The sequence below is a fragment of the Bombina bombina genome, chromosome 5, assembly GCF_027579735.1.
Source record: "Bombina bombina isolate aBomBom1 chromosome 5, aBomBom1.pri, whole genome shotgun sequence".
NCBI classification, from domain to species: Eukaryota; Metazoa; Chordata; class Amphibia; order Anura; family Bombinatoridae; genus Bombina; species Bombina bombina.
The window spans coordinates 848,262,380-848,406,558 of NC_069503.1; the positions used below are offsets into that span (position 1 = coordinate 848,262,380).

Here is a 144,179-nt window from a genome sequence, read left to right on the forward strand (position 1 = left end):
GGGCAGATTAGCGGTTAATAAATATAATATAGGGGTCGGCGGTGTTAGGGGCAGCAGATTAGGGGTACATAGGGATAATGTAAATAGCGGCGGTTTACGGAGCGGCAGATTAGGGGTTAATAATAATATGCAGGGGTCAGCGATAGCGGGGGCGGCAGATTAGGGGTTAATAAGTGTAAGGTTAGGGGGGCTCAAACAGCCCCATTGTTTCCTATGGGGGAATCGTGCACGAGCACGTTTTTGAGGCTGGCCGCGTCCGTAAGCAACTCTGGTATCGAGAGTTGAAGCTGCGTTAAATATGCTCTACGCTCCTTTTTTGGAGCCTAACGCAGCCATTCTGTGGACTCTCAATACCAGAGTTATTTTAAAGGTGCGGCCAGAAAAAAGCCAGCGTTAGCTACGCGGGTCCTTACCGACAAAACTCTAACTCTAGCCGTTAGTCTTTTGTTGAAGGACTGTCGTTCTGTCCTGTAAAAGATCATGATGATTTTGAGATTGATAAAGATCTCTATAAATTTTTCAGGACATTAAGGCTAAAAGCATTATATGGTGGCAGTAATACAGCTAATTTGGGTTATCAAAATATAATAAACGAAGAGGTAATGCAAAGTGATTGTTTTGATTTGAGAACACTAAATCTATACAAAAAGTCATCATTTATACCCCCTACAAGTAATTCTGGTATTGAAACCTTTGTTAAGTTTGTCCAACAGGACGTTGCTAACTTAGTAAAAAAAGCAAAGTTACAGCCATATACTAAACAACACAATTTAACTAAAGGGGAATGGGAGGGCATATCAACTTTGAAAAGTAATAAAAATATCACAATAAAAAACGCTGATAAGGGCGGAGCTATAGTGATATTAGACACTGATTACTATACTCAAGAAATTTTACAACAATTATCAGATGGGGGGTTTATGAAATATTAGACCACAATCCCCTAACATAGATACAAAGTGAGCTTAAAGGAATATTGGATAGAGCCTTGTTTAATAAATTTCCGATAACACCAATTTTCTATACATTGCCCAAGGTGCATAAAAATCTTACACATCCACCAGGACGCCCCATTGTGGCTTGCATCGATTCTGTGTTCTCCAATACTTCAATTTTTCTAGACAAGATCCTCTTCCCCTTAGTTAAACAGCAAAAATCATTTATTAAAGATACAAATGATTTTCTAACAAAACTTGCAGTGGTTGAAATAGAGGATACATGTTTATTTTTTTCACTTGATGTAGTAAATCTTTATACCTCAATCCCACATGAGGCTGGTTTAACCACTGTCAAAAGTTTCTTAAATGAAAGTAAACTACGTGATCTATCCCAGATTGATTTTGTTGATGACATGTTGAGATTGCTATTGTATTGTAATTATTTCCTTTTTCAGGATACATACTATATGCAAAAACGGGGGACAGCTATGGGCTCCAATGTAGCCCCCTCATATGCCAATTTGTTCATGAGTGGTTTTGAGAACAAATTTGTCTATAATAGTCAGCCATTCATCAGTAGCTGTAAGCTCTGGTTAAGATATATAGATGATATTTTTGGCATATGGGGGGCACATTGGAGTCCCTATTACAGTTTGTTGAGGACATCAATGCCTCTATGGTGGGCATTAGGTTTACACTTACATACTCTAGTCAACAGGTTAATTTTCTGGACACTACTGTGTACAAGCAGGGTACAAAGTTGAGCACTGATCTCTATACTAAACCAACGGATAGGAACACATTGCTAAGATATGAAAGTTTCCATCCAGAAACTGTGTTCAAATCTATACCCAGGAGCCAGTTATTGTGCACAAAGAGAATAGTCCAGGATCAGGAGATATTGCCAGAAAGATTGAGATCTATGGGCAATAAATTTATCCAAAGAGGATATCCAAAAGAGATAGTTGCCAGGAGTATTGAGGAGTTAGAAAAATCCCAAAAAAAACAAGATAAAAAACACCATAAAAATAGCACAATATGGAATGGTCCTAATAGACTGGTTTTCTCTATGGAATACAGCAATTTGAGTAGTGATGTCTTCAGAATAGTAAGGAAATACTGGCACTTACTGTCAAAGTATAATCCAGAAGTTGAATCTTTCAAATTACCCCCTATGCCTTCATATAGTTGGGTTAAAAACCTTAGGGATAATATTGTTAATGCTGATGTAGGTACTGCTAAATTATCTAGTGTTAACTATTTAACTACACCAAACAAGGGATGCTACCCCTGTCTTCATTGTGCTCAATGTAATTCTATAATAAAAGGTAAATACCTGGCACAGAATGATAAAAGGAAACAGTATACTATAAATGGATTGTACACATGTCAGACTAACTATGTAATTTATCTACTTAAATGCCCATGTGGGCTTTGCTATATTGGCGAGACCACCCAGGCCGCCAGGGATAGGTTTAGTCAACATAAGGCCTCTATTAAATCAAAAGATTTGTCACTACCAGTATCTGCACATTTCACACATATGGGACACACAGTTAGCCAACTTCGCTTTCAAATAATAGACCATATCCCCATTCATAGAAGAGGGGGTAATAGGGAATTAAAATTGAAGCAAAAAGAAGTATGGTGGATTAAACGTCTGAACACTTTACACCCTTATGGTTTGAATAGGGACTATAATTTATATGTTTTTGTGAGATTTTTTAATATGTTATGTGTTCTGGTGCCACTAGGGGGCTCTAAGGTAATGAAAATTAGAATACCTGGACAGGTATGAGTTAAACTAATTAGCATGTAGTACTGAACCCTGATTGGCTCAGATAACCTTTTTAAATGTCTGTTTAATTGCCTTTTAACTATGCATGAATAAGACCATGTAGGTCCGAAACGTTGCCTTTTTTATGGTTGTTATACCTTAATAAAAATAATTTTTCACCTTTAAGAAGCAAGATTGTACTGTGGTGCTGTCACACTTTGTACACATGGACTATATATATATATATATATATATATATATATATATATATATATATATATATGTGTGTGTGTATATATCATGCTGCTATCATAAGGGAAAGGGAAATTATACAAATGGGCTAAGTACTGCCAGTGATGCAAAAATATTATATATATATATATATAAACATTACACACACACATTAAATATAAATTATATATATGGCTTTGACAGATTACAGAGTTGTTGGGCTGGTCTACAATTTTTCCAGGGCTGCTTTTTATTCCCAGTTCGGCCCTGACTGCATCATTCATGTGATAGCCATGAGCAAATCACAAATGCATACACGTATATTCTGTGAATTCTTGCACATGCTCAGTAGGAGCTGGGGACTCAAAAAGTGTAAATATAAAAAGACTGTGCACATTTTGCTAATGGGAGTAAATAGGGAAGTTGTTTAAAATTGCTGCTCTATCTGAATCATACAAGTTTAATTTTGAATTGAGTGTCCCTTTAAGTCTTCCCCATAACCATCCAGACCTGTTGAACGTTTGATCCTCATAAGTGAACTTAGACCAATGTTTTACTGCTATTGTGTTGTAACAGTACCAGGAAATAGTTAAAACAACTCTGTAGATCATCACTGAAAACAGATAATGCAGTAAAACACTTCCCTAATGCTCTGCATTACATTATTACATACCAAGATTGCAAAATGCGTTCCTAATGATCACGCATACATTGTAGCTAAAGCGATACACTTAGGCCTCTATTTATCAAGCCGTCAACCGCAAATACGCTAGAATTCCGCAGCATATTTGTGGCGAGCCTGATTCGCCTTAGTTATCAAAGGCTAGAGACCGGCAAAAGTAGAATATAGTGACGTAACATACGATCCGCCGGACTCAGTTCGACACAGATCGATGGTTACGTCACTCCAGATGTTCTGAATGCAAGTTCGGCACAATCTGACTACTTTTGCTAGTTATCAAGATCCTACCAGGTACGCTCGGCACTATTCCGGCCCAGCGTACCTGGTTTTCAATCTGCCGCCCTGGAGGCGGCGGATGCCATAGGAATCAATGGGAGTCTGACAGCAGCGAAAGTTCATGTTTGCTGCTGCCCGATATCCCATTGATTCCTATGGGAAATGTCTACACCTAACACCCTAACATGTACCCCGAGTCTAAACACCCCTAATCTGTCCCCCCTACACCGCCGCCACCTACTTTATACTTATTAACCCCTAAACCGCCGCTCCCGGACCCTGCCGCAACTTAATAAAATGTTTAACCCCTAAACCGCCGCTCCCGGACCCCGCCACCACCTACATTATATTTATTAACCCCTAATCTGCCCCCCCTACACCGCCATCACTATATTAATTTTATTAACCCCTAAACCTAAGTCTAACCCTAACACCCCCCTAACTTAAATATTATTTAAATTAATCTAAATAAATTTACTACAATTAACTAAATTATTCCTATTTAAAACTAAATACTTACCTATAAAATAAACCCTAAGATAGCTACAATATAACTAATAGTTACATTGTAGCTATTTTAGGATGTATTTTAATTTTACAGGCAAGTTTGTATTTATTTTAACTAGGTACAATAGTTATTAAATAGTTATTAACTATTTAATAACTACCTAGCTAAAATAAATACAAAAGTACCTGTAAAATAAACCCTAACCTATGTTACAATTACACCTAACACTACACTATCATTAAATTAATTCCCTAAACTACCTACAATTACTTACAATTAAATTAAATAAACTAAAGTACAAAAAACAACAAACAATAAATTACAGAAAATAAAAAAAAAATTACAAGAAGTTTAAACTAATTACACCTAATCTAAGCCCCCAAAATAATAAAAATCCCTACCCTACACTAAATTACAAATAGCCCTTAAAAGGGCCTTTTGCGGGGCATTGCCCCAAAGAAATCAGCTCTTTTACCTGAAAAAAAAGAAATACAACCCCCCCAACATTAAAACCCACCACCCACACACCCAACCCTACTCTAAAACCCACCCAAACCCCCCTTAAAAAACCTAACACTAACCCCCTGAAGATCACCCTACCTTGAGCCGTCTTCACCCAGCCGGGCACAAGTGGTCCTCCAGAGGGTCCAAAGTCTTCATCCTATCCAGGCAGAAGAGGACCTCCAGACCGGTAGAAGTCTTCATCCAAGCGGCATCTTCTATCTTCATCCTTCCGGAGCGGGTCCATCTTCAAGACATCCGACGTGGAGCATCCTCTTCATCCGACGGCCGACGACTGAATGACTGGTCCCCGGCCCAGCGTACCTGGTTTTCAATCTGCCGCCCTGGAGGCGGCGGATGCCATAGGAATCAATGGGAGTCTGACAGCAGCGAAAGTTCATGTTTGCTGCTGCCCGATATCCCATTGATTCCTATGGGAAATGTCTACACCTAACACCCTAACATGTACCCCGAGTCTAAACACCCCTAATCTGTCCCCCCTACACCGCCGCCACCTACTTTATAATTATTAACCCCTAAACCGCCGCTCCCGGACCCTGCCGCAACTTAATAAAATGTTTAACCCCTAAACCGCCGCTCCCGGACCCCGCCACCACCTACATTATATTTATTAACCCCTAATCTGCCCCCCCTACACCGCCATCACTATATTAATTTTATTAACCCCTAAACCTAAGTCTAACCCTAACACCCCCCTAACTTAAATATTATTTAAATTAATCTAAATAAATTTACTACAATTAACTAAATTATTCCTATTTAAAACTAAATACTTACCTATAAAATAAACCCTAAGATAGCTACAATATAACTAATAGTTACATTGTAGCTATTTTAGGATGTATTTTAATTTTACAGGCAAGTTTGTATTTATTTTAACTAGGTGCAATAGTTATTAAATAGTTATTAACTATTTAATAACTACCTAGCTAAAATAAATACAAAAGTACCTGTAAAATAAACCCTAACCTATGTTACAATTACACCTAACACTACACTATCATTAAATTAATTCCCTAAACTACCTACAATTACTTACAATTAAATTAAATAAACTAAAGTACAAAAAACAACAAACAATAAATTACAGAAAATAAAAAAAAATTACAAGAAGTTTAAACTAATTACACCTAATCTAAGCCCCCAAAATAATAAAAATCCCTACCCTACACTAAATTACAAATAGCCCTTAAAAGGACCTTTTGCGGGGCATTGCCCCAAAGAAATCAGCTCTTTTTCCTGAAAAAAAAGAAATACAACCCCCCCAACATTAAAACCCACCACCCACACACCCAACCCTACTCTAAAACCCACCCAAACCCCCCTTAAAAAACACTAACCCCCTGAAGATCACCCTACCTTGAGCCGTCTTCACCCAGCCGGGCACAAGTGGTCCTCCAGAGGGTCCAAAGTCTTCATCCTATCCAGGCAGAAGAGGACCTCCAGACCGGTAGAAGTCTTCATCCAAGCGGCATCTTCTATCTTCATCCTTCCGGAGCGGGTCCATCTTCAAGACATCCGACGTGGAGCATCCTCTTCATCCGACGGCCGACGACTGAATGACTGGTCCTCGGCCGTCGGATAAAGAGGATGCTCTGCGTCGGATGTCTTGAAGATGGACCCGCTCCGAAGGATGAAGATAGAAGATGCCGCTTGGATGAAGACTTCTGCCGGTCTGGAGGTCCTCTTCTGCCCGGATAGGATGAAGACTTCGGACCCTCTGGAGGACCACTTGTGCCCGGCTGGGTGAAGATGGCTCAAGGTAGGGTGATCTTCAGGGGGTTAGTGTTAGGTTTTTTTTAAGGGGGATTTGGGTGGGTTTTAGAGTAGGGTTGGATGTGTGGGTTTTAATGTTGAGGGTTGTATTTCTTATTTTACAGGTAAAAGAGCTGATTACTTTGGGGCAATGCCCCGCAAAAGGCCCTTTTAAGGGCTATTTGTAATTTAGTGTAGGGTAGGGATTTTTATTATTTTTTTTATTTTATTAGGGGGCTTAGATCAGGTGTAATTATTTTAAACTTCTTGTAATTTTTTTTATTTTCTGTAATTTAGTGTTTGTTGTTTTTTTGTACTATAGTTTATGTAATTTAATTGTAAGTAATTGTAGGTAGTTTAGGGAATTAATTTAATGATAGTGTAGTGTTAGGTGTAATTGTAACTTAGGTTTGGATTTATTTTACAGGTACTTTTGTATTTATTTTAGCTAGGTAGTTATTAAATAGTCAATACCTATTTAATAACTATTGTACCTAGTTAAAATAAATACAAACTTGCCTGTAAAATAAAACTAAATTCTAAAATAGCTACAATGTAATTATTAATTATATTGTAGCTATCTTAGGGTTTATTTTATAGGTATTTAGTTTTAAATAGGAATTATTTAGTTAATAATAGTAATATTTATTTATATTTATTTAAATTATTTTGAAGTTAGGGGGGTGTTAGGGTTAGACTTAGGTTTAGGGGTTAATAACTTTATTATAGTGGCGGCGGTGTAGGGGGGCAGGATAGGGGTTAATAAATATAATGTAGGTGGCGGTGGGCTCCGGGAGCGGCGGTTTAGGGGTTAAACAATTTATTTAGTTGCGGCGGGGTCCAGGATCGGCAGGATAGTGGTTAATAACTTTATGCAGGTGGCGGCAGTATAGGGGGCGGCAGATTAGGGGTTAATAGGTATAATGTAGGTGGTGGCGGCGGCCGGGATCGGCAGGATAGGGGTTAATAACTTTATGTAGGTGGTGGCGGGGTCCGGGAGCAGCGGTTTAGGGGTTAATATATTTATTATAGTTGCGGCGGGGTCCGGGAGCGGCGGTTTAGGGGTTAATAAGTTTATTTAGTTGCGGGGGACTCCGGGAGCGGCGGTTTAGGGGGTAAACAGTATAGTGTGGGTGCTTAGTGACAGTATAGGAAGAAAGCTGCGAAGAAGCCGAAGAGCAGCGAGATCGATGACTGTTAGTTAACAACAGTCCGCTGCCCATCGCACCGTACTTGGTGCGCGGCTTTTTGACAGCTTCCTTGATAAATTTGGCGAACGTATTCAGGTCCGCGGCAGCGATGTTAGGCGAGCGTATTGGGGCCGTCGAATGCAGGTAAGTAGACAGCTTGATAAATAGAGGCCTTAAACTTAATTTGAACTTATAGATACTGTAAGGAATTGTTGCCATAAAATAGTTAGATTCTATTACAATAGTAAACTTTAGTGAGTAGTAACAACAAAATATACGTTTGTTTTAAACTTGCTAATACCAGGTGCCAACATTTCAATTGACATGTATACAAACAAAAAAATGTTTTGGACAAATAATTTGTCATGAAAAATAAATTTCTTTTTGTTTTGCCCAAGATAAGTTTCTGAGCACTGTTGGTTCGGCTGAATTATGTCAACATTATTTCCTATCGAGAACGTCTTCAGGGCAGCAGAGGAGCAACTAAACAGCCAATTAAACAAAGTTAAAATAGCAGCTAATGCTACTGCTACAAGCCAGCAACAGAACAAAAAAAGACAGTGCTTTTCTATTTATTTATTTTTACCTGGTCAGGACTGGCCTAGAACAAAAGCGAATCTTACGAACTTGTTGGGCGAAACAAAAATAATTTTTTGAACATATAAATTAACATAGTAGATGAGGTTGAAAAAGACAGCGGTCCATCGAGTTCAACCTATACATATCTTAATATACTTATAATAAAAGCTCCAGTTGAGCTTGTATCTAAACCATGTTTAAATGTATCTAAGTTATTGCCATTTACTACTTTCTTAGGTAGTGGGCTCTACAATTTAATTGCTCTTATAGTAAAAAAAACATTTACGTTGCTGGAGATTAAATCTCTTTCCACTAGCCTTAATTTGTGTCCTCTTGTCACAAACAATTTTCTTAGAATAAACAGAGCTTCTGCCATCTCTGTATATGGGCCTTGAATATATTTATATAAAGTAATCATGTCTGCAATGTCTTTTTTCAAAATTGGTCCCCAGAACTGCACTCCATACTCAAGGTGAGGTCTTACCAGAGATTTATTGCTGGATATAGTTATTGAATAGTGTAAATCTGAAATTTTTAATCATTTCCCAACTGTAGAAAAGCCTTTTCTGCCTTTAGAGTAATGACCTTAACAGCATGAGGTAATGAACTATATATATTATTTTAGTTAAAGGACCCATTCATTTTGAAACAAATTAAAAGTAAGAATACAGAAAATAAGTGTTTTTCCCCCTTAAATTATGAATGAGCATGTATACTGTTTAACACTCAGACAGCTACCAAATTACATTTTATTTTTAAAGGTACATGAAACCAACATTTTTTTCTTTCATGATTTAGACAGAGAATACAATTTAAAAAAAAATCCAATTTACTTCTATTATCATATTTGCTTTGTTCTCGTTATTCTTTATATTTATTTTATTTAAGAGATATCTAGATAGGTAGTGTGCATCTCTGGAGCACTACATGACAGGAAACAGTGCTGCCATCTAGTGATCTTGGTATTGTATAAAATTGTTGCAAAACTGCTGCCATATATTACTGCAGACATGTACATGATCCTGAAATTACCTTCCTGCTTTTAAACAAAGAAAATAGATAATAGAAGAAAATTGGAAAGTTGTTTAAAATTGTATGCTCTATCTGAATCGTGAAAGATAAAATTTTGGTTTTATGTCCCTTTAAAGGGACAGTCAACAACAAAATTGTTGTTGTTTAAAAAGATAATGTCATTACTACCCAATACCATACCCCAGCTTTGCACAACCAACATTGTTATATTAATATACTTTATAACATTTAAACCTCTAAATTTCTGCCTGTTTCTAGGCCACTACAGACAGCCTCTTACCACATGCTTTATTATTAGCTTTTCCCAACAAGACAAGGCTAGTTGATGTGGGCCAAATATATATAATTGTGCTTTCTCCAGGGAGTTGTGGCTACCACTGCACTAATTGGCTAAAATGCAAGTCAGTAGATAATAGTCATGTGATCAGGGGGCTTCCAAAATAGGCTTAGATACAAGGTAATCACAGAGGTAAAAAGAGTATTAAAGGGCCATGATACCCAAATGTTGAAACACTTAAAAGTGATGCAGCATAGCTGTAAAAAGCTGACTAGAAAATATCACCTGAACATCTCTATGTAAAAAAGAAAGATATTTTACCTAAAAAATTCCTCAGTAGCCACATCCCATTGTAAAGGACTTCTAAGCAGCAAATCAGTATGTCTATCCCGGAACAGCTAAGGGAGTGAGCTTATGTGCACACTCATCTCATTTCCCTATTCAGTTTAAGGAAGTTTACTATTAAATCTCATGAGAGTTAAGTGAAATCTCATGAGATCAAAGTAAAAGAGTTCATGACCTCAGCACTGCTGATGCTGATTGGCTGCTGTTCATTTTTTTTACCTGCACCTTAAGTATATTTTTTTGCACAGAACTTACTCTGCTGAGCTGAGGAAATTGTGAGGTAAAATATCTTCCTTTTTTACATAGAGATGCTCAGGTGATATTTTCTTGTCAGCTTTTTACAGTTATATTGCATCAGTTTCAAGTGATTAAGCATATGAGTATTATATCCCTTTAATATAGCAGTGTTACTGGTTATGCAAAACTGGGGATTGGATAATAAAGGATTATCTATTTTTTAAACAATAAAAATGTTGGTGTTGACTGTCCCTTTAAGTATATGTAAGCATCACTGCCTTGTGCTATCCACTGCCCACAAAATATGTGACCCTTTCTAGAATGCTGAAGTCTATGTCTACAGCCAATCATGATCCAATATAGCCTTATATATTGGAGTGAGTTTTACAATTGTATAATTTGAATCTGCTGGACCTGCTGAATATACCACTTTGTAATGTGTGAGTTTCACTGAAAAATCGCCTGTTTTGGGGATTAAATGTGAGCTGCATCTAACTCCTCCAAAACAGTCCAAAATGGTGGAAATGGCTCATCAGTTAAAGTGAATGTCAATTTTATCTGCCTGGAATAGGTATACTGATTAGTAAACTAGTAACTAGTTAAACCGCTAAGTAACTAAATATATAGTTTATTTATATTTATATTACCAACATTCAATACATTTGCAGGACTCCTCCTACTTGCAACTTCCTGTTTCGGAGCATTGTGACGTATAGAGCGGTCCCACCCGCTCTACACATATGTCTAATGCACGCACCAGATAAGGCTCTTACTACACGCATGTGTTGCAATCTGATCCTTGAAATATTTGCATGCATTCTATACACTATTAAATTACTCTGCACATGCGTTAACGTTTGTCACTCGATCTGCGCATGCGTTCGCATGCGTTACCCTTGCATATACTCTGAGCGTGGTGGATAGTATCGGCTAACGCATGCGCAGAAGAAGCTGATGACGCAGCAAGAAAGTGGCTGGACGCCCCAGGAGGGAACAATGGATTGGCAATAGCTCTTGTCAATCATTCGAGGAAAGAGGGACCAAAATGACGGGCGGTGGAATCACGGACCAAAATATAATAAAAAAAATTGATATTTGTGCATTTCAAAGTTTGAATAAAAAAAAACGATGAAGTCCTCATGATTTGGAGAGATCAATAATATGGTGTAAAGCACAACCGGTGAGTTTACATTCACTTTAAAGTCTTAAAGATCTAAAGCAATGACATGATTTTTTTTTTTTTACTAATGATTAAATAATTATGGCAAAATGACCTGCATGTCAACTAGTGTCATTGGTAAAGGTTGCAATAAAGTATTGCTTGATCAATGGTAGATAATCTACTGAACTATAATAAACTTCATACCTGTCAATTTTAAATACACATTTTTTGTTATCACAGATATAAAATTCTTGAAATGTTTCCTAAAATGTACTTGGTTTTCATGTATAAAACCCCCCAAAACACTTCCATTATTGACTGAAGCATATGATCTTCTCAGTGAAAGCTCTGATGTAACGTTTCAGTTGCTGCCTAGTGGTGACAAAGCACTGCAGAAGTCACGTGTTCAGCCTCTTCCTGTTTCCCAGCAAGCTGAGGCTGTCACAGGACTGTGGGCAGGAAGCTGCTGCACGCTGGTTACATGGCTGACACTGCTGACACGGAAGTGCAAAACCTGCAGAGCCAAGTGAGTGTTAATCCTACCAGATGAAACCTTAACCCTTACCAGATAGCAAGTGTCTTATGATGTTTTGTCCTGTAAAAACTAATGGTTAGTATGATAACTAAACTTTTTAGGGGGTCTTTTGAGTTGCCACCCATATAATGATCCTTGGTTATTGTTTGCTGTAATGAAGATTTTTTTTTTTTATATAGGTAGTGATAGTTTCCAAAAATAAATAACTAAATACCTTGTATTTATTTGTCTTTACTATGAGTTACCGTTATAGATCATATGCTGTTGTTTTTTTTTCTGCAGATCGTGCATAGTTTCAAGAAGTCCCAAAAAATGATGTTAGTGTAATTTTTATTCATGCATAATAAACAATAACATTGCAGTCAGAAATAGGTCAAATCTGAGTTAAAGGGACAGTCTACTTCAGAATTTGTATTGTTTAAAAAGATAGATAATCCCTTTATTACCCATTCCCCAGTTTTGCATAACCAACACGGTTATATTAAAATACTTTTTATACAATGTTATCTATATGACACACATGAACTAGTACTGTCTAACTGTGAAAAACTTTCAAAATGCTCTGAGCTAGGAGGCGGTTTTCAACGGTTTAGAAATCAGTTTGAGGCTACCTAGGTTTAGCTTTTCAAAAATACCACCAAGGGAACAAAGCAAATTTGATGATAAAAGTAAATTGGAAAGTTGTTTACAATTGCATGTCCTATCTGAATTTTAATTTTGACTAGACTGTCCCTTTAAGTGTTCTAAATGATTTTCTCAGCCATATCGCATTATTTTACTTAAAAAATGGTCTGGGGGTTCAGATGAGGGCTACCAACAATACTGCAGTGTTTGTGTCTCCATGAATAAAAAGGGGAGCCATATTTTGGGGTGTAAAGTCCCTGTTCTCCCCATAGACTTTCCCCAGCCAGCTCTGCTCCCCTACATGATACATTGTATCAAACCCTCAGCCTTCAATTTGTTTATACATTTGTAACTGTTTACTGTACACAGACACTTAACAGATTCTTAACACTTAAGAATTTTTCCGTCATAAAACAATTGAGCAAACTGAAAGCTGTGTCCTTAAAGGGTTAAAGGGACAGTCTACACCAGAATTGTTATTGTTTTAAAAGATAGATAATCCCTTTTTTACCCATTCCCTAGTTTTGCATAACCAACACAGTTATATTTATATATTTTTTTACCTCTGTGATTATCTTGTATCTAAGCTCTGCAGACTGCCCCTTTATTTCCGTTCTTTTGATAGACTTGCAGTTTAACCAATCAGTGATGGCTCCCAGGTAACGTCACGTGCATGAGCACAGTGTTATCTATATGAAAAACATGAGCTAACACCCTCTAGTGGTGAAAAACCTGTTAAATGCATTCTTAAAGGGACACTGTACCCAAATTTTTTTCATTCGTGATTCAGATAGAGCATGACATTTTAAGCAACTATCTAATTTACTCCTATTATCAAATTTTCTTCATTCTCTTGGTATCTTTATTTGAAATGCAAGAAAGTAAGTTTAGATGCCGGCCCATTTTTGGTGATCAACCTGGGTTGTTCTTGCTGATTGGTGGATAAACTCATCCTCCAATAAAAAAGTGCTGTCCAGAGTCTGAATAAAAAAAAAAGGCTTAGATGTCTTCTTTTTAAAATAAAGATAGCAAGAGAACGAAGAAAAATTGATAATAGGAATAAATTAGAAAGTGGCTTAAAATTGCATGCTCTATCTGAATCATGAAAGAAAAAATTTGGGTTCAGTGTCCCTTTAAGAGGCGGCCTTCAAGGTCTAAGAAATTAGCATATGAACCTCCTAGGTTAAGCTTTCAACTAAGAATACTAAAAGAACAAAGAAAAATTGGTGATAAAAGTAAATTGGAAAATTGTTTAAAATGACATGCCCTATCTGAATCATGAAAGGTTTTTTTTTGGACTAGACTGCCCCTTTAAAGCAGCCCTGTCAGTACCAACTGTACAAACTGCTGAGAAAAGAATGTTCACACAGCACAGCCTTAAAGTGATGGTAAATGCATCAGTTGTGCAAGACAAATTCCTTTTGCTCTGACCTTAACTAGCACATCGATGTGATTATATAAATAAAAAAACTTTTTTTCACTGTTCAATTCCGTTTTTATTACCCTCTCCGTACAGTCGTATAATCAGCCTCTCTATAATTTTCTCACGGGGCAGCTTTGATTGACAACGCTTTTAGCCAATCATCAGCTCACCATGCGCCCCATGTGAAATATGAAGTGCACGCTCCCGTCCTCTACACTAACTCGCTGCTACTTACTGCGCATGCGCAATTATTACGCTAACTGCGCATTTCTATATGAGAATACTCACTCAGCTCTAATAGTCTAATATAGAAATGCGCAGTTAGCGTAATAATTGCGCATGCGCAGTAAGTAGCAGCGAGTTAGTGTAGAGGACGGGAGCGTGCACTTCATATTTCACATGGGGCGCATGGTGAGCTGATGATTGGCTAAAAGCTTTGTCAATCAAAGCTGCCCCGTGAGAAAATTATAGAGAGGCTGATTATAAGACTGTACGGAGAGGGTAACAAAAACGGAATCGAACAGTGAAAAAAAGTTTTTTTTATTTATATAATCACATCGATGTGCTAGATAAGGTCAGAGCAAAAGGAATTTGTCTTGCACAACTGATGCATTTACCATTACTTTAAAGGGGAGTATAGCACCTGGCCACACAGTCTTAAAGGGACAGAAAAAAACACACAGCCTTGAAAGGGTCAACTAGCACCACACGCACACAGTCTTAAAGGGACATATTGCAGTAATGTTCACGCATCGCAACTTTAAAGGGCAGCTTGGCACCTGCTCACACAGTCTTAAAGGGGCAGGCACACACAACTTTTAGTGGGTAAACGTGCACAGTTTTAAATGGAGCGAAACTATGGTTCCACACGTGATGCAACCAGCCTTAAAAGGACACCTGCGCACAGAGCCTTAAAGGAACAGATCACAGCAATGTTCACAAAGGGCAACCTTAAAGGGCAGCTCAGCACCTGCTCACACAATCTTAAAGGGGTAAGCACGCACAGTTTTAAAGGGAACGATAGTATGCATCCACACGCAACGCACACAGCCTTAAAGGCACAGTCTACACCAGAATTTTTATTGTTTTAAAAGATAGATAATCCCTTTATTACCCATTCCCTAGTTTTGCATAACTAACACAGTTATATAATACACTTTTGACAGACATGCATTTTAGCCAATCAGTGCTGGCTCACAGGAGCTCCATGTGCGTGAGCACAGTGTTATCTATATGACACACATGAACTAACACCCTCTAGTGGTGAAAAACTGTCAAAATGCCCTGAGAGAAGAGGCGACCTTCAAGGGCTTAGAAATTAGCATATGAACCTCCTAGGTTTAGCTTTCAACTAAGAATACCAAAAGAACAAAGCAAAATTGGTGATAAAAGTAAATTTGAAAATTGTTTAAAATTACATGCCCTATCTCAATCATGGAAGTTTTTATTTTGGACTAGAGCACTTTTCCATTTGTTCACCGTCTCGGACCAGGGCTATTTTTGCATTTCTGTTTAGCTGTAATTTTCCTCTTACTCATTTACTGTACCCACACATATTATATACCGTTTTTCTCGCCATTAAATGGACTTTCTAAAGATACAATTATTTTCATCATATCTTATAATTTACTATAATTTTTTTTTATAAAATATGATGAAAAAATGGAAAAAAAACACTTTTTCTAACGTTGACCCCCAAAATCTGTTATACATCTACAACCACCAAAAAAAACTCCTATGCTAAATAGTTTCTAAATTTTGTCCTGAGTTTAGAAATACCCAATGTTTACATGTTCTTTGCTTTTTTGCAAGTTATAGGGCAATAAATACAAGTAGCACTTTGCTATTTCCAAACAATTTCTTTTTTCAAAATTAGCGCTAGTTACATTGTAATTAGGGATGCACCGAAATGAAAATTCTGGACCGAAACCGATACCGAAAATTCAGGATGCCCCTGGCCGAAAACCGATATTGTTTTTTTTCTTTTTTAACTACAGTGTGTGTGTGTAGCTGAGAGATCTTGTAGGCGGGAAAGCTCCAACAAATGGACGTGGTCACTTGTACCGTAGGGCGTGATCTGCAGTGAAACTGGAGCTCTATAAGGGAGAGTGTGGTTATAGCCAGACAACAATACGAGGGGGACATGTGTTTTTGTTTTTGGGTGTAGTTATCCGTGCAATGGGTGTGGCTGCACCTGATCATCTCTCATCGTATCTCCGCCTGGTTCGGGTCTCACATTGACCCGTCAGATTATATGTCCGGAGCCCCAAATGGAGTCTGCCTGTCACCTATCACCAGGACCACCGGACTTAGCTACAACCTTACGTGCAAGGTGGTTATAGAAAGTTACTGTGCTTTTTTGTATACACTGTCTGGATGGTGCTAATTTGTACCAACTGTGTGCGAGCTTGGGGATTATGCATATATAGTGTGCATGCATATTTGCCTCAGGCAAATAGAATGTCTATGCACATGAGGCTGATGTATGAGCACTGTATATAAGGCTTATACATATTCACTGTGTGTGCTTAGGGCTGTGTCTGATAATATCAAGTGTTTATAAACATGCTACTTATCCTCCTTTAATTACTGTATTCACTATTCAAAACTTTGGTTTCCTTTAAAAAAAAAAAAAAAGGGCTCTGCTGGTTTCAAATATCATCATGTCATGGTACTTATGTGTGTGTTCTGTGTACCATGCCAGTGCTGTGCTGCTCACCTTATGCTAAGGATAGACATGCAACTCGATAGAACAGGGGAGGGCTGTACATTTTTAGCCATTTTGGTTCTCTTTGGGCCGAAATTGGAATTGCACATTTTCGGAGGCCCAAATTTTGGTGCATCGCTAGTATTATTCTTTATTTAGTTCTGTGTAACAGAATCAGATTTAACCGTTTTTGTTTTGTTACCAATTATCAAAATAAAGTATATTCCTAAGAAACTATTATTATATGCAAAACAGTAAATCAAGTAATGAACTCAAACAGCAGCTCTAGGCTGGCATTAAATTTGAAATATGCTGCACAATAATTTTACCGAAAATAAAAGGCAAAAAAAAACGAAAACCGAAATAACCAAAAATGCCATTTTCGGCCGAAACTTTCTGCGGCCGAAATTTCGGTGCATCCCTAATTGTAATGCTGATATCTGTCAGGAATTCCTGAATATCCCTTGACATGTATATATTTTTTTTTTTTTTTAGTAGACAACCCAAAGTATTGATCTAGGCCCATTTTGGTATATTTCATGCCACCATTTCACCGCCAAATGCGATCAAATAAAAAAAAAAAGTTCACTTTTTCAGAAACTTTTTCACAAACTTTAGGTTTCTCACTGAAATTATTTACAAACAGCTTGTGCAATTATGGCACAAATGGTTGTAAATGCGTCTCTGGGATCACCTTTGTTCAGAAATAGCAGGCATATATGGCTTTGGCATTGCTTTTTGGTAATTAGAAGGCCGCTAAATGCCGCTTCACACCACATGTGTATTATGCCCAGCAGTGAAGGGGTTAAATAGGGAGCGTGTAGGGTTAATTTTAGCTTTAGTGTAGTAGACAACCCCAAGTATTGATCTAGGCCCATTTTGGTATATTTCATGCCACCATTTCACCGCCAAATGCGATCAAATAAAAAAAATCGTTCACTTTTTCACAAACTTTTGGTTTCTCACTGAAATTATTTACGAACAGCTTGTGCAATTATGGCACAAATGGTTGTAAATGCGCCTCTGGGATCACCTTTGTTCAGAAATAGCAGACATATATGGCTTTGGCATTGTTTTTTGGTAATTAGAAGGCCGCAAAATGCCGCTGTGCACCACACTTGTATTAGGCCCAGCAGTGAAGGGGTTAAGTAGGTAGCTTGTAGGGAACTTGTAGGGTTAATTTTAGCAGAAAGTCTGCAAGTACTAAAATAAAAGGCTTTTTTTTTTTAATTTTATTTTTTAAAAATATTTATTCAGCTGTTCATTAGCCCATCTCTCTTATACTCTCCTTACTTTTGTACTCATGAACTTTACCTATTCCTAAACACTCTCTCTCCCCCCTGCACTTCAGCCAAAAAACAGTCTCACTACTGCAAATCTGCTCATCTCATGTCACTCTCCCTCTTGCTCATACTAGCTGCTGGCGACATCTCCCCTTATCCTGGTCCCTCACAACCTCCCAGCCTTTCACATCCTTGTGTGCCTTTCAATAGACTTCATAAACTCAACTCTGGTAGCCTTAATCGCATTCCTCTTACATCTAAAAACCCCTCCCCCTTCACTTGTGCACTCTGGAACTCTCGCTCTGTTTGCAACAAGCTCACTTCTATCCATGATCTCTTTATCTCCCACTCTCTTAACCTTCTGGCTCTTACAGAAACCTGGCTCTCTGCTTCAGACACAGCATCCACTGCTGCACTGTCACATGGGGTTCTCCATTTCAGCCACACTCCTAGGTCTGGCAATAGACAAGGAGGTGGTGTCGGTATTTTACTTTCCTCTCGTTGCACCTTCCAACAAATACAGCCCTTCTCTTCACTCACATTTTCTTCATTTGAAGCACACATGATTCGGTTATTCTCTCCCCTCTATATACGTGTTGCAGTCATATACTGCCCCCCTGGCTCCCCAACTAAATTTTTAGATCACTTTGCTGCCTTGCTTCCTTATTTCCTTTCCTCAGACACCCCTGCCCTCATTCTTGGCGACTTTAACATCCCTCTTGACAATCCCACTGCCTCCTCTGCAAAACAACTTCTTCAACTCACTTCCTCTTTCGGCCTATCACAATGGACTGACTCTACCACTCACAAAGATGGTCATTCCCTTGATCTGACTTTCACCTATCGATGCACTCTTTCAAATTTAACAAACCCCCCTTTTCCTCTCTCTGAGCATCATCTCCTAACTTGCAACATCACTTCCCTACCTACAACTCCCCCTCCCTCTACCCCTCACACCAAACTTCACAGAAGCACTAAGTCACTAGATCTGCATCGGCTCGCTAGCTCTCTCAAACCTCTCCTCTCATCCATCACCTCCTTTTCCTGCCCTGACCAATCTATCTGCCAGTATAATTCCACCCTTACATCGGTCATTGACACTCTGGCCCCTCCAACCTTAGCTCAGAAACCACACTCTCATCCTCAGCCCTGGCATACTTCTCTGACACGATACCTACGCAGATGCTCCCGTACTGCTGAGCGACATTGGAGGAAATCTCGGAGTTCAGCTGACTTTCTTCACTACAAGTTCATCCTGAACTCCTACCATTCTGCCCATAATCTTTATAAGCAACAATATTTTTCTAATCTCATCTCTACTCTTTCCTCTAACCCTAAACGTCTGTTCTCCACGTTCAACACTCTTCTTCGCCCACCCCCACCTCCTAACACAACCTCTCTCTCAGCTCAAGATTTTGCCAGCCACTTCAATAACAAAATTGACTCCATCAGAAGTAAAATCAGCTTTCAACATACTTCCAATCTCCCACCCCCTCAAAAGCTCACGATCACCCAAAACCCAAATATCCAAAAATGCAGCTCTTTTGCCCCTGTTAATGCAGATGAAGTTTCTGCCCTTATACTGTCCTCCCACCTCACTACCTGTTCCCTCGACCCCATCCCCTCACAGCTACTCCCCTCCATCTCTTCTACCCTCACCCCCATACTCACACACATTTTCAACCTCTCCCTCAGCACTGGTATATTTCCCTCATCTCTAAAACATGCACTGGTCACACCTATCCTCAAAAAACCTTCCCTCGATCCAACCTCCCCTTCCAACTACCACCTTATTTCCCTACTCCCTCTTGCCTCAAAGCTCCTCGAAAAGCTAGTTTACGCACATCTATCCCTTTTCCTTACACTAAACTCTCTTCTTGACCCACTGCAATCTGGATTTTGTTCCCATCACTCTACAGAGACCGCAATTGTCAAGGTTACCAATGACCTACTTACAGCAAAATCCAAAGGCCACTTCTCTCTGCTTATCCTCCTTGACCTGTCTGCAGCCTTTGACACTGTTGACCTCCCTCTTCTGCTCCAAACCCTCCAATCCTTCGGCATCTGTGACACAGCTCTCTCGTGGTTCTCTTCCTATCTGACTAACCGTACATTTAGTGTAGCCTTCTCCGGAGCATCCTCTGCCCCGTTACCACTTTCTGTTGGGGTACCTCAAGGCTCTGTCCTTGGTCCCCTTCTCTTTTCAATCTACATGTCGTCACTAGGTTCCTTAATAAAGTCCCATGGGTTTCAATACCATTTGTATGCCGATGACACCCAAATCTACCTCTCTGCACCAGACCTACCTCCTTCCTTACTAACCTGTGTCACTAACTGTCTTTCTAACATCTCATCTTGGATGTCCTCTCACTACCTTAAGCTAAATCTCTCCAAAACTGAACTCCTTATTTCTCTTGTAAGGTGTATCCAGTCCACGGATTCATCCATTACTTGTGGGATATTCTCCTTCCCAACAGGAAGCTGCAAGAGGATCACCCACAGCAGAGCTGTCTATATAGCTCCTCCCCTAACTGCCACTACTAGTCATTCTCTTGCAGCTCTCGACAAGAAAGGAAGTATCAAGAGAGATGTGGTGAATTAGTGTAGTTTATCTTCAATCAAAAGTTTGTTATTTTTAAACGGTACCGGCGTTGTACTGTTTTTACCTCAGGCAGAAATTAGAAGAAGAGTTTTACCTGAGGTTTTTGATGATCTTGCAGGTTGTAACTAAGGTCCACTGCTGTTCTCACACATAACTGAACAGTATGGGAAAACTTCAGCTGGGGGAACGGCCTGCAGAATTAACTGCTCTGAGGTATGTTCAGTATATTTTTTTTCTAGAGAGATGATAAGGTCTAGAAAATGCTGACAGTGCCTGATATATTTAAGGTAAGCCTGATTACAGTGATTTAACAAACGACTGGCATCATGCTTGCAGTAAAGGGTAATATTCATGTTACTTGCTCTTATTACTTAGTATGTAAAACGTTTGCATGATATATAAAAAACGTATTTTACTGAGGGTGATAAATCTTTATTTGGGGCCTAGTTTTCCACATGGCTGACTAGATTTCTCCTAGGAGTAGTTATTTATGGCCCTTTCACTTTGAGTGCATGGTGGGAGGGGCCTATTTTCACGCACAAATTGCGCAGTAGTTTTTACATTCTGAGACATCCAGCTTCCCTGAAGGAGTCCCCTGACATATTGGACCTCTGTAAAGGGTTTTTGTGCCTACAAAAGTCGTTTTATGGGCAGTTGGAGCCACAGTAGATATGTGGCAGTTTGCTTGTGACTGTTATAACGGTTTTTACCATTTTTCTGCTTCGTTTTTGAGCCTGAGGGGTTAATCATCCATTTGCAAGTGGGTGCAATGCTATTTTAGTCTATTATACACACTGTAAACATTTCATAGAGTTAACTGCTTTTTTTCACTGCTTTGCAGTTTTTGTGTTTGTTTTTTTCCCTTAAAGGCACAGTACCGTTTTTTATATTCTGCTTTTTCACATTAATTAAAGTGTTTTCCAAGCTTGCTGGTCTCATTACTAGTCTGTTAAACATGTTAAACAAAGATTTATCACCAGAGGAAATTGACAAGGGGGAAGTTATGCCGACTAACTCTCCCCACGTGTCAGAGCCTATAACTCCCGCTCAAGGGACGCCAAGTACATCTAGCACGCCCATTGCGTATACTTTACAAGACATGGCGGCAGTTATGAATCATACCCTTACAGAGGTATTGTCCAAACTGCCAGGGTTACAAGGAAAGCGAGACAGCTCTGGGGCTAGAACAAATACAGAGCTCTCTGACGCTTTAGTAGCTATGCCTGATATACCCTCACAATGTGCAGAAGCCGAAGCAGGAGAGCTTCTATCTGTGGGTGATTTTTCTGACTCGGGGAAGACACTTCAACCTGATTCTGATATGTCTACATTTAAATTTAAGCTTGAACACTTCCGCGTGTTGCTCAGGGAGGTTTTAGCAACTCTGGATGACTGTGACGCCATTGTAGTCCCAGAGAAATTGTGTAAATTGGATCAATACTATGCAGTGCCTGTTTACACTGATGTTTTCCCAATACCTAAGAGGTTTTCAGAAATTATTACTAAGGAATGGGATAGACCAGGTGTACCGTTCTCTCCCCCTCTTGTTTTTAAAAAGATGTTTCCTATAGATGCCGCTACACGGGACTTGTGGCAAACGGTCCCTAAGGTGGAGGGAGCAGTCTCTACCCTAGCGAAGCGTACAACTATCCCTGTCGAGGACAGTTGTGCTTTTCTAGATCCAATGGACAAAAAATTAGAGGGTTACCTTAAGAAAATTTTTATTCAACAAGGTTTTATTCTCCAGCCCCTTGCATGCATTGCCCCTGTCACTGCTGCTGCGGCCTTCTGGTTTGAGTCTCTAGAAGAGGCTCTACAGGTAGAAACCCCATTGGATGATATCCTTGACAAGCTTAAAGCTCTTAAGCTAGCCAATTCATTTGTTTCTGACGCCGTTGTTCATTTAACCAAGCTAACGGCTAAAAACTCAGGTTTTGCTATTCAGGCGCGTAGGGCGCTATGGCTCAAATCCTGGTCAGCTGACGTTACTTCAAAGTCTAAGCTTCTCAACATTCCCTTCAAGGGGCAGACCCTATTCGGGCCTGGACTGAAGGAGATCATTTCTGATATTACTGGAGGAAAAGGTCACGCCCTTCCTCAGGATAGGTCCAACAAATTAAGGACCAAACAGACTAATTTTCGTTCCTTTCGAAACTTCAAGAGTGGCGCAACTTCAACTTCCTCTAATACAAAACAAGAGGGAAATTTTGCCCAGTCCAAGCCGATCTGGAGACCTAACCAGGCTTGGAACAAAGGAAAGCAGGCCAAAAAACCTGCTGCTGCCTCTAAAACAGCATGAAGGGTCAGCCCCCGATCTGGAAACGGATCTAGTAGGGGGCAGACTTTCTCTCTTCGCCCAGGCTTGGGCAAGAGATGTCCAGGATCCCTGGGCGTTGGAAATTGTGTCCCAGGGATATCTTCTGGAGTTCAAAGCTTCTTCCCCAAAAGGGAGATTTCATCTCTCACAATTATCTGCAAACCAGATAAAGAGAGAGGCATTCTTACATTGTGTTCAAGACCTCCTATTTATGGGAGTGATCCACCCAGTTCCAAAGGAGGAACAGGGGCAAGGCTTCTATTCAAATCTGTTTGTAGTTCCCAAGAAAGAGGGAACTTTCAGACCAATCTTAGATCTCAAGATCCTAAACAAATTTCTCAGGGTCCCATTCTTCAAGATGGAGACTATTCGAACCATCCTACCTATGATCCAGGAGGGTCAATATATGACTACCGTGGACTTAAAGGATGGTTATCTTCACATTCCGATACACAGAGATTATCATCGGTTTCTCAGGTTCGCCTTCCTAGACAGGCATTACCAGTTTGTGGCCCTTCCCTTTGGGTTAGCTACGGCACCAAGAATCTTTACAAAGGTTCTAGGGTCACTCCTAGCGGTCCTAAGGCCACGGGGTATAGCAGTAGCCCCTTACCTAGATGACATTCTGATACAGGCGTCGAATTTTCAAATCGCCAGGTCCCATACGGACATTGTTCTGGCATTCCTGAGGTCTCATGGGTGGAAAGTGAACGAAGAAAAGAGTTCTCAATCCCCTCTCACAAGAGTTTCCTTCCTAGGAACTCTGATAGATTCTGTAGAAATTAAGATTTACCTGACAGAAGCCAGGTTGTCAAAACTTCTAAATTCCTGCCGTGTTCTTTATTCTACTTCTCGCCCTTCAGTGGCTCAGTGTATGGAAGTAATCGGCTTAATGGTAGCGGAAATGGACATAGTGCCATTTGCCCGCTCACATCTCAGACCGCTGCAACTCTGCATGCTCAGTCAGTGGAATGGGGATTACACAGATTTGTCCCCTCTACTAAATCTGGATCAAGAGACCAGGGATTCTCTTCTCTGGTGGCTATCTCGGGTCCATCTGTCCAAGGGTATGACCTTCCGCAGGCCAGATTGGACAATAGTAACGACAGATGCCAGCCTTCTGGGCTGGGGTGCAGTGTGGAACTCCCTGAAGGCTCAGGGCTCGTGGACTCGGGAGGAGGCGCTCCTTCTGATTAACATTCTGGAACTAAGAGCGATATTCAATGCTCTTCAGGCTTGGCCTCAGCTTGCTGCGGTCAGGTTCATCAGATTTCAGTCGGACAATATCACGACTGTAGCCTACATCAACCATCAAGGGAGAACAAGGAGTTCCCTAGCAATGTTGGAGGTTTCAAAAATAATTCTATGGGCAGAGGTTCACTCTTGCCATCTATCAGCTATCTATATCCCAGGAGTAGAGAACTGGGAGGCGGATTTTCTAAGTCGGCAGACTTTTCATCCGGGGGAGTGGGAACTCCATCCGGAGGTGTTTGCACAGTTGATTCAACTTTGGGGCAAACCAGAACTGGATCTCATGGCGTCTCGTCAGAACGCCAAGCTTCCTTGTTACGGATCCAGGTCCAGGGATCCCAAGACAGCGCTGATAGATGCTCTAGCAGCGCCTTGGTCCTTCAACCTGGCTTATGTGTTTCCACCGTTTCCTCTGCTCCCTCGTCTGATTGCCAAGATCAAGCAGGAGAGAGCTTCAGTGATTTTGATAGCACCTGCGTGGCCACGCAGGACTTGGTATGCAGATCTGGTGGACATGTCATCCCTTCCAACATGGACTCTGCCGCTGAGGCAGGACCTTCTACTTCAGGGTCCTTTCAACCATCCAAATCTAATTTCTCTGCGTCTGGCTGCTTGGAGATTGAACGCTTGATTTTATCAAAACGTGGTTTCTCCGAGTCGGTCATTGATACCTTAATTCAGGCTCGAAAGCCTGTCACCAGGAAAATCTATCATAAGATATGGTGTAAATATCTTCATTGGTGTGAATCCAAGGGTTACTCATGGAGTAAAGTCAGGATTCCTAGGATATTATCCTTTCTCCAAGAAGGATTGGAGAAGGGATTGTCAGCTAGTTCCTTAAAGGGACAGATTTCTGCTCTGTCTATTCTTTTGCACAAGCGTCTGGCGGATGTTCCAGACGTTCAGGCGTTTTGTCAGGCTTTAGTTAGAATCAAGCCTGTGTTTAAACCTGTTGCTCTGCCATGGAGTTTAAATTTAGTTCTTAAAGTTCTTCAAGGGGTTCCGTTTGAACCTCTGCATTCCATAGATATCAAGCTTTTATCTTGGAAAGTTCTGTTTTTGGTAGCTATCTCTTCGGCTCGAAGAGTTTCAGAGTTATCTGCCTTACACTGTGATTCTCCTTATCTGATCTTCCATGCAGATAAGGTAGTTTTGCGTACCAAACCTGGGTTTCTTCCTAAGGTAGTATCTAATAAGAATATCAATCAGGAGATTGTTGTTCCGTCACTGTGTCCTAATCCTTCTTCAAAGAAGGAACGTCTATTACACAATCTTGACGTGGTTCGTGCTTTAAAGTTTTATTTACAAGCTACTAAGGATTTTCGTCAAACATCTGCATTGTTTGTTGTCTACTCTGGACAGAGGAGAGGCCAAAAGGCTTCAGCAACTTCTCTTTCTTTTTGGTTAAGAAGTATAATCCGCTTAGCTTATGAGACTGCTGGCCAGCAGCCTCCTGAAAGAATTAAAGCTCATTCCACTAGAGCGGTGGCTTCCACATGGGCTTTTAAAAATGAGGCTTCTGTTGAACAGATTTGTAAGGCGGCGACTTGGTCTTTGCTTCATACTTTTTCTAAATTCTACAAATTTGATACTTTTGCTTCTTCGGAGGCTATTTTTGGGAGAAAGGTCTTACAGGCAGTGGTGCCTTCCGTTTAAGCACCTGCCTTGTCCCTCCCTTCATCCGTGTCCTATGGCTTTGGTATTGGTATCCCACAAGTAATGGATGAATCCGTGGACTGGATACACCTTACAAGAGAAAACAAAATTTATGCTTACCTGATAAATGTATTTCTCTTGTGGTGTATCCAGTCCACGGCCCGCCCTGTCATTTTAAGGCAGGTGTTTTTTATTTTTAAACTACAGTCACCACTGCACCCTATAGTTTCTCCTTTCTCTTGCTTGTCTTCGGTCGAATGACTGGTAGTGGCAGTTAGGAGAGGAGCTATATAGACAGCTCTGCTGTGGGTGATCCTCTTGCAGCTTCCTGTTGGGAAGGAGAATATCCCACAAGTAATGGATGAATCCGTGGACTGGATACACCACAAGAGAAATAAATTTATCAGGTAAGCATAAATTTTGTTTTTTCCCCCTTCCATTGTCTCCACCCCCAAAATTTCTATAACTGTTGATAATTCCATCATTACCCCTACCCCGCACGGCCGATGTCTTGGGGTCACACTTGACTCAGATCTTTCCTTCACTCCTCACATTCAGTCCTTGGCTAAAGCCTGCCGCTTCCACCTTAAAAACATCGCTAAAATTAGACATTTCCTTACACAAGATACAACCAAGATTTTAATCCACTCTCTCTCATCCTTTCCCGCCTCGACTACTGCAACTCCGTCCTCTCTGGTCTACCTAGCTGCCGCATAGCTCCTTTACAATTCATTATGAATGCCTCTGCCAGGCTCATCTTCCTTACTCGTCGCTCTTCATCTGCTGCACCTCTCTGCCAATCCCTTCACTGGCTTCCTCTTGCCTCTAGGATTAAACATAAAATCCTCACCCTGACATATAAAGCTCTCAACTGCACTGCTCCCCCCTACATCTCAGAACTTGTCTCTAGATACTCTCCCTCCCGTCCCCTTCAATCAGCTCAGGATCTCCTCCTCTCTTGTTACTTCCTCACATTCCCGTTTACAGGACTTCTCCAGACTGGCCCCCATCTTGTGGAATTCCCTGCCTCGCTCCATAAGACTCTCCCCAAGTTTTAACAGCTTCAAGCACTCCCTAAAAACTCTACTATTCAGGGATGCATACAACCAACACTAACCTTTCCTAACTCCATTACTTTCCCCTTGAGCCCATTAGAATGTAAGCCTATGGGCCCAGCTGTTTATAGATCGCTTCATAAGAGCCGACTTCAACAGTGAAACTCTCGGCAGGGCCCTCTACCCACTTGACCCCTACAAAAGCTATCCTGTACACCGACTATGTTTACAGCGCTGCAGAATCTGTTGTCGCTCTACAAATACCTGATAATAATAATACTAATAATAATAGCTGTGATGGACCCCCCCCTTGGCCCCCAACCCCTCTGATCTCCCCCAAACAGCTCTCTAACCCTCCCCCCGCTACCTATTTGCCGCCATCTTGGGTACTGGCAGCTGTCTGTCAGTACCCAGTTTGCCCTCCAAAAAAAGTTTTTTTTGATAAATTTATAATTTTTCTGTAGTGTAGCTGTCCCTGCCTCAATATCCCCCTCCCAGATCCTTTGATCGTTAATTTTTCCCCCCACCAACGATCGGCACCATCGCTACCGGTGGAGAGAGGGCCACAGAGTGGCTCTCTGCATCGGTGTGTAAAAAAAAATGGTATTGCAGGATGCCTCAATATCGAGGCATCACTGCAATACCATAAAAGCGCCAGGAAGCGATCAGGATCGCTTCCACCGCTTAAAACCCCAGAGGACGTGCCAGGAACGTCCTTGGTCACGAAGGGTATTTTTTTGTAGGACGTGCCTGGCACGTCCTCGGTCGTGAAGGGGGTTAAAGGCACGTTCACGCAGACAAACACAGAGAGCACTCACAGCCTTTAAATGGACAACTTGCACCACAAGCACATAGCATTAAAGGGACAGATCACAGTAATGTTCCTGCAGCGCAACCTTAAAGGCAGCTCGACATCTGCGCACAGAGCCTTAAAGGGACAGATCACAGTAATGTTCACGCAACGTAATCTTAAAGGGATGCTCGGCACCTGCTCACACAGTCTTAAAGGGGCAGGCAGACACAACTTTTAGTGGGTAAACACGCACAGTTTTAAATGGAGCGATAGTATGCATGCACACATGATGCACGCAGCCTTAAGGAGACGGTCTGTCTTAACAGGACAGTGGCATGTGCACACACACAAACACACAGAGCACTCACAGCCATTAAAGGGACAACTTACACTACAAGCACATAGCCTTAAAGGGATAGATCACAGTAATGTTCACACAACACAACCTTAAAGGGCAGCTTGACACCTGCGCACAGAGCCTTAAAGGGACAGATCACAGTAATGTTCATGCAGCGCAACCTTAAAGGGACATTAAACCCAATTTTTTTATTTTATGATTCAGAAAGAGAATTTTTTTTAAACAACATTCCAATTTGCTTCTATTATTTAATTTGCTAAATTCTTAAGATATTCTTTGTTGAAGAAATAGCAATGCACATGGGCGAGCCAATCACACGAGGCATCTATGTGCAGCCACCAATCAGCAGCTACAAAGCCTATCTAGATATGCTTTTCATAAATTACATGCTCTTTCTAAATCATGAAAGAAAAAATTTGGGTTTCATGTCCCTTTAAAGGCACCTGCACACACAGTCTTAAAGGGGCAGGCACATGCGCCCTTTAGTGGGTAAACACGCAGAGTTTTAAAGGGAGCAATAGTATGCATCCACAGGCAACGCACACAGCCTTAAAGGGACTCTGTGTCTTAAAGGGACAGGGGCACGTGTGTGCACACACACCACACTCAGTCTTTAACTTTTTAACACCATTGCGGCGTTCTATTCTGTCCTCACCGTGCATGCTTTAGCTCCGTTAGGACAGAATAGAACGTCTAAGCTGTTTGGCTGTCCTGAAGCCAACGGCGCTTCCGGGATGGAATCGCGGTCTGGAGGGTGCACCTAGCTTCAAAGGGACACCCCCTGACCCGATCCCGTCATTGAAATCTTGCAAACACGTGTTCCGATGTAGACAAGTTAACCCTGTCATTAAAGGGTTAAAAGGACAACTTGCACCATATGCACACAGCGTTAAAGGATCAGCTTACAACATGCACACCTAGCACAGCCTTAAAGGGCAGCTTACCGCCTGCTCACACAGTCTTAGAGGTGCAGGCACACACAACCTTTAGTGGGTAAAGTCACACCACATCTACAATCTTAAAGGGACAGTACACTGTAAAATTGTTTTTCCATAAATGTATTTTAAATGACTTGTTATACCAACTGCAGAGTATAAAATATTTGAGAAATTGCATTTTTGGGTTTATTTGTGTAACTGAAGTAGCTGGTTTTGTGCTTTGAGACCACAGCCTATTACAATGGGTTGAGCTTCAGGTAATATCAGATCTCATTATGTTATCACTTTTATGTACACAGACTTGCTTCCTTATCTTATATTTGTCTGAAACACCAACTCAATACTTAGAGAGAACAATGGAAAATTATAATTTTATTACTTAACTATCATGCCCCCCACTGAGGGTGTAATCTATTCTGCTGGCTGTGTTTACTTAGGCTTGTCAATAGCGTATACGCCAGTATCAAAACTTTCAGTATAGGTTGGGAAACCACAAGCTAAATCAGCTATTTCAAATGCTGAAATATGAGTAAAGGAGCTACTTGCAACCAATTTAATACACTCTAGCAGGGAAAAAGGATCATTGGGAATAATTTAAAGGGGAGAAAGTTTTTGAGTGAACTGTCCCTTTAAAGGGAGAGAAAACAGTATACATCCGCCCACAGCCTTAAAGGAACAGCTCACACTAGAAAGTCCCTTTAAGGCTGTGTGCATCCCGTGTGAATGCATACTTTCGCTCCCTTTAAAACTGTGCATGTTTACCCACTAAAGGTTGTGTGTGCCTGCCCCTTTAAGACTGTGTGCACAGTTGCCGAGCTGCCCTTTAAGGTTGCGCTGCATGAACATTTCTGTGATCTGTCCCTTTTTAAGGCTCTGTGCGTAGGTGTCACGCTACCCTTTAAGATTGTGCTACATGAACATTACTGTGATCTATCCTTTTAAAGCTATGTGCTTGTGGTGCAAGTTGTCCCTTTAAAGGCTGTGAGTGCTCTGTGTGTTTGTCTGCGTGCATGTGCCACTGTCCTGTTAAGACAGACCAACCCTTTAAGGCTGCATGCACCAAGTTTGGATGCATACTATCGTTGCCTTTAAAACAGTGCATGTTTACCCACTAAAGGTTGTATGTACCTGCCCCTTTAAGACTATGTGAGCAGGTGTCGAACTGCCCTTTATGGTTGCGTTGCGTGAACATTATTGTGATCTGTCCCTTTAAGACTGTGTGCGCAGTTGCCAAGCTGCTCTTTAAGGTTGCCTGCGTGAACATTACTGTGATGTGTCCCTTTAAGGCTCTGTGCGCAGGTGTCGAGTTGCCCTTTAAGGTTACGCTGGGTGAACATTACTGTGATCTGTCCCTTTAATGCTAGCATCCACTTAAGGCTGCATGCCTCACGTGTGGAGCCATAGTTTTGCTCCATTTAAAACTGTGCATGTTTACCCACTAAGTTGTGAGTGACTGCCCTAAGACTGTGAGAGCAGATGCTGAGCTGCCCTTTAAAGTTGCGCTGTGTGAACATACTGCGATCTGTCCCTTTAAGACGGTGTGCGTGTGGTGCTATACTCCCCTTTAAGGCTGTGCTGTGTGAACATTCTTTTCTCAGCAGTTTGTACAGTTGGTACTGACAGGGCTGCTTTAAGTGTCTGTGTACAGTAAACAGTTACAAATCTATAAACAAATTGAAGGCTGAGGGTTTGATACAATGTATCATGTAGGGGAGCAGAGCTGGCTGGGGAAAGTCTATGGGGAGAACAGGGACTTTACACCCAAATACATGGCTCCCCTTTTGGTTCCTGGAGACACAAACACTGCAGTATTGTTGGTAGCCCTCTTCTGAACCACCAGCCCATTTTGTTAAGTAAAATAATGCGATATGGCCAAGAAAATAATTTAGAACACTTAACTCCGATTTTATCCAGAAATATAATTGTTTACATTTTAACATCAATTCAGCCCCACAGAACATTAGCTATAAGAGATGTGTTCTTGCTTATCAATAAAATATCAGAATATAAAATATATTTTTGAAAGCACGTAGACGTTGATAATTGCAATATCTAGGCAATAATATGCTGCCTAAAGTGGCACAAGGCCCCTCCTTTGAAAATGGGAAATCCCCTCTTTCATGTGTCAGGAATTTTGGGTGGGTGTTGTAGACCGTTTTTAGGAATAGCATTGATTTCCACAGAAAATGTTGCCTGCCGGGTGGCTTTATGAAGAAGCCGTGTGAGGGCTGATCAATACTTTTCAATGTTTAAATATTTTATGTTATTTATAAATGCTACTTAAAGGGACACAAAAACCAAAATTTTTCTTTCATGATTTAGGTAGAACATACAATTTTAAACAACTTTCCAGTTGACTTCTATAATCAAATGTGTTTTATTCTCCTGGTATAATTTGTTGAAGGAGCAGCTATGCACTACTGGTTGCTAACTGAATACATGTGTGAGCCAATGGCAATCGGTATAAATATGCAGCCGCCAATCAGCAGCTAGAACCTAGGTTCTTTGCTGCTGCTGAGCTTTCCTAGATAAACCTTTCAGCAAAGGATAACAAGAGAAGGAAGCAAATTAAATAATAAAAGTAAATTGGAAAGTTGTTTAAAATTGTATGTTCTGTCAAAATCACAAATCTCTAATTATGACTTTACTGTGCCTTTAACCTATCTGGAACTCAACTGAATTGCATAATTTAATGATAACGTGCAACATTGAAAACCCCCCAACAACTTTCTAATTTACTTCTCTTATTACATTTTCTGGTTTTCTTGTTATCCTTTGTTGAAAAGAAGGAAGGTAAGTTCAGGAGTGTGCACGTGTCTGCAGCAGTTTTTTTTTTAACAGTGTTATACATTAGCAAGAGCACTAGATGGCAGCACTATTTCCTGTCATGTAGTGCTCCAGGCATTTGCATGTACCTATCTATGTATCTCTTCAACAAAGAATAACATAAGAACAACAAAGATATGTTGATAATAGAAGTACATTGGAAACTTTTATTTAAATTGTATTTTCTATCTGAAACATGAAAACAAAATTTAGGTTTCATGTCCCTTTACTATTGGCTTAAATTTTAACTGAGTGGTCAATAAAATCAGCCAGTTGTGTGCCCATGACATAGGTCCTGGGGAGAACACTGGATAGGGAGCCACTACAATAAACACATTTTTATGGCAGTCACCACCTAATGACGGATATGAGACCTAACATAGCAAAAAGGGGTGTTCCGCTCTTTGTTTTATGGGGGGGGATAGGGCTCTTAAAGTGCCCCTCACCCTCATTAAACACAGCATGGGTTTGTACTCGAGGCAGATGATCACCTAAAAATTAGCGAGGAGTGTTACCCATTATATAAAAGAAGGGAATTCCTATATCAGACAGGAGGATTGGGACCCTATAATAGAAATGACCTTTTGTTTTTCCTATGGGGCAGGTGATTACTCTTTGTAAAGTCAAAATAAAAATGTTATGATTCAGGTAGTTCATGCAATTTAAACAGATTTTCAATTTGTTCTTTTGGTATTCTTTGTTAAAAAGCATACTTTGGTAGACTCAGGAGCTAGCTGCTGATTGGTGGCTGTACATATATACCTCTTATTATTGGTTTACTTGATGTTTTCAGCTAGCTCCCAGTAGTGCATTGCTGCTCCTTCAACTAAGGACACCAACAACATTAAGTAAATTTGATAATAAAATTAAATTGGAGCATTGTTTAAAATTGTGAGATATAGGAGTTAAAGGGACAGTCTAGTCAAAATTAAACTTTCATGATTTAGATAGGGAATGCAATTTTAAACAACTTTCCAATTCACTTTTATCATCAAATTTGCTTTATTCTCTTGGTATTCTTTGTTGAAAGCTAAACCTAGGTAGGCTCATATGCTAATTTCTAAAACATTGAAGCCCGCCCCTTATTTCAAAGCAGTTGGCAGTTTTTCACAGCTAGAGGGCGTAACTTCATGTGTGCCATACAGATAACATTGTGACCACACCCTTGAATTCACAAGTGAAAGGGCACTGATTGGCTAGCTAAATGCATGTCTGTCAAAAGAACTGAAATAAGGGGGCAGTCTGAAAAGGCTTAGATACAAGGTAATCACAGAGGTAACAATTGTATTAATATTATATAACCGTGTTGGTTATGCAAAACTGGGGAATGGGTAATAAAGGGATTATCTATCTTTTTAAACAACAACAATTCTGGAGTAGACTGTCCCTTTAACATAATTTAAAAATTGGCAAAAGCGAATTTCAAGTTTTCTTAGAAATATTTTTGCTACATACAAGTGTTTGCAAAAGGCCTTCTAGTAAGTATTGTAGTAACACTTGTTGTGCATGTGACCTGCTAAACATATGACATTAGGTCATGTGCAAGCATCTTTCTGTCTTGCACGTGTCCAGAGAAGCAGTGACATCGCACTGCGAGCTACAACTACCTTTTTTTTGTTCACTTGCTAGAAAGAAACTTTTAATGGAAGTAAAAGGGACACTAAACCCGCATTTTTTTCTTTCATGATTCAGATAGAGCAGGCAATTTTATGCAACTTTCTAATTTACTCCAATTATCCAATTTGTCTTTGTTCTCTTGGTATATTTATTTGAAAGCAGAAATGAAAGCTAAGGAGCCGGCCCATTTTAGGTTCACCACCTGGGTACAGCTTGCTGTTTGGTGGCTAAATGTAGCGCTGAACCAAAAATGGTCTGGCTCCTAAACTTTCATTCCTGCTTTTTCAAATAAAGATACCAAGAGAACAAAAAAATTATAATAGGAGTAAATTAGAAAGATGCTTAAAGTGACATTCTACATCAGAATTAGTATTGTCTAAAAAGATAGATAATCCCTTTATTACCCATCCCCCAGTTTTGCACATTCAACACAGAAAATACTTTTTACCTCTGTGATACATTGTTTCTAAGCCTCTGCAGACTGCTCCCTTATCTTAGTTCCTTTGACAGACTTGCATTTTTAGCCAATCAGTGTTGACTCATAAATAACTCAACGGGAGTGAGCACAATGTTAACTATATGACACACATGAACTAGCTCTTTAAGGTTTGTGTAACTTAGGCTTTTCTGTGTTTATAAACTGTGCTTACATCAGTGGCTCTGTACCACGATGAAATGAATGCATATTATATAAATGAGAGTGAGATTATTTATACATCCCAACCCCAATTCCGCATTGAAAATAGACACATTGTGTCTTTAGAGCCTGGACTAGATTGTGTGACATGAGATGGTAGCGTCTCTCACATTTTTGGGTACTGTAAGCTCAATTAGTTAATGCCCCATAACCAACGAGACTCAAACATAGGACATGATTACTTTTTTTCTATAGAATTATTTTGTTTGTGTTTTTAAAGTTGTAAAAAATAGTATTAATTGGAAAAATTACTTGAGACTAAGGTTAAACAGTTTTTTTTTTCTAGATTGATGAAATAGAAGCCTTGTCTTCTATATATGGGGACGACTGGTGCGTAATTGATGAAGCTGCAAGAACGTTTTGCATTACCATTTCCGATTCATCAGATCAGCCTAAGTGGACCCTTTGTTTACAGGTGCAGAGATGAAAAAATCTTATTTTAAACTTTACCATTTTCTCTTTCTGTTACTTCAACTTACCCGTTACTAAACCACTGTAGTATCTTGTCTGATATTTTTAGTTACTGTATTTAATTTAAGGTCAGATGATTAGGAAATCAGCTATAAGAGTCATTCATTTTAGGGAACCCTTGTCAAGTCACAAACAGGTCAGGTTATTTGTCATATGGTTCCTAGCATTGTATTTTATAGTGATTTCTATTACATAATCTTGTTAATTTAGTTTACTGTTAACATAGTATATTAATTTAAAGGAATATTCTAATTCAAAAGAGACATCTAATTCATTAAAGGGCTATTATAAAAATAAAATTACTCTCTAATTGGTTAGAGCATGTAATCTTATCACTAGCGACACTGCAATGCTATGTGTTTAACTCTCGCAAAGGGGTTAAACACATAGTTAAAGTTATGCTCATGATCCACAGAGCTAGTCGCACAGCTGGATCATGTGGCTAGCACTGCTGTTTAGATTTGCAGCAGTTCCTACTTGGGACCAGCAGTGCTCTAACATATAGTAACAAGAACTTTTATAATCCGCACTGTGGGCCTCAGCTATCTACCTGCGGAAAGCCTCTAGCCCGGTTACATTGTGACACAAGCTGTTTGAGCCCCTGTGATTGTAATTGAGGGGTCACATGACATAGATCACTCTTACATAATTTTCCCTTCCCCGGAAGAATCGGGCAGAGATTCAGCTTTGCTACTTGTAAGCTGCAAGCACAGGAAAGACACCTGTGATATCGCCAGTGTACTAACCGGATAAGACCTTGCCAAATTACCTATCCCACAATGTGGTGACCATGCAATACAAGATCAGAGATAAATCATTTATGTGCACATATATAAACAATTTTGAAATACTTCCGAGGACTTTTATATGATAAACATTTCAATAACAATTTAACTGATTTTATTAAACAGAACATTTATACGGATGGAATTTAAAATATTCAGACTAATAATCTATGTGAGAGTTGAAGAAAAGTATCTTTGTGCGTTTTATTGGTATATTATTTGGTCATTTTACTATCTATATTTTATTTACTATTTTTAGTTTGAACACATTTTTATTTTTAAGGGACAGGAAACCCCAAAATTTTCTTTCATGATTTGGATAGAACATACAATTTCAAACAACTTTCTAATTAATTTCTATTATCAAATTTGCTTCATTTTCTTTGTTATCCATTTCTGAAGGAACAACATTGCATTACTGGCAGCTAGCTGAACACATATAGTTAGCCAATCACAAGAGACCAATGTGTGCAGGCACCAATCAGCAGCTAGCTCTCTAGTGTAGGGTATGTGCGTATTCTTTTTCAACAAGGTATACCATAAGAACAACGCACTTTTGAAAATAGAGGTGAATTTAAAAGTGTCTTAAAAATACAAGCTCTATCTGAATCATGAAAAATTATTTTTTAGTTTCCTATCTCTTTAAATAAATCCTGTATATCATTACAGCAGCTGTTTTAGCGCTGGCCTTTATCAATTTCACGTTTACATAGTTGCCGATTAATTGATTTTTGGCAGCTGGTAACTTAAAAATGTACCTGGGTTTTACCTCGGGTATCTAAAGGAGAGTTGCTATACATATGCAAGCATGTCAACACTGGAATGCGGTGAAAACTAGATGTAATCATTGTAACACCCATGACTAGAGGGAGGCGGGGAATAACTTCAGTACTAATAATGTATTTCGTGTTTAATGTCAGCAGTTTACAGAATGCAGATTTTTTGGCTTAAGGAACATTATACACTAGATTTATCTTTGCATAAATGTTTTGTAGATGATCCATTTATATAGCCCATACAGTTTTTTTATGTATAGTTTTGCTTATTTTTAAATAACATTGCTCTGATTTTCAGACTCCTAACCAAGCCCCAAGGTTTACCTACTCCAGCTTTCTCCTGCTTGTGTAAAGGGTCTTTTCATATGCAGGGGGAGGGGGGATGTCTGTTATTTCCCACTTAAAGTGGGTGTTCTAGCGCTACCTTTTTAACAGAGCTAAACAGGGAGCTTCTAAGTACATTTTTAAATGGTTTTATACTGGATTTTTATATCAGTATCTGTGCATATTATTCTTTATAGTAGCCTCTATTACATACAGTTATATGATAATTGGTGTATTTACTGTTCCTTTAGCGCTTACTTGATATCAGTAGCAGTTTAGTATTATCTGCTCCCACTAACATTAGTAGGAACCAATAAATGGTAATTTGCATCAAGTTTGCACACCATAAATTATCGTTTAATGACTGCTAAACATTGGCCATAAATGTCATCTTAATTTATTATTGCATTCATTTTTTTTTATTTTTATATTTCAGGTTATTCTTCCTGCAGAATATCCTTCAGCTGCACCTCCGTTTTATCAGCTAAAGTAAGCACAGTTCCTTGGTAATAGTCAGCTACAGTCATTTATATTGAATCAGATAATTATGTAACCCTAATGAAACAACTTATTTTGCTATATAACACATCACAATAATATATAAAATTTCTCTTTCTGTAATCGGACCAAAAATGTGTATAGTTATATAATAGATGGATTCTAATTATTCTACACATGTGTCTTTTCAGTGCTCCGTGGCTTAGGGGTCAAGATCGAACAGCATTATCAAATAGTCTGGAAGAAATCTATCTGTGAGTACCAGCGTTGCGTCATGTCTATCCCAAATCTATGAGGTTCAACAATTTTACAATAAGACAGACATTGTTGTAATTAATTAATATATGATGTATTATTTCCCTAATATATTGAATTGTTATTTTTATAGACAATAGTTTTCACAGTTAAATATTGTGAATAGTTTCTCAGAACCAATACTTATACTCTGCTATTTTGGTAACTGAAAATATTGGAAAAGAACAGATCTAATGTAAATAACTAAATGTAACAAAATAAGAGAATTTCTCTAAGAAATAAGTTTGAAAAAGAGACAATACCTAAGCACTGTATTTTCGAGAGAAAAAAAAGAGATAAATAATACAAGCTCTGCAAATAAGCAAAGGAACAAATAAGAGGCTTATTGTTTTATACTATGTTACCTAATTCTGATTGGCTAATTTTGTTTTTCTACAGAAAATTTTGCCAGCCGGGCATTTATAAATGTTACTTAAGCTATCCAAAGCACAAATTAATTGCATAATATAGCATAAATTGACTGATAATTTGAGGAACAAATGTGGAAAACATTCAATATTAATTAATATTAACTTAATATTGGCTTAAATTTTAGCTGGGTAGGTTTTGTGCCCTCTAAAAAGGCCCTGTAGAGAACTCTGCTTCCAAAAGTCCAGTAAAGAATTAATCCAAAACTTTCTTTATTTTACTAAAATCAACTTTCAAAGCCAAAATAAAGAAACATTATAGTTATTAAGTAACACTAATCCTAAAAAAATCTCCTTTTTAAACCTACTCGCTTAGCCAACTTGAATACGTGCTAATAGAATCACACAAATCCTTTAAAACATGTTTTTTCTTCTTCTTATATAACTGCAGCCTAAGCTTTTTTAATTCTGTCTGGCATATAAACTACTAAAATCACTAAATATAGCTCAATAACTTGCTTTAAAGGGGCGATAAACATGTCTTATGTTTACGTAAAACAATTGTGCATTTCCGACACTCCCCAGAGAGGTTTACTTAAACCCGCAAGCAAGTCAGTTCCAAGCTTTACTAACTAATTAATTAGTTCCCGCTCAGACAATGGTTAGAAATATATGTTAGGAAAAAATAAGTTGATAAAAATGTATCTAAACAGACAGTAAACATAAATATTGTCTTTACTGCACTGAATTCAGTGCAGCCACATGCCCCATTGAAAATAAACAGAGCACTTTTGCATAAGCTACAGTATGATATTGAAGAATGGTTGTGCTTAAAGGGACACTGAACCCATTTTTTTTTTCGTGATTCAGATAGAGCATGGAATTTTAAGCAACTTTCAAATTTACTCCTATTATCAAATTTTCTTCATTCTCTTGGTATGTTTATTTGAAAAGCAAGAAGGTAAGTTTAGATGCCGGCCCATTTTTGGTGAACAACCTGGGTTGTCCTTGCTGATTGGACAGCATCAATAAACAAGTGCTGTCCATGGTTCTGAACCAAACATTTGCTGGCTCTTAGCTTACAAACCTTTTTCAAATAAAGATAGCAAGAGAACGAAGACAAAGTGAGAATAAAAGTAAATTAGAAAGTTGCTTACAATTGCAAGCTCTTTAATGTGAAACTAACAAGAAAAATGTGCAGCTGTTTTTTTTTTTAATAGAATAAGCTTTGTAATATATTGGGAATATTATTTTATTTGGCACAGGGAATTATTAATGCAATGCTTTTACTTTTTATGTTGCAGGCAAAATATTGGTGAGAACATCCTTTATCTATGGGTCGAAAGGATCAGAGAATTTTTGGTGGAAAAACCTCACACGTCTGATATAGGTTAGAATAATATATCATTTACACATGTAATGTAATGTAATATTAAGATTTGTGTTATTACACAAGAAATGTTCTCAGTGTAGGTAATATTTTTTGTAAGCTGCTTGCGTTGTACTGGAGAAGAACACCAATCCTTTCAGAGGGAAACTGATATGTTTAAAGGGACATTAAACTGCTGGGCACATCTACAGTGGCTGGGTTACTACTCACCATCCTTTTGTTTTTTCCTCTTAACTTATTCCATAACATCATATAGTATGCTCAGGAGTGTGCATGTGTCTTGAACACTATTTGGCAGCAGTGATTGTAACAATGTTATACATATACTGTACATGACAAGTACACGTGTCTTCATGTAAGGGTGCTATAGGTTTAAGAGTTAAACTTACCAGCCAGTGCATGTCAGGCCCATGGTGCAGTGAGAACAATTACGCACTTTTCAAAATAAACATCTGCACTGAAGCTATTCATGCAAAAACATTTTAATGAGTTTAAAGTGAAGGTAAACTTTGATGAATGAAAGGGTAGTCATTGCCTAAGGCCATGCCGTGATTGGAGGAAGCTGGATTAGTCATTGATGACGTGTGAAGAGAGGATCTCCGAGTGGGGGAAGCTGCTCTGGCTGTGAAAAAAACAAAGGTAAGTTTTTAATCAAAACGGCTGCCTTCTAAACTTTGATGAATGAAAGTGCCTCTGTTTTTAATAGTATTTTTAAAAAAACGGGCTTTCATTCATCAAAGTTTACCTTCACTTTAAATAGTGCTCTTCATAGGCTTGGTATATTGTTTTTGGTGTTTAATGTCCCTTTAATAAATATGTGATTGTACTTGGTGAACTCTTTTCATTGTGCTTTACTATCTCACTGTGCTCTCTTAGCTGTGTAGGGAACATCACTGCATAAAACACACATCCAGATAAGAGGCATTATATACAGTTGTCTCTATTTCATCCTATCATAAAGCAAATGTATTGCTTTATTGAATGGCTGCATTAAAATGTTTTTACGTTTACTGGGCAGACTATGTAAACAAACTTCAGATGATCAATTCTTTCAAGTTCAGTTACACAAACATACATATATGTAGGAACACAAAACAAGAAGGGAATGATTTTCTACTCTCAAATGGTTGCACATGGGGAGAGGTAGAGTTGAGGCAACTTATAGGCACTGATGGGCTTCATTTAATGGCCATATACATTTTAAAGATTATGTCTCTCTGAACCAATTAATTCTGTTTGATCATTGGCGTGTAAACTTAAGGTCAGGTTTTCTCTTGTTAAGTGTATCCAGTCCACGGATCATCCATTACTTATGGAATATATTCTCCTTCCCAACAGGAAGCTGCAAGAGTCCACCCACAGCAAAGCTGCTATATAGCTCCTCCCCTAACTGCCATATTCAGTCATTCTCTTGCAAGCCTCAACATAGATAGGAGGTTGTGAGAGTCTGTGGTGCTTTCTACTTAGTTTATTCTTCAATCAAAAGTTTGTTATTTTTAAATGGCACCAGAGTGTGCTGTTTATCTCAGGCAGTATTTGGAAGAAGAATCTGCCTGCGTTTTTCTATGATCTTAGCAGACGTAACTAAGATCCATTTGCTGTTCTCACACATTCTGAGGAGTGAGGTACTTCAGAGGGGGAATGGCGTGCAGGTTTTCCTGCAGATAAGGTATGTGCAGTAAAATATTTTTCTAGGAATGGAATTGACTAAGAAAATACTGCTGATACCGAAGTAATGTAAGTAAAGCCTTAAATGCAGCGATAGCGACTGGTATCAGGCTTATTAATAGAGATACATACTCTTATAAAAATGTGTTTTAAAACGTTTGCTGGTATGTTTAATCGTTTTTTAACATATGTTTGGTGATAAAACTTATTGGGGCCTAAGTTTTTTCCACATGGCTGGCTTAAATTTTGCATAGAAACAGTTAACTGAAGCTTCCCACTGTTGGCTGTGGCAGTTTGTTGTGTCTGTTTTTAAAAACGTCTATGTCGTTTTTTTTTTTTTATCTGTTTTTTGCATTAAGGGGTTAATCATCCATTTGCAAGTGGGTGCAATGCTCTGTTATTTTATTACATGTACTGTAAAAATTTCGTTTGTTTTACTGCCTTTTTTTTTTTTTTTTTCACTGTTTTTCAAATTTTGACAAAATTTGTTTCTCTTAAGGGCACAGTAACGTTTTATATATTTGCTTGTTAACTTGATTTAAAGTGTTTTCCAAGCTTACTAGTCTCATTATTAGTCTGTTCTAACATGTCTAACATAGAGGAAGCTCTGTGTTCATTATGTTTTTAAAGCCATGGTGGAACCCCATCTTAGAATGTGTACCAGATGTACTGATTTCATGTTAAACAATAAAGATCATTTTTTGTCTTTAAAAACATTATCACCAGAGGATTCTGTCGTGGGGGTAGTTATGCCGACTAACTCTCCCCACGTGTCAGACCTTTTGACTCCCGCTTTAGGGACTCACGCTCAAATGGCGCCAAGTACATCAAGGGCACCCATAGCGTTTCTTTTACCAGGGGATTCTGTCGAGGGGAAAGTTATGCCGACTAACTCTCCCCACGTTTCAGACCCTTCGACTCCCGCTTCAGGGACTCACGCTCAAATGGCGCCAAGTACATCAAGGGCGCCCATAGCGTTTATTTTACAAGACATGGCAAAGGTGGTGAATAATATTCTGGCAGCAGTATTAGTCAGACTACCTGAAATTAAAGGAAAGCAGTTAGCTCTGGGGGTAGATACAGAGCATACAGACGCTTTAAGAACCATGTATGATACTACCTCACAATATGCTTAGTCTGTGGGTGATTTTTTTTGACTCAGGGAAGATGATTTAACCTGATTCTGATATTTCTACATTAAAAATTTATGCTTGAGAACCTCCACTTGTTGCTCAGGGAGGCTTTGGCTGCTCTGAATGAATGTGTACAATCGCAGGGCCAGAGAAATTGTGTAGACTGGATAAATAATATGCAGTGCCGGTGTGTACTGATGTTTTTCCAATACCTAAAGAGGTTTACTAAATTTTTTTTTTTTTAATAAGGAATGGGATAGACCAGGTGTGCCGTTCTATTCCCCTCCTATTTTTTTAGAAGAATGTTTTCTAATAGTTACCACCACACGGGACTTCTGGCAGACAGTTCCTAAGGTGGAGAGAAGAGTTTCTACTCTAGCTAAGCGTACCACTACCTCTGACGAGGACAGTTGTGCTTTTTAGATCCAATGGATAAAAAATGTTTATTCAACAGGGTTTTATCCTGCAGCCCCTTGCTGCTGCGGCGTTCTGGGTTGAGTCTCTTGATGAGGCTTTACAGTTAAGCGACTCCATTGGATGAATATATTTGACAAGCTTATGCTAGCCAATTCCTTTGTTTTCTGATGCCTTGTTCATTTGACTAGACTAACGGCTAAGAATTCTGTTTTTTTACTATACTGGCGCGCAGAGCGCTATGGCTTATATCATGGTCAGCTGTCGTGACTTTAATAAATAAGCTACTTAACTTCCCTTCAAGGGGCAGACCCTATTCAGGCCTGGTTTGAAGGAGATTATTGCTTATATCACTGGAGGAAAAGGTCATGCCCTTCCTCAGGATAGGTCCAAATCAAGGGCCAAAAAAAAAAAAAAAAAAAAAAAAGTCTAATTTCTCTTGTTAAGTGTATCCAGTCCACGGATCATCCATTACTTATGGGATATTAACTCCTCCCCAACAGGAAGTGCAAGAGGATTCACCCAGCAGAGCTGCTATATAGCTCCTCCCCTAACTGCCATTACCAGTCATTCTCTTGCACCCAACGAATAGATAGGATGTGTGAGAGGACTGTGGTGATTATACTTAGTTTCATACCTTCAATCAAAAGTTTGTTATTTTATAATAGCACCGGAGTGTGTTATTCCTTCTCTGGTAGAATTTGAAGAAGAATCTACCTGAGTTTTTCTATGATTTTAGCCGGAGTAGTTAAGATCATATTGCTGTTTCTCGGCCATCTGAGGAGAGGTAAACTTCAGATCAGGGGACAGCGGGCAGATTAATCTGCAAAGAGGTATGTAGCAGCTTATTATTTTCTGACAATGGAATTGATGAGAAAATTCTGCCATACCGATATAATGTAAACTCAGCCTTAAATGCAGTAGCAGCAACTGGTATCAGGCTGTCATGTATGTATATTTTACACTTCAGTATTCTGGGGAATGGCACTTCACTGGAATTATACTGTATGCATAAAACTTTAGCCTAATTTGCAGGGACTAGCAACAGGCTTTTTAATAACACTCAATTTATTAATGTTAAACGTTTTTTGCTGGCATGTAAAATCGTTTAATTTTCTGAGGTACTGGGTGAAAAAATGTTTTGGGCACTATTTTTTTCCACTTGGCAGTCGTTTTATTTAATTTCTGACAGTTTACTGATCTCTCTCACTGTTAGCTATCAGGGTTAGTTATCCTTTGCTAATGGGAGCAATCCTTTGCTAAAATTGTGTTTTTTACAAAGATTTGATGCTATAACTTTTCAGTTTATTAATTTTCAACTGTCATAACTTTTTCTGTGCTTCTTATAGGCACAGTACGTTTTCATATTATAGTAAATTACTTGAAAAGTATTTCCAAGTTGCTAGTTTATTTGCTAGTGTGTTAAACATGTCTGATTCAGAGGAAGATATCTGTGCTATATGTGCTAAAGCCAAAGTGGAGCCCAATAGAAATTTATGTACTAACTGTATTGATGCTACTTTAAATAAAAGTCAATCTGTACAAATTGAACATATTTCACCAAACAACGAGGGGAGAGTTATGCCGACTAACTCGCCTCACGTGTCAGTACCTGCATCTCCCGCTCGGGAGGTGCGTGATATTGTAGCGCCGAGTACATCTGGGCGGCCATTACAAATCACATTACAGGATATGGCTACTGTTATGACTGAAGTTTTGGCTAAATTACCAGAACTAAGAGGTAAGAGTGATCACTCTGGGGTGAGAACAGAGTGCGCTGATAATATTAGGGCCATGTCAGACACTGCGTCACAATTTGCAGAACATGAGGACGGAGAGCTTCATTCTGCGGGTGACGGTTCTGATCCAAACAAACTGGATTCAGATATTTCAAATTTTAAATTTAAGCTGGAAAACCTCCGTGTATTACTAGGGGAGGTGTTAGCGGCTCTGAATGATTGTAACACAGTTGCAATACCAGAGAAAATGTGTAGGTTGGATAAATATTTTGCGGTACCGGCGAGTACTGACGTTTTTCCTATACCTAAGAGACTTACTGAAATTGTTACTAAGGAGTGGGATAGACCCGGTGTGCCGTTCTCACGGTGGAGGATAGCTGTGCCTTTTCAGATCCAATGGATAAAAAGTTAGAGGGTTACCTTAAGAAAATGTTTGTTCAACAAGGTTTTATATTGCAACCTCTTGCATGCATTGCGCCTGTCACGGCTGCAGCAGCATTTTGGTTTGAGTCTCTGGAAGAGACACTTGAATCAGCTCCATTAGATGAGATTACACACAAGCTTAAAGCCCTTAAGTTAGCTAACTCATTTATTTCAGATGCCGTAGTACATTTAACTAAACTTACGGCTAAGAATTCCGGATTCGCCATTCAGGCACGCAGAGCACTGTGGCTAAAATCCTGGTCAGCTGACGTTACTTCTAAATCTAAATTGCTTAATATACCTTTCAAAGGGCAGACCTTATTCGGGCCCGGGTTGAAAGAAATTATCGCTGACATTACAGGAGGTAAAGGCCATGCCCTGCCTCAAGACAGAGCCAAACCTAAGGCTAGACAGTCTAATTTTCGTTCCTTTCGTAATTTCAAAGCAGGAGCAGCATCAACTTCCTCTGCACCAAAACAGGAAGGAGCTGTTGCTCGCTACAGACAAGGCTGGAGACCTAACCAGTCCTGGAACAAGGGCAAGCAGGCCAGGAAACCTGCTGCTGCCCCTAAGACAGCATGAATCGAGGGCCCCCGATCCGGGAACGGATCTAGTGGGGGGCAGACTTTCTCTCTTCGCCCAGGCTTGGGCAAGAGATGTCCAGGATCCCTGGGCGTTAGAGATCATATCTCAGGGATACCTTCTAGACTTCAAATTCTCTCCCCCAAGAGGGAGATTTCATCTGTCAAGGTTGTCAACAAACCAAATAAAGAAAGAGGCGTTTCTATGCTGCGTACAAGATCTTTTATTAATGGGAGTGATCCATCCGGTTCCGCGGTCGGAACAAGGACAAGGGTTTTACTCAAATCTGTTTGTGGTTCCCAAAAAAGAGGGAACTTTCAGGCCAATCTTGGATTTAAAGATCCTAAACAAATTCCTAAGAGTTCCATCGTTCAAAATGGAAACTATTCGGACAATTTTACCCATGATCCAAAAGGGTCAGTACATGACCACAGTGGATTTAAAGGATGCTTACCTTCACATACCGATTCACAAAGATCTTTACCGGTATCTAAGGTTTGCCTTTCTAGACAGGCATTACCAGTTTGTAGCTCTTCCATTCGGATTGGCTACGGCTCCGAGAATCTTCACAAAGGTTCTGGGTGCTCTTCTGGCGGTACTAAGACCGCGAGGAATTGCGGTAGCTCCGTACCTAGACGACATTCTGATACAAGCTTCAAGCTTTCAAACTACCAAGTCTCATACAGAGTTAGTACTGGCATTTCTAAGGTTGCATGGATGGAAGGTGAACGAAAAGAAGAGTTCTCTCTTTCCACTCACAAGAGTTCCCTTCTTGGGGACTCTTATAGATTCTGTAGAAATGAAGATTTACCTGACAGAAGACAGGTTAACAAAGCTTCAAAATGCATGCCGTGTCCTTCATTCCATTCAACACCCGTCAGTAGCTCAATGCATGGAGGTGATCGGCTTAATGGTAGCAGCAATGGACATAGTACCCTTTGCACGCCTACATCTCAGACCGCTGCAATTGTGCATGCCAAGTCAGTGGAATGGGGATTACTCAGACTTGTCCCCTACTCTGAATCTGGATCAAGAGACCAGAAATTCTCTTCTATGGTGGCTTTCTCGGCCACATCTGTCCAGGGGGATGCCATTCAGCAGGCCGGACTGGACAATTGTAACAACAGACGCCAGCCTACTAGGTTGGGGCGCTGTCTGGAATTCTCTGAAGGCTCAGGGACAATGGAATCAGGAGGAGAGTCTCCTACCAATAAACATTCTGGAATTGAGAGCAGTTCTCAATGCCCTTCTGGCTTGGCCCCAGTTAACAACTCGGGGGTTCATCAGGTTTCAGTCGGACAACATCACGACTGTAGCTTACATCAACCATCAGGGAGGGACAAGAAGCTCCCTAGCAATGATGGAAGTATCAAAGATAATTCGCTGGGCAGAGTCTCACTCTTGCCACCTGTCAGCAATCCACATCCCGGGAGTGGAGAACTGGGAGGCGGATTTCTTAAGTCGTCAGACTTTTCATCCGGGGGAGTGGGAACTTCATCCGGAGGTCTTTGCCCAAATACTTCGACGTTGGGGCAAACCAGAGATAGATCTCATGGCGTCTCGACAGAACGCCAAGCTTCCTCGTTACGGGTCCAGATCCGGGAGCGGTTCTGATAGATGCTTTGACAGCACCTTGGACCTTCGGGATGGCTTATGTGTTTCCACCCTTCCCGATGCTTCCTCGATTGATTGCCAGAATCAAACAGGAGAGAGCATCAGTGATTCTAATAGCGCCTGCATGGCCACGCAGGACTTGGTATGCAGATCTAGTGGACATGTCATCCTGTCCACCTTGGTCGCTACCTCTGAAACAGGACCTTCTGATCCAGGGTCCCTTCAAACATCAAAATCTAATTTCTCTGAAGCTGACTGCTTGGAAATTGAACGCTTGATTTTATCAAAACGTGGTTTTTTTGAGTCAGTTATTGATACCTTAATACAGGCTAGGAAGCCTGTTACCAGAAAGATTTACCATAAGATATGGCGCAAATACTTATATTGGTGCGAATCCAAGAGTTACTCATGGAGTAAGGTTAGGTTTCCGAGGATATTGTCTTTTCTACAAGAAGGTTTAGAAAAGGGTTTATCCGCTAGTTCCTTAAAGGGACAGATTTCAGCTCTTTCCATTCTTTTACACAAACGTCTGTCAGAAGTTCCGGACGTTCAAGCTTTTTGTCAGGCTTTAGCTAGGATCAAGCCTGTGTTTAAAACTGTTGCTCCACCATGGAGTTTGAACTTAGTTCTTAATGTTTGACAGGGGGTTCCGTTTGAACCCCTTCATTCCATTGATATCAAGTTGTTATCTTGGAAAGTTCTGTTTTTAATGGCGATTTCCACGGCTCGAAGAGTCTCTGAGTTATCTGCCTTACATTGTGATTCTCCTTATCTGATTTTTCATTCAGACAAGGTAGTTCTGCGTACTAAACCTGGGTTCCTACCTAAGGTGGTCACTAACAGGAATATCAATCAAGAGATTGTGGTTCCATCTTTGTGTCCTAATCCTTCTTCGAAAAAGGAACGTCTGCTACACAATCTAGATGTAGTCCGTGCCCTGAAATTTTATCTACAGGCAACTAAGGATTTTCGACAAACGTCTTCCCTGTTTGTCGTTTATTCTGGTCAGAGGAGAGGTCAAAAAGCTTTGGCTACCTCTCTCTCCTTTTGGCTTCGTAGCATAATACGGTTAGCCTATGAGACTGCTGGACAGCAGCCTCCTGAAAGAATTACAGCACATTCTACTAGAGCTGTGGCTTCCACTTGGGCCTTTAAGAATGAGGCTTCTGTTGAACAGATTTGCAAGGCTGCAACTTGGTCTTTACAAATTTGACACTTTTGCTTCTTCGGAGGCTGTTTTTGGGAGAAAGGTTCTTCAGGCAGTGGTTCCTTCCGTATAAAGAGCCTGCCTGTCCCTCCCGTCATCCGTGTACTTTAGCTTTGGTATTGGTATCCCATAAGTAATGGATGATCCGTGGACTGGATACACTTAACAAGAGAAAACATAATTTATGCTTACCTGATAAATTTATTTCTCTTGTAGTGTATCCAGTCCACGGCCCGCCCTGTCACTTTAAGGCAGGTAATTTTTCCATTAAACTACAGTCACCACTGCACCCTATGGTTTTCCTTTCTCTGCATGTTTTCGGTCGAATGACTGGTAATGGCAGTTAGGGGAGGAGCTATATAGCAGCTCTGCTGGGTGAATCCTCTTGCACTTCCTGTTGGGGAGGAGTTAATATCCCATAAGTAATGGATGATCCGTGGACTGGATACACTACAAGAGAAATAAATTTATCAGGTAAGCATAAATTATGTTTTTCGTGCCTTTTAAAAACTTCAGGGCAGGTGTGGCATCCTCTTCCTCTAAGGCAAAACAAGAGGGAATTTTTGCTCAGTCCAAGGCGGTCTGGAGACAATCGGACCTGGAACAAAGATAAGCAGGCCAAGGAGCCTGCTGCTGCCTCTAAGACAGCATGTAGAACGGCTCCCTATCCGGTAACGGATCCTATAGGGGGCAGACTTTCATTCTTCGCCCAGGCGTGGGCAAGAGATGCCCAGGATCCCTAGGCACTGGAATTTATATCCCAGAGATATCTTCTGGATTTCAAAGATTCCCCCCCCAAAAAAAAGGGGAGATTTCGCCTTTCACAATTATCTGCAAACCAGATAAAGAAAGAGGCATTCTTACATTGTGTACGAGATCCATCCAGTTCCAAGAGAGGAACAGGGACAGAGTTTTTACTCAAATCTGTTTGTGGTTCCCAAGGAGAGGGAACCTTCAGACCTATTTTGGATCTAAAGATCTTAAACAAATTCCTCAGAATTCCGTCATTTAAGATGGAAACTATTCGTACCATCTTAACTATGATCCAGGAGAGTCAATAGAGGACTACAATGGATTTGAAGGATACTTATCCTCACATTGTGATGCATAAAGATCACCATCGTTTTTCAGGTTTGCCTTTCTAGACAGGCATTACCAGTTTGTAGCTCTTTCCTTTGGGATATCTACAGCCCCAAGAATCTTTATGGAGGTTCTGGGGTCGCTTTGGCGGTCCTTAGACCGCGGGGCATAGAAGTGGCCCCTTATTTAGACGACATCCTGATACAGGCGTCAAACATCCAAATTGCCCAGTCTCATACGGACGTAGTACTGGCATTTCTGAGATCACATGGGTGGAAAGTGAACAAGGAAAGAGTTCTCTATCCCCAATCTCAAGGGTTTCCCTCCTAGGGACTCTGATAGATTCTGTAGAAATGAAAATTTACCTGACGGAGTCCAGGTTGTCAAAAGTTTCTAAATTTCTGCCGTGTTTTTTCATCCCATCCGCGCCCTTCGGTGGCTCAGTACATGAATGAAATCGGCTTAATTGTAGCGGCAAGGGACATAGTACCGTTTGCACGTCTACATTTCAGACCGCTGCAACTATGCATGCTCAGTCAGAGGAACGGGGATTACACAGATTTGTCCCCCTGTTAAACCTGGACCAAGAGACCAGAGATTCTCTTCTCTGGTGACTATGTTGGGTCCATCTGTCCAAGGGTATGACCTTCCGCAGGTCAGATGGGACAATTGTTACAATAGATGCCAGCCTTTTAGGTTGGGATGCAGTCTGGAACTCCCTGAAGGCTCAGGGATAGTGGACTTAGGAGGAGACCCTCCTTCTAATAAATATTCTGGAACTGGGAGTGATATTCCATGCTCTGCAGACTTGGCCTCAGTTAGCAACTCTGAGGTACATAATACTCAGTTGGACAATATACACGACTGTGGCTTACATCAGCCATCAAGGGGGAACAGAAGTTCCCTAGCGATGTTAGAAGTCTTACAATAATTCACTGGACAGAGACTCACTCTTGTCTATCAGCTATCCATATCCCAGGTGTTGAGAACTGGGAGGTAGATTTTCTAAGTCGTCAGACTTTTCTTCCGGGGGAGTGGGATTTCCTCCGGAGGTCAAGACCAAGCAGGAGAGGGCTTTGGTGTTTTTGACAGCGCCTGCGTAGCCACGCAGGACCTGGTATGCAGATCTGGTGGACATGTCATCCTTTCCATCACGGTCTCTGCTTCTGAGACATGTCCCTCTACCTCAGGGTCCTTTCAACCATCTAAATAGAATCAATCTGAGATGGACTGCCTGGAGACTGAATGCTTGATGTTATCAAAGCATGGCTTCTCCGAGTCAGTCATTGATACCTTAATACAGACATGAAAGCCTGTCTCTAGGAAAATTGAACATAGATATGGTGTAAATATCTGATTGTTATGAATCCAAGGGTTACTCATGGAGTAAAGTCTGGATTCCCAGGATATTATCTTTTCTCCAAGATGTTTTTGAGAAAAGGGTTGTCAGCTAATTCCTTAAAAGGGGACAGATTTTTACTCTGTCTATTTTTTTGCACAAGCGTCTGGCAGGTATTCTAGACGTTCAGGCATTTGGTCAGGCTTTGGTTAGATCCAAGCCTGTGTTTAAAACTGTTGCTCCGCCATGGAGCTTAAACCTGATTCTTAAGGTTCTTCAAGAAGTTCCGTTTGAACCTTTTTTGTTCCATAGATATCAATCTTTATCTTGGAAAGTTCCTTTTGGGTAGCTAATTCCTCGACTCGTAGAGTCTCCAAGTTATCTGTGTTACAATGTGATTCTCCTTATCTGGTCCTTCGTACGGATAAGGTAGTCCTGCGTACCAACCTGGTTTTTTTCCTAAGGTGGTATCTAACAAGTACATCACTCAAGAGATAGTTGTTCCATGCTTGTATCCTAATCCTTCCTCAAAGAAGGAACGTCTATTACACAATATTGGACGTGGTTTGTGCTTTAAAGTTTTACTTACAAGCTACTACAGTTTTCATCAAACGTTCACCTTGTTTGTTGTCTATTCTGGACAGAGGAGAGGTCAAAAGACTTCAGCAGCCTCTCTGTCTTTTTGGTTAAAAAGCATAATTCATTTAGCTTATGAGACTGCTGGACAGCAGCCTCCTGAAGGGATTACAGCTCATTCTACTAGAGCTGTGGTTTTCACTTGGGCCTTTTTTAAATGTGGCTTCTGTTGAACAGATTTACAAGACGGAGTCTTGGTCTGCGCTTCATACTTTTCAAATTTAACAAATTTGATACCTTGCTTCTTCGGAGGCTATTTTTGGGAGAAAGGGTTTTTTACAGGCAGTGGTAACTTCCGTTTAAGTACCTGCCTTGTCCCTCCCATCATCCGTGTACTTTAGCTTTGGTATTGGTATTCCATAAGTAATGGATGATCCGTGGACTGGATACACTTAACAAGAGAAAACATAATTTATGCTTACCTGATAAATTTATTTCTCTTGTAGTGTATCCAGTCCACGGCCCGCCCTGTCACTTTAAGGCAGGTAATTTTTTCATTTGAACTACAGTCACCACTGCACCCTATGGTTTTTCCTTTCTCTGCATGTTTTCGGTCGAATGACTGAATATGGCAGTTAGGGGAGGAGCTATATAGCAGCTTTTCTGTGGGTGGACTCTTGCAGCTTCCTGTTGGGAAGGAGAATATATTCCATAAGTAATGGATGATCCGTGGACTGGATACACTACAAGAGAAATAAATTTATCAGGTAAGCATAAATTATGTTTTATAACATTTATGCTAATATCATACTTGTGAGTTATTTAGTATTTCTTCTTTACTGTTTGTCTCCTTCATTTTACTACTAACATAAGCGATGGCATATGCTGTGGTATAAAATCAGCTTTTGTTCCCACAGGACCAGTGTTAGAGGCTGCAACAGAGGAAGTTGTAGATGAGGATTTAGTTGATGAAGAATTTGACTTATGGAAGGACAAAAATGTGATACTGAGTGCACTTTCTGTATCCTCTGAAGGTACTCACTGTTCATGTTTTATTAATATTCCAACCATGCTTATATGTAACGTAATTCAGTAATGTAACTGTAGGTCATACCGATGTGCATTAATCCACATCTAATATTTATCATATGATCTGTCAGTGATAAGTGATGTTTTCAAAAATATATTTTTATCATGTGACATAAATATTGTAAATTACAATAGCCCTTAAATTGTTTAATTTACAGTTTCATATTTTAAAATTTAAATATTTTAGGAATGATATCATTTAATCAGACTATTATTGCACACCCAGCATTACCCCTTTATTTACTAATACCAAAACTAATAATAATATTAATAAATAACAAAAATGTGATCTATTAAAAATGAAAACCTAATACATTATCTGTAAATAAATACCAAGTAAGCTTATGGTTGCCTTCCTTCCTCTGCTACTATTATACAGCCAGGGAAGCCATCCCCAGTATGTCCTGCACAGAATACAATGCACTACAAAAGCTTGGCCCAATGTTATTAGATCCAGCCCATGCTTAGTGAAATAAGCAAATATAGAAGCATGCAGAGCCAAGATCCCAATAGTGTGGTATGTTTCAAAATACTGCAAAAATAAATAAATCTAGAATGAGCATAGATTTTTTTTTTTTAAATATGTTTGTGCAATTTTATTCATTTTAAACATTCTGCTCTTGGGACCTTAGTCCTGTGTAATATAGCAGGGGTTAGACAATGTTATACCAATCAATAGGCTATAAGTACAACAAGACTTTATCAGCTCCCAACTTGGATTTACTCCTTGTTTTCTCAAAGGTTTGTTGTACTTTTACTAAAACAATGTTAACTTTTTGTTAATTTCTCTTGTAAGATGTATCGAGTCCACGGATTCATCCATTCTTGTGGGATATTCTCCTTCCCAACAGGAAGTGGCAGAGAGAGCACCCACAGCAGAGCTGACTATATAGCTCCTCCCTTAGCTCCACCCCCCAGTCATTCTCTCTGCCTGCTTAACTGCTAGGAAGGGTAAAGTGAGTGTGGTGACAAAAATGTTAGTTTTTATTTTCTCAAGCAAAAGTTTGTTATTTTAAATGGTACCGGTGTGTACTATTTACTCTCTGGCAGGAAAGGGATGAAGATTTCTGCAAGGAGGATGATGATCTTAGCATTTTGTAACTAAGATCCACCGCTGTTCTCACAAGGGCTGAAGAGTACAGGAAAACTTCAGTTCAGAGATTACAATGTAGGGTTTTCCGGTGAGAAGGCGGAGCTCTAACACAGGTGCTCCAGGTCGGCGTCTTGTCCGATGCTTGCTATCACTGCCTTCACTTTCTGCCCATTGTACCTGAAAGGGCTCGGGCACACTGCTTGACAGGATATCGCAAGCGAAAGGGAAACCTTAGATGCTGCCTATGCTGCGGTGAATCCGCATCAACGCTAGTTACTGCTGGAAAGGATTGTCAGAATTTCCAAGGAGAATTAAGGATCTTCCACACCTCTGACTGTGTTCTCCTGAATTGCCGGGCTTACGGCTCTCTCATTGGTCCAGTGGAGCGGCGGAGGAGGGGATGAGAGGAGCCAGAGTGGTGCTGTGTGAGTGACAGCTGTGTCGGCTTGGTGTCTTTTCAGCCCCGGAGGGGTTTTCCTGGAGGGCTTGCTCCGGTACAGAGGAAGGCGCGCTGGGCTTGGAGGCGGGCTCACTGCCGGATGCGGGTGCATCGCTCTGGGGCGCGCAAGGGTCCCGAGTATTTTTGCTCCTGCTGGGCAGTGGTCTCCTGGATCCAGGTACAAGTGGTCCAGCACCTGTCAGCATGGTTTAAAGAGATAAGGCTCCAGGGCCTTGCATGCTAAATTTCCGGTCACTTCATCTGTACTGCTCCCCCGGGTGGGAGCGCTCCTGGCCGGTCGCCAGTTTCTCCAGAGTCGGCTCAGCTACGGTTTTTCCCTGCCACCAACTAAGGATTCAGACTCTCCTACGGTGTTCTATCTTTTGCTCCTGGATGCTCGGAGCATAAAGGTGACTTTTTTAAGATCTTTGCATGTTTCTCTGACTGTCTGCTCAAATTGTCGCTGATTCGAAGCTTCAACCTTAGCTGGGAACTGTGTAAGGCGGCCCTGAATCCCAGGAGACTCTCTGATATAACTGGGGGTTTAATCAGTCTAGGGGTTACTAATCAGGGTCTTGTTCAAATTTAATATTGTTTACTCTCATCTCTTTTGGCAGGTCTAGCAGAACAAGGTTTCTATACGTATTTGTCTGTATTGTTGTGCAGGCAAGAATATAACTGGTTGTCCTTGACCCCAAATTCATTATTTCTTTTTGGTTGTTTAAGCTATAAAGTTTCAGGCATTTTTCCCAAGGCTTCGGCCCTTGTCACTGTCTATAGAATATATAACCATTATACTTAGTATAGGTTCTATATTATATAGCTTATTTATTATTTTTCTTGTATTTTGATTGTATGTATCACATTAGATTATATTCACTTATATAGGTATTCACTTAGGGAAAAAAAAAAGAGAAAGAAAAAAAAAGGAGAGAAAAAAAATAAAATTTTTTTGCTGCACTAATTGCGATATCACGGTATTTGTCTTTCCCCACACAGGGGATTTGCATTTTATTTGTTGTTCTCAGTGTTTGATTGTTTTTTTTGCTTTTTTGTCACTATTGATGGAAAAATTTATTACTCACGGTAACACTATCTCACCCAAAATGCCTGTTAAACCCAGAGATAAAAAAAATTCCAAACCTGGCGACTCAAGTGCAGATATATCATCTGAGAGCATATCCACAGCAATAGATACCCAGACTCTGATTGTTCAACTTACAGCTATTTTTGCTCCCCAGTTCGAGGGTATTAAAAAAGATCTGGGAGGTATTTCTTCTGACATAGTTACACTCTCGGCAGAAGTTAAACATTTCTCCCATAGAATTGGGGAAGCAGAAAATAGAATTTCTGCCTCTGAAGACAGGTTGACAGCTCAAGAGGCTATAAGAGGTTAAATTGAACAGTATGCAGTTGCGCCTGGAGGATCTTGAAGATCGCTCCAGGCGAAACAACATCAGGATTATAGGCCTACCCGAATCACTAGAATTTGAGGATCTGATTAAATTCACCTCCTCAACTCTTCCCCTAGCTATTGGTATAGCACCTCATTCCCTCCCCCTAGCAATCGAGAGGGCCCACAGAGTGGGTCCCAGAAGGGAGTCTGTTAGTGGTCCGGTTAAACCCAGGATGTGTATTTTCAAGTTATTAAAGTTTCAGGACAAACTGGAGATCTTGAAGCTTGCAAAGAAAGCTGGTACCTTAGAATTTGGGAACAGCAAGATTTTGCTGTTCCAGGACTTCTCGGCGGAAACTTCCGCTCGTAGAAGACTTATGGCCCCGTACTGCTCACAGTTGATCAGCAAAGGTATTAAAGCTAGTTTATTTTATCCCGCTAAAATCATAGGTGAGAATAAGGGAGTCAAATTTAGTTTCAATGAAGTTTCTGAAGTTAAAGAATTCATGAGAACCCTATAATCTTACGGGCAGGTCCGCTGTTGAGCTGGTTCCCTTGGGATTCTAGGTCAGGTTCATAGAATCTCCTTGGAGAGTCTTGATTTTTTTTTTCTGGTTAATTTTCTGATTTTATTAGTTGTTTTAACGTATTTGTTATGCTTAATATTTGTGTCTTGTTATTGTGTGAAAATTATGTATTTTTAAATTTTGTTCACCAAAAATTGCCAATAGCAGGATTCATGATAAATAGTATATTTTCGATTGATGTGGTTTTTTTTTTTTTTTTTCTGCTTATCTCTCATCATTCTTCTTTTTCTTCTCTGTTTCTCTTTTTTTTTTTTTTTTTTTTTCTTCTCCCCCTTTTCTTCCCTCTTGCCCGCGTGTCCCCCCCCCTCGGTTGTTATCTTCTGTTGTGGTTCCAGTTTGGGCTGTGTGTTTTAGACAGACTAAAGAATAGTAGTGGGTTTTAAAATTCTCTCTTGGAATGTGGGGGGGATTTCTTCTCCCGCCAAGCGTAAACTGGTCATCAAAACATTGGCTGTTGAAAAACCTGATCTGGTTTTTTTACAGGAGACCCATTTAGATGGAATAGAAGCGGCAAAGCTTAAAATAAAATGGGTAGGCGAGGTAATCGCCTCATCCTCTCCAGCTAAAAAACGAGGAGTGGCGGTCTTATTTCATAAAGATTTGGACTATCAAATTATTAAAGTTGAGTTAGATCCCTCTGCCTGCTTTATGTTATTACAGGTCATGATAAAATCCGTTAAATACATATTCTGCAATCTCTACGCCCCCAATAAATTTTCATTAAGTTTTTGGGACCAGATCCAAAACAAAATCTTCCCCTTTCAAAGGGAGAATCTAATTATTTGTGGGGATTTTAATATTACTAGGTGTCCAGAGTTAGACCGTTTTTCAAGAAAGAATTATGCTAAATATAAGTATCACGCCAAGTACTTTAAAATATTTTGTAGTAAATTGACTTTGACTAATATTTGGCGTATTCAAAATCCTTTAGTTAGAGCTTTCACGTGCGAGTCCAAGGCGCATAGGACTTTTTCGAGGATTGATCTCTTTTTAATTTCTGAATCATTGACAGTTTTTCAGCTTAATGCGGGAATTGGGGAGTTTCTGATATCCGACCATGCCATAATTTCTTTATCCATTCTTAATACTCACGAGGCACGTTCAGCATCACAGGTCTTTGGCTTCCCTCGTTTCTTATATACTAATCCGAGATTTTTATCTTGGATCAAGAGTACCTGGAGCGAGTACGTATCTTTTAACTCGAATTACAGTCACAAGTCAGAGGTCTATTGGGAGGCTGCTAAAGCCGTGATTCGGGGTAAAATTATAGCTTTTATGAGTACTCGCTCGAAGAAAACCAAGGAACAGGGGAATTCTTTTGCTGTCAAAGTTAGAGCGGCGTATAGGGATATTCAACTGGATTCTTCTCCAAAGAATTGGGCAATATATATTGAGGCCAGAAAGGAAAGAGAGATTTTTTTAAAGCAGAAATCTATGGAGGAAGAGGTTAGATTGAATCTTAAATATAGGAGCTTTCATGGGTGCTCGGCGAAACACCTGTCTCGCCTTGTTAAGAATAGAAAGAAGAGAAATTATATTGCTGTGATAAAGAAGGGTGAGGACAGGCTTTTCAAGCCAGCAGAGATTTCCCAGGCATTTTTTGATTACTACCAGTTATTGTATTCGCCGATCAGCACCGATTATAATAGTCAAGAGTCTTTCTGGTCCGTTATTAATATTCCAAAGATACAAGCAGATGAGTTGGCATTGTTGAATCAACCGATAAGGCAAGAGGAGATTGGCACTGCTATTGATAAACTTAAGCTTAATAAAGCGGCTGGCCCTGATGGGCTTCCCGCGGAATTCTATAAACTATTAAAGGGAGAATTGTTGTCTGCATTAGAGGCTCTTTTTAATAATTATTACCTTTCTGAAAATGGTATTTCTGAAAACTTTGCTGCGGCGAATATTTAACTGATTGCAAAAAAAAATAAAAATCCAGAGAATATGGCCTCATATAGGCCAATATCAGTGCTTAACACTGATTATAAGTTGCTGGCTGGTATTATTGCCACCAGATTGAATCATTGTTTGCAGAATTTGATTCATCAGGACCAGACCGGTTTTATGACCTCTAGGAATTCGTCGAGAAATATACGAAAGGTAATTACGTTCTTGGACTATATGTGGAATTTGGAATCTGAGCCTTGTAATGCCGCTATCTCTGACTCTGCGGTATTAACCTTGGACGCAGTTAAGGCCTTTGACTCTATTGTTTGGGAGCATTTATTCTGCTCATTGCAGAATTTCGGTTTTTCGGGTAATTTTATTCACTTTATTCATAAGATTTATTCCAAACCCATTTCCTTTCTTCTGGTCAATGGTATCCGTTCGCAGGAGATTGTCTTGCATCGTGGCACTAGGCAAGGGTGTCCATTATCTCCTCTCTTGTTTAATGTGGCTTTAGAACCCTTAGCGGTTAGATTTCGGGATGTTTTGACAGGAATCTCTCTGGGCTCTTATCATTTAAAAACTCTTCTATATGCAGACGATATGCTGATTTTTGTAGATAAGCCATCTCAATCGATCCCAGTAATTCTCCAAATTCTGGCCCAGTTCAGCTCTTTTTCCGGTTATGTGGTGAATCTGGAAAAGAGTGAACTTATGTATATGGGTAATAGTTCGCCCCGTAGAGGAAAGTCCCCATTCAAAGTTGTTAATGCAATTAAATATCTGGGGCTTGAGTTACATAAAAATCCGAAATTATGGTATATAGCGAACTATGCCCCATTGTTTAAAAAAATTAAAACTGATCTGCAGTTATGGGTCTCATATCCCCTGTCAATTTCAGCGAAGGTGAACTTAATAAAAACGATTGTCTTCCCCCGTCTTTTGTATGTGATACAGAATCTTCCTATCTTTATATCTAGTACAGACATTAAAAATTTACATGGTTATTTTTCTAAATTCATTTGGAAAGATAAGAGACCTAGGATCGCATTAGCTAAGCTAATGCAGAAACCTAATTGTGCTGGTTTGGCATTGCCGGATGTTAGGTTATACAATATCGCGGCCCTGGTGAAATTTGCTATGGATTGGGTGGCGGAAACCAACTGGTTAGCGGTCAGTCAAGAAGAAGCTTTTTATACTCGTCCATTCGCTCTCAGGGCTCTGTTACACTGTAACACCAGACAGCTTCCATCTAACATCAGCAGAATGGTATCCTTTAAAAATGTTGTCACTGCGTGGCAGAAGTTCTGCATTTGTTTAGGAGTAGAGCCCTCTGTTTCGGAATATCTTCCTATTCAGGGAAATCCTAACTTCATTCCTGGTCTATACCACAAGGTATTTAAATCTTGGGGAAATAAAGGGCTGACGCTTGTCAAGCAGTTGCTGGGGGCTGACAATCTGATCCAGACAGCAGAATTTCTCTTTCAATCTTATGACCTTCCTAGGTCCGATTTGTTTGCCTATTTCCAGATTCGCCATTATGTACTTGAGCAGAATTGGGAGAGTAGCTTGTCGCCAGAATGGTCCGATGTCAGAACTTTAATCAAGAAATTTAGCACTGGAGCCTCTTCTATCTCTCTAATGTATGACATTATGCTTTCTAAACAAAGTGATAAGTACTTGCAGAGTATAAGTAATTGGTTGCTTCCAGTTATTCCTGATATTACCGAGGAGAGGATAATCCTGAGCTTCAATATGGTATATAAGTGTAGGGTCTCGATGTCCTGGAAGGAATCGCACGTGAAGCTCTTGAATAATTTCTATATGCATCCGCTTAAATTACAAAAAATTTCTGTCCCGGGACTAAATAATTGCCCTAGATGTTCGAACTCAAGGGCTGATTTATTCCATATGTTTTGGTTCTGTCCCAAAATCAACCAGTTGTGGCATAAAGTGTGTTTTTGGTTTAATTCATTATATGATGTAAATTTTATTTTTACACTACAGGATGTAATGTTATTAGTTACAGAAGTACATAGAAACTTGGCCCCATTGGTTTGTATTCTGAATACGATCATATTGGCAGTGCGTCACCTTGTTCTGTTAAATTGGAAAGCAAAGACTGCACCGAGTCTAGAGAGGTGTTTTAAAGAAATCCAAGGTCAAATTATATTCGAGTCATACCATCTGTTAGATGCCTCTGAGAAGAGAATTAATGAGTTTATACAGGGATGGTTACCAATTATTTTGTCTTACCCTCTTCGGGTACAAAGGCAGATTCTGGCCCCGGTACGATCTACTGTTAGCTTTGCGGAATTAGTTCTGCTAGGGAAATTTCCGGCATCTTGGATAAATTCGGCTCCATAACCGGGCGTATATATGGAACAGAGTTTTGGACGGGGAGTCGGTCGTGAGAGGATGTAGGGGTAGGGGGTGGCGTGGAGGGGGGGATCCAGGGCTCTCTTTTCTTCTCTTTTCTTTTTTTTTTTTTTATTTTTTTTTTATTTTCCTTCACCACATTTTATGTTAGCTGCGGAAAGCAAAATAGGACCTAGTGAGGATTTATCACGCAAATGTGCGTCTTCAGATTATTGTTGCAGATTGATTATGTATTTGTGTTATTTTTTGTGTGTTTATATATCATAAAGATTGTATTGTTTTATTTTGCGTAATAAAAAGAAAAAGATTTAAAAAAAAAAAAAAAAAGGAAAACTTCAGTTGGGGGAACAGTTTGCAGGCTAAATTGCATTAAGGTATGTGTATGTTCAGTCTATTTTTTTTTCTAGACAGACTGTGTTATTTCTAGAAAAGGCTGGCAATATCCCCATGAGGGAAAGGTAAGCTGTATTCAGTAAAAGAGGAATCCAAGCTTGCATAAAGGGCTCATAGCTACTGGTGACACTGATAGGAAAAAACGTTTTGGTTCAATTGCAAATATAACCTTTTTTGAGGGACTTTAAGGGGTCTTTGTGGCTTGTTTAAGGGTTATTAACCCACATGGCTAGTTTAAGAAACACTCTGTGGTTTCTTTTAGGCCCCATAACATCGAGTGAGGTGGGAGGGGCCTAGTTTATTTACCTCAGAAACATCCAGTTACTTCCCCAGAGGTTCCTGCTGTATTTGAGGGCTGTAAAGAGGTTTTTTCCCCCACAAATCGTTCCTAAAGGGCAGGTAGGAGCCACAGCAGAGCTGTGGCAAGGTGCTGAACGTTATTTTACCGGTTTTTAAGTTTTTTCAATCCGGTTTTTACATTAAGGGGTTAATTGTTTATTTGCATAGTGGTGCAAAGTTACTAAGGCTTTATGATGCTACTGTAAAAATTTTGTTTTGTTTACTGATTTTTTTTCACTGTTTTGCAGAGTTTGTGCAGCTTCTTTTCTCTTAAAGGCACAGTACCGTTTTTGTTTAAAGTGTTATTTACTTTGATTAAAGTGTTTTCCAAGCTTGCTTGTTACATTACTAGCCTGTTTAACATGTCTGACACCAAGGAAAATCCTTGTTCTATGTGTTTAGAAGCCATTGTGGAACCCCCTCTTAGAATGTGTCCCACTTGCACTGATATGTCTATAAATTATAAAGAGCATAGTTTAGCACTTAAACATACTGCAATAGATGATTCTCAGTTAGAAGGAAATGAGGGTTTAGCATCTAGCTCTCCCCAAGTGTCACAACCAGTGACGCCAAGTACCTCTAGTGCGTCTAATTCATTTACTTTACAAGACATGGCCACAGTTATGAATAAAACCCTCACAGAGGTTTTCTCTAAACTGCCTGGTTTACAAGGAAAGCGTGACAGCTCTGGGTTAAGAACAAATGCTGAGCCGTCTGACGCTTTAGTAGCCGTATCCGATATACCCTCACAATGTTCTGAAGTAGGGATAAGGGATTTGTTATCTGAGGGAGAGATTTCTGATTCAGGAAAGACGCTCCCTCAGACAGATTCTGATATGACGGCCTTTAAATTTAAGCTTGAACACCTCCGCTTATTGCTCAAGGAGGTATTGGCTATTCTAGATGACTGTGACCCTATAGTGGTCCCAGAGAAATTGCGTAAAATGGACAGATACTTGGAGGTTCCTGTTTACACTGATGTTTTTCCAGTCCCTAAGAGGATTGTGACTATTGTTACTAAGGAGTGGGATAGACCAGGTATTCCGTTCGCTCCCCCTCCTGTTTTTAAGAAAATGTTTCCCATATCTGACACCATACAGGACTCGTGGCAGACTATTCCTAAGGTGGAGGGAGCTATTTCTACTCTTGCTAAGCGTACAACTATACCTATCGAAGACAGTTGTGCTTTCAAAGATCCTATGGATAAAAAATTAGAGGGTCTCCTGAAGAAAGTTTTTGTTCATCAAGGTTTTCTTCTTCAACCTATTGCATGCATTGTTCCTGTAACTACTGCAGCTGCTTTCTGGTTTAAGGCTCTAGAAGAGGCTCTCCAGGTGGAGACTCCATTAGAGGATATAATGGATAGAATTATGGCCCTTAAGTTGGCTAATTCTTTCATTACAGATGCCGCTTTCCAAATGGCTAAATTAGCGGCAAAGAATTAAGGTTTTGCCATTTCTCTTGTTAAGTGTATCCAGTCCACGGATCATCCATTACTTATGGGATATTAACTCCTCCCCAACAGGAAGTGCAAGAGGATTCACCCAGCAGAGCTGCTATATAGCTCCTCCCCTAACTGCCATTACCAGTCATTCTCTTGCACCCAACGAATAGATAGGATGTGTGAGAGGACTGTGGTGATTATACTTAGTTTCATACCTTCAATCAAAAGTTTGTTATTTTATAATAGCACCGGAGTGTGTTATTCCTTCTCTGGTAGAATTTGAAGAAGAATCTACCTGAGTTTTTCTATGATTTTAGCCGGAGTAGTTAAGATCATATTGCTGTTTCTCGGCCATCTGAGGAGAGGTAAACTTCAGATCAGGGGACAGCGGGCAGATTAATCTGCAAAGAGGTATGTAGCAGCTTATTATTTTCTGACAATGGAATTGATGAGAAAATTCTGCCATACCGATATAATGTAAACTCAGCCTTAAATGCAGTAGCAGCAACTGGTATCAGGCTGTCATGTATGTATATTTTACACTTCAGTATTCTGGGGAATGGCACTTCACTGGAATTATACTGTATGCATAAAACTTTAGCCTAATTTGCAGGGACTAGCAACAGGCTTTTTAATAACACTCAATTTATTAATGTTAAACGTTTTTTGCTGGCATGTAAAATCGTTTAATTTTCTGAGGTACTGGGTGAAAAAATGTTTTGGGCACTATTTTTTTCCACTTGGCAGTCGTTTTATTTAATTTATGACAGTTTACTGATCTCTCTCACTGTTATGTGTGAGGGGGAGGGGCCTTTTTTGGCTCTTTTGCTACGCATCAAAAAATTCAGTCAGAAGTTTATTGTCTTCCCTGCATGATCCGGTTCATCTCTACAGAACTCAGGGGTCTTCAAAACTTGTTTTGAGGGAGGTAATCACTCACAGCAGAGCTGTGAGATTGTAGTTGACTGTGATAAAAAACGTTTATTTCTGTATTTTTTTTCTGCTATCAGGGTTAATTATCCTTTGCTAATGGGAGCAATCCTTTGCTAAAATTGTGTTTTTGATGCTATAACTTTTCAGTTTATTAATTTTCAACTGTCATAACTTTTTCTGTGCTTCTTATAGGCACAGTACGTTTTCATATTATAGTAAATTACTTGAAAAGTATTTCCAAGTTGCTAGTTTATTTGCTAGTGTGTTAAACATGTCTGATTCAGAGGAAGATATCTGTGCTATATGTGCTAAAGCCAAAGTGGAGCCCAATAGAAATTTATGTACTAACTGTATTGATGCTACTTTAAATAAAAGTCAATCTGTACAAATTGAACATATTTCACCAAACAACGAGGGGAGAGTTATGCCGACCAACTCGCCTCACGTGTCAGTACCTGCATCTCCCGCTCGGGAGGTGCGTGATATTGTAGCGCCGAGTACATCTGGGCGGCCATTACAAATCACATTACAGGATATGGCTACTGTTATGACTGAAGTTTTGGCTAAATTACCAGAACTAAGAGGTAAGCGTGATCACTCTGGGGTGAGAACAGAGTGCGCTGATAATATTAGGGCCATGTCAGACACTGCGTCACAATTTGCAGAACATGAGGACGGAGAGCTTCATTCTGCGGGTGACGGTTCTGATCCAAACAAACTGGATTCAGATATTTCAAATTTTAAATTTAAGCTGGAAAACCTCCGTGTATTACTAGGGGAGGTGTTAGCGGCTCTGAATGATTGTAACACAGTTGCAATACCAGAGAAAATGTGTAGGTTGGATAAATATTTTGCGGTACCGGCGAGTACTGACGTTTTTCCTATACCTAAGAGACTTACTGAAATTGTTACTAAGGAGTGGGATAGACCCGGTGTGCCGTTCTCACCCCCTCCGATATTTAGAAAGATGTTTCCAATAGACGCCACCACACGGGACTTATGGCAAATGGTCCCTAAGGTGGAGGGAGCAGTTTCTACTTTAGCTAAGCATACCACTATCCCGGTGGAGGATAGCTGTGCCTTTTCAGATCCAATGGATAAAAAGTTAGAGGGTTACCTTAAGAAAATGTTTGTTCAACAAGGTTTTATATTGCAACCTCTTGCATGCATTGCGCCTGTCACGGCTGCAGCAGCATTTTGGTTTGAGTCTCTGGAAGAGACACTTGAATCAGCTCCATTAGATGAGATTACACACAAGCTTAAAGCCCTTAAGTTAGCTAACTCATTTATTTCAGATGCCGTAGTACATTTAACTAAACTTACGGCTAAGAATTCCGGATTCACCATTCAGGCACGCAGAGCACTGTGGCTAAAATCCTGGTCAGCGGACGTTACTTCTAAATCTAAATTGCTTAATATACCTTTCAAAGGGCAGACCTTATTCGGGCCCGGGTTGAAAGAAATTATCGCTGACATTACAGGAGGTAAAGGCCATGCCCTGCCTCAAGACAGAGCCAAACCTAAGGCTAGACAGTCTAATTTTCGTTACTTTCGTAATTTCAAAGCAGGAGCAGCATCAACTTCCTCTGCACCAAAACAGGAAGGAGCTGTTGCTCGCTACAGACAAGGCTGGAGACCTAACCAGTCCTGGAACAAGGGCAAGCAGGCCAGGAAACCTGCTGCTGCCCCTAAGACAGCATGAATCGAGGGCCCCCGATCCGGGAACGGATCTAGTGGGGGGCAGACTTTCTCTCTTCGCCCAGGCTTGGGCAAGAGATGTCCAGGATCCCTGGGCGTTAGAGATCATATCTCAGGGATACCTTCTAGACTTCAAATTCTCTCCCCCAAGAGGGAGATTTCATCTGTCAAGGTTGTCAACAAACCAAATAAAGAAAGAGGCGTTTCTACGCTGCGTGCAAGATCTTTTATTAATGGGAGTGATCCATCCGGTTCCGCGGTCGGAACAAGGACAAGGGTTTTACTCAAATCTGTTTGTGGTTCCCAAAAAAGAGGGAACTTTCAGGCCAATCTTGGATTTAAAGATCCTAAACAAATTCCTAAGAGTTCCATCGTTCAAAATGGAAACTATTCGGACAATTTTACCCATGATCCAAAAGGGTCAGTACATGACCACAGTGGATTTAAAGGATGCTTACCTTCACATACCGATTCACAAAGATCATTACCGGTATCTAAGGTTTGCCTTTCTAGACAGGCATTACCAGTTTGTAGCTCTTCCATTCGGATTGGCTACGGCTCCGAGAATCTTCACAAAGGTTCTGGGTGCTCTTCTGGCGGTACTAAGACCGCGAGGAATTGCGGTAGCTCCGTACCTAGACGACATTCTGATACAAGCTTCAAGCTTTCAAACTGCCAAGTCTCATACAGAGTTAGTACTGGCATTTCTAAGGTCGCATGGATGGAAGGTGAACGAAAAGAAGAGTTCTCTCTTTCCACTCACAAGAGTTCCCTTCTTGGGGACTCTTATAGATTCTGTAGAAATGAAGATTTACCTGACAGAAGACAGGTTAACAAAGCTTCAAAATGCATGCCGTGTCCTTCATTCCATTCAACACCCGTCAGTAGCTCAATGCATGGAGGTGATCGGCTTAATGGTAGCAGCAATGGACATAGTACCCTTTGCACGTCTACATCTCAGACCGCTGCAATTGTGCATGCTAAGTCAGTGGAATGGGGATTACTCAGACTTGTCCCCTACTCTGAATCTGGATCAAGAGACCAGAAATTCTCTTCTATGGTGGCTTTCTCGGCCACATCTGTCCAGGGGGATGCCATTCAGCAGGCCGGACTGGACAATTGTAACAACAGACGCCAGCCTACTAGGTTGGGGTGCTGTCTGGAATTCTCTGAAGGCTCAGGGACAATGGAATTAGGAGGAGAGTCTCCTACCAATAAACATTCTGGAATTGAGAGCAGTTCTCAATGCCCTTCTGGCTTGGCCCCAGTTAACAACTCGGGGGTTCATCAGGTTTCAGTCGGACAACATCACGACTGTAGCTTACATCAACCATCAGGGAGGGACAAGAAGCTCCCTAGCAATGATGGAAGTATCAAAGATAATTCGCTGGGCAGAGTCTCACTCTTGCCACCTGTCAGCAATCCACATCCCGGGAGTGGAGAACTGGGAGGCGGATTTCTTAAGTCGTCAGACTTTTCATCCGGGGGAGTGGGAACTTCATCCGGAGGTCTTTGCCCAAATACTTCGACGTTGGGGCAAACCAGAGATAGATCTCATGGCGTCTCGACAGAACGCCAAGCTTTCTCGTTACGGGTCCAGATCCAGGGATCCGGGAGCGGTTCTGATAGATGCTTTGACAGCACCTTGGACCTTCGGGATGGCTTATGTGTTTCCACCCTTCCCGATGCTTCCTCGATTGATTGCCAGAATCAAACAGGAGAGAGCATCAGTGATTCTAATAGCGCCTGCATGGCCACGCAGGACTTGGTATGCAGATCTAGTGGACATGTCATCCTGTCCACCTTGGTCGCTACCTCTGAAACAGGACCTTCTGATCCAGGGTCCCTTCAAACATCAAAATCTAATTTCTCTGAAGCTGACTGCTTGGAAATTGAACGCTTGATTTTATCAAAACGTGTTTTTTTCTGAGTCAGTTATTGATACCTTAATACAGGCTAGGAAGCCTGTTACCAGAAAGATTTACCATAAGATATGGCGCAAATACTTATATTGGTGCGAATCCAAGAGTTACTCATGGAGTAAGGTTAGGATTCTGAGGATATTGTCTTTTCTACAAGAAGGTTTAGAAAAGGGTTTATCCGCTAGTTCCTTAAAGGGACAGATTTCAGCTCTGTCCATTCTTTTACACAAACGTCTGTCAGAAGTTCCGGACGTTCAAGCTTTTTGTCAGGCTTTGCTAGGATCAAGCCTGTGTTTAAAACTGTTGCTCCACCATGGAGTTTGAACTTAGTTCTTAATGTTTTACAGGGGGTTCCGTTTGAACCCCTTCATTCCATTGATATCAAGTTGTTATCTTGGAAAGTTCTGTTTTTAATGGCGATTTCCTCGGCTCGAAGAGTCTCTGAGTTATCTGCCTTACATTGTGATTCTACTTATCTGACTTTTCATTCAGACAAGGTAGTTCTGCGTACTAAACCTGGGTTCCTACCTAAGGTGGTCACTAACAGGAATATCAATCAAGAGATTGTGGTTCCATCTTTGTGTCCTAATCCTTCTTCGAAAAAGGAACGTCTGCTACACAATCTAGATGTAGTCCGTGCCCTGAAATTTTATCTACAGGCAACTAAGGATTTTCGACAAACGTCTTCCCTGTTTGTCGTTTATTCTGGTCAGAGGAGAGGTCAAAAAGCTTTGGCTACCTCTCTCTCCTTTTGGCTTCGTAGCATAATACGGTTAGCCTATGAGACTGCTGGACAGCAGCCTCCTGAAAGAATTACAGCACATTCTACTAGAGCTGTGGCTTCCACTTGGGCCTTTAAGAATGAGGCTTCTGTTGAACAGATTTGCAAGGCTGCAACTTGGTCTTCTCTTCATACTTTTTCCAAATTTTACAAATTTGACACTTTTGCTTCTTCGGAGGCTGTTTTTGGGAGAAAGGTTCTTCAGGCAGTGATTCCTTCCGTATAAAGAGCCTGCCTGTCCCTCCCGTCATCCGTGTACTTTAGCTTTGGTATTGGTATCCCATAAGTAATGGATGATCCGTGGACTGGATACACTTAACAAGAGAAAACATAATTTATGCTTACCTGATAAATTTATTTCTCTTGTAGTGTATCCAGTCCACGGCCCGCCCTGTCACTTTAAGGCAGGTAATTTTTCCATTAAACTACAGTCACCACTGCACCCTATGGTTTTCCTTTCTCTGCATGTTTTCGGTCGAATGACTGGTAATGGCAGTTAGGGGAGGAGCTATATAGCAGCTCTGCTGGGTGAATCCTCTTGCACTTCCTGTTGGGGAAGAGTTAATATCCCATAAGTAATGGATGATCCGTGGACTGGATACACTACAAGAGAAATAAATTTATCAGGTAAGCATAAATTATGTTTTTAGCACGCAAGGCATTATGGCTTAAGTCCTGGTCTGCTGATGTGTCATCAAAATCTAAATTGTTGAACATCCCTTTCAAAGGAAAGACCCTATTCAGGCCTGCACTGAAATAAATTATTTCAGACATCACTGGAGGGAAAGGCCATGCCCTCCCTCAGGATAAATCAAATAAGATGAGGACCAAAAAAAATAATTTTTGTTCCTTTCGGAACTTCAAGGGTGGTCCCGCTTCAGCTTCCCCTGCAGCAAAGCAAGAGGGGAATTCTGTCCAATGCAAGTCAGTCTGGAGACCTAACCAGGCTTGGAACAAAGGTAAACAGGCCAAGAAGCCTGCTGCTGCCTCTAAGAAAGCATGAAGGGGTAGCCCCCGATCCGGGACCGGATCTAGTAGGGGCAGACTCTCTCTCTTCGCTCAGGCTTGGGCAAGAGATGTTCACGATTCCTGGGCTTTAGAAATTGTGTCCCAAGGATATCTTCTGGGCTTCAAAGACTCCCCCCCAAGGAGGAGATTTCACATTTCTCAATTGTCTGCAAACCAGACAAAGAGTGAGGCGTTCTTACGCTGTGTAGAAGACCTACATACCATGGGAGTGATCCGCCCAGTTCCAAAAGCGGAACAAGGGCTAGGTTTTTACTCCAACCTGTTTGTGGTTCCCAAAAAAGAGGGAACTTTCAGACCGATCTTGGATCTCAAAATTCTAAACAAATTCCTCAGAGTACCATCTTTCAAGATGGAGACTATTCGGACTATTCTTCCTCTGATCCAGGAGGGTCAATATATGACTACCGTGGATTTAAAGGATGTGTATCTACACATCCCTATTCACAGAGATCATAATCAATTCCTCAGATTCGCCTTTCTGGACAGGCATTACCAGTTTGTGGCCCTTCCTTTCAGGTTTGCCACGGCTCCCAGAATTTTCACAAAGGTGCTAGGGTCCCTTTTGGCGGTTCTAAGTCCGCAGGGTATAGCAGTGGCGCCTTATCTAGACGACATCTTAATTCAGGCGTCGACTTTCCAGCTAGCCAAGTCTCACATGGACATCGTGTTGGCTTTTCTGAGATCTCAAGGGTGGAAGGTGAACATAAAAAAGAGTTCTCTCGTCCCTCTCACAAGAGTTTCCTTCCTAGGGACTCTGATAGACTCGGTAGAAATGAAAATATTTTTGACGGAGGTCAGAAATCAAAACTTTTAATCACTTGCCGAGCTCTTCATTCCATTCCTCGGCCATCAGTGGCTCAGTGTATGGAGGTAATCGGACTCATGGTAGCGGCAATGGACATAGTCCCTTATGCTCGCCTACACCTCAGACCACTGCAACTATGCGTGCTCAAACAGTGGAATGGGGATTATGCAGATTTATCTCCTCAACTGCATCTAGACCAAGAGACCAGAGATTCTCTTCTCTGGTGGTTGTCTCAGGACCACCTTTCTCAAGGAATGTGTTTCCGCAGGCCAGAGTGGCTCATAGTAACGACAGATGCCAGCCTGCTAGGCTGTGGTGCAGTCTGTAAATCCCTAAAAGCACAGGGCTTATGGTCTCGGGAGGAATCTCTCCTCCCGATAAACATTCTAGAACTGTGAGCGATATTCAATGCGCTTCAGGCGTGGCCTCAGCTAGCTGCGGCCAAATTCATCAGATTTCAGTCGGACAACATCACGACTGTAGCCTATATCAATCATCAAGGAGGAACACGGAGTTCTCTAGCGATGATGGAGGCATCCAAAATAATCCGATGGGCGGAGGATCACTCTTGCCATCTCTCAGCAATCCATATCCCAGTGGTAGAGAACCGAGAGGCGGATTTCATAAGTCGCCAGACTTTTCATCCGGGGGAGTGGGAGCTCCATCCGGAGGTGTTTGCCCAGCTGACTCATCTATTGGGCACACCAGAATTGGATCTGATGGCATCCCGACAGAAAGCCAAACTTCCTTGTTACGGGTCCAGGTCCCGGGATCCCCAGGCGATACTGATAGATGCTCTAGCAGTGCCCTGGTCCTTCAATCTGGCTTATGTATTTCCACCGTTTCCTCTCCTCCCATGTCTGGTTGCCAGAATCAAGCAGGAGAGAGCTTCAGTGATTCTGATAGCGCCTGCGTGGCCACGCAGGACTTGGTATGCAGACCTGGTGGACATGTCATCTGTTCCACCGTGGACTCTGCCAATGAGGCAGGACCTTCTAATCCAAGGTCCATTCAAGCATCCAAATCTAATTTCTCTGCGTCTGACTGCTTGGAGATTGAACGCCTGATTCTATTAAAGCGTGGTTTCTCTGAGTCGGTCATTGATACCCTGATTCAGGCTAGAAAGCCTGTCACCAGGAAAATCTATCATAAGATTTGGCGAAAATATCTTTGTTGGTGTGAATCCAAGGGTTACTCATGGAGTAAGATTAGGATTCCTAGAATTTTGTCCTTTCTCCAAGAAGGATTGGAGAAGGGATTATCAGCTAGTTCCTTAAAGGGACAAATATCTGCTTTGTCTATTCTTTTACATAAACGTCTGGCAGATGTTCCAGACGTTCAAGCATTTAGTCAGGCCTTGGTCAGGATCAAGCCTGTATTTAAACCTGTTGCTCCACCATGGAGCCTAAACTTGGTTCTGAAAGTTCTTCAAGGGGTTCCGTTTGAACCTATGCATTCCATAGATATTAAGCTTCTATCTTGGAAAGTTTTGTTTTTAGTAGCTATCTCTTCGGCTCGAAGAGTTTCTGAGTTATCTGCTTTACAGTGTGACTCACCTTACCTTGTTTTCCATGCAGATAAGGTGGTTTTGCGTACCAAACCTGGGTTTCTTCCTAAGGTTGTTTCTAATAGGAATATCAATCAGGAGATTGTTGTTCCTTCTCTGTGTCCTAATCCTTCATCAAAGAAGGAACGTCTGTTGCACAATCTTGATGTGGTTCGTGTTTTAAAGTTCTACTTACAAGCAACTAAAGATTTCTGTCAAACATCTTCATTGTTTGTTGTTTACTCTGGTAAACGGAGAGGTCAAAAGGCTACGGCTACCTCTCTTTCCTTTTGGCTGAAAAGCATCATCCGTTTGGCTTATGAGACTGCTGGCCAGCAGCCTCCTGAAAGAATTACTGCTCATTCTACTAGAGCAGTGGCTTCCACATGGGCTTTTAAAAATGAGGCTTCTGTTGAACAGATTTGTAAGGCGGCGACTTGGTCTTTGCTTCATACTTTTTCCAAATTTTCCAAATTCGATACATTTGCTTCTTTGGAGGCTATTTTTGGGAGAAAGGTTCTACAAGCAGTGGTGCCTTCCGTTTAAGGTACCTGTCTTGTCCCTCCCTTCATCCGTGTCCTAAAGCTTTGGTATTGGTTTCCCACAAGTATGGATGAAGCCGTGGACTCGATACATCTTACAAGAGAAAACAGAATTTATGCTTAACTGATAAATTTCTTTCTCTTGTGATGTATCGAGTCCACGGCCCACCCTGTCTGTTTAAGAAAGGTAGTATATTTTTATTTTAAAAACTTCAGTCACCACTGCACCCTATAGTTTCTCCTTTTTCTTCCTAGCCTTCGGTCAAATGACTGGGGGAGCGGAGCTAAGGGTGGAGCTATATAGACAGCTCTGCTGTGGGTGCTCTCTCTGCCACTTCCTGTTGGGAAGGAGAATATCCCACAAGTATGGATGAATCCGTGGACTCGATACATCACAAGAGAGAGAAATTTATCAGGTAAGCATAAATTCTGTTTTTTCTTCGATAGAACATTGGTAATGCATTACTTTATACTACTGAATATTCATCTTATTTTGTATCTAGTGGATGAACTACCTCCGATAAAACACGCAGATCCAATTAGTGACCGAAGGAGTACATTTCAGGCTCATCTTGCTCCAGTGGTTAGCCCCAGTCAAGTGAGTAAAGGATCTCATTACCTATTGCCTACTAGATAGGGGTTCAACAAACTGCTATGCAATGTGTTGCTGTCAGATTTGGCAGCCACATTGTTCTGTAACTGATGCTGAAACTAACCTATATTTTCTTTGGATATTAGAGATGCTCAGTATGGATTTACATTTGCAAGGCAAAACCAAGCTGCTAGGCTATAAATTCTACTTTTTAATTATAAAATATAGCCAGTGGTCAAGCACTCTGACTTTTCAAGTTTGTTTATAACCTGGGTGCATTTCTTAAGTCCATCATGTACATCCTCTTTTAATAGAAGGGCACTCACTGGGTTTAAAAAATAGAAAATCTTTGTTCATGATAAAACAAGTCACATGTCGACGTTTCAGCCCTGCATCGAGCCTTTTTCAAGACATGTTTTGTAGCAAAAGCATGTATCCAATTTCACTAGCGGCATCCGGGCCGCACTCCCGATCAGTGGGCGTTCACAGCCTGTGAGTGCCCCTCTATTAAAAGAAGATATGTGTGTGTGTGTATCTATCTATCTATCTATATATATATATATATATATACTGTATATTCCAGTCACCTTGCCATATACCATATCCCTTGTAACCCTTATATTAATATTTATATGAAATATTTTTTTATCAGAAAGCGTATATAAGAGTGTAATAGTTTATTTGAATGTGTTTGGAGAACATTTGATTTTAACCCTTGAACTTTACACTAGGTATGTAACTGGAAAGGGCTCAATAGCATATAAATGTGTGTGTGTATATGTATATGTGTGTGTATATATATATATATATATATATATATATACACTCCTGGAAAAACGGATGCACTCTCAGGTCTTTTTAGTGAAGAAAAAAATCTTTAATGTAACGTTTTCAGGGACTTCTTCCCCGTCATCAGCATTTAAACCAAAACATGTGATTAATCAATTTACAATACCTGTGTTGAAATCAGTGAGCTAGGCGCCTAAACAGTGCTATTGGAACGCATCTCCTGCGTTCCACTGTGTGCATGCCGGAAGTACCTACACTTCCGTTTCCGGCAATGAAGTCAAAACTAGAACTAATAATAAATACAAAAGTTACCCATAAACAAAAGGCTCTGCTGTCTCTATTTAAATAAGTAGCCCTATAGTCATATATACCTATAACCTGAATAAGGAGAAAGAACAGAGGGATGCAATAAAGTTAAACATCTTAGTAACATGATGAACGGACAAGAGTGACCAATAAGCAAAAAATTGGGAATGATGCACAGAAAAGGATAAACCAAGAGAAGATGAAACCCCAACATGGATGGGTATACAGATAACACCACTGAGACTGGGGTCAATTTCATATGTGAAGTTCATATGTGCATTTTTATGCAGGTACAGCACGCTAGCTGACCACCACGGACAGTAGGAAGTACAGAGACAGTACTAAGTGCCAATAGCACAACTATTGCGGACATTGCATCTAGTCCACCAGACTATGGGGTATACCTATAGTGTACACCATAGATATAGGAAACATTGCTTTAAGTTTTTGTATTTTTTTCTTTGTGTATTTAATTTAACCTTTTTCATTTTTTGTAAGCCCCCCTCTATTTATTTAGTTCTAATTTTTTATTGATGCCTGAGTTGCTTGTAGTAATTGATGCAGGCATTATATGTGTACATACAGTAGCAATAGTGCCCAGACCATTTACTATATGAGGAACTATGTCTAACTGTGGAAAAACACCTGTCTGACCGAGCGGTCCTTATATTGTACACAATGATGTAGATCCTAACCGCATATCAGAGCGCCAAGTAGATCCGGCAGCCACCGGCTACCATAGTAACATAGCAAAACAAATCAGACGCTCGGCGCGATAATAAATTACAGAAGCTCCATGGGCATCGGAGATACATTTAAGGCAAGTTTAAACGCCTGCAGATAGAGAGTTCTAAGTAACGTAGGCAAAAAGGACAAATAGTATGACATATATATTTATTTGCAAAATAATAGAGGGACAAAAATAACAATTAACGTATTGTTTGTTATCACAATTAAGCACAATAATATCACAAACAGGAATGGTACACTTAAGTTATTTTCAGGATAAGTGTTGCACACCAATTTTATATTGTTACACACTTTTGTATTTATTATTATTTCTAGTTTAGACTTCATTGCCGGAAACACAGGAAGTGTAGGTACTTCCGGTATGCACACAGTGGAACGCAGGAGATGCGTTCCAATAGCACTGTTTAGGCGCCTAGTTCACTGATTTCAACACAGGTATTGTAAATTGATTAATCACATGTTTTGGTTTAAATGCTTGTTTGTTTGACACAAAATTAATGCTGATGACTGGGAAGAAGTCCCTGAAAACGTTACATTAAAGATTTTTTTCTTCACTAAAAAGACCTGAGAGTGCATCCGTTTTTCCAGGAGTATCCATTGCATGTTTTCACCCAGGCAGATGTCCCAAGGAGGGTAACACTGTATTGTGAACGGTATTACAGGTATACCTCACTTTACAGCGCTTCACTTTACACCGCTTCGCTAATACAGCGCTCTGTGGAGCTGAAGTTCAACCTCCAAGAATTTTGCAAGAAAAGTGACTGGCTCCATTTTGTTATGCTAAGTTCACTCTGTTTACAGCATTACAGTGCAATTGGCAAATTGTACTACAGTAATTGCAACTATTTTACAGGTACAGTATTTATTTAATACTAATTGAATACTTGCTGTGCTAGTGTTAAACTAAACGTAGCACTATTGCACACCTAATATATGTTAGTTCAAACATGTTTTCATGTTTTTTAAACACACTGGCAAGTGAAAAGAAAGCTAAAACTGCCTTGTTTCACTTTAAGGCGGTTTTCACTTTACAGCGGGGCTCCGGTCCCTAACCTGCTGTATGAGCGGGGTATACGTGTGTATGTATATATATATATATATACACTCTCCTTTTAACCTGTATAGAAAATGTTTTATTAATATTTATATGAAATAGTTTTATCAAAAAGTGTATACAGTATATGTGTAATAGTTTAGTTCTTTCCTAAGATATGGTCCACAACGTCATGAATTACTAGTGGGAATATCACTCCTGGCCAGCAGGAGGAGGCAAAGAGTACCACAGCAGAGCTGTTAAGTGTCACTTCCTACCCATAATCCCCAGTCATTCTCTTTGCCTCTGTCAATGGAGGAGGTGAAGTTCTGGTGTCTGAAGAAAATTAGATTTCCTTCGCTTCAAGCAAGATTTTTGGGTCTAGCCGTAATCCGCCTAATCTCTTCAGTAGGGTAGTGGTGGCTTTAAAGCAGTTAGGAACTTGTAAAGTGGGCCTTACTGCGTTTTTCTAACATAATTGCTGCCCAAAGTATAGAAAGCCAGAGTAGGTTTCTCTTTCTACAGGTCTCTGTGAGGAGTGGCTTCCTTTCACACTGTGTAGGCCGTCTTCCTGCCGGACAGCAGGATTGCAGGTATTTGCTTTTTGTCTTCTAGGTTAGGAGATAGGCACTGACAAAATTTGCACTGCAATATTAAGGGACACATATATCCTGTGGGCAGGATATTATCTGGTAGGGAGCAGGCACGTTATGTGACTAGAGAGACAACTGTCTGTTGACTAGGAGTTATCTTCCCTATTTGGGCTGTTACTTTTGTGGGTCTAATCAAGCTATACAACATGTTGTGTATATGAGAGCTTGATGTTTGCTTTGCACTGTGAGTGACCACTGTCTGTTGGGGATAAATCTATGGTTTAGAGGTCTGAGCCGTAGCTTTTATATGAAATTTTGGTTTTCATTCTCCCGTGCATGTAACTTTGATCAGGGAAAACACTAGAGCATAAGCTGTGTAACAGAGGGAGTCTTTTCTTAACCTTATAGCAGACGGTCTTATTTTTACTTAAATATTGTCCACCCTTGTTGGATGTATCTCAATATGATGAGCCTGGAGTATGATCAGATGATTGCAGTAAATTGGAACTATGTAGTGGGATCGCTGTTTCTCATTTTAGTTCTCATCCGCCATTAAAGGGCCACTAAACCCAAAATCTTTCTTTCATGATTCAGATAGAACATACAAATTTAAACGACATTACAATTTACTTCTATTATTTATTTTGCTTCATTTTTTAGATATCCTTAGTTGAAGAAAAAGCAATGCACATGGGTGAGCCAGTCACATGAGGTTTCTATGTGCAACAACCAATCAGCAGCTACTGAGCATATCTAGATATGCTTTTCAGCAAAGAATATCAAGAGAAAACAAATTAGATAATAGAAGTAAATTAGAAAGATGTTTAAAAATGCATTCTCTTTCTAAATCATGAAAGAAAAAATGTGGGTGTCGTCCCTTTTTAAACACAAATCTCTTTGCGGGGAATTTTTTTCACATAGTGAAGTGCGCTGGAGAGTCACGTGACCCACTTCCGCTGTAGTCTATTACACGGAGTTGTGTCCTCTTGGCTGCCGACATATTGTGGAGTTAGAGAAGCTCTATGCAGATTCCGCAGCTTGCTACTTTTTCTATAGCGCTACAAGATCAGACACTGCACTGTGTTAGTTTGGTGCTAATTGTCTTTCTCCATGGCTCCTCTAAATGCTGTGTATACAGTTACGTTTTTAATAAAGGATTCCATGTATTCTAATCATTTTTAAAGTGACAGTATTAAAAATGTTAAATATATTTCTTTGCGCAAGAAAATAAAATACCACTGATTGCATTATCTACAGGCGCTGAAAAGGCCTTTGACCGTGTTGCATGGGATTTCCTTAAATCACACTAGAAACGATGGGATTTGGTCAGGGAGTGATTCAAACGATTTTTTCCTTTTATACTCATCCAACTGCAAACATTTTAATAAATGGCACCCTCTCGGAATCCTTCAAAATATGTAATGGGACACGACAGGAATGTCCCCTATCCCCACTCTTATTTGCATGTGTTATTGAAACACTGGCAGCGAAAATTAGATCTAACCCTGACATTAAAGGAGTCGCAATCGATGACCAAAAATATACCATATCACTATTTGCAGATGATATATTATTCACATTAACAAATCCTGAAGTATCTCGACAATTACTAATTGAGGAATTTAAAGTAAAGGTAAAGTTAAGCGGTTGTGAATAGCCAAAATCATTCTACAATATTATTTAAAGCTAGTCGCTAACTTTATTTTGATGTCCATGCTACACATTTTTATATATATATATATATATTGTTTAATTATATCACCGTTTCATCGCCGACTCCTCCCAGCAGTTACTTCCGTGTTCCACTGGTTCATTTTAGAGAGCGGTCCCACCCGATCTCTACGTCGACTGAAAGCGCGTTCACGACCAAAATTGGATCTTATCTTTCATGCTGATAAGGCAGTTCTTCGTACTAAGTTGGGTTTTCTTCCTAAAGTGGTTTCAGACAGAAATATTAATCAGGAAATTGTTGTTCCTTCTCTATGTCCTAATCCTTCTTCTCATAAGGAACGTTTGTTGCACAACTTAGATGTTGGGCGTGCCTTAAAATTTTATCTACATCAACTAAGGATTTTCACCAGTCTTCTGCCCTGTTTGTTTGTTTCTCTGGAAAACGTAAAGGTCAGAAAGCTTCTGCTACTTCTCTTTCTCTCGGGCTGAGAAGTATGATTCAGTTTGCTTACGAGACTGCTTTTTTGGGAGCTATTTCCTTTTCTTGGGCTTTCAAAAATGAAGCTTCTGTGGAACAGATTTGCAAGACTGCAACTTGGTCCTCCTTGCATACCTTTTCCAAATTTAATACTTTTGCCTCAGCTGAGGCTTCTTTTGGGAGAAAGGTTCTTCAAGCGGTGGTGCCTTCTGTTTAGGTCCACCTGTCTTTTTCCCTCCCTAGTCATCTGTGTCCTCTAGCTTGGGTATTGGTTCACACTAGTAATTGATGACGTTGTGGACTCACCATATCATAGGAAAGAAAATAAAATGTATGCTTACCTGATAAATTTCTTTCTTTCCGGATATGGTGAGTCCACGACCCCACCATTAAATTTAAGACATTTGTTTTTTACTAAACCTCAGGCACCTCTACACCTTTGTGTTATTCCTTTTTCCATTTTCCTTTCGGTCGAATGACTGGGGATTGTGGGTGGGAAGTGACACTTAAAGGGACAGTACACTGTAAAATTGTTTTTCCATTAATGTATTTTAAATGACTTGTTATACCAACTGCAGAGTATAAAATATTTGAGAAATTCCATTTTAATGCTTATTGGTGTATATGAAGTAGCTGATTTTGTGCTTTGAAACCACAGCCTATTACAAAGGGTTGAACTTAAAGGTGATATCAGATATCATTATGTCCTAAGTTTGTGTAAACAGACTTGCTTCCTTATCTTTTATTTGGCTGGAACACCAAAGCTCAATACATAGAGAGAACAATGGAAAATTATCATTTTATTTCTTAACTATCCTGCATCCCACTGAGAGTGTAATCTCTTCTGCTGGCTGTGTATACTTAGGCTATTCAATAGCCTATACTCCAGTATTAATTTTTTCAGTATAGGTGGCGGTACCACAGGCTAAATCAGCTATTTCAAATGCTGAAATAGGAGTAAAGGAGCTACTTGTAACCAATTTAATACACTCTAGCAGGTTAAAAGGATCATTGGGAATAATTTAATTTTTTTGGGTGAACTGTCCCTTTAACAGCTCTGCTGTGGTGCTCTTTGCCTCCTCCTGCTGGCCAGGAGTTATATTCCCACTAGTAATTGATGACGTTGAAGACTCAACAAATCCGGAAATAAATACATTTATCAGGTAAGCATACATTTTCTTTTTAATGTGTTAGGGGAACATTTTTTTTAACCCTTGCACTTTAAGGTAGGTCTTCATGCGCTTGAGTGTAAATTTTGTTTGAGCTCAAGCGCAACTGTTTACTCTCAACTTGTAATGTGCATGCTAGTTAGCTTATCCCGTCACGTGTTAACATTAGCACACCACTTGTAATCTAGCCCATAACAGTCTTGCTTGAGTGTTAACTGTGCTAGAAGTAAGTTTTTTGCGCTCGTTGGGTTGTGCTCTTTTTATGAATTGAAAGTTAAGTGTTTTCGCTCTTTCGCTAACCCAACGAGTTCAAAAAGTCGAACTAAGAATAACATGTGTGCGATCACGTACTCCCTCATAGAAGTCAGTGGAGCAAAAAAGTGGAAAAAACTCGAGCACAAACCCGATTGCATATTCTCATATAAAAGAAAAAGCACAATCCCTTTAACATAAAGTGAAGTATCATAAACATATAACAAAAAAAGGGGAGTGTGATCCCACAAATAAAGGTAAAGTTGTCTATTTTCTCCCAACTGACCTTGCTCTCTGAATCGTAAAAAGAGGTGACTGGTCAGGAGTGTGCTTAGAGCATATTAGAACATTTACATTCAAAAAAGGAACCCTATTTAAGAGAATAGGGAAAGAAATGCTTTCTACACATCAAATATTTGTATACAACTTTTAAAATTTAGCTTTTACTAGTTATTGTTTAAAAAGGCAGCTGAGATTTTAATAAATTGTTTTAGTATCCATCGTGCCAGAAAACAATTAAAAACACAACTCTGTTGTTATGACTTGTATTGTCCCCTACAATGTTGCTGAAACTGTGTTTCTATCAAGTAAAGGGATATTGTGGAAGGGAAAACAGAAACCAACAGTGCTTTGTAAGAGAGAGAGCCTCTATTTAGGATCTACGTCCTGTATTGCCCTATATTAGGGTAGAGTAGCCACTTCAATATTCTAGATATACTATGGTTCCCTTCCCCATCCTTCCCCCAATATTATACAATGGATATTAGAGCAACACTTATAGAATAAATTATAAGATGGTCAATAATCAACAGAGTGCTGGTTAAAAACTTGAACAGGAGGCCCCTGACGCGGTCGCGTTTCACTTATATGCTTCCTCAGAGGGGTGGGGTCATTTCTTCCCCTATTCTCTTAAAATAGGGTTCCTTTTTTGAATGTATCATAAACATATACCTGCTATGTTTTTATGATACTCAATTTTAAACGGATTGTCCCTTTTCTTTTATGCATTAAATCAACGCTAAGTTTTATAGAAGAATACTCGGCACGTTCCTGTTTTTTATTTCACATAACATTGCCAGCCAATGCACCAAGTAGCAAGTTGAGGCCCTAGGACTGTATAAGAAAAATGTGACATTTTTAAATAAATGCATGAGCAGAACATTTTTTCGGTACTCTGCCACCATAAATCTAACCACAGTTTGACTATGCAACAGGGAAATAACTTAACAGAGGAGCTTTTCTTGATGACTAAGGAATCATCATTTAAGAATGAAAAGAGTCTACTGTTTGTAAGGGATGTTGTAGTAAAAATGACTTTGCCTGTTGCTAAGAAGATCTCCAGATTGCTGCCTTAAAGGAACACTGAACCCCAATTATTTTCTTTTGTGATTCAGATAGAGCATGCAATGTTAAGCAACTTTCTAATTTACACCTATTATCAATTTTTCTTCATTCTCTTGCTTTCTTTATTTGAAAAAGAAGGCATTGAAGCTATTTTTTTGGTTCAGAACCATGGAAAGTACTTGTTTATTAGTGGGTGAATTTATCCACCAATCAGCAAGAACAACCCAGTTTGTTCACCAAAAATGGGCCGGCATCTAAACTTACATTCTTGCATTTCAAATAAAGATACCAAGAGAATGAAGACAATTTGATAATAGGAGTCAATTAGAAAGTTGCTTACATTTGCATGCTCTATCTGAATCGCAAAAGAAAAAATTTGGGTTCAGTGTCCCTTTTAAAGTGAATGTAAATTTTGTTGCTAAAGTGCCCGGTTTTTAAAATTTTTATTAAAAACAGGGGCACTTTAATTCATCAAAATTTATATTTCACTCCTGTTGTGAAAAAAAACTTACCTTTTAATCTTCACAGCAGCTCCAGCTTCCTCCACCCATTGCAAAGCCTCTTCCTGGGTCTATAATGAGAAATCCAGCTTCCTCCAATCACGGCGTTGAATCAGACACTGATTCCCCCGGGGGGGGAGCTGTGATTAGAGGATGACCTATCCATCATTTCTGACATCAGAAATGGCTTGTGACGACCGGAGGAAGCTGGAGCTGCTGTGAAGATTAAAAGGTAATTTTTTTTTTCACAACAGGAGTGAAATGTAAATTTTGATGAATTAAAGAGCCCCTGTTTTTAATCGAATTTTTAAAAACCGGGCACTTAAACATCAAAATTTACATTCACTTTAAGGTATTCAAGGAAGTCTATTTTTTTGCAAATATATTTTTGTTTATGACTACTATATTGTTGTGTTGTTTTGCTTGTTTTAATCTATGAACATTTTTTAAAATTTTACTTTTTTTTTTTTTTTAAATGATTTTTATTGAGGTGTGCGACAAATACAAAAGTAAACACTAAAGCCATAAAACAGGTATACAGATGTTACTCTTTGGTAACTGAAAGGAATAACATTTCCAGGTCTACTCAAGCTAACTACTCGTTAACAGTTTGGAATGTACTTGAAATAATCTAGGTCCTTCTTAGAAATAAAATAAAATAATTTAAATTAATTGAGTGAGATATACAAAGTGGACTCTGGGGTACAATAGTGAGTAACAATTCACAGTAATGTTGAGCCTGGATATATGGGACCTAATTTTATATTTTTTCTTTACTGTAATTTATATTGCATTAGGGTAACTACTATGCAGGTCACACCTAGACCAGTGAAATGTAGACATAAATGCTAAATTTTAGTTACATAAGTAAGGTGGGAAGATGGGGAAAGTACAGCGGGCAAGAGCCGCTCAAGTGAAAGTTTCTGGTATCTAGGGTTAGCAGGAAATAAAATTAGAGGAGCAAATAAGAGGGGGATTGGGAGTGAGGCAGAGGCCTGAGATATGCTATCTAGCGCTGTATATTAGATATACCCCTATATGGACTATCGATCTTTGGTAGGAAATGTGCTTTGACTACCTCTACATAAACTAGCCTCCTGGAGTAGTGGAGTGCTGGTTGGCGGTCAGAAATATATACCAATAAAGTTGCATATGTAGGTAGATATAGTTTATAATGAGTAAAGTCGCAACCGTATAGGAATCTTTTCTAGAGGGAAATAGTTACTTTAACCTTCTCTATTATTTCAATTAAGGTTCCCTTCTTTTAGTGTGTTAGTTCTTTAGTGTAAACATATGTTATCTTTAGTGCTCTATGGGGTTAATCTAGCAAACTTAAATAAAGCTTAAATAGTTTCCTTCATTAATAACAGAGAACAGAAACAGTAGATAATCATAAAGCATTCCGTCAAAATAAGAACCTGCTGAACAAGATACAATCACATAGTGCAACTTAACCATGCCGTTGCCTAAAAAAAAAAAGGGATCATTCAACCTAGGTAGGCAATAATGTCTAATTCAGCACTTAAATGCAAATGTGGTATATAACCTCTTAACCCACTCCAGAGTTTGTGGGGATTAGACCAAATCGAGCAAGTTTGTAAGTGCAGTTTAAAGGTGGTCTCATAGCCCATCTCAGGGCTGACTGTAGGGCAGAAAAGTCCCCCTTGGGATAGCAATGCAACCCGCATAGGTCCGCAAACACAGTGAAGTCCTGTCTGGGTATTTTCATTGTGGCACGGCTGAAGAGCCCCTGAGGGAGGGGAGTATGTGGCCCAGCGTTAGGTACAGCTGTGGGTAGGATATTGCCTGACCTGCTATTTGACAATGTTCCGGTGGCTGAGAGCATAATGTGGAGCGGCTCACTTACGACCCCAGAGGGGTTTTGGCTAGTGGATGTTCCATCCTCACTGAAAGCACGCTTTCTGACCATCTGGAGGTGGGTCCCCATACTTCCCCGTTGCGGGGCTGTCAGTGATACTTGCGGCAGTTGTTTAGCCAACTTCATTAATGCTAGCAGGCTTTGCTTGACGTCGGCATAGTGTTGCGGTAAGATGGACTCCCTCTCCTCCTCATGCTCCATGTCCTTGTTTGAGATAAGAGAAATGTATAGAGGCAGCCGCTAAGAAGAACTGCAGAGATCGTTGTCTGTTATCCTCCGTGGATAAGACTGTGGCCTAGATACCAGTAAAGAAGGGAGGGGGAGATCACGGGGGTTCAGCTGCTCTGAATGCGTAATTCACACTTTTCTTATTGAGCAAGGCAGGTGTGTTAAAAGTAAAGAAAGGAGAAGTCCGGTTGCAGGTCCAGATTTTCTCCTACCAGACTGCCTGCCTGCTGCTAGTTATATGGCGATATGATAGGAGAGTGTACGACTTTACCATGCTGGAAAGAGGAGTTTAAGATGGTGTCGTAACTTTTCAGTGCTTCAGAGCTGCGTCATGTAGGACCTTTGCGGTGGAGCTATGTCCCTGTAGTCTCTATTAAGTTAACCGAATTAAGTACACAATGGAGACAAGTGAGGCTAAGCAGGAATTGGTTATTTTCTCAGAGAAAATGCCACTCTGGGCAGCTTAATATAATTTTTGGCCCTAGAGCTCAATGTGAAAACGTCTGCTCCATTTGGTAGTTGGCTCCGCCCCCCACTTTTTTTTTTTGACAAAACATGTTTCTTCTGTTAAGTGTGATCAGTCCACGGGTCATCATTACTTCTGGGATATTACTCCTCCCCAACAGGAAGTGCAAGAGGATTCACCCAGCAGAGCTGCATATAGCTCCTCCCCTCTACGTCACTCCCAGTCATTCTCTTGCACCCAACGACTAGATAGGATGTGTGAGAGGACTATGGTGATTATACTTAGTTTTATATCTTCAATCAAAAGTTTGTTATTTTAAAATAGCACCGGAGTGTGTTATTACCTCTCTGGCAGAGTTTGAAGAAGAATCTACCAGAGTTTTGCTATGATTTTAGCCGGAGTAGTTAAGATCATAATGCTGTTCTCGGCCATCTGAGGAGTGAGGTAAACTTCAGATCAGGGGACAGCGGGTAGATGAATCTGCATAGAGGTATGTAGCAGTTTTTATTTTCTGACAATGGAATTGATGAGAAAATCCTGCCATACCGATATAATGTCATGTATGTATACTTTACACTTCAGTATTCTGGGGAATGGTACTTCACTAGAATTACACTGTAAGAAATACATAAAGCTGTTTAATAACTAGAGATTATGTTTAACGTTTTTGCTGGAATGTAAAATCGTTTTCATTTGCTGAGGTACTGTGTGAATAAATGTTTGGGCACTATTTTTCCACTTGGCAGTTGCTTAATCTGTTTTTCTGACAGTTTCTGTTCTCCCTCACTGCTGTGTGTGAGGGGGAGGGGCCGTTTTTTGGCGCTTTTTCTATGCATCAAATATTTCAGTCAGCAACTCATTGTATTCCCTGCATGATCCGGTTCATCTCTACAGAGCTCAGGGGTCTTCAAAACTTATTTTGAGGGAGGTAATTTCTCTCAGCAGAGCTGTGAGAATTATAGTTTGACTGAGATAAAAAACGTTTATTCTGTAATTTGTTTCCTGCTTTCAGAATTTGTTATCTTTGCTAATGGGATTAAACCTTTGCTAAAGTTGTGTTGTTTACAAGGATTGAGGCTATAACTGTTTCAATTTATTAATTTTCAACTGTCATAGATCTTCTGTGCTTATTAAAGGCACAGTACATTTTAATATTATTCTAATTGAATTGTATTTCCAAGTTGCAAGTTTATTTGCTAGTGTGTTAAACATGTCTGATTCAGAGGATGATACCTGTGTCATTTGTTGCAATGCCAAAGTGGAGCCCAATAGAAATTTATGTACTAACTGTATTGATGCTACTTTAAATAAAAGTCAATCTGTACAAATTGAACAAATTTCACCAAACAACGAGGGGAGAGTTATGCCGACTAACTCGCCTCACGTGTCAGTACCTACATCTCCCGCTCAGAGGGAGGTGCGTGATATTGTAGCGCCGAGTACATCTGGGCGGCCATTACAAATCACATTACAGGATATGGCTACTGTTATGACTGAGGTTTTGGCTAAATTACCAGAACTAAGAGGTAAGCGTGATCACTCTGGGGTGAGAACAGAGTGCGCTGATAATATTAGGGCCATGTCAGACACTGCGTCACAGGTGGCAGAACATGAGGACGGAGAACTTCATTCTGTGGGTGACGGTTCTGATCCAAACAGACTGGATTCAGATATTTCAAATTTTAAATTTAAACTGGAAAACCTCCGTGTATTACTAGGGGAGGTGTTAGCGGCTCTGAATGATTGTAACACAGTTGCAATACCAGAGAAAATGTGTAGGTTGGATAAATATTTTGCGGTACCGACGAGTACTGAGGGTTTTCCTATACCTAAGAGACTTACTGAAATTGTTACTAAGGAGTGGGATAGACCCGGTGTGCCGTTCTCACCCCCTCCGATATTTAGAAAAATGTTTCCAATAGACGCCACCACAAGGGACTTATGGCAAACGGTCCCTAAGGTGGAGGGAGCAGTTTCTACCTTAGCTAAGCGTACCACTATCCTGGTGGAGGATAGCTGTGCTTTTTCAGATCCAATGGATAAAAAGTTAGAGGGTTACCTTAAGAAAATGTTTGTTCAACAAGGTTTTATATTGCAACCCCTTGCATGCATTGCGCCGATCACAGCTGCAGCGGCATTCTGGATTGAGTCTCTGGAAGAGAACATTGGTTCAGCTACTCTGGACGACATTACGGACAGGCTTAGAGTCCTTAAACTAGCTAATTCATTAATTTCGGAGGCCGTAGTACATCTAGGAGCAGCATCAACTTCCTCTGCACCAAAACAGGAAGGAGCTGTTGCTCGCTACAGACAAGGCTGGAAACCTAACCAGTCCTGGAACTAGGGCAAGCAGACTAGGAAACCTGCTGCTGCCCCTAAAACAGCATGAATTGAGGGCCCCCGATCCGGGATCGGATCTAGTGGGGGGCAGACTTTCTCTCTTCGCCCAGGCTTGGGCAAGAGATGTTCAGGATCCCTGGGCGCTAGAGATAATATCTCAGGGATACCTTCTGGACTTCAAATACTCTCCTCCAAGAGAGAGATTTCATCTGTCAAGATTGTCAACAATCCAGACAAAGAAAGAGGCGTTTCTACGCTGCGTACAAGAGCTCTTGTTAATGGGAGTAATCCATCCAGTTCCACGATCGGAACAGGGACAGGGGTTTTACTCAAATCTGTTTGTGGTTCCCAAAAAAGAGGGAACTTTCAGACCAATCCTGGACTTAAAGATCCTAAACAAATTCCTAAGAGTTCCATCGTTCAAGATGGAGACTATTCGGACAATTTTACCTATGATCCAAGAGGGTCAATACATGACCACTGTAGATTTAAAAGATGCTTACCTTCACATACCGATTCACAAAGATCATTATCGGTACCTAAGGTTTGCCTTCCTAGACAGGCATTACCAGTTTGTGGCTCTTCCATTCGGATTGGCTACAGCTCCAAGAATCTTCACAAAGGTTCTGGGTGCTCTTCTGGCGGTACTAAGACCGCGGGGAATCTCGGTAGCTCCATACCTAGACGACATTCTGATACAAGCTTCAAGCTTTCAAACTGCCAAGTCTCATACAGAGTTAGTGCTGGCATTTCTAAGGTCACATGGATGGAAGGTGAACGAAAAGAAAAGTTCACTCGTTCCACTCACAAGAGTTCCCTTCCTGGGGACTCTTATAGATTCTGTAGAAATGAAGATTTACCTGACAGAGGACAGGCTAACAAGACTTCAAAGTGCTTGCCGCACCCTTCATTCCATTCAACACCCGTCAGTGGCTCAATGCATGGAGGTAATCGGCTTAATGGTAGCGGCAATGGATATAGTACCCTTTGCACGCTTACACCTCAGACCACTGCAACTGTGCATGCTAAGTCAGTGGAATGGGGATTACTCAGACTTATCCCCTTCTCTGAATCTGGATCAAGAGACCAGAAATTCTCTTCTATGGTGGCTTTCTCGGCCACATCTGTCCAGGGGGATGCCATTCAGCAGACCAGACTGGACAATTGTAACAACAGACGCCAGCCTTCTAGGTTGGGGTGCCGTCTGGAATTCTCTGAAGGCTCAGGGACAATGGAGTCAGGAGGAGAGTCTCCTGCCAATAAACATTCTGGAATTGAGAGCAGTTCTCAATGCCCTCCTGGCTTGGCCCCAGTTGACAACTCGGGGGTTCATCAGGTTTCAGTCGGACAACATCACGACTGTAGCTTACATCAACCATCAGGGAGGGACAAGAAGCTCCCTAGCTATGATGGAAGTATCAAAGATAATTTGCTGGGCAGAGTCTCACTCTTGCCACCTGTCAGCAATCCACATCCCGGGAGTGGAGAACTGGGAGGCGGATTTCTTAAGTCGTCAGACTTTTCATCCGGGGGAGTGGGAACTTCATCCGGAGGTCTTTGCCCAAATACTTCGACGTTGGGGCAAACCAGAGATAGATCTCATGGCGTCTCGACAGAACGCCAAGCTTCCTCGTTACGGGTCCAGATCCAGGGATCCAGGAGCAGTCCTGATAGATGCTCTGACAGCACCTTGGGACTTCAGGATGGCTTACGTGTTTCCACCCTTCCCGTTGCTTCCTCGATTGATTGCCAGAATCAAACAAGAGAGAGCATCAGTGATTCTAATAGCACCTGCGTGGCCACGCAGGACTTGGTATGCAGACCTGGTGGACATGTCATCCTGTCCACCTTGGTCTCTACCTCTGAAACAGGACCTTCTGATATAGGGTCCCTTCAAACATCAAAATCTAACTTCTCTGAAGCTGACTGCTTGGAAATTGAACGCTTGATTTTATCAAGACGTGGATTTTCTGAGTCAGTTATTGATACCTTAATACAGGCTAGGAAACCTGTTACCAGAAAGATTTACCATAAGATAGGGCGTAAATACCTATATTGGTGTGAATCCAAAGGTTACTCTTGGAGTAAGGTTAGGATTCCTAGGATATTGTCTTTTCTACAAGAAGGTTTAGAAAAGGGTTTATCTGCTAGTTCATTAAAGGGACAGATCTCAGCTCTGTCCATTCTGTTACACAAACGTCTGTCAGAAGTTCCTGACGTCCAGGCTTTTTGTCAGGCTTTGGCCAGAATTAAGCCTGTGTTTGAAACTGTTGCTCCACCATGGAGTTTAAACCTTGTTCTTAATGTTTTACAGGGCGTTCCGTTTGAACCCCTTCATTCCATTGATATAAAGTTGTTATCTTGGAAAGTTCTATTTTTAATGGCTATTTCCTCGGCTCGAAGAGTCTCTGAATTATCAGCCTTACATTGTGATTCTCCTTATTTGATTTTTCATTCGGATAAGGTAGTCCTGCGTACTAAACCTGGGTTCTTACCTAAGGTAGTTACTAACAGGAATATCAATCAAGAGATTGTTGTTCCTTCTTTATGCCCAAATCCTTCTTCAAAGAAGGAACGTCTACTGCACAACCTGGATGTAGTCCGTGCTCTAAAATTTTACTTACAGGCAACTAAGGAATTTCGACAAACGTCTTCTCTGTTTGTCATTTACTCTGGGCAGAGGAGAGGTCAAAAAGCTTCCGCTACCTCTCTTTCTTTTTGGCTTCGTAGCATAATTCGTTTAGCTTATGAGACTGCTGGACAGCAGCCTCCTGAAAGAATTACAGCTCATTCTACTAGAGCTGTGGCTTCCACTTGGGCCTTCAAGAATGAGGCCTCTGTTGAACAGATTTGCAAGGCTGCAACTTGGTCTTCGCTTCATACTTTTTCCAAATTTTACAAATTTGACACTTTTGCTTCATCGGAGGCTATTTTTGGGAGAAAGGTTCTTCAGGCAGTGGTTCCTTCTGTATAAAGAGCCTGCCTATCCCTCCCGTCATCCGTGTACTTTTGCTTTGGTATTGGTATCCCAGAAGTAATGATGACCCGTGGACTGATCACACTTAACAGAAGAAAACATAATTTATGCTTACCTGATAAATTCCTTTCTTCTGTAGTGTGATCAGTCCACGGCCCGCCCTGTTTTTAAGGCAGGTAAATATTTTTTAATTTATACTCCAGTCACCACTTCACCCTTGGCTTTTCCTTTCTCGTTGGTCCTTGGTCGAATGACTGGGAGTGACGTAGAGGGGAGGAGCTATATGCAGCTCTGCTGGGTGAATCCTCTTGCACTTCCTGTTGGGGAGGAGTAATATCCCAGAAGTAATGATGACCCGTGGACTGATCACTCTACAGAAGAAAGGAATTTATCAGGTAAGCATAAATTATGTTTTTGTCTCCTACTGCATTTTGTAACTATATTTTATATTTTTCTGAGTATTGACAGTACTTTCTTATTGACTTTTATGTAAAAAAAATATTATTGCAAATATGAATCTATAGATGTTTGGATTATATTGATCTCATACTGTTTGTGCATAAAAAATGATTTTCCTATCTGAACTAACCCCCCCCCCACACACTCACACACACACACACACACTACTGTAGCCTTATAATTGACAAATCATTGTGCAGCATGTAGAAGTGTCGACAGAATGCATTTCAGCCTCTGGGGGAATGGCAACACTACAGATGTCAGAGTTGAATTACAGTAAAAACAAGCAAATTAAATACTGTAATGAAATGCACTTCAAAGTTGTTGTTTTTTTTATGCATAATTAAACATTTTTCTACCTTTTATATATAAGTTTTCAAATTGTATCACTTTAAAAAACCCCTACATAAAACATCTGAGACTGACAAAACTTTTTCTTTTAAACACTTCATATTTCCTTTCTTAGGGCTCCATGTACTAAGCCGTCAATTCATCCGTCATTGTAGACGCGGATAAACTCGCCGTTACTCGCCGCGGGCGAAATGGTGTCCGCTGTCGCTATGTACTAATATTCCCCCAATAAATAGACAAGTCTAGCCCGCCGCGAGCAGTTGCGGATTGTTGATAAATTTGACGCCTCGCTCGCCGCGACTAAACTGATGTACTTAACTTTCAGTTGAATTGTCTGGCCAATTATTAACACGTGACATGCAAGGTGTCACGAACATCATAGTAGTCACGGGAATAGAATTTTGCTCCTATAAAAGTTCAACTTATCTAAACAACTTTATTATTGTTCAAAATTTTTTGAAGAGTGATAACAGAGCGTTATTTTTGTAATATTTATTTACAATTTGGATATGGCTTCATCTGGATCTGATAATATATAAATATTAATATAAAAATAATTATAAAGATTGACAACTATACAATACAAATTTAAAATATAGATTACTCTTTAATTACAGTCGACAAATTGGGCGCAATTTATATACATGGAAATGAGAGACAAATTAGACGCCAGTTATGCTGTAAGTACAATGCTGATATTACTACCTTTTATATATGTCTAGACTGGCGTCTAGATTGACTTTCCTATTGTTTTGTACCTTGCCCGCCACCTAAAAGGTGGCGAGGCAAAAATAACGAGGTGGGAGCGGAAATTGTAGCGAGCGGACAAATAGATTTTTTAGTACATTCGTTTTTGGCGAGTTGGTGGTCAAATGTGTCTAATTACAGTGAAAAATGGAGCGGTAGCGAGGTTTGGCGGATAAGTACGCTCGCAATTTTAAAGATGCGAGTTTTAACATAATTGACGGCTTTGTACATATCAGTTTGCGAATTTTGACGCGAGATTTGTTGCGGGTAGCTCGCTGACTGCTTAGTACATGGAGCCCTTAGCATCTAGAATATGACAGGTACTAACCACTAACTTAGACCTTCAAGTAAAGCCAACATTGCATTGTCTTATCCTACAATTAACAAACCACCATTAATTACTTTTCCAAACAGAAAAGAGAGTTATTTATTTCAGTACTTGGCAGTGCATTCTAATAATTCAAAGTGTATTCCCTACAAATGATTGCAGTATATAAATTATAATAGTGCCTGAATCTTTTTTTTTAGAATATCTTAATGCAAGTGTCTTTCCTTCACAAGCTAAATGTTGCCTTTAGAGAATCAGGCAGATAGTCTCTCTACCTGTAAAATAAATGTATCAACATTTCTTTCATGTAATTAACAAGAGTCCATGAGCTAGTGACGTATGGGATATACATTCCTACCAGGAGGGGCAAAGTTTCCCAAACCTTAAAATGCCTATAAATACACTCCTCACCACACCCACAAATCAGTTTTTACAAACTTTGCCTCCAAGGGAGGTGGTGAAGTAAGTTTGTGCTAGATTCTACGTTGATATGCGCTCCGCAGCAAGTTGGAGCCCGGTTTTCCTCTCAGCGTGCAGTGAATGTCAGAGGGATGTGAAGAGAGTATTGCCTATTGAATGCAGTGATCTCCTTCTACGGGGTCTATTTCATAAGGTTCTCTGTTATCGGTCGTAGAGATTCATCTCTTACCTCCCTTTTCAGATCGACGATATACTCTTATATTTACCATTTCCTCTACTGATTCTCGTTTCAGTACTGGTTTGGCTTTCTACAAACATGTAGATGAGTGTCCTGGGGTAAGTAAGTCTTATTTTCTGTGACACTCTAAGCTATGGTTGGGCACTTTATTTATAAAGTTCTAAATATATGTATTCAAACATTTATTTGCCTTGACTCAGAATGTTCAACTTTCCTTATTTCCAGACAGTCAGTTTCATATTTGGGATTATGCATTGAATTATCATATTTTTTCTTACCTCAAAAATTTGACTTTTTTCCCTGTGGGCTGTTAGGCTCGCGGGGGCTGAAAATGCTTCATTTTATTGCGTCATTCTTGGCGCGGACTTTTTTGGCGCAAAAATTCTTTTCCGTTTCCGGCGTCATACGTGTCGCCGGAAGTTGCGTCATTTTTTTACGTTATTTTGCGTCAAAGATGTCGGCGTTCCGGATGTGGCGTCATTTTTGGCGCCAAAAGCATTTAGGCGCCAAATAATGTGGGCGTCTTTTTTGGCGCTAAAAAATATGGGCGTCATTTTTGTCTCCACATTATTTAAGTCTCATTATTTATTGCTTCTGGTTGCTAGAAGCTTGTTCACTGGCATTTTTTTCCCATTCCTGAAACTGTCATTTAAGGAATTTGATCAATTTTGCTTTATATGTTGTTTTTTTCTTTTACATATTGCAAGATGTTCCACGTTGCAACTGAGTCAGAAGTTACTACAGGAAAATCACTGCACAGTGCTGGAGCTACCAAGCTAAGTCTGCTATAAACTTTTGGTATCTGTTTCTCCAGCTGTTATTTGTATTGCATGTCATGTCAAACTTATTAATGCAGATAAAATTTCCTTTAGTACTGTTACATTACCTGTTGCTGTCCGTCAACATCTAATTTTCAGAGTGTTCCTGATAACATAAGAGATTTTATTTTTTAAATCCATTAAGAAGGCTATGTCTGTTATTTCTCCTTCTAGTATACATAAAAGTCTTTTAAAATTTCTCTTTTTTTCAGATGAATTTTTAAATGAACATCATCATTCTGATACTGATAATGGTTCTTCTGGTTCAGAGGTTTCTGTCTCAGAGGTTGATGCTGATAAATCTTTGTATTTGTTCAAGATGGAATTTAGTCGTTCTTTACTTAAAGAAGTGTTATTTGCATTAGAAATAGAGGATTCTGGTCCTCTTGATACTAAATGTAAACGTTTAAATAAGGTTTTTAAATCTCCTGTAGTTATTCCAGAAGTGTTTTATCTCCCTGATGCTATTTCTGAAGTAATTTCCAGGGAATGGAATAATTTGGGTAATTTATTTACTCCTTCTAGACGTTTAAGCAAATTATATCCTGTGCCATCTGACAGATTAGAGTTTGTTGGGACAAAAATCCCTAAGGTTATGGGGCTGTCTCTACTCCTGCTAATGTACTACTATTCCTATGGCAGATAGTACTTCATTTAAGGATCCTTTAGATAGGAAAATTGAATCCTTTCTAAGAAAAGCTTACTTATGTTCAGGTAATCTTCTTAGACCTGCTATATTTTTAGCGGATGTTGCTGCAGCTTCAACTTTTTTGGTTAGAAGCTTTAGCGCAACAAGTAACAGATCATAATTTTATAGCATTATTATTATTCTATAACATGCTAATAATTTTATTGGTGATACCATCTTTTGATATCATTAGAGTTGATGTCAGGTATATGTCTCTAGCTATTTTAGCTAGAAAAGCTTTATGGATTAAACTTGGAATGCTGACATGTCTTCTAAGTCAACTTTGCTTTCCCTTTCTTTCCAGGGTAAATAATCATTTCGTTCCTTTCCTCACAACAAGGAACAAAAGCCTGATCCTTCATCCTCAGGAGCGGTATCAGTTTGGAAACTATTTCCAGTTTGGAATATATCCAAGCCTTATAGAAACCTATAGCCAGCTCCTAAGTACCTATGAAGGTGCGGCCCTTATTCCAGCTCAGCTGGTATGGGGCAGATTACGTTTTCTTCAAAGAAATTTGGATCAATTCCGTTCTTAATCTCTGGTTTCAGAAACATTGTTTCAGAAAGGTACAGAATTGGCTTCAAGTTAAGGCCTCCTGCTAAGAGATTCTTTTCTTTCCCGTGTCCCAATTGACACAGCAAGGCTCAGCATTTCTGAAATGTGTTTCAGATCTAGAGTTGGCTGGAGTATTTATGCCAGTTCCAGTTCTGGAACAGGGGCTGGGGTTTTATTTTATCTCTTCATTGTACCAAAGAAGGTCAATTCCTTCAGACCAGTTCTGGATCTATCATTATTGAATCGTTATGTTAGGATACCAACATTCAAGATGGTTACTGTAGGACTATCCTGCCTTTTGTTTAGCAAGGGCATTATATGTCTACAATAGATTTACAGGATGTGTATCTGCATATTCCGATTCATCCAGATCACTTTTAGTGTCTGAGATTCTCTTTTTAGACAAGCATTACCAGTTTTGTGGCTCTACTATTTGGCCTAGCCTCAGTTCCAAGAATTTTTTTCAAAGGTTCTCGGTGCCCTTCTTTCTGTAATCAGAGAATAGGGTTTTGGTATTTCCTTATTTGGACGATATCTTGGTACTTGCTCAGTCTTCTCATTTTCGAAGAATCTCATACGAATCGACTTGTGTTGTTTCTTCAAGTTCATGGTTGGAGGATCAATTTACCAATCAGTTTATTGATTCCTCAGACAAGGGTAACCTTTTTAGGTTTCTAGATAAATTCAGTGTCTATGACTCTGTCCTTGTCAGACAAGAGAAGTTTAACATTGATATCAGCTTGTCAAAACCTTCAGTCACAATCATTCCCTTTGGTAGCCTTATGCATGGAAATGTTGGATCTTAGGACTGCCGCATCAGATGCGATCTCCTTTGCTCGTTTTCACATGCGACCTCTTCAGCTCTGTATGCTGAACCAATGGTGCAGGGATTACTCAAAGATATCTCAAATTAATATCTTTAAACCGATTTTACGACACTCTCTGACATGGTGGACAGATCACCATCGTTTAGTTCAGGGGGCTTCTTTGTTCTTCCGACCTGGACTATAATCTCAACAGATACGAGTCTTACAGGTTGGGGAGCTGTGTGGGGGTATCTGACGGCACAAGGGGTTTGGGAATCTCAGGAGGTGAGATTTCCGATCAATATTTTGGAACCCCGTGCAATTTTCAGAGCTCTTCAGTCTTGGCCCCTTCTGAAGAGAGAGTTGTTCATTGTTTTCAGATAAGACATTGTCACAACTGTGGCATACATCAATCATCAAGGAGGGACTCACAGTCCTCTGGCTATGAAAGAAGTATCTCGAATTTTGGTTTGGGCGGAATCCAGCTCCTGTCTAATCTCTGCGGTTTATATCCCAGGTATGGACAATTGGAAAGCGGATTATCTCAGTCGCCAAACGTTGCATCCGGGCGAATGGTCTCTTCACCCAGAGGTATTTCTTCAGATTGTTCAAATGTGGGAACTTCCAGAAATAGTTCTGATGGCTTCTCATCTAAACAAGAAACTTCCCAGGTATCTGTCCAGATCCCGGGATCCTCAGGCGGAGGCAGTGGATGCATTTTTACTTCCTTGGAAGTATCATCCTGCCTATATCTTTCCGCCTCTAGTTCTTCTTCCAAGAGTAATCTCCAAGATTCTGAAGGAATGCTCGTTTGTTCTGCTGGTAGCTCCGGCATGGCCTCACAGGTTTTGGTATGCGGATCTTGTCCGGATGGCCTCTTGCCAACCGTGGACTCTTCCGTTAAGACCAGACCTTTTGTCTCAAGGTCCTTTTTTCCATCAGGATCTGAAATCCTTAAATTTAAAGGTATGGAGATTGAACGCTTGATTCTTGGTCAAAGAGGTTTCTCTGACTCTATGATTAATACTATGTTATAGGCTCGTACATCTGTATCCAGAGAGATATATTATAGAGTCTGGAAGACTTATATTTTTTGGTGTCTTTCTCATCATTTTTCTTGGCATTCTTTTAGAATACCGAGAATATTACAATTTCTTCAGGATGGTTTAGATAAGGGTTTGTCCGCAAGTTCCTTGAAAGGTCAAATCTCTGCTCTTTCTGTTCTTTTTCACAGAAAGATTGCTATTCTTCCTGATATTCATTGTTTTGTACAAGCTTTGGTTTGTATAAAGCCTATCATTAAGTCAATTTCTCCTCCTTGGAGTTTGAATTTGGTTCTGGGGGCTCTTCAAGCTCCTCCATTTGAACCTATGCATTCATTGGATATTAATTACTTTCTTGGAAAGTTTTGTTCCTTTTGGCCATCTCTTCTGCCAGAAGAGTTTCTGAATTATCTGCTCTTTCTTATGAGTCTCCTTTTCTGATTCTTCATCAGGATAAGGCGGTGTTGCGAACTTCTTTTGAATTTTTTACCTAAAGTTGTGAATTCCAACAACATTAGTAGAGAAATTGTGGTTCCTTCATTATGTCCTAATCCTAAGAATTCTAAGGAGAAATCGTTGCATTCTTTGGATGTTGTTAGAGCTTTGAAATATTATGTTGAAGCTACGAAATCTTTCTGTAAGACTTCTAGTCTATTTGTTATCTTTTCCGGTTCTAGGAAAGGCCAGAAAGCTTCTGCCATTTCTTTGGCATCTTGGTTGAAATCTTTAATTCATCTTGCCTATGTTGAGTCGGGTAAAATTCCGCCTCAGAGAATTACAGCTCATTCTACTAGGTCAGTATCTACTTCCTGGGCGTTTAGGAATGAAGCTTCGGTTGACCAGATCTGCAAAGCAGCAACTTGGTCCTCTTTGCATACTTTTACTAAATTCTACCATTTTGATGTATTTTCTTCTTCTGAAGCAGTTTTGGTAGAAAAGTTCTTCAGGCAGCGGTTTCAGTTTGAATCTTCTGCTTATGTTTTTTGTTAAACTTTATTTTGGGTGTGGATTATTTTCAGCAGGAATTGGCTGTCTTTATTTTATCCCTCCCTCTCTAGTGACTCTTGTGTGGAAAGATCCACATCTTGGGTAGTCATTATCCCATACGTCACTAGCTCATGGACTCTTGTTAATTACATGAAAGAAAACATAATTTATGTAAGAACTTACCTGATAAATTCATTTCTTTCATATTAACAAGAGTCCATGAGGCCCACCCTTTTTTGGGGTGGTTATGATTTTTTTGTATAAAGCACAATTATTCCAATTCCTTATTTTATATGCTTCGCACTTTTTTTCTTATCACCCCACTTCTTGGCTATTCGTTAAACTGATTTGTGGGTGTGGTGAGGGGTGTATTTATAGGCATTTTAAGGTTTGGGAAACTTTGCCCCTCCTGGTAGGAATGTATATCCCATACGTCACTAGCTCATGGACTCTTGTTAATATGAAAGAAATGAATTTATCAGGTAAGTTCTTACATAAATTATGTTTTTGCTCTTGCTTTGATTTTGTTTTACTACTGACCATTTAAAAGTTAAAAAGTTCAGCACTGCTGAAAATTACCAAAATAAATGCTTATTTGTGAAATGTGCAATAGTTGAATGCATTTTATCTGTAAATCTCATTGGATGTACAAGAGAAACAATGAAATAAGCATTTAAAGCATTAAAGGGCTTTCAGGAATTAGTACATGAAACCATGTCACATCACACAGAGCATGAACTGTAACCTCTCATTTACCTTATCAGTCATCACCAGTGACAGCCCTAGTAAGCTACTTACAAAATATCCTGCAGATGTATATGCAAATTTAAATGAAAGTGCACATGCACAATACTTACATTTATTACACTGTGTAAATGCGCAAAATTGATGACATGGACCCATCACAATTAACCCTAACTGCGAATCAACATCCTAATTACAGTTATTTTGTAAAAGCTACCCACTCTGAATTGCAGTTGACACTAATAATGTCCCATCCTTCAAATGTGATTAATACTAACGTATCCAACCCAACTAGCTTCCCTGGGCCTCACTTAGGCCCTGATATTCAAAACCTCTCTGCTCAGGTGAGATATTCTAAAATGATCCTCCAGCACTGCAAGATCCCTAGTGAACTTTTCAAAAGGCAGATTTTGCTTTACTTCTCCAAGGGGCGTTCCCTGCATTTCTGTATGTGAAGAAGAGACAAGCCCAGTGCATTATAACACTGCATGACATGAATATTCTGCTGCATTTACACTTTGTGCTTTCTATTTTATTTCAATGTACACTTTAGATAAAATTTTATAACATTTCAAGCTTTGCACTTTCTATTTTGTATTTTATTTTGTATACAGCAGTGTATTTAGGATTGTGATTTCACAAATTCTTATTATACCTTCACAGTTTCTGTGTAACTTTAACAAATTAGGCTCATACTTTGTATATGTATGTGTATATTTTACAAATCACATTGCACTTTGCATGTCTTTAAAACTGAAAAACTGTCAGCTTCTGTTTCCCAGAGAGCGTCGTTACTTTCTATGGGCCAGATAATCAAACTTTCTCTAGATTGGATAGAGAATATAGTGCTGACTTCACAGGGGCAGAACTGACTGAATTTTCTAAGAAAAGTGGAGGAACATGAAAATACCAGAGTTGCAAGATGCCTTCCTTAGAACGTAATGAAGTTCTCTGGGATACAAAATTTTACATGGGAGAGAGAATGTAACTGGAAAACCCCTGGGGCTGATATACAGGCTCCTTTTGCACCAATTCCAAATTAAACTGAAATGTTTAACTTGTGTCTATAATTTTAATATATATTACTTTTCTGTTAATTAAAATAAGTGTATTGTGAATTTTGAGCAAACTTCACCAGCATACAGCTAGCAAGACAAATAAACGAGACCAGCTTGTTTAAAATGCTTAGAAATGTTTACAAGACTTGTGAGAGAGCTTCAGATATACTCTGGGAACTCTCCTGTTCAGCCCAGGGAACTGCCCTGTCCCTCCCTCTTTCTGAAGCATAATCAGAATGTGTAAAATCACTGTTAGATAAAAGTTTAAATGTATTAAAATACAAATGAGAGTGCAACGCTTAAAGGAACAGAAACCCCATAATTTTCTTTCATGGCTCTGATAGAACATACAATTTTAAACAACTTTCCAATGTATTTTTATTATCACATTTTGCTTCATTCTCTTGTTATCTTTTGAAGGCAGCTAGCTGAACACATCTAGTTAGCCAATCACAAGAGACAATACAATGCCCACTAAATTACCTTATCCCATTCAATACCCTATAAAAAAGAAGGCACCCTTGAAATTACCCCCACACACACCACATTACTTACTTAATATCCAAAATGACTCCCTATGTGACCCATCCCACAATAATACCCCTAACGCTACCCTCACAACTTAAGGACGCACAAAAAGCCTTGCATTAAATAAAGAATCCCCTAAAATAACATAAATGTCCTACCATAGTTCCTGTTTAACTTCCTCTAGCCTGAAACAACATAGTATCTTGCTGTTCTTTTCTCCAACATTGGTGTGTCCGGTCCACGGCGTCATCCTTACTTGTGGGATATCTCTTCCCCAACAGGAAATGGCAAAGAGTCCCAGCAAAGCTGGCCATATAGTCCCTCCTAGGCTCCGCCCACCCCAGTCATTCTCTTTGCCGTTGCACAGGCAACATCTCCACGGAGATGGTTAAGAGTTTTTTGGTGTTTAAATGTAGTTTTTATTCTTCTATCAAGTGTTTGTTATTTTAAAATAGTGCTGGTATGTACTATTTACTCTGAAACAGAAAAGGATGAAGATTTCTGTTTGTGAGAGGAAGATGATTTTAGCAGACAGTAACTAAAATCGATTGCTGTTTCCACATAGGACTGTTGAGATGAAGTAACTTCAGTTGGGGGAAGCAGTTAGCAGACTTTTCTGCTTAAGGTATGACTAGCCATATTTCTAACAAGACGATGTAATGCTGGAAGGCTGTCATTTCCCCTCATGGGGACCGGTAAGCCATTTTCTTAGTCAAACAAACAGAATAAAGGGCTTATTATGGGCTAAAAAACTGGTAGACATTTTTATGGGCTAAATCGATTGCTTTATTTGGGCATTTTATTCATATTTATGCTGACAATTTGCATTTATAAACTTGGGGAACGTTTATTAAACGGCAGGCACTATGTTAGACACCTTTTCCAGTCAGGGGGCCTTCCTAGTTGTAGACTGTGCCTCATTTTCGCGCCATTACTGCGCAGTTGTTTTTTTGAGAGCAGGGCATGCAGATGCATGTGTGAAGATCTAAAAATTGCTGGAAAAGCTTCTAGAAGGCGTCAATTGGTATCGTATTCCCCTCTGGGCTTGGTTGGGTCTCAGCAAAGACTATAGCTGGGACTGTATAGGGGTTAAATTTATCAACGGCTCCGGTTCCGTTATTTTAAGGGTTAAAGCTCTGAAATTTGGCGTGCAATACTACTAATGCTTTAAGACACTGTGGTGAAATTTTGGTAATTTTTGAACAATTCCTTCATACTTTTTCACATATTCAGTAATAAAGTGTTTTCTGTTTAAAATTTAAAGAGACAGTAACGGTTTTGTTTTAAAATGTTTTTTGTGCTTTGTTGACAACTTTAAGCCTGTTTAACATGTCTGTACCTTCAGATAAGCTATGTTCTATATGTATGAAAGCCAATGTGTCTCCCCATTTAAATGTATGTGATAATTGTGCCATAGCGTCCAAACAAAGTAAGGACAGTACTGCCACAGATAATGAAATTGCCCAAGATGATTCCTCAGATGAGGGGAGTAAACATGATACTACATCATCTCCTACTGTGTCTACACCAGTTTTGCCCACGCAGGAGGCCCCTAGTACATCTAGTGCGCCAATACTTATTACCATGCAACAATTAACGGCTGTAATGGATAACTCCATAGCAAATATTTTATCCAAAATGCCTACTTATCAGAGAAAGCGTGATTGCTCTGTTTTAAACACTGAAGAGCAGGAGGGCGCTGATGATAATTGTTCTGTCATACCCTCACACCAATCTGAAGGGGCCATGAGGGAGGTTTTGTCAGATGGAGAAATTTCAGATTCAGGAAAAATTTCTCAACAAGCTGAACCTGATGTTGTGACATTTAAATTTAAATTAGAACATCTCCGCGCACTGCTTAAGGAGGTGTTATCTACTCTGGATGATTGTGACAACTTGGTCATTCCAGAGAAATTATGCAAGATGGACAAGTTCCTAGAGGTTCCGGTGCACCCCAACGCTTTTCCTATACCCAAGCGGGTGGCGGACATAGTAAATAAGGAGTGGGAAAAGCCCGGCATACCTTTTGTTCCCCCCCCCTATATTTAAGAAATTATTTCCTATGGTCGACCCCAGAAAGGACTTATGGCAGACAGTCCCTAAGGTCGAGGGGGCAGTTTCTACTCTAAACAAACGCACTACTATTCCTATCGAAGATAGTTGTGCTTTCAAAGATCCTATGGATAAAAAATTGGAAGGTTTGCTTAAAAAGATTTTTGTACAGCAAGGTTACCTTCTACAACCCATTTCGTGCATTGTTCCTGTCACTACAGCAGCGTGGTTCTGGTTCGAGGAACTAGAAAAGTCGCTCTGTAGAGAGACTCCATATGAGGAGGTTATGGACAGAGTTCACGCACTTAAATTGGCTAACTCTTTTATTTTAGATGCCGCTTTGCAATTAGCTAGGTTAGCGGCGAAAAATTCAGGGTTTGCTATCGTGGCGCGCAGAACGCTTTGGCTAAAGTCTTGGTCAGCGGATGTGTCATCCAAGACAAAATTGCTTAACATCCCTTTCAAAGGTAAAACTCTATTTGGACCAGAATTGAAAGAGATTATTTCAGACATCACTGGGGGAAAGGGCCACGCCCTTCCACAAGATAGGTCTTTCAAGGCTAAAAATAAGTCTAATTTTCGTTCCTTTCGCAATTTCAGGAACGGACTGTAATGCCTCACAACCCAAACCAGCCTGGAAACCGATGCAAGGCTGGAACAAGGGTAAGCAGGCCAAGAAGCCTGCCGCTGCTAACAAAACAGCATGAAGGAGTAGCCCCCGATCCGGGACCGGATCTAGTGGGGGGCAGACTCTCTCTCTTTGCTCAGGCTTGGGCAAGAGATGTTCAGGATCCCTGGGCGCTAGAAATAGTTTCTCAAGGTTATCTCCTGGAATTCAAGGAACTACCCCCAAGGGGAAGGTTCCACATGTCTCACTTATCCTCAAACCAAATAAATAGACAGGCATTCTTACATTGTGTAGAAGACCTGTTAAAGATGGGAGTGATACACCCAGTTCCAATAAAGGAACAAGGAATGGGATTTTATTCCAATCTGTTCGTAGTTCCCAAAAAAGAGGGAACTTTCAGACCAATTTTGGATTTGAAGATCCTAAACAAATTTCTCAGGGTACCATCGTTCAAGATGGAAACCATTCGAACGATTCTATCCACTATCCAGGAAAGTCAATTTATGACTACCGTGGATCTAAAGGATGCGTACCTACATATTCCTATCCACAAAGAACATCATCAGTTCCTAAGGTTCGCTTTTCTGGACAAGCATTACCAGTTTGTGGCCCTCCCATTCGGGTTAGCCACTGCTCCAAGGATTTTCACAAAGGTGCTAGGGTCCCTTCTAGCGGTTCTAAGACCGAGGGGCATTGCAGTAGTACCTTACTTGGACGACATTCTAATACAAGCGTCGTCCCTGTCAAAAGCAAAGGCTCATACAGACATCGTTCTGGCCTTTCTCAGATCACACGGATGGAAGGTGAACATAGAAAAAAGTTCTCTGTCTCCGTCGACAAGAGTTCCCTTCTTGGGAACAATAATAGATTCCTTAGAAATGAGGATTTTTCTGACAGAGGTCAGAAAATCAAAACTTCTAAGCTCTTGTCAAGCTCTTCATTCTGTTCCTCGTCCTTCCATAGCGCAGTGCATGGAAGTAGTAGGGTTGATGGTTGCAGCAATGGACATAGTTCCTTTTGCACAAATTCATCTAAGACCATTACAACTGTGCATGCTCAAACAGTGGAATGGGGATTATACAGACTTGTCTCCAATGATTCAAGTAGATCAGAAGACCAGAGATTCACTCCGTTGGTGGCTGACCCTGGACCATCTGTCCCAGGGAATGAGCTTCCGCAGACCAGAGTGGGTCATTGTCACGACCGACGCCAGTCTAGTGGGCTGGGGCGCGGTCTGGGAATCCCTGAAAGCTCAGGGTCTATGGTCTCGGGAAGAGTCTCTTCTCCCGATAAACATTCTGGAACTGAGAGCGATATTCAATGCTCTCAGGGCTTGGCCTCAACTAGCAAAGGCCAGATTCATAAGGTTCCAATCAGACAACATGCCGTTGCGTATATCAATCATCAGGGGGGAACAAGGAGTTCCCTGGCGATGAAAGAAGTGACCAAAATAATTCAATGGGCGGAGGATCACTCCTGCCACCTGTCTGCGATCCACATCCCAGGTGTGGAAAACTGGGAGGCGGATTTTCTGAGTTGTCAGACATTCCATCCGGGGGAGTGGGAACTCCACCCGGAGATCTTTGCCCAAATAACCCAATTATGGGGCATTCCAGAAATGGATCTGATGGCGTCTCGTCAGAACTTCAAGGTTCCTTGCTACGGGTCCAGATCCAGGGATCCCAAGGCGACTCTAGTAGATGTACTAGTAGCACCTTGGACCTTCAACCTAGCTTATGTATTTCCACCGTTTCCTCTCATTCCCAGGCTGGTAGCCAGGATCAATCAAGAGAGGGCCTCGGTGATCTTGATAGCTCCTGCGTGGCCACGCAGGACTTGGTATGCAGACCTGGTGAATATGTCATCGGTTCCACCATGGAAGCTACCTTTGAGACAGGACCTTCTTGTTCAGGGTCCATTCGAACATCCAAATCTGGTCTCCCTCCAGCTGACGGCTTGGAGATTGAACGCTTGATTCTATCGAAGCGTGGGTTTTCAGATTCTGTGATAGATACTCTGGTTCAGGCCAGAAAACCGGTAACTAGAAAGATTTACCATAAAATATGGAAAAGATATATCTGTTGGTGTGAATCCAAAGGATTCCCATGGAATAAGATAAAAATTCCTAAGATTCTCTCCTTTCTACAAGAAGGTTTGGAGAAAGGATTATCTGCAAGTTCTCTAAAGGGACAGATCTCTGCTTTATCTGTCTTACTACACAATAGACTGGCAGCTGTGCCAGATGTTCAAGCATTTGTTCAGGCTCTGGTTAGGATCAAGCCTGTTTACAGACCTTTGACTCCTCCCTGGAGTCTAAATCTAGTTCTTTCAGTTCTTCAAGGGGTTCCGTTTGAACCTTTACATTCCATAGATATTAAGTTACTATCTTGGAAAGTTTTGTTTTTGGTTGCAATTTCTTCTGCTAGAAGAGTTTCAGAGTTATCTGCTCTGCAGTGTTCTCCGCCCTATCTGGTGTTCCATGCAGATAAGGTGGTTTTGCGTACTAAGCCTGGTTTTCTTCCTAAGGTTGTTTCTAACAAAAATATTAACCAGGAGATAGTTGTACCTTCTTTATGTCCGAATCCAGTTTCAAAGAAGGAACGTTTGTTACACAATTTGGACGTAGTCCGTGCTCTAAAATTCTATTTAGAGGCTACAAAAGATTTCAGACAAACTTCTTCCTTGTTTGTTGTTTATTCTGGTAAAAGGAGAGGTCAAAAAGCGACTTCTACCTCTCTTTCCTTTTGGCTTAAAAGCATCATCCGATTGGCTTTCGAGACTGCCGGACGGCAGCCTCCTGAAAGAATCACAGCTCACTCCACTAGGGCTGTGGCTTCCACATGGGCCTTCAAGAACGAGGCTTCTGTTGACCAGATATGTAAGGCAGCGACTTGGTCTTCACTGCACACTTTTGCCAAATTTTACAAATTTGATACTTTTGCTTCTTCGGAGGCTATTTTTGGGAGAAAGGTTTTGCAAGCTGTGGTGCCTTCCGTTTAGGTAACCTGATTTGCTCCCTCCCTTCATCCGTGTCCTAAAGCTTTGGTATTGGTTCCCACAAGTAAGGATGACGCCGTGGACCGGACACACCAATGTTAGAGAAAACAGAATTTATGCTTACCTGATAAATTACTTTCTCCAACGGTGTGTCCGGTCCACGGCCCGTCCTGGTTTTTTAATCAGGTCTGATGAATTATTTTCTCTAACTACAGTCACCACGGTACCATATGGTTTCTCCTATATATATTTCCTCCTGTCTGTCGGTCGAATGACTGGGGTGGGCGGAGCCTAGGAGGGACTATATGGCCAGCTGGGACTCTTTGCCATTTCCTGTTGGGGAAGAGATATCCCACAAGTAAGGATGACGCCGTGGACCGGACACACCGTTGGAGAAAGTAATTTATCAGGTAAGCATAAATTCTTTTTTCCTTGTTGTTGATTGTGACATGTTCTTAGGTTTCACACTAAATTGTGTTTAATATCATGGTGTAAGACTAAAACAAGGATGTTTATTTTCTCTTTTGTTGTAGGTTAAAATGGTTCTAAATAAGCTATATGAGAATAAGAAAATTGCTGCTGCAACGCACAATATTTATGCATATAGGTAAGTTGTTTACGACACATTTTTAACTAGCTGTGTCTATATTTAACCTATGTTGTTGTTTTCAACATGAGTATGAGGAACAGCTGAGAAATTGTGTGTTATATTTAAAGGGACATTAAACACTTTGAGATGTAATATAAAATGATAAATCGTATATATTAAAAAGCTCTGCAATATACTTTCATTATTTATTTTTTCCCCTTGTCCTGTAATTCCATTCTGAAATTGCTTTTCAGTTCCTGTTAGAAATGGAAGTGAACAACACTGTTATATTCCACACAGCCTTTGGCTGCACACTCTAGTGACCTATTTAATAACTGTCTCTAATTGGTCAAAGCAGAGAAGGTAACCTAAGTTACAACATGTCAGCTTCCATTGTTTTTATAGAAACTAAAACTTTACACTTATTTTGTCACTATTTAAACAACTAATGAAACTTTAAAAAAATACATCTACATGTTATTCTCAGACTAATCTTTTCTTTGAAAGCATCATTCTATCTAGCATTTATTTATTGCTTAACGTCCCTTTTAAGGGTACTTTTTTTATTTGTAATGTTTTTAGCTAAAGACATTAAAGATGTCCTCCACATTATGCCAGCTCTTGAAGGTAAACTTTACAGTGGGCTATACTCTCTTATCCATAAGAAGACTTAGAAACGTCCTGGGAAAAAATCCAACAGTGATTTCCTACTATGTAATAAACACCAGCCTTATCATTTCTGTTTCCACCTTTTTGGAGCAGCTGAAGATTTTTTTTTCCTTTTACAGATAAAAAAGGAAGGAACATAATGCACATATCAGCCAATCGGAATTAAGGTAGGAAAAATCTGATTGAATCAGCCAATCAAATTCAAGTTCAGTCCGATTGGCTGAACCAATCGCTCAATCTGATTGGCTGATTCAATCAGCCAATCAGATTTTTCCTACCTTAATTCCGATTGGCTGATAGAATCCTATCAGCCAATCGGAATTCGACGGACGCCATCTTGGATGACGTCATTTAATGGTACCTCATTCGTCGTTCAGTCGTCAGCCAGGATGGATGCTCTATGTCGGAGGAGCTAAGAAAGAAGATTGAAGATGCCGCTTGATGGAAGATGCCGCCGGATAGAAGAAGACTTTGCTGCCGCTTGGATAAAGACATCGCCGGGATGAAGACTTCTTCTTTGCCGCTTGGATAAAGACATCGCCTGGATCGGATGAGGAGTTCGGCCCGGTTGGGTGAAGACAAGGTAGGGAGATCTTCAGGGGGGTAGTGTTAGGTTTTTTTAAGGGGGGTTTGGGTGGGTTTAGAATAGGGGTATGTGGGTGGTGGGTTGTAATGTTGGGGGGGGGGGGTGTTGTGTTCTTTTTTTTTTTACAGGCAAAAGAGCTGTTAACTTGGGGTAAATACCCAGCAAAAAGCCCTTTTAAGGGCTGGTACAGAGCTGGGTATTTTATAATTTTGAATAGGGTAGGGAATTTTTTATTTTGGGGGGCTTTATTATTTTATTAGGGGGCTTAGAATAGGTGTAATTAGTTTAAAATTGCTGTAATCTTTTTTTTTTTTGTAATTTAGTGGGGTTTTTTTGTAATTTAGTTTAGTTTATTTAATTGTATTTTTAGATAGATATTTGTAGTTTATTTAATTTATTGATAGTGTAGGTGTATTTGTAACTTAGGTTAGGATTTTTTTTACAGGTAATTTGGTAATTATTTTAACTAGGTAGCTATTAAATAGTTAATAACTATTTAATAGCTATTATACCTAGTTAAAATAATTAACAATTTACCTGTAAAATAAATATAAACCCTAACATAGCTACAATGTAATTATTAATTATATTGTAGCTATCTTAGGGTTTATTTTATAGGTAAGTATTTAGATTTAAATAGGAATATTTTAGTTTATTATATGAATTAGATTTATTTAATAAGAATTTAGTTAGGAGTGTTAGGGTTAGATAGAGTTAATATAGTTAATATAAATACTATATTAACTATATTAACCCTAATATAATTAGGGTTAATATAGTTAATATATATAATGTAATAACTATATTATCTATAATATACTTAGGGTTAAAATAGATAATATAGCTGGCGGCGGGGTAGGTAGATTAAATTAGGGGTTAATAATTTTAATATAGATGGCGGCGGTGTAAGGGGCTTACATTAGGGATTAATACTATTAATATAGGTGGCGGCGGTGTAGGGAGGGCAGGTTATATGGCAAAAGAGCTGTGGGCAAAGCCCAGCAAAAGGCCCTTTTAAGGGCTGGTAATAGAGATAATTATTTTAGGGGGATTAGATTAGGGGTTAATATAGATAATATAGGTGGCGGCAGGGTAGGGGGATTAGATATTGGTTAATATAGTTTAATATAGCTGGCGGTGGGGTAGGAGCTCACATTAGGGGGTAGGTAACATAGATGGCGGCGGTGTTAGGGCTCACTTTAAGGGGTTATAGATTTAATATAGCTGGCGGCGGGGTCCGGGAGCGGCGGTTTAGGGGTTAATAACTATTAGGTGGCAGCGGGGTCCGGGAGCGGCGGTTTAGGGGTTAATACATTTTTTATTGTTAGGATAGTGAGGGGGGATAGCGGATAGAGGGTTAGACGTGTCGGGCTTACTTGGGGGAGGCGTGTTAGACAGTACGGGAGATTTAGACGTTAATCAGGTTTTGTAGGCGCCGGCAGTTTCTAAAGTGCCGTAAGTCACTGGCGACTCCAGAAATTTGTACTTACGCAGATTTCTGGACATCGCTGGTTTGTCAGACTTACGGCACTTTAGCTTCTGACGGCGCCGTATATAGGATAGCTTGAGTTGCGAGCTGAAACTGCGGGAGGCGGGGGTTCCCTCGCTTGCGCCACAAACTACGCTGCATATCGGATCGCGCCCCTGATGGTTGAATTCCACCTCTTTCCATTCATGGAAGGTCAGTTTTAGTTTCCCAATGAAATCTGGACAGTGAAAATTAAATCAAATTCAATGCATTGAGGGCTTTTGGCTGAATCATACTGGTAAATGTGGCATAGCAATGAATTGTGAATAATCTCTTGATATACATTTTGAAAATGCTGCACTTAATAAGAGGCGGCTTTCTGTTATAGTTTTTATAGGACTGAGCAAAGGTAGCGCATGCTATTAGAAAAACCTTTGTGGTGTTGTATGCTGAGGATTTCTTGTTGCTGTTTTTACCACTAGCCATTTTCCCTGCTCCCCACACCTATTCTAAGTTATGCACTATAACTCATACGACAGTTATGTTTGTTTATCTAACTTATGCACTATAAATCATACAACATATATATGTTTGTGTATCTAACGTATGCACTATAAATCATACAACATATATATGTTTGTGTATCTAACGTATGCACTATAAATCATACAACATATATATGTTTGTGTATCTAATTTGCAGTGCTTCTGAATTTCAGTCTTCAGTGCACACTAATAGGCCCGATTTTCAGACTAGAGCACAGGTACAATTTTCAGCTGATTAGTAAACATGGCTATTAACCTGCTCTCACCGAAGGTAATCCTGTAAATCTGGCCTATTAGGACTGGAATTGAGAAGCAATTTGCATGCAACATATTTGGTGTTATATACATGACATTGAGACTAATATACAACTATATTTATACACTTTGCAGCACACTTGTGGTGCATAAGAAAATGATTCAGATGTACAGACGTATAGACCTTGTTTTGCTGCTATTTCACAGGTTTGGGAATTAGCAGCTTCAGTTGATGGTTGCATGAACTGTGAAATTGTGGGGTTCTGGCTTATCCTAATTGTATAAAAAAAATGTTATATATATTTGGTCTTTCCCACATATCTTTTATATGCTGTTTTATCCTTTAATGACAAATCATATTCTGGACTAAGTAAACAAAAAAAAACAACAACTAAATTTCTTGCCTAAAATGAAATAAGTACTATGTATTTGCTCAGTTTATTGGAAACCTAACCTCCCAGCTTCTACAGTTGAATTATTTCAATAAGGTCTCCTGCACATAACATACAAAATCTGTCTTTTTGTGTTATCATCAAAGTTTTATTTTGCACAAATTGTTATTCTCGTGTATTTAGAAATGAGACTTAAAGATTATGATGGGAAATTAAGAGGATTTGAAATATGTTTTATATGGTGTAGTGGAAAACTTGTATATTTATTATAAAGGAGGTGGTGAATGTCTACATATGTTGCATATAACATGATAGTCTCTTCCAGGATATATTGTGAAAACAGACAAACATTTATTCAAGATTGTGAAGATGATGGTGAAACTGCAGCAGGAAAACGTTTGCTTCATCTAATGCAGGTATGATTGTTTAAAGCGACATGAAACCCAACACGTTTCTTTTGTGATTCAGACAGGCAACCCATTTCTAATTTACTTCTATTATTTAATTTTACTTTGTTCCTTTGGTATCATTTGTTGAAAATCATACTTGGGTATACTGAAGAGCAGCAATGCACTACTGGGAGGTAGCTGGTGATTGTTGGCTGCACATATGTCTCTTGTCATTGTCTCACCCAATTTATTTAACTAGTTCCAGTAGTTCATTGCTGCTCCTTCATAAGATACCAAGAAAATGTAGCAAATTTGATATTAGAAGTAAATTGGAAATTTGTTTTAAATTGTTTTCTCTATCTGAATCATGAAACAAAAACTTGAGGATTCATGTTCCTTTAATTTTAAACGTTGTTAGAATGCTAATAACATTGGTCACACAGAAGGATTTTTACATATACTGATTATGAAATAAAATTTCTTACATCTGCTTTTTCTAAATATTGCAGCGAAACAAAGTTTACAGTTTTAGCCTACTGGCATTAACAAAGTTAAAGGTAAATTCTGTTATAGGTTTGTACAATTCCAGTCAATCTAGATAAGCTTGCCTGTGCTTAGCCCTTTAAGGAATGGTGCTACACTGCTTTGCAGTTAGGCAGTTCTGAGGATTACGTAAAAGGACGTGAAATAAATGCCTGTTTTGTTTTTCATAGATAAATTTGCAGCTTACTTAAGCTTTTTTGAAACCATATTTTGATTAAGTTATCCATCAATATACAGTAATAGATATAGAAGAAAAGAAGAAATGTGGGAGAGAAAAACAAATACAAGAAAACACTAGAGAGAGAGAGATCTCATATCCAGATATCGTAGGTGGATTCGTATGACTTTAAATAGCTCGATGTACCTGTCCTACTACCAGTCCTAACCAGATTGAAAGTTGTGATCAATGTGAGCAAATCAATGCGTTTCAGCCGCCTGGGCCTTTATCAAGATCCATCTGATCAATCTGGTTAGGACTGGTAGTAGGACAGGTACATCGAGCTATTTAAAGTCATAACAAATAGTCTCCATATGCGTAATTCCTGTCCCAGGATCTACTAGCTTCCCAAGTTGCTTTCCCTAACGGATCTCACATAACGAGCTGCAAAAACCAGTTTATCAGTTTTCCTACTTTTGATACACTCGGCTTTGACCTCAACATCGGAACTAATTGGTAGTTGGACCGTGAGGTATCGCCCAATTCAGTCTTGGCGCACAAACTAATACCCGGATTGTCTACAATTCCTGAAAATACCGAGGCACAACTGCTAATATCTGGAATATTGAGGAACTTTGTTATCACCATCCGCTAAAGGTTAGCTGGAACGTTAACCTCAGGGATAACCCTGATTTACCGGTCTATGAAATTTGTCCGTACCTTACTTTTGCTACTATCGTTTGGGACTTTTAGTCTCTAATAAGGACTGCTTCCAAAAGGGGAATTATATTTATATCAGGTACATTATGACACAAAGTTACCATTTCTTTCATGTAATTAGCAAGAGTCCATGAGCTAGTGACGTATGGGATATACATTCCTACCAGGAGGGGCAAAGTTTCGCAAACCTCAAAATGCCTATAAATACACCCCTCACCACACCCACAATTCAGTTTTACAAACTTTGCCTCCCATGGAGGTGGTGAAGTAAGTTTGTGCAAGATTTCTACGTTGATATGCGCTTCGCAGCAGGCTGAAGCCCGGTTTTCCTCTCAGAGTGCAGTGAATGTCAGAGGGATTTGAAGAGAGTATTGCCTATTTGAATACTATGGTCTTCCTCTAGGGGACCTATTTCATAGGTTCTCTGTTATCGGTCGTAGAGATTTCTTCTCCTACCTCCCTTTTCAGATCGACGATATACTCTTATATACCATTACCTCTGCTGATTCTCGTTTCAGTACTGGTTTGGCTATCTACTATATGTAGATGAGTGTCTTGGGGTAAGTAAATCTTATTTCTATTTATGACACTCAAAGCTATGGTTGGGCACTTTATATGTAAAGTTCTAAATATATGTTTTAAACTTATATTTGCCTTGATTCAGGATAATCAGTATTCCTTCTTTCAGACTGTCAGTTTCATTTTTTGGGAAAATGCATATAAATAAATATTTTTTCTTACCTTGAAAATTTCAAATTGACTTTTTTCCTTGCGGGCTGTTAGGCTCGCGGGGGCAGAAAATGCTTCAATTTATTGCGTCATTTTTGGCGCAACCTTTTTTTACGCAAAATTTCGTTATTTCCGGCGCCGGAAGTTTTCACGTGGTTGCGTCATTTTTGTGTGTTATTTGCGCCAAAAATATGGGCGTCGTTTTTGGCGCCAAAAAAATGTGGGCATCATACTTGACGTCAAAAAAAGTGGGCATCATACTTGGCGCCAGTTTTTTTCACATTATTTCAGTCTCATTTTTTTGTTGCTTCTGGTTGCTAGAGGCTTGTTTGTTTTGCATTTTTTCCCATTCCTGAAACTGTCATTTAAGGAATTTGATCATTTTGCTTTATATGTTGTTTTTTCTATTACATATTGCAAGATGTCACAACCTGACCCTGGATCAGAATCTACTTCTGGAAAGACGCTGCCTGATGTTGGTTCTACCAAAGCTAAGTGCATTTGTTGTAAACTTTTGGTAACTGTTCCTCCGGCTGTAGTTTGTGTTAGTTGTCATGATAAACTTTCTAACGCAGATAATGTCTCCATTAGTAATAATCCATTACCTGTTGTTGTTCCTTCAACATCTAATGTTCAGGATGTTCCTGTTAATGTAAGAGAATTTGTTTCTAATTCTATTAGGAAGGCTCTGTCTGTTATTCCTCCTACCAGTAAACGTAAAAGGTCTTTTAAAACTTCTCATATTTCAGATGAATTTTTAAATGACCGCCATCATTCTGACTTATCTATTTCTGATGAGGATCTCTCTGGTTCAGAAGATTCTGCCTCAGATATTGACACTGATAAATCTTCATATTTATTTAAGATGGAGTTTATTCGTTCTTTACTTAAAGAAGTGTTGATTGCATTAGATATGGAGGAGTCTAGTCCTCTTGATATTAAAACTAATAAGCGTTTAAATTCAGTTTTTAAACCTCATGTAGTTATTCCAGAAGTTTTTCCAGTTCCTGATGCTATTTCAGAAGTAATTTCTAGGGAATGGAATAGTCTGGGTACTTCATTTACTCCTTCACCAAGGTTTAAAAAATTGTACCCTTTGCCATCTGACAGATTAGAGTTTTGGGAGAAAATCCCCAAAGTTGATGGGGCTATCTCTACTCTTGCTAAACGTACTACTATTCCTACGGCAGATAGTACTTTGTTTAAGGATCCTTTAGATAGGAAGCTTAAATCCTTTCTAAGGAAGGTTTATTTATGTTCAGGTAATCTTCTTAGGCCTGCTATTTCTTTGGCTGATGTTGCTGCAGCTTCCACTTTTTGGTTGGAGGCTTTAGCGCAACAAGTGTCAGACCATAATGCTTATAGCATTGTTAAACTTCTTCAACATGCTAATAACTTTGTTTGTGATGCCATTTTTTATATCATTAGAGTTGATGTCAGGTATATGTCTTTAGCTATTTTAGCTAGAAGAGCTTTATGGCTTAAATCTTGGAATGCAGATATGACTTCTAAGTCAACATTGCTTTCTCTTTCTTTCCAAGGTAATACATTATTTGGTTCACAGTTGGATTCAATAATTTCAACCGTTACTGGGGGGAAGGGAGCCTTTTTGCCTCAGGACAAAAAATCTAAAGGTAAATATAGGGCTGCTAATCGTTTTCGTTCCTTTCGTCAGAATAAGGAACAAAAGCCTGACCCTTCCCCTAAAGGAACAGTTTCCGTTTGGAAACCTTCTCCAGTCTGGAATAAATCCAAGCCTTTTCGAAAGTCAAAATCAGCTCCTAAATCCGCATGAAGGTGCGGCCCTCATTCCAGCACAGCTGGTAGGGGGCAGGTTACGATTTTTCAAAGATGTTTGGATCAATTCGATTCACAGTCTTTGGATTCAGAACATTGTTTCACAAGGGTACAGAATAGGTTTCAAGGTAAGGCTGCCTGTGAGAAGATTTTTTCTCTCACGCATCCCAGTAAAGGCTCAGGCGTTTCTGAAATGTGTTTCAGACCTAGAGTCAGCTGGGGTAATTATGCCAGTTCCAGTTCTGGAACAGGGTCTGGGGTTTTACTCAAATCTATTCATTGTACCAAAGAAGGAGAATTCCTTCAGACCAGTTTTGGATCTAAAAATATTGAATCGTTATGTAAGAATACCAACATTCAAAATGGTGACTATAAGGACTATTCTGCCTTTTGTTCAGCAAGGGCATTATATGTCTACAATAGACTTATAGGATGCATATCTTCATATTCCAATTCATCCAGATCACTATCAGTTCCTGAGATTCTCTTTTCTAGACAAGCATTACCAGTTTGTTGCTCTTCCGTTTGGCCTAGCAATAGCTCCAAGGATCTTTTCAAAGGTTCTCAGTGCCCTTCTCTCTGTAATCAGAGAACAGGGTATTGCGGTATTTCCTTATTTGGACGATATCTTGGTACTTGCTCAGTCTTTACATTTTGCAGAATCTCATACGAATCAACTTGTGTTGTTTCTTCAAAGACATGGTTGGAGGATCAATTTACCAAAGAGTTCCTTGATTCCTCAGACAAAGGTAACCTTTTTGGGTTTCCAAATAGATTCATTGTCCATGACTTTGTCTCTAACAGAAAAGAGACGTCTGAAATTAGTTTCAGCTTGTCGAAACCTTCAGTCTCAATCGTTTCCTTCGGTAGCTTTGTGCATGGAAATTCTAGGTTTCATGACTGCTGCATCGGACGCGATCCCTTTTGCTCATTTTCACATGAGACCTCTTCAGCTTTGTATGCTGAACCAATGATGCAGGGATTATACAAAGATATCACAATTAATATCCTTAAATCCCAAAGTTCGATCTTCTCTGACTTGGTGTTTGGATCACCATCGTTTAATTCAAGGGGCCTCTTTTGTTCGTCCAACCTGGACTGTGATCTCAACAGATGCGAGTCTTTCAGGTTGGGGAGCTGTATGGGGATCTCTGACAGCGCAGGGGGTTTGGGAATCTCAGGAGGCGAGATTACCAATCAACATTTTGGAACTCCGTGCGATTTTCAGAGCTCTTCAGTTCTGGCCTCTTCTGATGAGAGAATCGTTTTTCAGACAGACAATGTCACAACCGTGGCGTATGTCAATCATCAAGGAGAGACTCACAGTCCTCAGGCTATGAAAGAAGTATCTCGGATACTTGTATGGGCGGAATCCAGCTCTTGTCTAATCTCTGCGGTTCACATCCCAGGTATAGACGATTGCGAAGCGGATTATCTCAGTCGCCAGACGCTACATCCGGGCGAATGGTCTCTTCACTCAGAGGTATTTCTTCAGATTGTTCAAATCTGGGGACTTCCAGAAATAGATCTGATGGCCTCTCATCTAAACAAGAAACTTCCCAGGTATCTGTCCAGATCCAGGGATCCTCAGGTGGAAGCAGTGGACGCGTTGTCTCTTCCCTGGAATTATCAACCTGCCTATATCTTTACGCCTCTAGTTCTTCTTCCAAAAGTGATTTCCAAAATCCTAATGGAGTGTTCGTTTGTACTGCTGGTGACTCCAGCATGGCCTCACAGGTTTTGGTATGTGGATCTCGTTCGGATGGCCAGTTGCCAACCTTGGACACTTCCGTTAAGGCCAGACCTTCTATCTCAAGGCCCATTTTTCCATCAGGATCTCAAATCATTAAATTTGAAGGTATGGAGATTGAACGCTTGATTCTTACTCATAGAGGTTTCTCTGACTCAGTGATTAATACTATGTTGCAGGCTCATAAATCTGTATCAAGGAAGATTTATTACCGAGTCTGGAAGACTTACATTTCTTGGTGTTCTTCTCATAAATTCTCTTGGCATTCTTTTAGAATTCCTAGAATTTTACAGTTTCTTCAGGATGGTTTGGATAAGGGTTTGTCTGCAAGTTCCTTGAAAGGAAAAATCTCTGCTCTTTCTGTTCTTTTTCACAGAAAGATTGCTAATCTTCCTGATATTCATTGTTTTGTACAGGCTTTGGTTCGTATCAAGCCTGTTATTAAGTCAATCTCACCTCCTTGGAGTCTTAATTTGGTTCTGAGGGCTTTACAGGCTCCTCCATTTGAACCTATGCATTCTTTGGATATTAAATTACTTTCTTGGAAAGTTTTTTGTTCCTTTTGGCCATCTCTTCTGCTAGAAGAGTTTCTGAGTTATCTGCTCTTTCTTGTGAATCTTCTTTTCTGATTTTTCATCAGGATAAGGCGGTGTTTCGGACTTCATTCATATTTTTACCTAAAGTTGTGAATTCTAACAATATTAGTAGAGAAATTGTTGTCCCTTCATTGTGTCCTAATCCTAAGAATTCTCTGGAGAGATCTTTACATTCTTTGGATGTGGTTAGAGCTTTGAAATATTATGTTGAAGCTACTAAAGGTTTCAGAAAGACTTCTAGTCTATTTGTTATCTTTTCTGGTTCCAGGAAAGGTCAGAAGGCTTCTGCCATTTCTTTGGCATCTTGGTTAAAGTCTTTGATTCATCATGCTTATGTGGAGTCGGGTAAGTCCCCGCCTCAAAGGATTATGGCTCATTCTACTAGGTCAGTTTCTACTTCCTGGGCTTTTAAGAATGAAGCTTCTGTTGATCAGATTTGCAAAGCAGCAACTTGGTCTTCTTTGCATACTTTTACTAAATTCTACCATTTTGATGTTTTCTCTTCTTCTGAAGCAGTTTTTGGTAGAAAAGTACTTCAGGCAGCTGTTTCAGTTTGATGCTTCTTCTTATTATTTCATTTTTTTGATTTGGGTTGTGGATCTTTTTCAGCGGAATTGGCTGTCTTTATTTTATCCCTCCCTCTCAAGTGACTCTTGCGTGGAAGTTCCACATCTTGGGTATCTGCTATCCCATACGTCACTAGCTCATGGACTCTTGCTAATTACATGAAAGAAAACATAATTTATGTAAGAACTTACCTGATAAATTCATTTCTTTCATATTAGCAAGAGTCCATGAGGCCCACCCTTTTTTTGTGGTGGTTATGATTTTTTTGTATAAAGCACAATTATTCCAATTCCTTATTTTTGATGCTTTTGCTCCTTCTTATCACCCCACTTCTTGGCTATTCGTTAAACTGAATTGTGGGTGGGGTGAGGGGTGTATTTATAGGCATTTTGAGGTTTGGGAAACTTTGCCCCTCCTGGTAGGAATGTGTATCCCATACGTCACTAGCTCATGGACTCTTGCTAATATGAAAGAAATTAATTTATCAGGTAAGTTCTTACATAAATTATGTTTTTTACTTGCTGTATATATATATATAATTGTACCAGTTCTTTTTAGTTTTATCAGTTAGTCTTTTATATGTAACACCTGTATTGCGAATATTCGTATTTACTATATGGATTATTTGTATATATATATTCTGATGCCAGCATCTTATTTTAATACATTGTAATAAATATCATTTGATTGTTATATCTGACAAATTCTTATTTCACACTTATTCCTTTTAAATACAATGTACTATACATAATTATAGCTATTATTTTTCACAATACATTGTATCCACCTTTGCTACACTTTATGTGCGTGTAGGATTAGACATATATACAGTATATACTGTATGTGTATATATATATATATATATATATATTTTTTTTTTTTTTCAGATATCTAGTAATGTTTGGCACCAATTAAGTATTTCTTTTTTGTCACGTATCTCTAGCTCCACATGCCACAGAGCATTATAGGTCACTTATTTGTTTCTAGTCACATGCATGCTGCATCATATCCTTAGTTCTCTTTAGCTTTTTTAGCGCTATCCCACCATTCTGTACTATAATAGCACACTTGCCTTGCCAGGAACTGACCATTAAAATAAGACGGACAGAGAGATACAGGACTGACACGCATGAATACACATATAAATATTTGCACAAACACAATGTCTGTTGTACATAAGACAATGAGATTAAAATGATTGATTATGATGGTTAGTTTTGATATGTGGCTTGTTAGATGAAAAATCACGTAGCAAACTCAAAATAACTTGTAAAACAACTACCTAAGTTGAGAATTTCTATTAATGACTCTGACTATAACAATATATACAATACAAAAAAAAATCAGGCTCACTCACTCTTTGCCCTCCTCTCTTCCAATAACATATAGAGTGCAGTGATATATTCCCCTTACTTTCAGTAACTCTTACAGTGCTGTAATTTAGCCCCCATACTGCAAGTAATGCTCACACTGTACCACTTAAGTTTCCTTATTATCACATACACTTTAGAGATTTAATCCCTGCATTGTCTGCAATACAGAGGAGGCATTTAAACTTATCCCCAGTCAGAGTGCCATGATTTTCCAACATATTTCCAGCAAGACATAGTGCAGGAATAAATCCAGATATTGGCAGTAATGCAGAGAGCTGGGTATAGGAGCTTATTAGGGGGTTGATGAAGTAACCATGCTCTCCAAGGCAACAAGAAGGCAAATTCACACAGTCAAATATAATTTACACTCTCAAGTACACACAATTATTAACACTGCTTTCTTTTCCCCTAGATTTTGGATGCCCGTGATGTCATGGTGGTTGTTTCACGGTGGTATGGAGGAATCCTTCTTGGACCCGATCGTTTCAAGCATATCAATAACTGTGCACGAAATATACTGGTGGAATATAACTACACTAACTCTACAGTAAGTTCTGATTTTATGTTTACAGTTTTATGTCTGCTTTAAACAAAAAAAAGAAGAGGCCTAGGAATACTGCTAGCAAGAGAAAAGCCAGGCCTAAATAGTTTAATTTTTTTACCTATGCTGAACAGAATAAATTAATATTACCTTAGTTGCAATGTGAAAATTTCCAAAATGTTACCCAAATTCATGACTTTTATCATGATTCACAAGGCAATCAAATAGGAAATAAAATATTAATGCAGAACTAGTTGGTGAGCCACACTGAATATATAATGTTAAGATCTTTCACTTAGCCATTCAACTGCCTCTGTAGTTCATATGTGCTAAAATTATGAATCACGGAAGGTCTCCTATGGAGGGTTGGGAGTCAACTGATTTTGCTGTACCACTGACATGATACCATTGACATTGAGCAAACAGCTGATCTTGGAAGTGTATATTCAGTTCATTTCTGTGACTCGGGTGTCCTAGCCTCTGATTTGTCGAATCTTTATAGCATTCCAGAACACTATTTAAAAAAACAGGCTTATAATGGAATTTAGAATCACACTTAAAGTGCAGTCATAATAATTTTAGGCCAATACAAAATGTTGTCATTGAAACTTTCCATGAAATTCATCATCTAAGGAAATATTTCATTTTTGGGGGGAAAAATTCTCACAGTTAAAGCAGCACTGTGAACATAATCTGAAATTATGTATTTTATACCTATATCACTATATACTAATATATATATATAATTTAATGAATTTATTTTCACTTTTAGGAAGAATCTGCCAAATCGCAAGGGAAGAACAAAAAAGTAATGAAAGAAAATAAGAAGAAGACAGAACATTGATATCAATAGTTTTATTTTTTTAAATCAAAATATTTTTATTATTACGTATGGGTAAATATATTTTATTGTAAATAATGAAATGATTTGAGCAGAGACAAGAAAATAAACTAACACCTAGAAAATACTAGCAATGACAATTATTACTCTAAACAATGTATGATTGATCCTAATACCCCTGTTTTCAGGTAGGGTTATTCATGACAGGTAGTGGCAAGTAGGGTAGTAGTCGCTGTCGTTTGGTGGGTGGAGTTAAGCAGAAAAAGGCAGGGTTGAGCAGATTATGGGCAAGTGTGGAGCTGGTCATGAGATGTGGTGGTCACTTTGGAAGCCGTCACTTTTCTAGAGAAGAAAAAGCTGCATGAGGGTTTGTGACAATCCCGAAATGCGTGGGGCAGTTGTGAGTTTTGCTGCATGGAAGTAAAATATATGTAGTAAATGAGAAAATAAAATATGGAGGCTAACTGAATCAATATTGATGTATACAGCGTTTTTTCACTTAAAGGGACATGAAACCCAAATGTTTCCTTTAATGATTCAGATAGAGGATGCAATTTTAAACAACTTTCTAATTTACTTCTATTATCTAATTTGTTTTATTCTCTTGGTATAATTTGTTGAAGGAGCAACAATGTATTAATGGTTTCTAACTGAACACATGGGTGATCCAATAACAATATATATATATATATATATATATATATATATATGCAGCCCAAGGGTTGCAGGTTCGGTTCCTGGTGAGGTCCACTCAGCCTTTCATCCTTTCAAGGTCGATAAAATGAGCAGCGCCTTGAGACCCTGACGTTTGATTAGCTGCGCTTTACAAGTACCACATACATACAGACAGCTAGAACCTAGGTTATCTGCTGCTTACCTAGATAAACCTTTCAGCAAAGGATAACAAGAGAAGGAAGCAAATTAAATTATAGAAGTAGATTGGAAAGTTGTTTAAAATTGTATTCTCTATCTGAATCATGAAAGAACATTTTTGGGTTTCATGTCCCTTTAACTAATAATATCAACTGAGATTTGCAATGAACAGTTTTATATAATATTGTGTAATTTTCTACCAGCATATTTAAATTAATATTCTTATGATTGTATTTAAGTTATGTACAGGTTTCATAGTGTAAAAATGTTATTAGAACGATATTTTATGTTATTATTAAGCCAACAAACAACTGTGAAAAAATGTGAACAGAGCATATGCAAGAAAAATGGAAAAAGAAAGAAAAATGTCAAGTGCTGGGATAAGGCATGCAAAAAAGATTAAAAAAAAATCAGGACATTAATGCTGTTAAAATAGGTTCCAAAATAATGTAAAAGATGAATACATTAGTCATTACATGCTTTAGTAACAGACAGCTGGTGCTGAAGGAGGTACATGAAGGAAATCTTTAAAAAAAATTGTTAATTTTCTAAGCAAAAATGTAGCTACATATTTTATATGCTTTACATTTGTTTGACTTTCTCTTGTTTTATGTTTACAAAATAAATACTTCATATAGGATTTTAGTTACATGTAGTATAATATAATAACCTGGTGGTGTAACTTGCTATCAAATATGTTTGGGTGTAACAAAACAAAAACCTACAAGGAATACTGTAAACAGCATGATTGTAAAGGAAATGGCTGTCTCTGGGAACGAGAAATTCACCAATTGAATGATGCATTTTCACATGCTCGGAATAGTAAAAACAGCAGTATTATTTTCATAATTAAAATATGGCCATTGTTTTGTTATTTATACAGATACAAATGTATTTGGTACTATGACATAGCTAGTGGTTATACCTAGTAGAATGACAGGACTGAGAATATGAACACTCATTGCATGAGGCACCATACCTGTTTGATTGAAAGAAATACTGTGCACATGGGGCAATATTTTATGTTGTTTAAAATGGAAAATGGATATTTTTTAATACACATTTCATATTTTTAAATATTTAAACACATTAAATGATATAGATATAATTCTTTTTATTGTTTTGTAAAATACAAATACAACATAACTAAAAATATTTGTACATTTGTGTTCATGCGCAAAGAGTATGGCAACATAACATAAACATAGCAAATTTGCACTGTCCAACTCAAACCTCACCCCCCAAAAAAATAGGTGTTTTCTTTATATCTCTTATAACACAACGGGCTTTGATAGCGACCTCAAACATAATTGCTCTGAACATTCCTAATTAACATATCTTTGGTAATCTTAATTTCCATAATAATATTAGTACAACATATCACATCTAAAACATAATCAATTATACATATCTTACCCCTATACTTAGGGAACAGTGTATACTGTACATATAGACTTGACAAAAAAGTACTTTCCTCGAAAGATCCTTTATCTTACCAAACTTCCATTTTAGTCTATGTAAGACCTATTGACTTGGGAGGTTAACTCATCAGGCATGTGACAAGTTTTGCGTTCCCAAAAAAAGAAAAAGAATATTGGAGGGTGTAGCCCTAAAGTGTGCCCGGGAGGGGGAGTAAAAAAAATAAAAGGATTTATATGGTTATAAAAATTTAATCATTTTACAATAAAGACCTCCATGTGGCAGGGAGTTTATTAATGACAATCCAATGTATTACTAACTTGGATTTTCTTAAAGGTTTGATCATTTGAAGTTGAACATTTACGGGCTGCGCTTCTATTACATGTAGCCATTTATAAAAAAATATTTTAAGCTGTTTCTCTGAGTCAAGTACTTTATTATATTGTTCCATTGAGATTTGACTTATCATCCCTCTAGTAAATTGCACTATACTTGATACTTGAGGGGATTTCCATCTAGTTAATATCAACATACGACTCTTAAGAATGGTGGTATTAATTAACCTAGTATTCTCATTTCTGAACGGCCGCATAAAAAGAAGACATGCTTACTATTAATCTGGAATTCATGTTTTAACATATTAACCAACCAGTAATTAATCTTTTGCCAGAACTTGTCTAATTTTAGGACAAGACCACAAGCAATGTTCTAGATCAGCATATCTCGCTCTACATTTGTAACATACTATATTATCCTTCCTGTACCATTGTGCGAATTTCCTGGGTGTAATATATAATTGATTTATTATTTTGAAATGTGACTCTCCAAAAAATTATTCTTGTTGTTTTTTTTTGTTGTTTTTACAATGCTTTGTAAGCTAAATGCTATCACTTCAACTGTAAGCGTACTGAATATTTTCAACCATGTGATATGTAATACCTGTAAATGTTCCTGCGACAGGTGAGACATATAAGTATTATCTATCGTGGAGATTGTATATTTCCTTTGTTGGTATACCCTAATAACCTTTTCTAGTTATCCCATATGCCAATCAACAGTACAGGGAGTGCAGAATTATTAGGCAAATGAGTATTTTGACCACATCATCCTCTTTATGCATGTTGTCTTACTCCAAGCTGTATAGGCTCGAAAGCCTACTACCAATTAAGCATATTAGGTGATGTGCATCTCTGTAATGAGAAGGGGTGTGGTCTAATGACATCAACACCCTATATCAGGTGTGCATAATTATTAGGCAACTTCCTTTCCTTTGGCAAAATGGGTCATAAGAAGGACTTGACAGGCTCAGAAAAGTCAAAAATAGTGAGATATCTTGCAGAGGGATGCAGCACTCTTAAAATTGCAAAGCTTCTGAAGCGTGATCATCGAACAATCAAGCGTTTCATTCAAAATAGTCAACAGGGTCGCAAGAAGCGTGTGGAGAAACCAAGGCGCAAAATAAGTGCCCATGAACTGAGAAAAGTCAAGCGTGCAGCTGCCAAGATGCCACTTGCCACCAGTTTGGCCATATTTCAGAGCTGCAACATCACTGGAGTGCCCAAAAGCACAAGGTGTGCAATACTCAGAGACATGGCCAAGGTAAGAAAGGCTGAAAGACGACCACCACTGAACAAGACACACAAGCTGAAACGTCAAGACTGGGCCAAGAAATATCTCAAGACTGATTTTTCTAAGGTTTTATGGACTGATGAAATGAGAGTGAGTCTTGATGGGCCAGATGGATGGGCCCGTGGCTGGATTGGTAAAGGGCAGAGAGCTCCAGTCCGACTCAGACGCCAGCAAGGTGGAGGTGGAGTACTGGTTTGGGCTGGTATCATCAAAGATGAGCTTGTGGGGCCTTTTCGGGTTGAGGATGGAGTCAAGCTCAACTCCCAGTCCTACTTCCAGTTTCTGGAAGACACCTTCAAGCAGTGGTACAGGAAGAAGTCTGCATCCTTCAAGAAAAACATGATTTTCATGCAGGACAATGCTCCATCACACGCGTCCAAGTACTCCACAGCTTGGCTGGCAAGAAAGGGTATAAAAGAAGAAAATCTAATGACATGACCTCCTTGTTCACCTGATCTGAACCCCATTGAGAACCTGTGGTCCATCATCAAATGTGAGATTTACAAGGAGGGAAAACAGTACACCTCTCTGAACAGTGTCTGGGAGGCTGTGGTTGCTGCTGCACGCAATGTTGATGGTGAACAGATCAAAACACTGACAGAATCCATGGATGGCAGGCTTTTGAGTGTCCTTGCAAAGAAAGGTGGCTCTATTGGTCACTGATTTGTTTTTGTTTTGTTTTTGAATGTCAGAAATGTATATTTGTGAATGTTGAGATGTTATATTGGTTTCACTGGTAAAAATAAATACCTGTAATTGAAATGGGTATATATTTGTTTTTTGTTAAGTTGCCTAATAATTATGCACAGTAATAGTCACCTCCACACACAGATATCCCCCTAAAATAGCTATAACTAAAAACTACTTCCAAAACTATTCAGCTTTGATATTAATGAGTTTTTTGGGTTAATTGAGAACATGGTTGTTGTTCAATAATAAAATTAATCCTCAAAAATACAACTTGCCTAATAATTCTGCACTCCCTGTATATTTGTCTTTCAACTTGTTGAAAAAGTGTCTAATCTGGAGATATGCGTAAAATTCTATTTTGGGTAGTTGAAATTCTCTTGCTAATGTTTCGTATGATTTGATAGAACCTAGTGGTACATCTTTTATTTTTAAAAACTTTTTATTGAGGACAAAATGACAGATACAAATTATAGAAAACATGTTAGCATAAGTGTTACATCAAATATTTGCATCATATCTGAAAAACTCAGTTGTAAATACATATTATAGAAAACATAAAAGCATAAATGTTAAATCAAATATTTGCATCATATCTGAAAGACTCAATTGTAAAAGATTAAAATACAGTCCTCTATTTTCTCATTGCTTACTTATGTAGGCCTTGCGTAGACCTATATTGTTATAGTGAATTATAATCTAGAATAAAAATAACAAAACAAAGTTTGCTCCCTATCGTCGGGGGCAAAGACCACAACTGAGCACAGCAAACAACACATTACTATATGTTGGTGACAGTTCAACAGTATAACCAGCTATTAACACAAGTATACAGTGGTTGGGAACAAATGGGGTAATCAATGTGGTTGCTACCATACAGCAATATCAACTAAAAGTGTGTTGTTAATAAATATAAGAGTATTTCTGTTACCATCTGGGGTTGTCGCTGTGGAGCGCTTATAATTGAGCCTGATAGGATGTATATAAAGCAGTCTGGCGATCTACTAGTATGTTGCCATGTAAATGGTGTGGTATCCTAGCGGTGCGCAACCAAATAAAGATTGGAATACATGTGGTATGCAACAATCCTATATATAGGAGCGCTGTACAATTATGCTTTTAAAGTAAATACATATGCTTCCTATGTGGATAAATTAATATTTGATATGCACCTTGATTGAGCATAAAGATATTCAGGGAGTCTTGGCTAAGTATGGGCAAATTGTTCCTTCTTCGTGTAAGATGCAGTAGGCACTTTCATTATAATATTAAGTATTTATCTATGGGGTTTGGTAGAGTGCCTACCTACAGTTTATGTTTATAGCTTGTGTAAGGACATCCCAGCCTGTTTGTTCAATGTCATCAAGTGTGACCCACCGACACCATCCTCTAGGGTGTCTAACAGCATGTTAGTACTAGGTTGCTGTCCCGGCCGCAGACAGCAGTGTCCCAGAAGGTGTAGGAGTAGCGTCTGTGTGTACACACCATGCTAGAGCATCCTCTACATGTTTATATATTAGAGTTTACACTAATGTTTATTCTCATTCAGTGTGAGTGGTCTCTGGGAGGGCCAACTGGACCCCAATGCCTTAAAGATAAGGTGGGAATGAAAAATTGAGCTCCCCCAAAAACCCCATTACGATTTTCTTTACAAGGCTCTTCCCTCCCGCCAACTCTTGAGCTCAATATAAATATTTACTCTGCTCTAAATCTCTGGTAAGGTGTTTATGTATGGTGGTGATATATTTCAAACATTTGTATATATTGGGTAGCAGGGAATTTTAAACGTAAAAACAGTGAAATCTAATCTACTACACACAGTACAGACTACACAGCACATGGACCGGCCAATTACCCATAAATAACAAATGCCAGAACATAGAAAACTTTCTTAAGAAAAGGCCGGTACCCTTGAGATGCAAGTCAGATATTTATGTATTGTCCGGGCCAGTCATATCAAAATGGGCATAGGGAGTATTTTCATGGCTGTTCCACCGCACTCTGTTGCAACCCCCAGAGTCAAAAAAGATGTCACGGTCTATGAAAAATGAGCCCCCAGCAACCATCCGGGAGTGTGACCTAGGAACATTGTACCTTGTGGTTGTAGGGCTACAAAAGAATTTCAGATCTGTGCCCCGGGTTGAATCTCCCACAGCCGTGAACCAGCATTCTGTTGCGGTATGGCTCCTGGTCAGGCGCTCAGCGCTGGTCGGGATGACCAGGGTCAGGTGGGCCTCAATTTGTTTGGCTGCGTGCGAGAAGCCCCCGGGCGCGACCGCACCACCTCTGTCGATCCGATCCGGAGTATCAGGCTCATTACCCTGCGCATCCCCTTTCCATCTGAACACTGAGCCCTGTAGCGGCACATTGTATTGTCTATTTGGTGCTTCATCTAGATCCATGCGGCCAGTCTTGTCCACCTCCGTCTGACCCAAAGTAGCAGCATTTCTTCAGTGATAATGTGAGACTCTCTAGTGCTGCTTCCTTGCTTGGTCTGCATAGTATGAGGGGTTGAGTGAGTAATTAGCCCATCCGTACATGCTTGAGTGATATCATCTGTGATACTAGATGCTTCTTCTGAATTAGGTGCCGCAGCCATATTTATGGGTGTAGCGCTGAGCAACCGGACCAGATTGTCGTATGGGGCCCTGTCCATTAGAGAGCGCATCAAGCTCTCAATCTTTTCAAGATGGCGATCGGGGCTTTCTTGCAGGTCAGATGTACTGTGGACCGTCATTTTCCCCTATTGTTCCCTCCAATCCAGGCTATACACTGGTGACTGTACAGTCCCCTGCCGCGCTCAGCTAAGGCTAAATACCTCGGTAAACCGAGGGGGAAAGCGCTACCTGATATGAGCCGCCGCCCCAGGTCTTTAATGTCCGATCCTGAGCTCCAATTTCACCAACACAGCTCGGTCAATTGAAATAAAGTTCTCGCAGTGGAGATGTGTATTATCTTATTCAATATGCTTGTCTTTGCTGTAAATTTTTCACCAAAAATCGGCGGATATTTAGTGATTCAACTAGAGCTCCTGGAGATGCGACCGTTCAGGATCGCTGCTTGGACACGCCCCCAGTGGTACATTTTTTAACTGTGAGACATTGGAAAGACCCTTACTATTCCATTTTTGAAAAACCCCGAACTCTCTATGCCCCGGAATAAAATTGGGGTTACCCAAAATTGGCATAAGTTGCGACACATAGGGTTTAACTCCCATTCCTTTTCATAGTTTATGCCATGCAAGTATAACATTACTGATCACTATTAATTTGGAAATTTCCCCTGGAATACTTTTCGTCGGGCAGTGTAGTAGGGCCTTTAATGTGATAGGTGCACATATATCCATCTCGAATTGCAAGTAAGTAACACAATTGCCCTCTACAATCCAATCTATAGCAAATTTAGGCCGTGCTGCCAGGTTGTATAATTTTAGGTTTGGGAGTGCCAGACCGCCTGCTCTAAATGGGAGACTTAAAATCTCTGTTGAGCATCTTGTTTTTTCCCCCTTGCCATACAAAGAGAGAGCACATCTTATTGAACCTGTTAATATCTTTGTGCTTTATAATTAATGGAATATTTTGTAATAGATAAAGCGTACACGGGAAAATTATGTTTTATCATTATTCTCACTGAAATTGTAATGGGTAAAGATAACATCTTTTATAATCTACATTACATTTATCTATGCACACTGTAATATTCTTAGAATACCATTGGCTTGGATTCTTACTTATATTTTCCCAGGCATTTAATATATTCCACAATTTTAAATGGGCATTAATCCTGACCAACTACAGTTTTAGTTAACCATATAATTCTAGAATTTTTCTGGGTTAATTTTGTAGCGGGAAAATGAGCTAAACTGTTAAATTATATTTATATTCAATTATGTATTATATTCAATTATATTTGTTATGGTACTTCTGGATTTTGCACAAAATGTTTATTAGGCAGATGGTGGAATGTATTCCAGCCTAATCTTCACATGACGTGTTAATAGGGTTGCCACCTCAGCCATGTTTTCCTGGACACTTATGAGTTATATATACTGCTGGGTGTGCAGGTAGAAACATGAATTTCCACCCTGGACAGCACACAAATAGTTACACTGAAGAACCCTATTCATGTTCCTCCCTGCACACCCTGCAGCATGTATAAATCATAAGTGTCCAGGAAAACATGGCTGAGGTGGCAACCCTGCGTGTTAATGAGGACCATTGTGTTCATAAGGAGCAAACTTGTTGAAGCTTATATATACCTAAGATATTTGTCCACTCTCTTATGATTTGTCTCATATCTGTCAAGATATTTGGAGTACCCCTGAATAAATCAGGATATGAGTAGTTACAGCTGCAGCACCAGTCAGATCACCTAAACCAGAGAATTAGAGGGAAGCTTAGCATAGGGCTTGAAAAAATTAAGTTACCAAAAAATCATACAAACTATTCTACTGCACAAAGCAAACTTGAAATCTATTATATTGTGTCTTTTTTTTTTTAAAAAAGTGTTGAAACTAATTGGTCAATTCATAATAAAACATTACCTTAGATTCAATAACTTTTCGTAAAACTGGTAAATAAAAAATATTGCTGCAACTTAGCAAAAGTAGCAGAGTTGAAGGATATTTGAAACTGCCCTTTGTCACTGCCGCATCTCTCTTACAACTGTTCTTGGAACATAAGATGAGTTTCAATGTCAAGGATACTGGCATAACCAAATGCCTTCAAAATCTTACTAAACAAATGAATTAAAAAATAAAAAGTACACTTTCTGTAAAACAGTCCACTCTAACATATGCGCAAAAGAAAACTGTGAAAAAAAAGAGACAAATAAAAATTAGACAACCTTGATAACTTTGATGTAGCTAGACTTAACCGCAAGATACTTCCCAGGGGCATTATGAATTATTAGTATTAATAAATTTAGCATGCTTGAACAAGATTTAGGTTACAAAACGCCCATGGTCAGACCCTTATTTGGATCTGTAAGGTTTCTGAGATGCCAATGTAAAAGATATAAAAGGACAAAGCACAACTCTGAGTCATTGTAATGGTTCAATAAACACTCCAGTGTATATAAAACACATATACTTCATTTTATAAAAACAAAAGTGACTTCAACTGGCAGTCTCATAGTTTTCCTTCATGTACTGTACTGGTCTTAGCCTCTTGCTTATTGGACTTTGTGTTGATATGTGTAGCATTTGTAGATTGTCCTAATTCCAACTAGAAACAATGGAGTTGAGTCTCAATCAGGTATGGCTTTGTGAGAAGGTTCTGATTTGATATGTTGGGGCATCATTCATCATCATGTATTGAAGCACTTCACACAACTATAGATGTCAATGGCAGGAATGTCCACTAATGTAATGCTGGAGAAAACAGGTGAAGCAATCCTCAATGAATTTTAAACATCTTTATAATGAGGCTCCTTGGTAGCCTCACAAGCTTCTATGTATTTTACCCATTATGCACAATACATGGAACTTATGGTTGTGGTTTTGATCTTGGCAAAAAAGGCTAAAGCAGTTTGATTGTGCATGAAAATAAGTAAGACGATGGCAGCGTTTCCTTCAATTAGATGTGCGCATGCAAATATGGCATCTAAATAAAAAAAATTGCAGTCAATTTTCTCATTATGTGAATGTGGATATATGAGAAAAATAACTGTACAAAAGCTACATGAACAGATATGCAGTGCAAAAAAGGCCAACATGAGTCAAGCCTAAAGAATGAACAAAATTCTAGTCAACCCTTCAATAGGGTTTTCGGATAGACTGAAATACTGCTTCTGAATTGTGTAAATCATGAGAAGTGTAAACAGCGTGTGCAGGCACTGACATTTTTTAATACATTGGAATGCTTCAAATTTGGAAAACCAAGGAAAGTATTAAACATGAATCTTTCTGGTGGATTTAAATAGACCCCTTTGTGATTACATTCCAGTTATTAAAAAGCTATGGGTGTGGACAAGGGTGTCACTTGTTAGGAAACAATAAATTTGCTTCTTATTTCAGAATTTCCTATGCATTTCTTTTTGGCTATTGACATCTTTGAAACTTTTGGGGCTACAATATTGATAAGGTGCACCACATGGCAACCCCCAGTAGTGTAATAGTACAATGTTTGCCTCCTTCAACAGAATTAAAGTCACATTCTACAGCTTAAAGGGACATTAAACAGCAGAGTACAACTACAGTAGCATGGTCACCATGTCATTGTTTTTTCTTCCTGTACCTGCCGCTCTCTTTAAAGTTCTCTTATTTATTTTATTTAATATTCTTTAACTAAGGTTTTACAGAGATTCCAACAGATTTAAATGATATATAGCAGAAATCAAAATGACAATATAGCAGTACAATATACACTGTAAGGGATAGATTGAACAGCAATTGTCATGTCACAAGAATAACAGTCATAGGAACAATTGTCAAAGCAAATAAATAGCCTAATCTCTAAATAAAAGGTAAATCAATAAAACAAGGCGTAAATGTCTGAAACCTCTATTTTAACAGGTACTTCAGGAATGTGGTAACTACCGTTCGCACGAGGGGAGGAACTTTAAAGATATATAAGGTCACTCTTGGACCTCTGATGAAATAAATTAGTTTGCATTAGAAACTCTATAAAAGTATAGTATAGTGGTTTTATCGGCTTATATGTATAATAGTATAGAGTAATATGGCTAAACTCCTGTACATAAGAACTTAAGAGCTAACAAGAATAGGCACCTGCTAAACCTACTTAAATAAGATTAAAGCCTTTACACAATCATGATATTGAAATGTGCACATGGTGTATTGCTGCATACTTGTGCAATATGACTCTAGAGATCCAGCCAAAAATATATTGCTGAGTAAAGAGAAAATTAAGGGTCACAACAAAAAAATCTATATGCGCACATCTCATATCTCAAAGGGGTATAGAAGTAGGGTAAAAATACAATGACACAAAAAGGAACAGCAAAAAAATGCATTACTAGCTGTAATGGAGAGGAGTGACTTACATCAACAATATTTTAACCTCATTAGGAATGGAAATAATTGTAATACCACCTAAACTAAAGCATTTCCTTAAATCTAGTAGCTGAAAGTAGCTAAGCTTTTCTCATTACATAAACTCTAATTAAACTGCATGGTGAGAAAGTAGTGCAGGATATAATATAAACATGAACATGGTGGTTATCTCCTATATGAAAAAATGAACATTATTCTGACTGATAATATCATCTTACGGCATAACAAGAACATTGGTAATATGGGTATCTAGATGGTATGGTAGTTCTTTAAATAAAACATTTCTCCCATATAGGTTTAAAAGTCAGTCTATTTTATTAACCTATTTGCATACAAAGAGAGAAGCACTCTACCAGAAACTAACAACAGCTCAATTGCTTGTTCTATGGTGAGTTACCACATAGGAGCAGCCTCTTTTAGCCCAGTTGTGCTTTTCACAGAGGAAAACTTTCCTGAAGTATATCAGACTGATCCCGCCAAGTAAGGTCAGTCCAGCCCCGAAATTCCTGTCAATTCTCCTACTTTATTAACCTATGCTACAAGCCAGGAAGTTGAGATAAGTTCAACTTGTACAATCCATATGGCCCATCTCGAAGAGATCTGAGAATTCAGGGAGCAATTCCCGATGTCCAATAGAAGAATAATATCTCTCATATAGTTGCTGAAAGTCTGTATTTCTGGGCAGGAATTAGAGATGGTGCATGACTTATATGCCTGTGTGTCATCTAGAAGCTTCAGCTTATTAGCAGTCCATAATCCCCCAATGACCGGCCATATTGCTAGAGGGCCAGGGTTCCACTTCCCAAATCCAGGTAGAGAGTTGGAGCTATCTCCTGAAATTAACGGGTTGTCTAATAGTATAATAGCCCTTGGCAAATGCGTTCCGGCATCGTCTTGCTGTGTATCCAATATAACAGACTCATCTGGGTCGGTTGCAAGATATCTGTCGCACTCTTCATCTTCTGTGTCTTGCAGTTGGGTAGAAGTTATAGCTGAGATGTGAATTATTTCTTCTTCAGGAACATTGCTCCGTTCTGCATGCAGGAGCCTTGTGAGGGAGTTGAAATGTCTCTCCATCTTGTGGTTTATCATTTGTAACAAGGAAGCAGCTGTAGACTCCACTGTATGATAGCTGTATGTTCTCTAGTGTCTTTGCAAGTCAGCACTTCACTCTTTTCTGGAATTTGTTCAGCCAATATTACACAGTATAATTGTTGCAGCTGAATACAACTGCTTTACCCACTTATCCAACTAACCAGGGGGTTATTGAGAAGGTGATGTAAGGCCGCCTCCTTCAATCTCTAACAGTCTTCTGCGTAGAGAATCAAGTTCTCTTATTTTAACCCATTACAGAAGTCAGTTGGTAATTTTATCAGGCGCTGCCATATCGATACTCGTGTATTGTTGCATCCTGTGACAGAAGCAGCGCACTTTCATAGATCAGTGGCATTGCTGGATTTTTTTACAGCTGCATCTCTCACTTTGGATTACTTTACACAATAGAAAGCACAATAGTTACATGTTTTATAATTTTATTTAAACAGTTTTCAAGTGACATGACATATATAAATAAGCCCTCAGGTCCCAAGAATAATAAAGAGAAATGCAGCCACTGCAAAAATTTACACACTAAACTGAAGTACATGATATGTCTTGTAAAAACAACAATATCACTGATCTGTGAATGTGACCACTTTGGTCTCAGGGTACAAGAATTCTTATATTCCAAGATGGTGGCGCCCAGCACTTATAAAGGGTTAAAATAAGAGAACAGCTTTACATAGAGCTGCAGGCGCAGGAGGAAAAACAACATTAGTAACTACCCTACTAGCAATTTAATGTCCCTGCAAGTCACGATAGATTAAATATTTTGTGTCCAAAACAGTATTAAATGTGGGTTTTTTTTGTTTTTGTTTTTTATAATCCCATGTTATCTATGTGCAATTAAAGCTTATTTACTGACATATAGCAGGGATGGCCAGCAACTGGCAGCCCAAGGGCCTCCTACACTGGTCTTTGCAGCCCCGGGGAATAGCAGAACTAAGAATGTGTGTCTCAGTTTTTGTGGCCCAGGTAAAAGGCAGAAATAAATGTGTGATTTTGGTAGCCAATACCCAAAAGAGCCCTCTAAAGGATTAACATAAAGATGAGGTTACCCTGCACCCTTACCTAAATCACCTGTGCCACTGAACATTTTTAGGAAGTAAATTATTATTTGTGTTTAATAATCATACATTTATATGTGGCCCTTAAGGCTTCTAAATATTGATCTACAGCTCACATATGTTAGGAAGTTTGCCATCCCTGACATATAGAATTCAATTATAATAAAAAATATGTTTTTAAGCGCAACACTGAAATATAAATCAAACATCTCAAAGCATGGACAAAGAATGCCAAATCTTCAAATACACTTTAAGCCATGTTTAAAAACATTACACATCAAGTTTAAATTTTATCCACATATTGCCATCTAGTGGACTTTCTTCAATATTACATTCTTTACTAATAATTAAAACATTTAAAAACATATATACACTTAAAGTGACAGTATACTCCAGAATTGTTATTGTTTAAAAAAAATAGATAATCCCTTTATTACCGATTCCCCAGTTTTTCTTAACCAACACAGTTATACTAATATACTTTTTACCTCTGTGATTACCTTGTATTTAAGCCTCTACAGACTGCCCCCTTATTTCAGTTCTTTTGACAGACTTGCATTTTAGCCAATCAGTGCCCTCTCATAAGTAACGCCACAGGCATGACCACAATGTTATTTATATGGCACACTAACTAACGTCCTCTAGCTGTGAAAAACTGGCAAATGCATTGAGATAAGCTGTGAAAAACTGGCAAATGCATTGAGATAAGCTGTGAAAAACTGACAGATGCATTGAGATAAGAGCCAGCCTTCAATATCTAGGACATTAGCATATGAGCGTACCTAGGTTTAGCTATTAACTAAGAATACCAAGAAAATAAAGCACATTTGAAGATAAAAATAAATTGGAAAGTTGTTTAAAATTACATGCCCTATCTGAATCACGAAAGTTTAATTTTGACTAGACTGTCCTCTTCATATTACTGCATGTAATAGACACTATTATAAAGAATACTATGCACAGATACTGATCTAAAAGTCCAGTATAAACCTTTTAGAAACTTACTTAGACGCTCCAAGTTTAGCACTGTTGAAAAGGTTAGGTTGGGACACCCACTGAAATGGGCTGGAAAGCAAACAGAGCAGACACTCCCCCCTTCCTCTGCATATGAAAATACTCTTTACACAAACAGGAGCAAGTTGGAGTAGGTAGACAACTTCTAAAACTTTGAGGCTTGGTTAGGAGTCTGAAAACCAGCACAATGTTAATTAAAATTAAGCAAACTATACATTTTTGCAAAAAAAAACCAAATGTATTGGCTATATAAATGGATCATCTACAAAACGTTTATGCAACGAAAACTCTTGTGTATAATGTCCCGTTAAGGATACAATGAAGACTCATAAAGATCAATACTAATATACAAAATTAGAAACCTTAATTGTTACATTGGCTGCATACTATATCATTTAATCATAATAACTAGTTGGTAAGCCTGCCCAGAGGGCAGTCTATGTGTTGTAAATACAAAAAATAAAAAATAGAACTACAGAAAAAAATAAACACATTATCCAAAATAAAAAAATTCAACCTAATCCCTATAAAAATAAAAAAGCCCCCCAAATAAAAACACCCCCTAATCTAATGCTAAACTACCAATAGCCCTTAAATGGGCTTTTTGTAGGGAATTACCCTAAGTTAAACAGCTTTTACATTAAAAATAAACAAAGTCCCTCAAAACAGTAAAACCCACCTCCCACCAAACCCCCCAAAATAAAAAAACTAACACTAAAAAACCTAAACTATCCATTGCCTTGAAAAGGGCATTTGTATGGGCCTTGCCCTTAAAAGGGCATTCAGTTCTTTTGCTGCCAATCCCTAATCTAAAAAAAGGTCCGGCGGAGAAGGTCCTCTTCTAGACGTTGAAGTCTTCTTCCAAGCGGCCAACATCTTCTTCCATGCGGAGACCTCTTCTTTCTTCATCCAGGACAGCGTAACTGAAGACCGGCGATGGCCATGGAGCGTGGATCCTCTTCTTCTGATTGCCGCCGTACACTGAATAGGGAATTCAAGGTACACGATTAAAGATGGTGTCCCTTGAATTCCTATTGGCTGATTTGATTCTTCAAATTCAAACCAGTCAATAGGATGAGATCTACTAAAATCCTATTGGCTGTTCAATTTAGCCAATAGGATTTCAGTAGCTCTCATCCTATTGGCTGATTTGAATTTGAAGAATCAAATCAGCCAATAGTAATTCAAGGGACACCATCTTTAATCGGATACTTTGAATTCACTATTCAGTGTACGGCGGACATCATACAAAGAGAATCCTCCACACTCCATGACTTCATGGTCGCCGGTCCTCAATTCCAGGGTCGCAGGTCTTCAGCTCCGCGGTCACCAGTCTTCAGCTCTGCCCTCCGCTCCGCGCCAGCTTGTTCCTGGAAGAAGAAAGAAAAGGTCGCTGCTTGGAAGACTTCACCACCTGGAACAGGACCTTCTCCGCCGGATTTTAGGAACTGTGAGTACCAACCTGGGGGTTAGACTTAGGGTTTTTTTTTCAATTCTTAAAAGAGCTAAATGCCCTTTTAAGGGCAGCAAAAGAGCTAAATGTCCATACAAATGCCCTTTTCAGGGAAATGGGTAGTTTAGGTTTTTTAGTGTAAGGTTTATTTATTTTGAGGGGGTTTGGTGGGTGGTGGGTTTTACTGTTAGGGTGGACTTAGACATTTTTGTAACTGTAAAAAAGCTGTTTAACTTAGGGCAATGCCCTGCAAAAAGCCATTTTAAGGGCTATTGGTAGTTTAGCATTAGATTAGGGGGTATTTTTATTTTGAGGGTGCTTTTTTATTTTCATAGGGATTAGGTTTAATTTTTTTATTTTTGCTAATTTGTTTATTATTTTCTGTAATGTTAGACTTTTTTTTTTTTTTTCAAAAGTTTTTATTGAAGGATAAATTATACAGAAGCAATAAACCACATTACACGTGCAAAACATATGTGGTGAAATCAATCACATTAGTGGTATAACAAGTCATACATTACATATTAATAAGTACTCACGTCCCCAGATCTGTGCTGGGTCGCAAATTTACAAACATACTCATTTATGCATTATGTAGAAATAAGATCTTAGAGCAATGAAATGTACATATCAAATAGAAAAAGGAATAGAATAGAAAGTAAAGAGACAAGGGAAGGGAGTGAAGAAGAAGGGAGGGAGAGAAGGAGAAAAGGAAAAAAAAAAAAAAAAAAAAAAGGGGGGGGGGAGAGGGGGGAATATGCGCAGTGAAAAACGTTGTCCATACAGAACTTCTCCTAAGTCTAGGGGCTTTATATTGTGCCGCGCCAAATTGCAAGTAGGAGTTCATATTTATCTAACATTTTTTGGTTTTTGAGGTAGTGGTATCTTTCCAGAAGCAGTAACTCTTCAACCTGAAGGCGCCACTCTCCCAGATTAGGGATTGAGCGGGACTTCCACTTTCTTGGAATTAGTTTCTTTGCACCAGTGAGCATGATCAATAATAGGGCCAGGTGGGCCTGACTTAGGGTTTTAGGTAGTCTCAGGAAGAGGAGAATCTCCGGACTAACTGGGATTGGGGAGTGAAGGATCTCGGACATTTTGGTGATGGCCTCCGACCAAAAGGCCGCAAGATTAGGGCAAGACCACCATATGTGCAGCAATGAGCCATGTTCTCCACAGCCCCTCCAGCACAAGGGGCTGACCGTCGGGAAAATTTTGTGTAGTCTGGCAGGTGTTAGATACCATCTACTCAACAGTTTTATATGTGATTCTTGTATGGTCGAAGAGACGGAGGATTTTTTAATAAGTTTAAACGCTTTCAACCATTGTTCCGGGCTGATATCTGATTCAAGGTCCTCGGACCACCAAGTAGCGTATGATGGGAGGGGATCTGTCCCCTGAAGGGCCACTATCTTATCTATGAGGGAGATTAAGTGCCGTGGAGGCGATTCACAAGTGCATAAACTCTCGAAAGGAGTGAGAGGTCTTCCTAATTCTTGTTTATGTTTGTGACTAGTTATAAAATGTGTCAGCTGGTTATAATGCATCCATGAATTTAAAATTTTTGGTTGAAATGCTATGAGAGACTCAAGAGGTTTAATCTTCCCTTCTTCTACAACTCCAAGAACTGAACCATCTTTGATTTTGTAGGGTGTAATTTTGTGGAAGCCTAATTTATGATAGGGGATCACAGGATTTTCGATTATTGGAGATAAGGGAGAAGGGCAAGTGGAGATGTTAGTGGAGGTAGCCACAGAGGAGTCCCAGTTGCGAAACGTCTCCTCAAGTATATGTTATCTATAAATCAGTTTTGGGCGCTTCGCAGGGGGGAGCCATGCAAGGGTACCAATGTTGCTTACTTTGAGGATATGCCTATCCAAATCTACCCATGCCTTGTGTTCGGCGTTGTGGGCCCATTCTACTATCCTCTGTAGGCCTATTGCCCGTAATGTTAGACTTTTTATGTTTTGTAATTTAAACTTCGTTTTTTTCATTTTTAAAATAGTTAGGTTTTTTAATTTAATTGTAATCTTGTATTTTTAATTTAGGTAATTAAGTTTAATTTAGGGGGTGTTAGGTTAGGGGTTTAGTAATTTAATTATTTATTTGCATTGTGGGTTTTGGTGGTTTAAGGGGTTAATAGGGTAATTAGGTTTATTGCAATGTGGGGGTTTTGCGGTTTAGGGGTTAATAGGGTAATTAGGTTTATTGCGATGTGGGGGTTTTGCATTTTAGGGGTTAATAGGGTAATTAGGTTTATTGCGATGTGGGTGGTTGATGGTTAAGGGAATAATATGTTAGGTTATTTGCAGATTAGGGGTTAATTACTTTAATATTTTGCGATGTGTGGGTTTGCGATTTAGGTGTTAATACTTTATGTAGGAGGTTAGGTTTTTCTTTTTGTTATACTTCGTGCGGGCAGTGTTTTTTTTTTGTAATGCTCCGTTTGCCTTCGCTGCATCCCGGTGGATCATTCAGGTTAATTCTTTTGGCTGCGCGCACAGCCAACATTCTGTTGGCTGCCTCACACTGCCAGCATTCCATTGAGGATACGTGCACAACTGCTGACGGCAACGGACATAGATTTTTTTTCATATTCTTCCAGCAATGTCATCATGTCATTTAGAACATCAACCTCTAATTGTTTTCATTATGGCAGTTGCCCAAGGACGGGTTGCCAGGAAAAATTATTTGAGTGCCCCTTTGAGGATGCATACTATATCTATAGGGGTTTAGGTATTTGTGCTAGCACATTGAAGGCACATTGACAGTATTCTGGATTCGTTAAAGAGGCATGAGGCCCCAAATCTTTCTTATATGATTCAGATAGAGAATACAAAATTACTTATTTTATCTAATTTGCTTCATTCTCTTATTATCCTTTGTTGTAGAATCAGCAATGCACTACTGGGAACATTCTAAACTAATTGGGTGAGCCACCAATCAGAAACTCCTCAGCCTTCCTAGTTATCCTTTTCAACAAAGTATACCAACAAACAAAACACATTAGATAACGGAAGTACATTGGAAAGTTGTTTAAAATCACATTCTCTATCTGAATCATGAAAAAAATTGGGTTTCATGTCCCTTTAATTAAACATGCTGAGGTTTAGTACGGTAGTACAGCTGCAGCTTTGATAAAGTAAGATTCTTAGCTGCTTATTCCAAGCACAACACATACTTAACAGCATCTGTAGCACAACTTCTAAAAGTAACCAAAGATGTGGAGACTGAGTAGCTGAAAAAGTTAAAATTGTCAGGATTGTCAAATTATGTCAAAAAAGTTATTAATTATGTCAATTAAAAAATGTGTACAATAAAATATTAACTGTAAGGGAGTAATTATATCGGATGGAAGTTGTGGGAACTGATAGTAAGAAATATAGACAGGTAGATTATAAGTTATGGGCGCAACGGGGTGCGAAACGAACGCAACAAAAGTTGTGTTATTTCCCACTCCATTGCACTACCATTACAAGTTTTGAAACAGCCGGCTTGTGCGTGCAATATGGTTTTGTTGAGCTCCATATCGCACAAAATACAAGCGCTGCTTTGACGTGCTCGTGCACGCTTTCCCCATAGACATCAATGGAGAGAAAGTGTTAGAAAAAAACACCTGCGATCGAGGCATGAAAAGCTCCATAACGCAGGCACATTGATGTCTATGGGGAAAAAAAGTTATGTTTAAACCTAACACCTTAACATAAACCCCACGTCTAAACACCCCTAATCTGCTGCCCCCGACAACGCTTACACCTACATAAACTTATTAACCCCTAATCTGCCGCTCCCGATATCGCCGCCACCAAAATATATCTATTAACCCCTAATCTGCCGCTCCCGATATCGCCACCACTATACTAAAGTTATTAACCCCTATTCCCCCGCACCCCAACATTGTCCACACTATAATAAGTCTATTAATCCCTATTCCGCCGCTCCCCAACATCGCTGCCACTAAATAAAGTTATTAACCCAAAACCTCTGGCCTCCCACATCACTACCACTAAATAAACATATTAACCCCTAAACTTTAATGTAAAAAAGTGTGCCACGGCAAAAAAAATGTTGAAAATCACTGATATAACTAATAGTTATATTGTAGCTAGCTTAGGTTTTATTTTTATTTAACAGGTAAGTTTGTATTTATTTTAACTAGATAGACTAGTTAGTAAATAGTTATTAACTATTTACTAACTACCTAGTTAAAATAAATACAAACTTACCTGTGAAATAAAACCTAAGCTGCCTTAAACTAAAACCTAACATTACAAAAATAAAAAACCTACCATTACAAAAAATAAAAAACACTAAAATTACAAAAAATAAAAAAACTACCATTACAAAAAATAACAAACGAAATGATCCAAAACAATAAAAAATATTCCTTTTCTTATACCCTTTAAAAAACAAACAAAAAAACCGCCCCAAAATAAAAAAAACTCTAATCTATAATAAATTATTAATGGCCCTTAAAAGGGCCTTTTGTGGGCCCTTAAAAGGGCCTTTTGTAGGGCATTGCCCTAAAGATAACAGCTCTTTTCCTACAAAATAAAAACAAACACCCCCTAACAGTATACAAACCCACAAAATAAAAATAAAGAGAAACCTAATCTACTCATTGCCCTGAAAAGGGCATTTGTATGGGCATTGCCCTTAAAAGGGAATTCAGCTCTTTTGCGGCCCATTAAAAATAAAAAATGGCTATTCTAAAAAGAGAAACCCACTCCAAAACAAACAAAAAAAAAACATTACACAAAATAACAAACGAATTATCCAAAATAATAACAATTATTCCTATTCTAATATCCATTAAAAAAACACCCCAAAATAAAAAACCTAATCTATAATAAATTACCAATTGCCCTTAAAAGGGCTTTTTTGTAGGGCATTGCCCTAAAGAAATCAGCTCTTTCTTTCATGTAATTGGCAAGAGTCCATGAGCTAGTGACATATGGGATATACAATCCTACCAGGAGGGGCAAAGTTTCCCAAACCTCAAAATGCCTATAAATACACCCCTCACCACACCCACAATTCAGTTTTACAAACTTTGCCTCCTATGGAGGTGGTGAAGTAAGTTTGTGCTAAGATTTCTACGTTGATATGCGCTTCTCAGCATTGTTGAAGGCCAATTCTTCTCAGAGTACAGCGAGGGTCGTGAAGGGAGTATCACTTATTGAATACAATGATTTCCCTAACGGGGGTCTATTTCATGAGTTCTCTGTTATCGGTCATAGAGATTCATCTCCCACCTCCCTTTTCAGATCAATGATATACTCTTAATTTACCATTACCTCTACTGATAACTGTTTCTGTACTGGTTTGGCTATCTGCTATAGGTGGATGGGTGTCTTTTGGTAAGTATGTTTTTTATTACTTAAGACACCTCAGCTATGGTTTGGCAATTTATGCATTTATATAAAGTTCTAAATATATGTTTTGTACTTATATTTGCCATGAGTCAGGTTCATGTATTTCCTTCTGCAGACTGTCAGTTTCATATTTGGGTAATATAAACATCTTTTAAAGAAATTTTTTTCTTACCTGTGGTTTAGTCTTTTTTCAATTGACTACTTCTTGCAAATTGCGGGCGGCATTAGGCCTGCGGGTGCGTCAAATGCTAAACTTTATTGTGTCATTTTTGGCGTGAAAATATTTTTGGCACAGAAAAATACGTCTATGACGCAACTTCGTAATTTCCGGCGTCATACTTGAGGCCGAGACCTTTCACACGGTTGCGTCATTAGTGACACGAGTGTGTCATTTCCGGTTATTTTTTGGTGCCCAAAAGATTTATGTTACATTGTGCGTCATACTTGGCGCCAAACTTTTTCATTATTTCAATACCCCATTGATGTTTGCCTCTTGATTTTTTCTCTATCAGAGGCCTTTGCTATTTGTTTTTTTTCCCATTCCTGAAACTGTAATATAAGGAAATAGATAATTTTGCTTTAAATGTTGTTTTTTCTCTTACATTTTGCAAGATGTCTCTATCTGATCCTGCCTCAGAAGTTTCTGCTGGAACATTGCTGCCTGACATCGGTCCTACCAAAGCTAAGTGCATTTGTTGTAAAATTGTTGAAATTATTTTGCCGAATGTCATTTGTAATAGTTGTCATGATAAACTTTTACATGCAATAAGTGTATCCATCAGTAATAGTACATTGCCAGTTGTAGTTCCTTCAACCTCTAATGTGCATGATATACCTGTAAATTTTTAAGAATTTGTTTCTGATTCTATTTTGAAGGCTTTGTCTGCATTTCCACCTTCTAATAAACATAAAAGGTCTTTTAAAACTTCTCATTTAGTTGATGAAATTTCAAATGACCAACAACATAATTTATCCTCTTCTGATGAGGATCTATCTGATACAGAAGATCCTTCCTCGGACATTCACACTGACAAAATCTACTTATTTATTTTAAATAGAGTATATGCGTTCTTTATTAAAAGAAGTGTTAATTATTTTGGATATTGAGGTAACCAGTCCTATTGACGTTCAGTCTAATAAACATTTAAATGCTGTTTTTAAACCTCCTGTGGTTTCTCCAGGGGTTTTTCCTATTCCTGAGGCTATTTCTGATATGATTTCTAGGGAATGGAATAAGTCAGGTACTTCTTTTTATTCCTTCTTCAAGGTTTAAAAAATTGTATCCTTTACCAGCAAAATCTATAGAGTTTTGGGAAAAAATCCCCAAAGTTGATGGGGCTATTTCTACTCTTGCTAAACGTACCACTATTCCTATGGAAGATAGTACTTCCTTTAAGGATCCTTTAGATAGGAAGCTTGAATCTTATCTAAGGAAGGCCTATTTTTATTCAGGTCATCTTCTCAGACCTGCAATTTCTTTGGCTGATGTTGCGGCTGCATCAACCTTCTGGTTGGAGAATTTAGCGCAGCAGGAATTGGATTCTGACTTTTTTTAGCATTATTCGCCTATTGCAATATGCTAATCATTTTATTTGTGATGCAATTTTTGATATTATCAAAATTGATGTTAGATCCATGTCTTTAGCTATTTTAGCTAGAAGAGCTTTGTGGCTTAAATCTTGGAATGCTGATATGACATTTAAATCTAGATTACTATCTCTTTCTTTCCAAGGTAATATTTTATTTGTTTCTCAGTTGTATTCTATTTTTTCAACTGTCACTGGGGGAAAGGGAGTTTTTCTGCCTCAGGATTAAAAACCTAAGGGTAAATCTAAGGCTTCTAACCGTTTTCGTTCCTTTCGTCAGGAAAGGAGTCTGCTTCCAATTGGAAGCCTTCCTCAAATTGGAATAAATCCAGGCCATTTAGGAAACCAAAGTCAGCCCCTAAGTCTACATGAAGGTGCGGCCCTCATTTCAGCTCTGCTGGTAGGGGGCAGATTAAGGTTTTTCAAGGATATTTGGATAAAATCTGTCCAAAATCAATGGATTCATAGCATTGTCTCTCAAGGGTATCGAATAGGATTCAGAATAAGACCTCCTGTGAGAAGATTTTTTCTCTCACGTATCCCAGCAAATCCAGTAAAAGCTCAGGCTTTCCTGAAGTGTGTTTCAGACCTGTAGTCTTCAGGGGTAATCATGCCGGTTCCTCCTTAGGAACAAGGTTTGGGGTTTTATTCAAATCTATTCATTGTACCAAAGAAGGAAAATGTATTCAGACCAGTTCTGGATCTGAAAATTTTGAATCGTTATGTTAAAGTACCAACTTTTAAGATGGTGACTATAAGGACTATTCTGCCTTTTGTTCAGCAAGGACATTATATGTCCACAATAGACTTGCAGGATGCATACCTTCATATTCCGATTCATCCAGAACATTTTCAGTTTCTGAGATTCTCTTTTCTAGACAAGCATTACCAATTTGTTGCTCTTCCATTTGGCCTATCAACAGCTCCAAGAATCTTTTCAAAGGTTCTGGGTGCCCTACTCTCTGTAATCAGAGAACAGGGTATTGCAGTGTTTCCTTATTTGGACGATATCTTGGTACTAGCTCAGTCTTTGCGTACTGCAGAATCTCACACGAATCAACTAGTGTTGTTTCTATGGCAACATGGTTGGAGGATCAATTTACCAAAAGTTTCTTGATTCCTCAGACAGGGGTCACCTTTTTAGGCTTCCAGATAGATTTAGTGTCCATGACTCTGTCTCTAACAGACAAGAGACGTTTAAAATTGGTTGCAGCATGCCGGCACCTTCAGTCTCAGTTATTCCCTTCAGTGGCTATGTGCATGGAAGTTTTAGATCTCATGACCGCAGCATCGGACGTGATCCCCTTTGCTCGTTTTCACATGAGACCTCTTCAGCTTTGTATGCTGAATCAATGTACGACACTCTCTTTCATGGTGGATAGATCACCATTGTTTAGTTCAAGGGGCTTCTTTTGTTCAGCCAACCTGGACTGTGATCACAAATGCGAGTCTTTCAGGTTGGGGAGCTGTTTGGGGATCTCTGACAGCATAAGGGGTTTGGAAATCTCAAGAAGCGAGATTACCAATAAATATTTTAGAACTCCGTGCAATTCTCAGAGCTCTTCAGTTTTGGCCTCTGCTAAAGAGAGAACCGTTCATTTGTTTTCAGACAGACAATATCACAACAGTGGCATATGTCAATCATCAGGGTGGGACTCACAGTCCCCAAGCTATGAAAGAAGTATCTCGGATGCTTGTTTGGGCGGAATCCAGCTCTTGTCTAATCTCTGCGGTGCATATCCCAGGTGTAGACAATTGGGAAGCGGATTATCTCAGCCGCCAGACTTTACATCCAGGGGAGTGGTCTCTCCATCCAGATGTGTTTTCTCAGATTGTTCAGTTGTGGGGTCTTCCAGAGATAGATCTCATGGCCTCTCATCTAAACAAGAAACTTCCCAGATACCTGTCCAGGTCCAGGGATGTTCAGGCGGAAGCAGTGGATGCGCTGACACTTACTTGGTGTTATCATCCTGCTTACATTTTCTCGCCTCTGGTTCTCCTTCCAAGAGTGATCTCCAAAATCATCATGGAACAATCATTTGTGTTGCTGGCGGCTCCAGCATGGCCACACAGGTTTTGGTATGCGGATCTGGTTCAGGATGTCCAGTTGCCCGCCTTGTCCACTTCAGTTCGGCCAGACCTACTATCTCAAGGTCCGTTTTTCCATCAGGTTCTCAAATCATTAAATTTGAAGGAATGGAAATTGAACGCTTAGTACTAAGTCATAGAGGTTTCTCTGACTCAGTGATTAATACTATGTTACAAGCTCGTAAATCTGTTTCTAGAAAGATTTATTATAGAGTTTGGAAGACTTACATTTCATGGTGTTCTTCTCATAAATTCTCCTGGCATTCTTTTAGAATTCCTAGAATTTTGCAGTTTCTTCAGGACGGTTTAGATAAGGGTTTGTCTGCAAGTTCCTTGAAAGGACAAATCTCCGCTCTTTCTGTTTTATTTCACAG

The 144,179-nt window shown here is 39.4% G+C and overlaps 1 protein-coding gene across 3 annotated transcripts; it reads left to right on the plus strand.

Annotated features, from left to right (window-relative positions):
• The first annotated feature begins 11,936 nt into the window (after positions 1 to 11,936).
• On the plus strand, positions 11,937 to 120,014 carry IMPACT (impact RWD domain protein). 3 transcript variants are annotated; one of them, XM_053714985.1, is made up of 11 exons: positions 11,937 to 12,037; positions 34,480 to 34,608; positions 36,986 to 37,038; positions 37,239 to 37,301; positions 39,014 to 39,099; positions 51,792 to 51,908; positions 71,683 to 71,777; positions 104,528 to 104,601; positions 108,824 to 108,914; positions 117,532 to 117,666; positions 118,433 to 120,014. In XM_053714985.1, the coding sequence occupies exons 1-11, from the start codon at positions 11,993 to 11,995 to the stop codon at positions 118,502 to 118,504; spliced, it is 960 nt and encodes a 319-aa protein (XP_053570960.1). In that variant the 5' UTR covers positions 11,937 to 11,992; the 3' UTR covers positions 118,505 to 120,014. The 3 variants fall into 3 exon arrangements, with proteins under 3 accessions (XP_053570960.1, XP_053570962.1, XP_053570961.1); XM_053714986.1 differs by having other exon boundaries at positions 12,008 to 12,121; XM_053714987.1 differs by lacking the exon at positions 51,792 to 51,908.
• Positions 120,015 to 144,179: the final 24,165 nt, after the last annotated feature.

Bases quoted from the DNA above. Each gene is read 5' to 3' on its own strand.
- IMPACT (XM_053714985.1), top strand. From the start codon at position 11,993: ATGGCTGACACTGCTGACACGGAAGTGCAAAACCTGCAGAGCCAA. The intron at 34,609-36,985 runs GTGCAGAGATGA...TTTATATTTCAG, and splicing joins AGTGGACCCTTTGTTTACAG to GTTATTCTTCCTGCAGAATA. The intron at 104,602-108,823 runs GTAAGTTGTTTA...AGTCTCTTCCAG, and splicing joins CACAATATTTATGCATATAG to GATATATTGTGAAAACAGAC.